Source organism: Oryza glaberrima, chromosome 2, assembly GCF_000147395.1.
Source record: "Oryza glaberrima chromosome 2, OglaRS2, whole genome shotgun sequence".
In the NCBI taxonomy this organism is placed as follows: domain Eukaryota; kingdom Viridiplantae; phylum Streptophyta; class Magnoliopsida; order Poales; family Poaceae; genus Oryza; species Oryza glaberrima.
The window spans coordinates 33,209,977-33,327,062 of record NC_068327.1 but is presented as its reverse complement, the minus strand read 5'-3'; the positions used below and the strand labels follow the sequence as shown (position 1 = coordinate 33,327,062).

The 117,086-nt window shown below is 42.6% G+C and overlaps 13 protein-coding genes, 1 long non-coding RNA gene, 2 other non-coding genes and 1 pseudogene across 20 annotated transcripts; 4 read left to right on the top strand and 13 right to left on the bottom strand.

Annotated features, from left to right (window-relative positions):
* Positions 1–1,180: 1,180 nt before the first annotated feature.
* On the bottom strand, positions 1,181–4,825 carry LOC127761537 (protein CUP-SHAPED COTYLEDON 1-like). The gene is made up of 3 exons (XM_052285845.1): positions 3,859–4,825; positions 2,481–2,767; positions 1,181–2,097 (listed from the first exon to the last, which is right to left on the bottom strand). The coding sequence occupies exons 1-3, from the start codon at positions 4,067–4,069 to the stop codon at positions 1,588–1,590; spliced, it is 1,008 nt and encodes a 335-aa protein (XP_052141805.1). The 5' UTR covers positions 4,070–4,825; the 3' UTR covers positions 1,181–1,587.
* Positions 4,826–16,166: 11,341 nt separating this feature from the next.
* On the bottom strand, positions 16,167–18,817 carry LOC127763932 (CRIB domain-containing protein RIC5-like). The gene is made up of 4 exons (XM_052288741.1): positions 18,117–18,817; positions 17,568–17,709; positions 17,233–17,336; positions 16,167–17,154 (listed from the first exon to the last, which is right to left on the bottom strand). The coding sequence occupies exons 2-4, from the start codon at positions 17,611–17,613 to the stop codon at positions 16,792–16,794; spliced, it is 513 nt and encodes a 170-aa protein (XP_052144701.1). The 5' UTR covers positions 17,614–17,709; positions 18,117–18,817; the 3' UTR covers positions 16,167–16,791.
* A 118-nt stretch (positions 18,818–18,935) lies between these two features.
* Positions 18,936–23,625, bottom strand: LOC127763931 (uncharacterized). The gene is made up of 11 exons (XM_052288740.1): positions 23,085–23,625; positions 22,617–22,712; positions 21,983–22,086; positions 21,710–21,909; positions 21,446–21,568; positions 21,213–21,301; positions 20,162–20,267; positions 19,941–20,038; positions 19,490–19,735; positions 19,295–19,378; positions 18,936–19,193 (listed from the first exon to the last, which is right to left on the bottom strand). The coding sequence occupies exons 1-11, from the start codon at positions 23,208–23,210 to the stop codon at positions 19,182–19,184; spliced, it is 1,284 nt and encodes a 427-aa protein (XP_052144700.1). The 5' UTR covers positions 23,211–23,625; the 3' UTR covers positions 18,936–19,181.
* A 404-nt stretch (positions 23,626–24,029) lies between these two features.
* On the bottom strand, positions 24,030–28,267 carry LOC127763929 (diphthine--ammonia ligase). Of its 2 annotated transcripts, none has more exons than XM_052288737.1 (12): positions 27,935–28,267; positions 27,781–27,852; positions 27,566–27,652; positions 27,237–27,462; positions 27,104–27,136; positions 26,906–26,988; positions 26,608–26,680; positions 26,032–26,368; positions 25,569–25,900; positions 25,067–25,386; positions 24,590–24,941; positions 24,030–24,511 (listed from the first exon to the last, which is right to left on the bottom strand). In XM_052288737.1, the coding sequence occupies exons 1-12, from the start codon at positions 27,943–27,945 to the stop codon at positions 24,296–24,298; spliced, it is 2,142 nt and encodes a 713-aa protein (XP_052144697.1). In that variant the 5' UTR covers positions 27,946–28,267; the 3' UTR covers positions 24,030–24,295. The 2 variants fall into 2 exon arrangements, with proteins under 2 accessions (XP_052144697.1, XP_052144696.1); XM_052288736.1 differs by having other exon boundaries at positions 27,566–27,645; positions 27,935–28,266.
* A 260-nt stretch (positions 28,268–28,527) lies between these two features.
* On the bottom strand, positions 28,528–32,817 carry LOC127763930 (uncharacterized). Its single transcript, XM_052288739.1, has 14 exons — positions 32,241–32,817; positions 32,091–32,131; positions 31,783–31,852; positions 31,522–31,670; positions 31,290–31,385; positions 30,678–30,748; positions 30,456–30,517; positions 30,313–30,376; positions 30,120–30,204; positions 29,899–30,025; positions 29,698–29,771; positions 29,553–29,613; positions 29,381–29,469; positions 28,528–29,255 (listed from the first exon to the last, which is right to left on the bottom strand). Exons 1-14 carry the CDS (start codon positions 32,314–32,316, stop codon positions 28,932–28,934), a joined length of 1,389 nt encoding a protein of 462 aa, XP_052144699.1. The 5' UTR covers positions 32,317–32,817; the 3' UTR covers positions 28,528–28,931.
* A 3,904-nt stretch (positions 32,818–36,721) lies between these two features.
* LOC127764657 (ABC transporter I family member 19-like) lies at positions 36,722–39,778 on the bottom strand. Its single transcript, XM_052289561.1, has 6 exons — positions 39,544–39,778; positions 38,668–38,828; positions 38,191–38,242; positions 37,724–37,860; positions 37,288–37,374; positions 36,722–37,210 (listed from the first exon to the last, which is right to left on the bottom strand). Exons 1-6 carry the CDS (start codon positions 39,695–39,697, stop codon positions 36,923–36,925), a joined length of 879 nt encoding a protein of 292 aa, XP_052145521.1. The 5' UTR covers positions 39,698–39,778; the 3' UTR covers positions 36,722–36,922.
* Positions 39,779–40,894: 1,116 nt separating this feature from the next.
* Positions 40,895–45,417, bottom strand: LOC127762060 (kinesin-like protein KIN-10A). The gene is made up of 6 exons (XM_052286410.1): positions 44,596–45,417; positions 43,882–44,037; positions 43,674–43,781; positions 43,132–43,242; positions 41,599–43,035; positions 40,895–41,422 (listed from the first exon to the last, which is right to left on the bottom strand). The coding sequence occupies exons 1-6, from the start codon at positions 45,274–45,276 to the stop codon at positions 41,168–41,170; spliced, it is 2,748 nt and encodes a 915-aa protein (XP_052142370.1). The 5' UTR covers positions 45,277–45,417; the 3' UTR covers positions 40,895–41,167.
* A 5,473-nt stretch (positions 45,418–50,890) lies between these two features.
* Positions 50,891–55,097, top strand: LOC127762061 (uncharacterized). The gene is made up of 2 exons (XM_052286411.1): positions 50,891–52,772; positions 54,321–55,097. Exons 1-2 carry the CDS (start codon positions 51,267–51,269, stop codon positions 54,717–54,719), a joined length of 1,905 nt encoding a protein of 634 aa, XP_052142371.1. The 5' UTR covers positions 50,891–51,266; the 3' UTR covers positions 54,720–55,097.
* Positions 55,098–56,139: 1,042 nt separating this feature from the next.
* LOC127762185 (KIN14B-interacting protein At4g14310) lies at positions 56,140–59,825 on the top strand. Its single transcript, XM_052286589.1, has 3 exons — positions 56,140–58,153; positions 58,251–58,873; positions 59,132–59,825. The coding sequence occupies exons 1-3, from the start codon at positions 56,216–56,218 to the stop codon at positions 59,661–59,663; spliced, it is 3,093 nt and encodes a 1,030-aa protein (XP_052142549.1). The 5' UTR covers positions 56,140–56,215; the 3' UTR covers positions 59,664–59,825.
* An 88-nt stretch (positions 59,826–59,913) lies between these two features.
* On the bottom strand, positions 59,914–65,345 carry LOC127762186 (phosphate transporter PHO1-2). Its single transcript, XM_052286590.1, has 15 exons — positions 64,767–65,345; positions 64,614–64,667; positions 64,234–64,525; positions 63,716–64,115; positions 63,000–63,048; positions 62,586–62,660; positions 62,325–62,454; positions 62,099–62,219; positions 61,600–61,843; positions 61,405–61,509; positions 61,277–61,321; positions 61,036–61,188; positions 60,671–60,952; positions 60,453–60,589; positions 59,914–60,368 (listed from the first exon to the last, which is right to left on the bottom strand). Exons 1-15 carry the CDS (start codon positions 65,037–65,039, stop codon positions 60,281–60,283), a joined length of 2,448 nt encoding a protein of 815 aa, XP_052142550.1. The 5' UTR covers positions 65,040–65,345; the 3' UTR covers positions 59,914–60,280.
* Positions 65,346–74,921: 9,576 nt separating this feature from the next.
* Positions 74,922–78,836, bottom strand: LOC127763778 (uncharacterized). Of its 4 annotated transcripts, XM_052288572.1 has the most exons (11): positions 78,713–78,836; positions 78,497–78,599; positions 78,240–78,310; positions 77,729–78,017; positions 77,221–77,597; positions 76,881–77,130; positions 76,592–76,757; positions 76,106–76,208; positions 75,869–75,994; positions 75,514–75,729; positions 74,922–75,417 (listed from the first exon to the last, which is right to left on the bottom strand). In XM_052288572.1, exons 4-11 carry the CDS (start codon positions 77,964–77,966, stop codon positions 75,139–75,141), a joined length of 1,755 nt encoding a protein of 584 aa, XP_052144532.1. In that variant the 5' UTR covers positions 77,967–78,017; positions 78,240–78,310; positions 78,497–78,599; positions 78,713–78,836; the 3' UTR covers positions 74,922–75,138. The 4 variants fall into 4 exon arrangements, with proteins under 4 accessions (XP_052144532.1, XP_052144533.1, XP_052144534.1 ...); XM_052288573.1 differs by lacking the exon at positions 78,240–78,310 and having other exon boundaries at positions 77,729–78,003; XM_052288574.1 differs by lacking the exons at positions 78,240–78,310; positions 78,713–78,836 and having other exon boundaries at positions 78,497–78,647.
* Positions 78,837–88,639: 9,803 nt separating this feature from the next.
* LOC127761183 (uncharacterized) lies at positions 88,640–93,269 on the bottom strand. Its single transcript, XR_008015215.1, has 3 exons — positions 93,056–93,269; positions 91,406–92,070; positions 88,640–90,059 (listed from the first exon to the last, which is right to left on the bottom strand). It is a non-coding gene; the product is annotated as an uncharacterized LOC127761183 (long non-coding RNA).
* A 3,309-nt stretch (positions 93,270–96,578) lies between these two features.
* LOC127761028 (leucine-rich repeat extensin-like protein 1) lies at positions 96,579–98,433 on the top strand. The gene has a single exon (XM_052285237.1). The coding sequence runs from the start codon at positions 96,628–96,630 to the stop codon at positions 98,149–98,151; it is 1,524 nt and encodes a 507-aa protein (XP_052141197.1). The 5' UTR covers positions 96,579–96,627; the 3' UTR covers positions 98,152–98,433.
* Positions 98,434–105,058: 6,625 nt separating this feature from the next.
* LOC127763845 (cinnamoyl-CoA reductase 1) lies at positions 105,059–106,958 on the top strand. Its single transcript, XM_052288643.1, has 5 exons — positions 105,059–105,487; positions 105,582–105,736; positions 105,831–106,013; positions 106,111–106,463; positions 106,579–106,958. Exons 1-5 carry the CDS (start codon positions 105,340–105,342, stop codon positions 106,754–106,756), a joined length of 1,017 nt encoding a protein of 338 aa, XP_052144603.1. The 5' UTR covers positions 105,059–105,339; the 3' UTR covers positions 106,757–106,958.
* Positions 106,959–107,660: 702 nt separating this feature from the next.
* On the bottom strand, positions 107,661–107,856 carry LOC127764862 (U2 spliceosomal RNA). Its single transcript, XR_008016004.1, has one exon. It is a non-coding gene; the product is annotated as a U2 spliceosomal RNA (small nuclear RNA).
* A 640-nt stretch (positions 107,857–108,496) lies between these two features.
* Positions 108,497–108,692, bottom strand: LOC127764867 (U2 spliceosomal RNA). Its single transcript, XR_008016008.1, has one exon. It is a non-coding gene; the product is annotated as a U2 spliceosomal RNA (small nuclear RNA).
* A 494-nt stretch (positions 108,693–109,186) lies between these two features.
* Positions 109,187–112,535, bottom strand: LOC127762756 (wall-associated receptor kinase 4-like; annotated as a pseudogene).
* Between the last annotated feature and the right edge of the window lie 4,551 nt (positions 112,536–117,086).

Below are 117,086 nucleotides of genomic sequence, written 5' to 3'. Positions count from 1 at the left end.
GGCAGCATCTGATGGATGATGAGATCCCTGTGCCCTTAGCTTAGCTAACTGCCAAAACAAGCATTCAGAAAGCGTGGTGATGGATGGACGTTGCGAGAGAGGGGCCCCGGCGCCGATGGAGGACAAGACATCAGATCATATCACAGAAATTAACGAGAAAGAGAACAAACGAACCAAGACGACAATGGCCGGCTTGGGTCGTTGTGTGTGCTTCGTTCAGTACTACTGTTGTGTGACATACAAGAGGCAGCCTGCACCCACCACATGCATGCCAATGCCATGCATGCAGCAGCAAGACTGATATGATTCTCCTGACTTAGCAGCTTGCATACTGTTGCTCGTTCGATGATTGTTGTTTATTTTCTTTATCAGCTTAGGCTTTTAAATTGAATTATTGGTGTACGTAACTCAGTATGTTAGCGAGACCGAAAATCTGAAGTTCAAATCATGTCAGATGCGCAATTAAATCAATAATTGTAGCCCATTTCTATTTCAGGCTTGAGGTTTGAGGGAACCTCGCGTAGAGGTGAGTGTTGGCATATAAGCCGGTTGAAGTAACGAATAGGTTGTGTTTGTTCACATGATATTGAGAGGAGAAGATTTACCTCATACATTTTCTTTTCCGAACTAATAAATGATGCGTTGTTCTTAAAAACTTTCAATAGAAATGTTGCTTTAAAAATCATATTAATCCATTTTTAAAATTAAAATAATTAACTATTTAATTAATTATATGCTAATATGGTTCATTTTGTTTTGTGTATCTTCTCAATCTTCCATTTTTCCCTCCTCTCAACTCCTTCCTAACAGTGTTTAATTACCTTGCTGGGGTTGTCAGTCAATTGTGGGTTAGATCCTATATTAATGGCCACTGCATATTTACAGCAGTATGTTCGGGCAATTTGTTGATGATTCTACAATTACGTGTATAAAACTAGCTGGCTCTCTTATGTAGGATGGTTAAGTTCCTCTGTTAATTTGTGTGGTTAAGTTTGAAAATTCCACACAGATACAGCAATGAACTAAAACTAGCTCTCTTATGTACTAGGATATATAATTAACTAAAACCAGGTAGCTAATATTAACTACCTGCAGCTGTTAATTTGTATGGATCAGTTAGTTAAGTTTGAAGCTTCCACACTGATACAGACTGAAAGATACAGCAAAGGACTAGAAAAAGGGTTCCAAATTAAGTACTCCATTAATATATCCACCCATCAACAGAAACTGATCATTCATACATTATATGTACACATGCATGACGACGTCTGCTACTACGGCAATCTCAATCAAATTAAAGGCTAAGATATATAATTTACCTCCAAACAATGCAACAGCGCTATACGACGTACCACTATACCCTATACACAGGTGCGCATGTTTGCATGCACAATCAACGTAATCTGCACAAGCTGATCGATGGATCGATCACCACGAAACAAATCAGATCAAACAATCGAGGTGAAAAGAGGTTATTAATAATAAACGCTAGCTAGCTGCGCTGCAGAACTGCAGCTAGCTAGCAGCTGGGAGTGTGTGTAAGCTAGCTAAGCTAGCACTAGCAGCACCGACACCTATGGTGGATCGTCACATCGGCATCAGGCCGTTGTAATTGTAGTGCTCCTCGAGCCCTAGCTCCATCAGACCGCACTGCTCGCCGCCGTCGACCCTCGATCCCGCCGCCGACGCCGACGCCGCCACGGCGCCGCCGTCGAGATGCTGGCTGAAGTCGAAGATGCTGCTGTACAGCGCCATGCTGGTGGTGGGGATGAACTCGTTGAGGGAGCCGCCGCCGCCGCCGGTGACGGGCATGTGGTGGTGGTGGTGGTGATCGGGAGGCGGCGGTGGGTGGCTGCTGTAGTGGTGGCTGCTGCTGCAGGCGGCGAGCGACGCCGGGAACGGCGGGGGCGAGTGATGGCCGGCGGCGGCCGGGTCGTGAGACGAGGAGGAGTTGGAGTAGCATCCACCCGCCTTGATGGCCGCGGCGCTCCGTGCCATGGCGATCACCGCCTCCTGCTCGTTCTCCATGCTGTACGACGACTCCGTCTCCGTCTCCGCCTTCTTCTTGTAGAACACTCTGCACAACACCCAATCCTCCTGCATGCACATATGCAAAATTAAACACACAAACTCAAGCTCTTGATTAACCAAAAGTTACTACTATACTCCTTCAGGTTATAACACATTTTAACTCTAGTTAAAGTCAAACTATTTCAAGTTTGACTAATTTTATAGATAAATATAGTAATATTTATGATACTAAATTAGTTTATCAAATCAATAATTGAATTAATTTTCTTAATAAATTTATCATGGGTTAAAAATATTATTATTTTTTCTACAAACTTGGTTAAACTTAAAACAGTTTAAAACAGTTTGACTAAACAGGTCATACCATAACCCGTGCTGGATTTTATTTATTTGAGGATGAAAGGAGTAAGGAAATTATTCGAGAAATTAGTTGGATTGTGAGGACTAACCTTGGGAGGGGTGTGAGGGTTTTCCATGCGAAATTCGTGCATGACCCAGTTGGTTTTGACGCCGTTGGGGGCGCGGCCGCGGTAGAAGACAAGGGTCTTGCGCATGCCGACGATGGAGGCGCGGCGGTGGGCGGCGGCGTGCAGCTTGGGGTTGTGGATGACGCGGTCCTTGCCGGTGGCCTTCCAGTAGCCGGACTTGGTGGCGCGGTTCGTGCGGAGCCCCGTCGCGTACTTGCGGTCGCGGAAGCTGAAGAAGTACCACTCGTTCGTGCTCAGCTTCGCCACATCTGCATGCACACCATAATTAATTTTTCACATCACAACTCGATTAATCTAGACTAATCTGAGATCAACCGTAATATATTCAGTATGTGGTATAATACTAGCTACTTGATTAATTGTTCGATATGATTCTGATTAAACTTGTTCCTGCAGTTTTGTAAAGAAATACCGTTAATTATTCAGAAATTTTGGAAAGCAGATCGATTTGATTGAGGGAAATTAAACAAACCGGTTAATTTAATCTTTTTCAATATTATGTATATTTTTATTGTTCTCAGTTTTTTTTTTTTTTTGAGAATAGGATGGGCCGGCGCGCGGGGAAATTAAGGAGAGTTTATGCACACATATAGTAGTATGTCCTGAAGAAAATGTTGATATGGAATGAAATAAGTTAAATTTTAAACATGTATAAAAATTGATGGGAAATTTGATCGTAATCGTAAGAGACAAAGAGAACAAGCTATAGCTAGAGCTTAGATAGCCCACTTGCAGTCATAAAGAAATAAATTATAGATATAGGTATATGTATGCTTGCACCAGAAGCAATATATAACACTGTTGCACATACGCGCACAGAGATATACGTGATGGATCGACCCGTGCCTTGTTGGTTAATTAACAAGGGGGAAGAATAACGACAATCCTAATTGGAGCCAATAAAGCGTGGTTGCGTGCGTAATTAATCATTCCATGGAAACGGAGGAACCATCTACGATTTAATTAACCATAATCATGCAGCAGAGGGGAGAGAGAGGGCGCGTGGCTAAGAGCAGGTACGTACAATAGCAAGCTATAAGCCAGCTATAAATATATTTTAAAAAGATAAAGGAAAAGAGAGAAAAGCAGCGGGCTATAGGTATGTAGCCAGCTGTAGCACGGACTCTAAGACGTAATATGTGTATGACAGGTAGGACAAGATATTAATAGTATAGTAAACAACTATTGTATGAATTAACTATTACATTAGCTATAAATGATTTGGAGCTAGTAGTTGACTCTCTAAGCGGCTAGTGGGAGGGTCGCTTGTGGGAGAGGAAAAAGGAGTAGTAATTAATTAATTAATTAATTAATTAATTTTGATTGAGTAAGTGATTACCTGGTAGCTCCCACGGCTCGTGGGTGTGGAGGTCCACCTCGACCATGGTGCCGCCGGCGGCGGCGGCGGCGGCGGCGGCTCCTCCTCCAACTCCGGCGAAGCGATGCTGGTTCACCACCTTGTTATGAAGGTAGTGGCAGACAAGCTCCTCGTCGCTCGGGTAGAACCGGAACCCCGGAGGCAGCGTCAGCTCGATGTCCCTCAACCCCATGTGGCTATCACCTGCTAAATTTCTTTGATGATCTCTCTGTCTATAGCAATCTAGCTATATCTATATGTGATTGATCTCTGTGGAGTATTTTGGAAGTGGTAGCTAGCTATATGTACATAGCTAAGAATTAAGCTGCAGATTGATGCAGAGAAGAAGAAGAGGAGGAGGAGAGAAATTGATGGGTAGGAACTTGGAAGTAGCTAGCACATATATCTGTATAGGTTGGCGATTGTGTGAGCTCGGGAAGAAGGCAGGAAGCAAATATATATAGCTTGGCGAGGGAATAATTATATGCGCAGCTAGCAGCTGAGAGAGAGAAGTGTAGGGAAGCAAGCAACAAAGCAGCAGCAGGAGCAAAGGGTACTACTATACTATGGCTAGCAATAGCAATAGCTATAGCTCCGATCTCTATCTCTGTGTGTAGTACGTCGGTATGTAAGTATCATGTATATGGCAGTGAGCAATCGATCAATCGGTCGAGAGCTCTATCTGCAGTAATACTGTTGCGCCTGCTGCTTGCTAGCTGCTGCAAGCAGGAGATGGCGCTGTCACGTACGCAGCGCGCGGGAGGAGGCGGAGGACGCGGGAGAGGACGCGTGCGCGGACGACGTCGCATTCACTGACGACCTCTCTCTCTCTCTCTCTCTCTCTCTCTCTCTCTCTGGAGAGAGGAGGAGGAGGAGGGCAGGTGGGGTTGGGGAGGAAGAGGAATCGAGGAAGAAGAAGGACAGAGAGAGAGAGAGGAGGAGATCCAGGGTCGCAAGAAAGATCATCGCCACGGCCGGCCCACTTGATGATGGACGATCGATATGTACATATCCCCCAAGTGCAGCGACAACGGCAACATACATGGCACTATCAATAGAGACGCATTTGGGGAAAAAACGCGAGCTCGATCGATCTCTAGCTGCCCATTATCATTGTGTTTGTGTGCATATCAATTCAACCGCGTGCAAGATCGGGGAGCCATTGTTTCGGTTATTCGTGGAACAAGTGAAACGGTATATTTGTAAATGAAAAATAATTTTTAAATAAAATTTTTATAATATTTTTAGCGATAAAAAATTAAAGGCTAAAAAATAAACTTTGATAAAAAAAACCTCAAAATCATATCCAAATTTAAGATTAAAAATTTAAATTTTGACTGACAAGTATAAGCGAAAAGATGAGGACATACGTATATGACACAGCTTAGCTAGGCTTAATTATTGATCCGTCCTACGTACAGCATCTCCTCCTCGATCCCGGCCTCTAGTATGCATCTCTACATGTCTCTCTGTCTGTCTATGCTCTAAGCTTGTTAAATTTGCTTACAAGTAAGTGCATCTATGTGTGTGTACTGTGTTTGTACAGTGCAGGTACATACATGGGTACACAGTGTACTGTATAGGACGGTGATTAATTATGCACAATGCAAGCCAACAAAAATATCGAGACGGAGGATAAAACAAGGATCAGCGCCCCTGAATATATCAATCCGCCTACACTTGCTAGCTTGCGTATACTGTACATTCAGAGAAGTTATCGAGCATGTTGATCAAAGAAATATCATGGATAACAAGTCTAGGTATTAAACCTGTGTGTGCGTGTCGTCTTCCGTGTAATTGAAAAGAGAAATTAACGGCACGATTAACAAGGTAGTCTACATCCACATACAACTTGCGAACCGCCTATGTAGTTGTATGGCTAAATAAAATGGTTCAAACTAACATAAGAGACCACATCAGTTACAACTTGATAATTATTAATTTCAGAATTCGGAGTTGTTATAATAGTAAAATCGAGAGATCAAGACGAATACAATCACATATTAAGTAATGAAAACCATTTCGCTGGACTACCCCCTCAAATTATTTCTTTCTTTCTAAAACCCCTTCAAACTATTTCAGCGGAGCACTTAGCCCCTCAAAAAAAAAATCTCATTTGCACCGCCAAACCATCAAAAATGTTTCACTTTACTTCCTAACATATTTCTCTTTTCTTTCTCCCTATATAAGTCGTATTTTGTACATAAAAAAATGTTAGGATGATGATCGATGTATTGCAACTTACGTCTCAATATATTTTTTATTTTTTATCACTGTTTTCATAGGGCTGAAGCACCTAAGGCTGATTTAAGCATCAAGATTCTAAAACCAAGCAAACAATCATGAAGAAAATTAAAAATACTTTTGAACTTTCATAGTGGTGTTATCTATGGCACTATAAAATTGCAACTTAAAATATAACTTATATAAAAATAAAAAAAAGAGAAATGTTATTAGGGAGTAAAGTGAACCAGTTTAGTAGTTTAGGCCAAATATGAGAAAAAATATTTTTTTAGGGAGGGATTAAACGATCCATAAAATAGTTCGAGCTTGTAAAATAGAATTATTTGTTTGTTTGTTTTAAATTTTAAAGATATTAAACCATTAAAATAGGAATAATAAATTTTGGACTACGACTACAAACTAAATACAACTTTGTATTTATTAATTCGAATTTCAAGATTATTTGGAAAAAAAGAAGCAAATTTAACATGTATATGCAAACAAATGTCCCGTGCATTCTCAACTTGTGGAGATTATTACTAGCTAACAGTACGTGCATCTTAAGCAAGGTATACGTATCTTAGCTTGATTACCGATAATTAGCAGGGAGAGAGGCTGTCAGGAACTAGCTGCAGGTAATCACCGTACGCTGCTTCACCGCTTGATCGATCGATCATGCATTTTGATGCGAATTTAATCATGAGAGAATCGGAAATTATTTCTTCTACTCCAAGACCAGAAAGCGACGAGAGAGATGATTATATTAAACAAACGGTAGAGGTAGTACAGGCATGTCGAAAGAAAAGGAACGACGGAGATAATGTCAGAAATAATGTCTGTTCAGCCTGCATCGATCTCTGTACTTCTCTGTATCTGTACACTGTACTGCCGATTAAATTGAATCAGATGATAATGATATCACGACGGCAAAACGTTCTCTAATTGAAGTAGTAGCAGTGCATAATGTACAGGTGTATTGTTGATGATCAATTCAAGTTCTTCATCATCATCAATCGAGAAATGCGAGGTACAATCATTGTGTACATGTATAATAATACTTTGTACGTATATTTGCCGTGTTTGTCGTGTGCTCTCTGGCGTATAAAAACTGACGAACTCCTGCAGTAGTACTGTACGTGTCTGTGTCATTAGGGCACATGCGTATATACGCAGCTAGAGCTATATATACGTTACATATTAATTAATTATAGCTAAGTACCTATTCCAAAACAGTGGGATGCGACTTATGCGACGGAATAAAAGGAGGATATGTACAGTACGTGTACAAGTACAGTACGTGTAATTTTTTTTTGAGATGAAAAAAAGTACAGTACGTGTATTCGTGATCAGTATATATCAAAAGTACATGTACCATATGCTAGCTGCGTCGTACATGCATATGGTTGTTGCGGCTTAATTATCCAAAAATTAATTAAGTTATTACATCCCTCCCCTGATCATCAATTAATAATCTACTCTTCTCATTAATAATCTCTATATAGCTAAGTACCTTGTGCAGAAAAAATATCCATCTCGATCTAGGCTACACACAGCAAGAATAATTAATAAAAGCGGCATGTATGTTTAATTAATTACTATATACTTGAGTATGAGTATGAGCCTATGCAAAAGTATATATGTTGGGAATTAAAGTAGACGATGGTCGGCGATAGATTTGATCGATGCAGGACTACAGGTAGGTAGGCACAAGCAAATACATGGGCGATGGTAAAAAAAACAGAGATATGGATATTGTTTCTGTGTGATATAGCAGTATTCTTTGTGCGAGTTGCAGTTAACTAAAATGATTGGTTTAGAGATAAATACTCCAGGTCAGGACAGGATTGATGAGAGCATGCATGCAATGCAATTTCATGGCAGTTGGAGGCAGGATAGATAAACTAACTTGGGGAGATGATTGAGTGACGTCATGCAATTAACACCAAGGAACAGGGCATAGGACGGAATTAAAAAAGAGGCGATCATTGGCTTTAAAAAACGTGGGAATTAATCATGGGGAATTTTTCGCGAACGCTGAATAATCATGGGGAATAATTAGCATTAACTGCTTGAATTGATCACCCTGATGTGTATGTATGTATGTATACGTATAGTACTCCTTCCACCCTGATGTGTATGTATGTATGTATATGTATAGTACTCCTTCCGTCCTAAATGTTTGATTCCATTTACTTTTTTAAACATATTTGGTTGTTCGTCTTATTTAAAAAATTTAAGTAATTATTAATTTTTTTCCTATCATTTAATTTATTGTTAAATATATTTTTATGTATACATATAGTTTTGCATGTTTTATAAAAGTTTTTAAATAAAATAAACAGTCAAATATATTTTAAAAAATTAACGGTGTTAAATATTTAGAAAATGATGGAGTATATATTAACTGAGGACGAGATGGATGCTGCGCTTAAGCCGGCGACTCGATCTGGAAGGTGTCCAATCCCAATCACCCAATGACAGCGATACCTCTGCAGCTGGGACCTAGAACAAGCTAACCTAGCCAGAGTATTTAGCTGCTACAAGCTACTTCTCCCGTTTCATATTATAAATCATTTAAATCTTTTACTAATCAATTTTTTTAAAAATTTAATTAAATTTATAAAAAATATAATAGCATTTTCAACACAAAATAAATATATTATCAAAATATATTTAATGTTAGGTCTAGTGAAACTAATTTAATATTTTAGATATTGCTAAATTTTATAAACTTAGTTAAATTTAATAAAGTTTGACTACAAAAATATTAAACAGCTTATAATATAAAACAAAACGGAGGGATTACTAATTAACGGGAGCTAGGATATTACATAGTAGATTTAGCTCAGAAAAGATTAGCCAGGAGGGAACACCGATTCAGACATCTCCAGCTTAGCTGCTGGTACTGGCTAGCTAACTGGACTTTTTCTATTTTCTTCAGAGCCTGAAATCGTTGGCATCTTACTCCAAAAGGGCAGTGGAAAAGAGAAAAGAACAAGACCGGTAAAGTACTACATAAAGTACTTGCTACTACATATTCTGACTTGTTATGAATGATGCAAACAGGAGATTAAAATCCCAATTTGTTAAGCTATGGCTGATGATGAGTCGTAACGAAATGAAAGAAGCAACCAAAAATAATTTATAAATAAATTGCTACTACGGTGAAAAAAAAATCATAACATAACTTTTAAAATTAAATTTTGTTTGTGGCTGATAAGCCAGCAAACAGACGATGCATGAGATCTGTTTGCAGTGCAGTGTGCACGACGGACATATGTCTGAGAAAATTAAAACTGATTAGCAGCAGCTAGATATTGTCGCACAAGTGCAGCAGAGTCGAAAATCCAGCAAGAAAGGTATGGTTCAGGCAGGGAGAGAATCAGAGAATCGATCTGGTCCAGAAACAGTCTCAGTGACCATGCTGCATGGATGTAGCTACATGTCTGAGGAACAAGTCAGTCATGGGGTGCCATCGAGTGCACGCGGAAAAGCAAACGCGGCATCCAGTGGAGATGAAGAGCATTAGAGCACTGTGCAGTGCTTATGTGGAGTGCTAGCTTGTGTAATCCAAACTTTCCAAAGTGTCAATCAGGTCTACAGAAATGTTAATTATGCTTTGTTCGTTGTCAATGCACAGTACATTACCATCCCATTATCGGATAAAAACACACAGTATATTATCCATTTCTTGATAGTACTAATTGATTGATCCTGCTGCAGCTTGCTATCAAGGATTCAGTGAAAAGCTCCTGTCCAAATGTTTGGTGGTAGAGTTGTTATTGTACAGGTAAAAGGTGCTGGAAAAAAGGAACAGTCAAGATTGTGATTTATTTTCTCACCAACAATTCATGAGTTTCCACTTAAGTAGGCCCTATATATAATGCCAAGATATGCATATATAAATGAATTGTTCATGCTACTTCTGGAGGCATCTTAAATTTGTGAGTTGATCCCCTGTCCTTCTCTGAACAGAAACAGAGAAAAGACAGACGACGTTGTGATCGTTTCTGCTCTTAATCGGAAGCCAATGGAGGAGATAGGGATCCCTAATTAAGAATACTACTGCCACAACACAACTAAAAAGCATAACCACATTTGCTTAGTTATTAATTACTACTAATAAGCTTCTTAAATGGAACTGGCCCTTATCCCTTTCTCTAGAAAAGAATATAACGGACACAATCATCATGAGCTGATGGCATTCTGTACATATTTTTATAATTATTCAGAGATTTCTTTTTTGTCCCTGCTGGAGTTTTTCTAGGGTTGTTTATAGGAAGAGTGACGGCTCCATACTCCATTTCTTCCACCAATTCCTTCCTACTAATCAGACTCAACACTAACAGTGCCCTTTTTCAAATCCTAAGAAAGCGACAGAAACCAAAAGAGCACCCCCAAAATTCTCGCTTTTAAACTAGTTTTCTCTCGAGTAGTAGTATATCTCAAAGTCTACATGAACATTCCATTGAAGCATTGACTCACGGAATTAAAACATGTAATTGCAACTAGTATTATATTGTCATGAGGGCAGGGTTAAGGCTAAAGCAAAGTACGTACGCATGCAGCCGAAGCTGCATATGTAATCTGCCATCAATTTGCACATTAAGAACAAAATAAAAACACTACCCTCCATATCTCTCAACTCTAGCTGCTTGGATGATGTTGAATACAGTATATATGTTTGTACGTAGGGAGTATATATGGAAGTAAGTAACTGTAGGAACCTAATTAATACTGTAACATTATACAGACAGCGACAGACTGACAGTGTCGGATTAATCAAGTTGGCTAGCTATTGCAGTGCAGCATCTACCAGCCTGATGCTTGGTTTTTGGCTGCGTACTGAAATTTATGCGAGATCAAGAGCTCAATCAAGCTTTCCTCCCCAAGAAAGAAAAAGCTTCGCTTATCCTTCCTCTGTCTCTTTTCCTTGCTACCATTAGGATCCAAATTACACGAAATCATCAAATGTCCCATCGATGGTATATGCATGATGTGCAAAACGGCCATGCATATATTTTTTTTTTCTATGTGCAGTGCTTGCATTGGGCTCCTCTGATCTCCAAGAGGAATTATGCAACACAAAAAACATATATGTACTGTGGTGATATTGAGTGGGCTGTGTGTCTCCATTACAGGAATGGCCTGTGCACTATGCATGGACAGCATTAGTTATGCTTAATTGTTGAGTCATTTTCAACGTCGCATATACACCCTCCTAAGCTAGCCCAGCTCTCTGAAGGCCAGCCAACTGCTGCATGAACCATGCATCCACTGCATGTTGAGGTAGGTTAATTTCATTTTGTTCAGGAATTAATGAAAGCAAATATATATCTGTATAACAAGTAGTCAGTCTGATCTTTCAGGAGGTAGTAGTAGTAACTAAGGCTGTGTTTAGATCCAGCGGTGAAAAGTTTTGGCGTGTCACATTGGATATACGGGCACACATTTGAAGTGTTAAATATAGACTAATAACAAAACAAATTATAGATTCTGCCTGTAAACTACGGGACGAATTTATTAAGCCTAATTAATTCATCATTAGCAAAATGTTTACTGTAGCTCCGCATTGTCAGATAATAGAGTAATTAGGCTTAAAATATTCGTCACGCAAATTAGTCGCAATTTGTGCAATTAGTTATTTTTTAACTTATATTTAATACTTCATGCATATGTTAAAACATTCGATGTGAAATAGCGAAAATTTTTATCAGGAGATGTAAACAGACCCTAAGTTAACCTGAGAGGTTTAAACTTGTGCCATCTGCCATGGATGCAGAAGTAGCAAGAGGAGACGAGGACGCGGCCGGGCGGGGAGCAGAGGCGGTGGTGAAGGAGAGGTCGGAGGAGGCGTGCGGCGAGGCCGTGTGGCAGGCAGCCGCAATGATTGATACGACTCGTCGTCAGCAAATATTCCCTCCTAGACAGCGACCTCGTACTATACTACACTTTGCAGCAAGGCACGCGTCCTGATGTTAACCCGTATGCATGCATACAGATTAGCACGCTTAATTAGAGCAAGGATAATATGAGCTACTCCTTCCGTCTAAAAAACTCAACCTCAAAGAATGTGACATCTCCTAAAACAACGAATCTAGATAAAAGATAGTTATACTAAGAGGGGTCAAATCCTCTCCTAGATTGAGTTTTTTTTTTGGAACGGAGGGAGTATAAACCTACTGTAAGCTACTTCCTCCGTTTCATATTATAAGACTTTCTAGCATTATCAACATTCATATATATGTTAATGAATCTAGACATATATGTATGCCTAGATTCATTAATATCTATATGAATGTGAGTAATGCTAGAAAGTCTTATAACCTGAAACGGAGGTAGTAGCTTACATGGAGGAGAGGTGTAAAAAAATTAAGGATGTTAGCTCTCATATAAGAGCTAGCTTAATATAAGTTTCAAGATAAATATATAAAATGTATAAGTAAGAGATAGAAAGAGGAGAAAAAAATTATAGCAAACCTTATAGCTAATCTCTATTATATATGTTAGCTTTAAGATGAACTAATGAACTAATAGTAAAAAGTGAACTCTACTATTATTCTTGCTCTTAATATTTTCTCCATTATAAAATAAGTGCACCATAAATAAGTGCATCCGTATATTTTAAATTTGAACTACATTTAAGTCAGAGAGAGTATTATTACTAGCCAATTACCATTGTGACTACGTTTACCGTGGTATTTATTGGTAGCATTTTATTATCCGTATATATATATATTATTAGTATAAATAACCTTTAATTGTTAATGTATGAGTTAGTATATGATAGAAAATTAAAGTTACTTCTCTATGGTACTGTGGCAGTATAAATAGAGGAGTGCATTTTAACCCTCGATGGGGGCATTTCCTCTTTATTTATATGTCATTTAAATAGTTATAAAATAATTTGAAAAGATGAATTAATATGTGATAGATCACTTCACAAATATGCAAGTTAAAAATGTAAGTTGAGAAAAAAATATAGCTAGCTAACATATATTCACAGTCAATTTTATTTTTTTATTATATGTTTGTGAAGTGATATATTACATATTAATCTATCTAGTTGATTTTTTTTCTAAATAAATTATAAGCATTTAGATTACATGCAAATAACAAGAGAAATATTCTCTTGAAAGTTTAGAATAGTAAACGTATTGAATTAAATTAGGAAAGATGAATTATACTACAACTCATCATCGTACATGTTATATACGTATACGTATATGCCGAGTAGTGGATACGAGGCAGAGAGAGGGTAGAGCGTATCGCATACACATACAGAGATACAGGGAGGTGGTGGCATATGCATGGGGTGGGGGGTGGGTAGCTTGACGGGGTGGGAAAACGGTTGTCTGCAAGTAAGCTCCGGTGGATCATCCGATCGTTCGTTGGATGGCACCGCACATATGGCATGCCTAGCTTCCAGGCCTGGACACTGACCCGGCCTTTCTCTCTCTCCACCTGTCCGCCTCCCATTGGTCGCCTTCCTCTTCCTTGATTCATTTCTCTTCCTATTCTCTCATCGATCGATCGATCGATCTCTTCCTCGTGAAAATCAAGGCTCCTTCGACATCGCCTCGCGACAAACCTCGCCTCCCTATCACGGCCGATCTATCAGCACACTAATCCATCATGTAGATTTTTATTAGTATCAATTCTGTTTCAGCTAACTCGTCAGTCTGTCTGCCAAGCCGCGCGTCGAGCATGCACGCCCCCCTGCTTTGCCCATGATATATTAATTTAATTAACTAATTAATTGGTATTCTATCCGTTTTAAAATATAGAAATCTAGTATTACATGAGACATATCATATAAATTCTATCAAGATTTGCAGATTTAATGTACGACTCCATATCTCATTTCTTAGTCCATATTTTCGGACAAAGGTAGTACTATCAGTTAATTAAACCTTGGATGCACGAGGAATACGTTGATTTGATCGATCTTGGTGACCCTTTTTGCCCTGTATTGAATGCTAATTTGCTTTCAAGAAACCCCCAAAACTGACGCGGCCGATCGATCCATCGATCGATCTCGCCGCCGAAAAGGAGGGAAAGGAGAATGACACCAACTGCAAGAGAAGAGATTAAACGTGGAGAGGTTGACAGCATCTGATCCCCTCCACTAATTAGCCAGACCGCGAGCTGATCGATCGAGCGAGCTCAGTCACAGCGATCGCTCCAGCGACAAACGTGTGGGGGATTTGATGCTTCCATCTCCGTCGATCGCCCTAAAGCTCAAGATCGATCCAAATCCAGCTCCTAATTAAGATTAATTAGCTATGGATATTAAGGGAGAAAGAGACGTCCATGGCGATCATCCATCACCGACGCAATCTCGATTTCCTATCTATCTATCTAGGTCCAGATCCATCTGCATGCCCATGCGGCACTAACAGTACAAAACAGTATCATTACTGTTAAATTAATCTTTGCGATAATCCAAAACGACCACTCTTGGGAAAGAGTCAAGAGCTAAGATAGCAGCTAGCCTGCAAGATCACACACTGGATCATGCTCCATCCACAGATACCAACAAACGGTTCACGGGTCGATCCAAACTGATGAACCTGCCATTCGATTCAGAGTTCAGAAAATGGCCAAAGGCCTGCTGTGTTTCTGATCACAGATTCTAATATAGATACAGCCAGGTGCAAGTGCAATGCCGATGGGGATGGAATCATCCTCGCCGATCTGTCCGGCGAACTGCCGGCTCGGCGCTGCAAACGGACATGCTCGTCACTGTGGACTGAATACTGAACTATCTCTGAATAATATGCGGTGGCAGCTAAGCACTCGATTTTAGAAGGGAGTGAAGGGGCTGAGACCCAGGTAGATATATGCAGGAAAAACGGTAGGTGAACTACCCTACAATAATGCCGACAGCAACTCGATCTCGATTCGATTGATAGATCGATCGATCACACAGATGGTAGCACATCGATCAACAGCGAATCAACGAGAAAATGATGCTCTCTCTCTGTGGTCCAGGGACATCTACTTCAGCTCTCTATTGGCCGATAAGAATCAAAAACGCGATCTTTCAGTTTGGCCGGTTCAGTACCTCCCAGTAGAAGCAACTGCTGGTTCAGAGCTCGTGGTGAAAGTGAAATCGATGACATTTGGATGCCAGTTTTATTTTATTTTTTTGAAAGTTCAGTAATTAGCAAGAAACACATATTTGCATATCCAATTAAGCTACAAATTCAGCATTGAATTGCTGCATCTATGTCATATGTATACAGAGCCCACAGGTTCAGTAGAAACGAGTTACCGATCACAGAGGAAAGGAACAAGGCACCAGCTGACCAGCATCTACACACAAATACACAATCTCTTCCGAGTGTAACAGTGGCGATGAGTGGAATGCAACAGGTGTCAGGCACTCAGGCTATCAGAGTGCAGCAAGACGTAAAAGGTGGATGCAAGTGGCCCACTTCAATTTTCATATATGTGCTGAATGATTTGTAATCCAAAGTGTTGCAGGAGATGTACTGCTAGATGGATACTGTGAACAGAGAATATATTTGAAAGAACAGGATAGACCACTGTTTCTGAAAGTTCCTTTTCTTCTTGGGAATAATCTGTTTCTGAAAATTCTGAAACTTGCTACTGTATCTGAGGTGGATGCCACTTAAGCAGCCCCACTATAATTGGTGTAAATGTCATGTTAATGTAGCAGATGTATATGTATGTTTGCACGAAAATGACCAAGCATGGACAAAAGATTATAATATGTGGAATAATGTGGGATGAAGATATTTACAGTTCAGAGGCTTGCCCCAGGATGGTGTATTGTCATTGTTGGCAATGAAGAAGACAAATGACAAATCTTCTTTGTTTCATAGATGGTAATATTCTCTCATTTTCCTGAAAATTAAGTTTCTCCGTCCTTGATCACCAAGGTGCAGACAAACTGAACATAGAATGCAACCAGATACCTATCTAGCATCTTCTATATTTGTTTTCGTCATGTCTCCATCTACAGGACCCGAAATGATGAACTGGCATTTTTAAATTGAGAGGTGTTACAATATGGAGTAGTCAATTAGTGATCACTATGATCGGTATTTCTGAAATAATACAAATAAGTATAAAATAAAACTAATACACGGTGCAACACAAAAAGAAGATACTGTAAAAAAGAGAGAGAATTTACAAATGCACACAGAGGCAGCTTGGTAGAGTACTAGAGTACACTGAAATATAAACTTACTGAGGGCAAATGTGGGGAAAGGTAAGCCCAAGAGGCATGTGGACCAGGCGTGGAAAAAAGGCCCATATGGCCCGTGATGGAAGCAAGAAGCCCATATGGTCGGCTTGCGGATGAACTGATCGGCCCGAGGCCCAACTTGACCCATTGTAACATTAGTATACAGTACAACGTGACAGGCCGTCACTTGTTTTCTCGGCCCAACTCTACATTACATATACAAACTCTAACGCCACAAAAATAAGTACAAAATAAAGGAATAAATGATGTAGAAAAATCAGAAAAGAAAAGAGAAAGGCCCATATAAATTCTTCCTAGTTGATGGCTTCTCCTGCAAGCAGCCCGGAGTCTAGACGAAAACCTCAAATACAAATTCGAAATCCTCCCCCCATATGTTTCGTGCTTGCCACGCCAAAAAAAAAAAAAAAAAAAAAAAAATCAGCAACGAGAGAGCGATCGCGCGTTGCAGCGTCGCCTCAGAAGCACTTGTCGCCGTCGTCATCCCCCGCCGCGGCCGGCCTCGCCGCCGCGGAGGGGCCGCCGCCGCCGCCTACCGACGACGACTTGGACCGCCCCGACGAGGTGCCCCCCGACGCCCTCGCCTTCCTCCGCCGCTGCTTCGGCGCCGCCCCCGCGGCGGCTTCTCCCTCGCAGTTGTTCTCCCCCACCTCCGTCTTCGGCGGCCGCCGCGACCCCTCGCTGCCTCCGTCGCGCCGCTCTTTGCCCCGCCCCGCCCGCCGCGGCCGCTCCGCCTGGTCCGCTCTGCCGCCGCCTCCTCCTTGGTTCTCCTCCGCCTCGCCGCCTTCCGTGCCCCCCGCCGTTGGCTTGAACTCGTTCATCTGCGACCAGTGATCGGAGCAGTTAGAGACATGGGAGATGGCGCGATCGGGGGGGAGGAGCAAGGCGGCGGCGATCACCCAGCTGGGCGCGGTGACGGAGGCGTTGTCCCAGCCGATGTGCGCGACGTGCTTCACGTCCGTCGGGTTCCCGATCTGCATCTCCGGCTCCTTCACGCTCGGATCTGCAAGCAACCAACCCCACAACACCAGCGTGCGCGGGCATGCGCGTGTTCGTCAGACAAGGTACACAATCTCTCACAACGCCATCCCGTAATGCATTTTGATTTTCGTTGTGTGGATGAATGATGATGAATTATCAATGTGTGGCATGAACAATGTTGAGGTGAATTGGATTGGGGAATTGGGGAATAGGGATTCGTTAGACTTGGAAATTGATGGTGTTCGAGGCGTACCGAAAATTTGTGAGATGTATCGGAGGCCCTTGAGAAGGCCCTTCATCTTAACCGGTTCCACAGGCGGCTGCCCGCCCGCGGTGCTCTGCGAGGAATCCACCACTTATATGTTTGTCCTCCACCCCTTGTCCCTTGATCTAGCCTTCACAAGTAAGCAATAACATTACAAATTTTTCGCCGGGCCAATATCATTTAAAAAACAAAAGTAAGAACTAACAATTCTATGAAATAGGATACAACCTATTGACCATAAGCTTGATTTTACAAATATGAAATACCACCGTGAACAGAGATAAAAAAAACGAGAAAAGCCATCTGAATGTTTCGTCAAAATACAATGTTGATAATGCTATAGGTGTTGGGGTGAGATTTACATCTACCGACCACGTAGCATTGAAAACAAAACAACTATTGTGGTCTATCGTAATATGATTTGCTGGAAGATGAAGATTCAGCAATGTATATATTTGTTCTTTTCAACATTCTGAAGTTCAGTTTCTATTTGACACACACAAATTTGTGGCGCCTAATTGAATCAGACTCACATACCTTGCAAAGCAGATTTAAGAGGGTGATGCAGCATGATTTACCGAATTTCATCTTCTTTATGACATCTTCATTGTGTCTGCAGCAATTCTCTTCACCTATTGCTGTTTGATCTATCACAATTTAGTGGAATTGCAATCCCTTCCAAAGCTCAAACAGGAACAAGCATAGATTCTCTCTTCCAAGTTGGAGAAATGGAAGGGCAGAAAGTTTGTTGCCTCGATCTATTTATGGTTCCCTATTTTTGGTCTAGGCTCCTTTTGGTTGAAGTTCATTTTGACATACAGCAGTTTGTGAGGCCCTGGTTTTGCTTAACTGGTCTGCAGCGCAAATGGCGGGGATGGACAACTCAGAACATGAAAAAGGGGTCATTTAGCTAACAAGCCAATCTGCCTCTTATTTTGACAATTTCCGATCATATCCCATATCCTTTCGTAGGTAGTTAACGAAGCTTGCATTGGAGCTTGAGTTCAGCAGCGCAAAATGATCTAATACTTGATTCAATCAGTATGGAGTGTCCGGTGGAAAACAACGGATAAAGTATCGGTGCAAATGTTTTGATATATAGTATGATTATCGTAGGTTTCTTAGCTTTTTCGATCAAGACTTTCAAGCGGCCTGGTCATGTTTCTTAATGTAGCCAAATTGTTTTGCCACTTCCGTCTCTAGTCCACTGGAAGCTACAACAAAGAAAATGAAAAATAATCCTTTAAACAATATTTACACACATGGTCGGAATCCGACAAGTTGATTTTCTTTTTCCTAACTCACTGTATTCTTAAGAAATAGTGAACAAATTTATTGCAGTGTCAAGAACAGTAGGAAAGAAGAATCATGACGATGTTATTGCAGCATAATTCCACCGATACCAAACATTTCGTGATGTACCTTTACAGGATTGGCGTTCCTTTCTTTTGTAGTATTACAAAGAAAATCAAAGAATTGTATAATACACACACGTATCAAAAATGGGGAAAAATTGCGATGTAGCTGCTTCTCCAGTTCACAAAAAGCCCAATCGAATATCGTCACTTAAGATGTATTAATAAGGATCTGTAAATGCTACTATCATGCTTTTACCTGCAGTTTAGGAAAGTAGAGAGTTATTTTAGTTTTGACTCCTGACTCCTGAGTGCGTCTAAGGCCATATAATTATACAAATGGATTAACAGAAAACTTACTGTGGTTAGGTATCTCTCATGAATCTTCAGTGCCCCTCTGCATGCCTTCTTTGCATCCAGACTTCCAGTGATATCGTTTAATATCTGTTTGCAGGGGACAAGCACATAAACAACATAATCGTGTATAGCTTTCTACAATCATCATCTCATGACACACACATGGAGAGAGAGAGAGAGAGAGAGAGAGAGAGAGACCTTCACGACATCGTCTAGACCTTTTGCATCAGTCAGTATCTGCTTGTTTCTAGCCTCTATGACACTAGCCACAATGAACACAGATAGAGGTATCTGCTCTTCCTTTTTAGCCGCCTGTAAGTTTTTCTGTTCGAATTTTCCACACTGCTTTAAGGCATTTTCATCTTTTGTGTTTGCTTGAGATGTACTGTTATCACTCTCCAACATAGAAAAGAGACCTGGATTGTACTCCATAGACCACATGAGCTGCAACATTTGTAAATCAAGGAAACAGCCTTATAAACCTTCCACAGTACAAATCAATACTTGATTGTAAGTAGAAACCACATTTTGATTATGCTTTATTAGGATAATCATGAGATAATTGAAAAGTCAAGAAAATTCTTATGGTGCAGGGAACTAATCAACACACCTAAAAGGTTAAATTATGCGACCTTGTTGGGAAGCTTACCTCCCAAAGGTACATTGTGTCTACAAAAGAGAACTCCCTTCGGAAAAGAACCATCAGCATACGGAAGGCAAATAAGTATTCCCCTCCATCAAGATTTTCTGCAAAAATAATCTTTTGATCATGGAATAAATCACGCTACTTATAGTTCAATAATTCAGAAAGAAAAGGCATTGTTCCTTTGGCCATTCTAATGAACAATATTTGGCTCCAAACAACTCTACCTAAATGCTCATGTAGCTTCGGATCAACGGCTTTCATTACGGATGACAATATGGTCAGTTGAGATCGAACTCCAATGGAGGTTGAACTACTCACGAAATTTCCTCGCTGCAGAGTTAGCATGTACAATATCAATCTCTCAGTATCTGTAGAAAAATTAACAGAGACAGATAACACATGCAGCAAAACCACTATAATCAATCTTAGGGGTTTTTTTCCCATATAATGTTCATTAGTTCATATCAATATCAATTATTGTTTTGATAGGCCATGCTAAGTTGCAAAAATATTTCCAGAAAACGGTTCTGCATATTACAGCGACCATATTGACCTTTTAAGTTTACTGTAACATTACTGCAGTTGTGCACAACTTTTAATTAACATCATATATCGGAAGTATAAATTGTACCCTTAGCAGCGGCGGAGTCAAGGCCCAGCCAGCCATGGCAAATGCCCAGGCTCCGCCTAAGATGCTGCAGTAGATTAGCAATTCATTAATCATGCAAAGTTAGCATATTTTTTAATTAATTACCTTAATGAATGCTAGATTAGTTGAGAAAATTAGCAAAGCATATAATTAAGGCTCACACCATCACATGTTTGCAGTCTATCAGCCCCATCTTTTTGCTTATGCTTATGCTTATTAGCCAAAATTTGAATTTTCAATCTTAAATTTGGAGTTGATTTTGAGGTTTTTTCATCAAAGTTTATTTTTCAGTCTTTGCTTTTAGGTCGCTAAGAGCACGTATATTAAAGTTGTATTCATAAATTATTTTTCGTTTGTAAATATGTTGTTTGGCTTATTCTTATAATAAGCCAAACGATGGAGCCCTATAGGCCATCACAGCTTATATACTGCAACTCGTACTGTTAATTTTACTTGTGTCAATGGTAAAATGGTCTGTAGAGTTGTACAAGTTCATTTTCATTTGTACAGTACTGCCAGTGGCTTGCCCGGGGTCAATAAAATTTCTAGATCCGCCACTGACCCTTAGGGTAAAGGATCTGGATATTTCTTAGTGAATAAAAGGCTACATGTGTAAAGGTGCTTACCACCCTGCGCATAAGTCGCTCAAAGCACCAAAACGCATCCGCTTCGTGTTCCAAGAGGATCGACATTGGTGAGCAAAGATCACTCATTCCTGCTTACAAACAAGAGGATTTTATGGGGGGGAACAGCAAAATTTACATAACATGACATTTAGCAAGCTAACATGGTTAAGTGTTCCTTTTCCTTTTACTATGACTGGATTTGCAAAAGGATCAGTTTTGTTTCTGTAACGCACCTTGACAATAACCGATGTCCTTGTCAACCCATGAATAAACTGCAAGAATGTCCCACAACCTGGCCAAGTTCTCTTGGCTCTCATAATAGACTAGTTGACGATCTGTACGATTAACATCAAGACCTATAGTTGAATAGTGGAATAATCAGACCAATGAAAGTATAAAAAAATATAACAATATGTGCCCAGTGAACTCTCTCTTTTTTTAAAAATAAAAACATAAAACGGATTGAGGGATGCTGAAAAGAGAGGATTAGTACTCACCAATCTGGTGCAGAGTTAGCTTCCATTGAATAACTTCCTTTGGTAGGGGTGTGTCACTAGCTTGTTGTTCTGCATCAACTGAGTTAGGATCCTGTATAGGCTGGCCATCTTCTGTTATGACAGGCATAGTAATTACCCTTCCGCTACCGACTGTCGTGTCCATTTCTCGGCACTTTGTTTTCAGTTTCTCATATTCTAACCTATAAAAAATTAGAATGAGATATTAGAATGAATATACATGATCAAACAATAAAGGTGCAATTAAGAATGAACCTTCGCTGTTGTCTTAATTGGCTCTTTTGTTCAGTATTGCTTTTAGGGTCATAACAACCCAGCAAAAACTCCCAAACTTCTCCTTTGATATTTGGGTGGGTACCCTGTTTAGCCAACCAAAATAAACAAGGCCTTAGTGTGAGGTCATGATTCATGAATGCAGGAAGAAAATGAGGAATTCCTGATGTCCCATCATGTTTGGATCATCTGTCAACCATTGTCTCATTGACATACGGACCTAGGCTTGTGTTGTTAGTGAGAAGGAATTTTTGCAAATATCTATATATTACTAAATTATTAAAACAAGGCAAATATTAGCCTCCACATCTGCACTTCATCAGGCTACAATTTACCATGTTAATTGGAGAAAAATAAATAGTTCATAGTTCACATTGTTGATTGTGTAACAGATCCATATTAGTGTAGATTAAAATGAAGAGTCAACATCAATACAATGTAGGATAACTGAAAATCTCAGAATAATAAAAAAAACTAGTTATTTGATTTCTAAGCATATAACAGTATAATTCTACTTTCTGAAAAAGTATAATTTAGCCTGGCGCTGTGGTGCAATCACGGCGTAAATTCAGCTAGTTCGGAGCATGCAAGGGATTAATCGAAAAGTATAGCTCACCCCACGCTGCACTCTTTTGATCATTCCAGCTATGTCTAGGACACCTTCTTCATTGTGAAGCAGCTTCCATCTCCTTGGACTTAGAGTGAGGCCAGGCTGCCAAAAGGAAGAGGAAACAGCACACAACGAGTCAATGCACTTCATAATCAAATACATGGCTGGCACTAATCTCTCTAGTCAGAATCCTCGATGCTTCCGCTCGGCAAATCGATCTGAGACAACAAAATTCTACCTTCAAACTAAATGCCCTCATCATCTTGCAAAATCAATCGATTGGCCATCTGAGCCTAATTCAGCTCATCCAGGTAACAGTAACAGTTAAGATAAAAAAAAAGGTAACAGTAACACTTGATAATTAGATTCTAGATCCAATCCAGCGCAAGATGGGCACTGTCAAAATGGGGACGGGGGCATAGGGGGCGCGGAATTAGATTAAAACGGAGAAATGGATTAGAATAAATCAATTACCCTGGGCTTGAATCGCGTCTTGGCGGCGTCTTCGCGGCACTCGGGGCGGATGGGGTAGACCGTGTCCGGATCGATGAGCATGTCCGGATCGTTGTAGCAGCACGCCATGAACATCATCCTGTTCATCTTGACCGCCCAAATCGAGCCGCGGCCAAAGAGGCAGGAGGGATCGAGACGACAAGACGCCGGCCGCTGCTGGTGATCAGCTGGAACCACACGGACGGGGGGCAGTGCGCAGTGAGGACGAATCAAGATTTGTTCTTCACTCCCTCCTTTCCTCTCCTTTCTTCCTTCCTTTCCTGATTTGTTTGATGATGTGCCTTCTCTGTGATTGAGATCCTTGGCCGTAGAGAGAGAGAGAGGAGAGAGAACGGAAGGTGGTGTAACGGCTAAATTTGGGGGGTCGGGAGGAGAGAGACGGGGAGACAAAGAAGCGCAGCAGCTGCTGCTGCTTGGTTTGTATCAGGGCTTCGTCGTTGAGATGGACGGTCCGAGCTTGAGCTGGTCGTATATTTCTCTTTCGAAACTGATGAGTTTTCTTGATTGTTCCGTTTTATATAAGCGTTCTAGGACTTGTTTGTTAGTAGTTGCCGTTTCTGTTGGCTGATTGAGGGAATGAACTGTTGAGGATACACTATTTAAAGATTTTTGTTAGATTATTCAATTAGTAAACCGCTGGTTCGAAGAGAAAATCATTAGTTAGATAATCTGGAATTCTTCCGTTAATAATCGTAAACACGAGTGCACAACAACTTCTTGGATCTTGGGTTTCGGAATATCTGCTATCTCTCTCCTGACTTGGATAGACGTGTGCGCTTGCTTGACTACCGAATAATATTCGGTTGAAGTTTTCCACACCAATCTCTGAATGGATCGTCCAACATGCAACTAAGGTCAATCAAGCATAAAGAAGCAATGTACTAGTAACTGGGGGTCAGTACGAAATTGTCAATGCAAGCTTCAGGACCGCTAATCAGGCCCAATGTTTATAGTATGTACTATCATATAGTGTAGTACCATATGATAAAACCCACAGAAAAATGTCGCTGCTAACTCTATCGCAATTGTTTACCTAATGCATGTGCAAGCCAAGTTCTGGCTTAGACTGGAGATGCTAAGGCTCCAACCTCCCAAAAGGCCAAAGAAACGAACTGCATTTCAGCGAGTACCAAACAAATCATGCACGTACATGCGCAAGCCAAGTTCTTGTCTTAAACTTTCGAAGCTAATAGCTCGCATGATATAATGTCGCTTAACGATGTGAAGCAACCAGATGCCGACACTGGCACGATGTTGAAAATAGGAACCCCATCAGGTGTGCAGGAACCAACACCACCTTCTTCAAGCTCGGCGAATGCCTCAGAAAATACACGGGACATCACATCCGCAGTCACTGGGTGCTCTACTGAATAGTAGAATCTTAACATCTGCAGATTTCAGCCCAGAGATGATGGTTAGAGTTCGGGAAAAGGCAGATGCAAAATGATTACAGGACAGATACGTACCGTTAGGTTGTCCCAGGAAAAGCCATTATCTATCAGAATCTTAGCAAGCTGGAATGCACAAAATCTAGCCAAAGCTTTCAAATGCTCCTCCGAGTGGTATAGTTGTTCAGTTGTAGAACAGATTTTCAATGCAATATCATTTGTGACTGAAACAACAGCAGAGCAAATTTTCCCACCGATTGTGTGCACCTGGCAGCATGAATCATCCAGGTCAGAGTATTGTGCGCTCCAGGCACTAAAAGCTTCGCTTGATGCTGGCAATGACCCTCCAGCCTCCTGTTCTCTGGTTGGGACTCCATCATCATTAGTGGGGCTGGGGACATACAATATTGGTTTTATCTCCACGTATGCTCTGAAAAAATGAGGAAAAGTCTATCTTAACTTAAGAAGAGCACTTGACATTGTGGTGCTTCAAGTATGAGAGTCCAGACAGCACTAAAGCATTTCTCTGAGAAATAGAATGACGGATATCCTTACCCTTTTGGAAGATCTGATGCAAATACATAGAGAATGGTGGGATATGATCCGGTATTTGAGCAATCCAAACTGGTGATGTACGAACTACGAAGTGTATGTTCAACTTGTTCTTTTTCACTGGACGTCAAGTGTGCAGAACAGTACACCAGAAAGTGTATTGCCGAAGAAAAAATGGAGCAACCAAAGGCATTAGCAACAGCTTCACTGTTTCGTAATGCGAATTCTAGTTCAGCCGTTGGGCCCCCAGGACAGAGCTTCATCGTAGGGGGATCAAGCCCCAGCTGACCAGCCATATAGAGAATCTCTCCATGAAGTGTTGCCTAAGCAAAATTCAAAAAACTTTATCACTGAGAATGTACAACTGAGGAGAAAAAAGAACTGGTAGATTTGGCTAGCAACTAATCTACAGGAACCTTGCTTATGAATTCTATGTAGAATATTGTATAGAAGCATACAACTTTCAACATACCCATGACATATAACCACATAGTGCTTCTCTTACCTGGCTATAAGGTCCGATGCAACTAGGAGCCCAGCATGAAATGCTTTGTACATGTAGAACTCTCTTGACTTGCTCCTTTGTAACTAGAACTTCCACATATGCATGGCCTAAACCAACCTGAACTAGTGGCAATTCAACTGTACTACGTGAAGGAACACCCAGAGGGCATTTTTGTTCAGTAATAAAGCTCACATAAACTTCATTGGCCAATCCAAATTCCTTCATGCTTGAAATGAAGAGGTGAACATACAGAACATTCATCCAACCTAACCCTTCTTCCTTGAGCTGATTCTCGATTCTGCTCAAAACTGCTACTAGATCTGTCTTCAGGCCTATAGACATAAGGAGATATTAAATGGACGTTTCCCACAAATGAAGATGCAAAAGAAAGGAGATATTCCTGTCAGGCGGGACTATGGTCAATTTAATGTTACACAGAACAATAAGGCACAAGAGCATGCACCTTCTGAAGTACCACAGGGATCCTGAATCCAACAACCAATGGAGAACAACTTTTTGCCAGTCTTTGAGATGCATAGGTCTATATTTGTGCAAGCATCAACAGTTGTAACTGGACTCAAGGTCTCTTGTTTCTTTTCGACATCACTGTGTGAAATAGCTCCATCTACTTCATACAAATAACTAGAATTCTCTTGGGCAGTAGCACTATCACCAACGGTGCCAAAAGAATTTGGCTTGTGTTCAAGATGAAATTTTAACGGGTGAAGAATTCCTACTGGAGCGATGGAATCAGGCGAGTGGAGTATAACTTCAAAATCATCAAGAACAATTCTTGCATTCTGCAGTACAAGAAACTCATCAGTTGCATCTTGGTAACAAAATGCTTCTGCTGCACATAGCACATAATAGTAGTATAAATTATGAAATGCTTCAGAAATCTGATAAGCATGCTCAGAATATAGTCAATAGCCAAGTTACAGCGTTTCATTGAATGTGATTCATGCTTAAGGACTGGTCCACATGTTCAGACAAGTGGCATCAGATTATTCACATTCAGCTCTTATCTCCTTAAACTTACACGGAATAGAGGGCAGTCAAGAGTTAGTGTTTCATATTCGCCACCTTCACCACAGACATTGATTCCATAACTCCTAGTGGGATATAGAAAAACAAAAGGAAAATCATGAGAACAGACATAAAGAGAGCGATATGTTGTGATATGTTTCTTGGAAACCACTCCCTCATTGATCACTACGAGAAACTAAGGCCTGGGTCATTAACCCACAAGTTATAACAGGATACAAGGTCTTCTAATACATGAAACCTCCAAGAGGAAAATGGCTAAATGGGATCTATGTAGGCAGTGGGGAACATACTCATTCAGTTGGAGCAGATGACACTTAAGTTCAGCCAGTTCTTTCCCTAAGTGAGCAGAAGGTTTGAGCCCCATTGCGGCAACCTATAAAGTCCAAACATCAGATATTCCATGTGATAAACAGTTAAATACATACTTGCAAGGAAGTTAAAAAAAATTATGTACCAAGAGAACAAATGCATGAGTGTGCTGTATATACCTTGACGATTATAGCTACTATGCCCCTTCTTATCTGCAAACATTAATAACCAAAACAGAACTAGTAATTTGAGTAAACAGTTTCTGATATGCCAGACAATATGCAGAAGAAGAAAAAATGAAATTGAAGTTACCATTTCATCAAGAAGCAAAGTCTGATCCTGCTTCCACAAATACGCCAGCGATACCAGGCCCAACCTTGAGCAGACACTCTCAACACGAAGCCTCTGATAATCAGACGCAATGGCGCCTGAAGACACTGCAGTGATGGATGGGATTTGCCTTTTAACCTCGCTCAAGAGCGCAAACATATCCTCCACTTCATCGCCTGTGGTAACATTATATTTAAGACCCTGCTCCCTACAAGCAAGTCCAATCAATGAAATTGCATCAAATTTCATCTAGATAAGAACAGTAGCAGCATATAACAACAATAAAGACAATCCCTGCACAGATGCCTTGCCTTGAGGATCCACGGATGCGCCTCCGGAACAGAGGCAAGCCCATGCATTTCGCATAACTCACGACAATCTGGTGCCCAACCTGAAGCCTCCAGCCACATCAACAATAGGCATAGCAATCAGCGAATTTGACAGAATACCAGCAACGAATGGCCACAGCCCAGCGCTAGAAGCAGCTGCTAATCAGCTAACGATGAGTGAAGAGAGGAGTGCATACAGTTTGATACATGTAGCTGTCGAGCTCGTCGACGGCGTCATCTTCGGGGATGAGGTTGGCCAGCGCAACAATCTGCAAGCATTAGCATGTCAATGAAAAACGGATGATAGAATAGAACTGGGTGATTGGGTTGCGCTGCGGTTCGTTGCCTTGCCTTGTGGCCATAGTCCAGGCATCGCATCATGGCGAAGCAGCTGTCCTTGCCGCCGCTGACGAGCGCCACCACCTCCATCTCCGCCGCCGCCGCCTCGCACCTCCTAGGGTTGGAGCTCGTTTTGTTCAATTTCTTCTTCCGGTCAAAACGCTACTGGATTCCCCCCTTCTTCTTCTTCTCCTACTGGATTTGGGGCGGAGCGAGGTTTGTGTAGGCGGCTGCGCGCGGCGGAGCAGGACGGAGCAGGGCGCGGCGGACGGTGCGGCGAGTCCACGGCGGCGGCGCGGTGTGTGGACTGTGGAGGAGGCGTGAAGCGTGAGGTGGTGCGAGCTCGAGGCTACCGAGGCCCAGAGACCGAGCCCAATGTTTTGGAAAATTTTGTGGCCCATCAGAAGATTTACCGGCCCACGTAAGTGCGTTCTTGGAGCCCAGGCCAAAAATATTTCCTCATTAACTCCGGAAAAAGAATGTTAACACAAACAGAAAGATGTGTGAACTTAACAAACTTCATCATAACGCTTACACAAGAAGGAAGGTGTGCCAACTTTCTTTGCCATAACCACCGACAAGCCACGTTGCCGCAACAATGAGACTGGGAGCTTTACACAGGGGAGATCCTTTTTATCAACTTCTGTTGAATAAGCAAATCCAGAGTTGAACAAGAAGGGGGGATACACGAATACTTGTCTCTCAGGAAAAGTTGCCAAGTCCAGGGGGGGTAAGGTAAAGAAACATAAATATGTTGAATCTTGACCACCTCTAAATTAATCATCACAAAGCTAGGACTTGGCCCTAACGCAACAGCGAACACACACAACAAAAACAAATTATTGCTATCTATGAAGCAATGATACAACAGGGCCGGAGCACCATGAAATTATGGGATGCTCCTGGTGAACTGTTGACAAATAGGTGATAATCCTGTCATTTACAGAGTCGCAAACAGCGTTTCTTCCTTTCTCTTTCCGTTGTGGAGATTCCTCTTTCTCTTGCCATATTATTTCCTCTTACCGCCACCAAGGGACAGCAGCTCCAGGCTGCGGTGGAGAGGCTCGTCGCGGGACCCTCTTGCAACGGCTGCTCGTGAGAGAGAAGTGGCCCTTGTCTCTCCAACCGATGGATTAACCCTCTGCGTGCTGGAAGGACGGCTTCCACTGCTTGAGAACAACCTGCTTGTCCGGCTGTATTGCTGCTCCATTGGTTCCACCGATGAACCTGGCCTGCTGCTTGACGCAACCGCTCTCCTTGATGCACTGCCTGTACGGGAGGATGTACGGGGTCTTTCCACGGTCCTTTCGCCAGACCGGTCGGTGCTATGCATCTGAGAAGGTGAACCATTTCATGATCGTCAAATTACACGTAGGAGAGATACACAAGGGGAAGACATTATACAGCATAGGAACTGGACTCCTATCTCAAGTTCATGCGGGGACGGATTCAACTTACGATTTCCTTTAGTGACATTGACGGCCGTTGTGCATAATTGTCACTCTGATTCAAAGAACCAGTAGGATTCCTTCTGCCAGATGCTTCACCTGCTTAAAATAAGATGTTCTTATGGGCTGTATTGTTTGTATTATAGTTTTGTTAGGCGTCTTTCATGGGTGGAAGAACAGACCTGGGGCCTTTTCCATCTTCTCCATAGAAGGTCCCGCAGCTCCACTGGTTCTTTCACTTGGCTGAATCAACAAGAAGAACAAAGTCAAATCAAGTGTATCAAACAGGAGAGCATTGTCCAATAATTATAACAGCAGAATGCATACCCTCATCAGTGGTTTGGAGCCTATCTGGGGATATTTCAAAATGGTCCAGTCAAATACATAATCAAATTGATATCCTGTATCAATGATGCCATTAGAAATGTGCAGAACTTATCCTCAGTTTAAAAAAAAAACACTGAGGGAAGATGGAAAGAAGTACAATTTATGATCATGAGGTAAGGATTTATGTTTAAGAGAACATACCCTCCCGGATAAAGAGATCACGGAATAGCCTCTTTAAGTAAGAATAATCTGGCTTGTCTTCAAACCTCAATGAACGGCAGTAGTGGAAGTAAGAAATGAATTCTGATGGGTAAGATTTGCAAAGAACCTAGCTCAAAAAACAATATAAAAGTGTCAGTTTGCTGCAGTTTGATCTTTGAAAAAAACAAGAGCAGATACCAAAAGTATATATCATGAATTACCTCCACAGGAGTAAGCATCTTTTTCTCACTTATTTTGTCGTACTTCTGCTTCTTAGTGCCTGCTTTCAGCCCCTGCCATGGTAGGCTGTTGGAAGTTGAATGATAGCAAATATTTAGCATTGTTTACAGAAAATGATGTCAAAAACATTACAAGAAAACCAGATGTCTGCAATGCTGAATATCACAAACCAACCTGCCTCTAAGGAAGTACATAAGGACATAACCAAGAGATTCTAGATCATCTCTTCTGCTTTGCTCTGTATGAACATAAAACTTAAATTAGGCAAAAGCTCTTATCAAATGTACTCCATCAGCTAGAAGACACAGTAAACTCACCAACACCAAGATGGGTATTGACACTTGCATACCGAGCTGTTCCAGTGAGGTTCTTGTTCTCTCTGCATAATGAACATGACATCAACATAAAAAAGGTGAAAAGAGAAGTGCATTGAGATATTTGCCAATGTCCTTATAACATTATACAATTTTGTGCTGGATAACAAATAAAACAACAGCATATGCAGTAGGCATAGGCGTAATTTAAAGTTGTACACCAACCTGTATGGGATGTGCTTGTGAGTCTGAAGGTCCCTATATTTCTTCGCAAGCCCATAATCTATTATATATACCTGAAACAAGGTCAAAAATAGTCAAAATTAACTGGATTCAAAATTTGCTAACCAAATCTTGTTTTTTTCTATCCCACAAGTTATCTACAATTATTATTAACAGACCAAAGTTGTATTTTAACTAAATTCACCAGATATCAGAGCATTAATTTAGGGCCTGTTCACTTTGATGCAAAAAAAAACCTTACCAAATTTTGGCATTGCCAAAATTTTGGCAAAGTTACCAAAATGCCAAAATTTTGGCAGGATTTCTTATATAGTTACCAAAATTTGGTAGCAAACTAAATGTAGCTACTTTTTTGGTAACTTTACCAAAATTTGGTAAGGTTGAAAATGGCATCAAAGTGAACAGGCCCTTAAAACCCAAGCCATATCATTCTACTGGAACATCATTTTGGACCTTCATAGCAATGAAGAGCACCAAGTTATGAAAAATTTAAGGCGTTAGGGCACCACTGTATCAAATGGAATACCATGAAACTATTGATGTGGTTAAACATGCAGAAACACAAAATGGTAATAGCCAGGTAGGAACGCAAACCTGATTGGCTTTCCTACCAAGCCCCATAAGGAAATTATCAGGCTTGATATCGCGGTGAAGAAATCCCTTCTGATGCATGTACTCAACTCGATTGATCTGGATAACGAACAAATGGTGTTACGTCAGGAATCTATATAGGGCAAGATACAGATACCAGTTTGATTCTACAACGATTAACAAATTAGAATATATGGATTGAGGAAATTTGAAAATAAAGCATCAGTGTCCTCACCATCTGATCAGCAAGCATGAGGACAGTCTTTAACGAGAATTTCCTACTGCAATAGTTGAATAGGTCCTCAAGGCTTGGCCCAAGAAGATCGATCACCATCACATTGTACTCTCCCTCCACGCCAAACCACTTCAAGTGCGGAATACCAGCTTTAGCCAAGAAAAAAGGAAGGTCAACTCAATCATAACAGTCATAGAAGGCGATAACAAAGTAACATTTCAACAAAACGGATGCGCTAACAGGATCTAGGCGCAAACTTACTTCCTCCCTGCAGAAGCATGTACAGCTTCGACTCATAATGAAGCTGTGGGTGCTTCGTCTTAACATTTTCCTGTGAGACCAAAGCAAACAGGTCAGCAACACCAATGTCTGAAAGGTTTCACTATAACCAAATTCCCAATAGTACCAAAATAGTACCAAAGGACCAACATTCGACACAAACATTTTACTACACTGTTCATTCCCATCCCACGATCTCACGGTAAATAAGAAATTTTATCAAATTATTCTTCCCCCAAAGAAAAAGAACTCTTCTAGGTGCATCGAAAATGGAGGACAGAATCCAATACCAATTTGACGGCGACTTCCTCTCCAGTCTGCACATTAACAGCTGCAAACAAAAAAGAAAACATCAACAAAGTGAGCATCTTCCATTTCCAAACATAATAATAACATGTTCTTCAGAAAAGATAAACATGAGAAAGATATAGACTACTGACCAAGGAAGAGCTCCCCGAAGGATCCACTCCCGATCTTCTTTCCAAGCTTGAACTTGCCCCCGACTACATGATCCATCTCCTTGCTGCTCCGATGGTCTCAACCAAACGAATCAACTGCCCCCCCCCCCCCCCTTTCCCTCTAATCCCACCCCGAGATCCAAACCCGTCGAGGCGAGCGGCGCCGCGCCGAGGCGAATCGAATCGGGATTCGGGCACGAGGGCCTCTAGGACGCCAGATCCAGGCAAACCACCAAGAAATCCGGTCGACCAAACTCTTCCCTCCCCCCACAATCGAACGAATAAAAAGGCAAACAAAGGGAAAAAAAATAAAAAAAACGAATATGAACAAATCAAAGAAGAATCGGCGGATTAACAGGAGGTGTGCGGATCCGGAGAAACGGATACAAAAAGGGGATTTCTCCTAATAAAATTCCCTGCGCCCTCTCGGCGAATTCGCCGCGAGAGGTAGAGAGAGAGGGGAAGCGGCGGAACAAAGGGGAGGAGAGAGAGAGAGAGAGAGAGAGAGAGGGGGTGGAGGAGGAGAAGACGAAGACGGAGACCAGCAAGAGAAAAAGAGTGAAGGAGAGGGGACGATTAGTAAATAGACACCACCCGATTAAAGAAACTGATTAACTGGGAGCAGGTTGTTTGTTTTTTTTTTTCGTTTTTACAAGTAATTGACAGGTGCGGCCATCTTGGTTTGTTGCTCTTTCTTTTCCTTCTTCTTTTCTCTCTTTTTCTGGCACTTTATTGTTTCTTGTTTGTTATGGTGATGGGTGTAGTACGCATATAGTAGCAGCAGTTTGATTGGTCCCCTTTTCCTTACCAATGCCTCAAAACAAAACACCAACAAATTGTTTAGCTTTAAAAGAAAGGGGAGGGTCAAAAATAGTTGCTTCAAACAAGGGGAGTATCTTTAGTTGTAGACTTGTAGTAGTGGTTGAACGTACCATGCTTGTTGTGCTCTTAAAACAATGAAGTGATGTACACGTTCGGGGCTTTTCGTGGTAACAAAAACTAATGCTTGTGTTCCTTCTCATTTTGATTATGATATATGGGAAAAATAAGTTCAGAAACACGAGTTAATAGCGTAGCATCTTGTGATAATTACCTTCCTTTCAAAATTATCTTATGATGATTTCGTGTTATACTAAATGATACTGCTTTATATAAGTTTATGACGGAGCTAGGAGCTACCGAGGATTTTCTATATGGCCTACAAAATATGTTGTTGTGTATATATCATAATAGTAAGGATGGAATTGAGAGTGCAGTAGCGGTAGCACAAACCCGACTCAAAAGGATAATTGTTCTATGTTTATGACATAGCAATTTGTGATTTGAATTACTATCTTTTGATTGTAGCATTAAAAACATTAAAAGTATGGGAATCTTTTTTTTACGAAACTTATAGAGTATTATACTTGAACTCTATCTATTTTGCACTTTTGATAAAAGGAGTGCATTTGTGTCTCTAAACAAATCAAAATCATAATATCCTACTCCTTCGAATGCCTTGTACGGTGAGAATTGAAACTCGCGCGTGTAAATATGTATCATATGAGTATTTAGGTGGCTTCTAAAGGTAGGATAGGGCATTCTTAGGATAAGGGTTGACGTGCGTATAGATCTCAAAATGGGATACGACATGATCTGGTTCCACGTCATATAATATTTATTCTATAACTGTTTTGTTTGACTCGTTTTAATTGCTCCGCTAAACGACATCATTCCTTTTGGTTGGCTGGATGTTATGCTCACGGACATTGTCTTTTTTTTCCGCCTATGCCTTCAGTGGTTCCGGAGTAGGACCAATGTCTAGAACCCTAGCACCGAGATAGATGGTGGCCATGTCATAGGCGGATGAAAACATGTCCTTATAGTGTCGACCTTGTACATACGTAGGCGGATAAGCCATTTTGGTGACGACGATGCAATCACAAGCATGGTAAGGACTCTCTGTAATTGATGAAACTGGCGATGAGAGTGCTCATGTCAATGTATCAAGGACGGGATCAGATTTTACGAATAATAGAGAAAAAATTGTCTAGGGGCAACAACTCCTAATAAAATACAAGAAGTTATGGCCTGATTGTGATGGAACTCGCCATATTTGAAGAGTGAAACTCATGGCGGAGATGATGGACCATGTTTAATTTAGATTACTAAGTGAATTATTGTCTCGGATTATCTACTTGACTATAGAGATAAACTAAATATTTTTTAAAAAATAAATTTGATAGATAATTTAAAATAGGTGATCTAAATAAATAATACAGTAGAAGAAAGTTTTTTAAGGAAACATATTTTCCGAAGCGTAAAATAAATAATCCGATTTATAATATGAAATGAACATGATCAATGATTGTGCACAATTGTGTCTTGATCTTATGGTATTTGCAGGATCATTCCATTCCTACTACCCAATCTCACCACATCATTCAAAACGACAATATGCCATCCTCCCATCACATAATAATTTTATAGCCAATCTAAAAGAATATAAAACCTTTCATTTAGTTATGGGCCCGGAAATCTTTTTACTATTTACTCTGTTTTAAAATATAAGTATTTTGAGAATTTAAACTTTGTACCAAAATATTTAGCACTTATAGAACATTAAAATATAAGTATTTCAAACTAATCAGAAGCTTGAGAAGAGAATACAAAATTCAAATTTGAACTAACGAGACGATTAAAAAATATTTCTTAAAACAACCTAAATTTTTCTATTTTAAAAGGAAGTAGTACCACAAAGGCTGTTCCCAATTCACATCGTGCTGAAAAAGAATCCCACATATTTTCCACTTCCCATAAACACAAAAGTTGAGATAGCTTAGGGGCATTTTGCGTGCGGATAATGCTACCGTCCATCGAGCCCTCGACCCTGACTAGACAGGAAAACCAGCCGAAATGACGTGGCCAATTATTAAAGATGGCCAATTTTATAAAAAGCGACTTGAAAAAGGAAAAAAAATAAAAGAGAGAGAAGAGGAAGGCCACTGTTGCAAGTAGCAGAGCAGTGTATCTTTTTTTTCCCAGCCTTTTTACCGGATAAAACGCTGTCTCGTGGTGGGCCCCGCTACGGTAGGTAGAGGCCGACACGTCTTGGCCCCCCCTTTCCCCCCAGCGACTCCGCACGGGAATAACTACGCGGATAGCGGCCCATCTCGGCCGTTGATCCTCCGTGTCCGACGGCTGAGATAGCGACAGGTTACGGACATGGAGGAGCAAAGCTGGCGCCTGGGTGGAGTACGGCTGATCTGGGCCGTCCATCCGCCTACTGGCCTCTTTGGAATGGACGGTGCTGCGCGACAGTTGACCGCTGACGGACGCGGCGATCGTATGGCGGAGTACGGCATTTTCACGGTTGCTTCCCTTCCATGCCAAACTCGTTCTTCTCGTCGCCTTTTTTTTTCTTTTTTACCGAAACGAAACAAGTCACACGCCAACGATTCCAAACATATTTTCCTCGTGACGCTTTGATAAAAATATATAATCAGATACTTTGACATGGAGTAATTAACAAGCCTCAGTTATCGATGCACAAATGAATCTATCCATCTTCTGAAAAAAAATTCACTAAACGTGGGTTACCTGGTCCGACGACCAGGGAATTGAAGTTTGAACTTGGAACAGGTCTGTGTACCACGGAGCTCAAACTCCAGAAATATTAAGTCCCACGTTGGAATTAGGTAACTTCTGAACTTTATATCGATTCAATCCTTGCAAAATCCCGTACGGCTCATGTACTCGACTCAAGCAGGCATCACGTATTAATAGTTTCGAGTTAACCAGCGAGGGGAGAATGCATCTATCTGTACACGAGCTTAGTACGTAAGTACAGGGTCACAGAAAATTCAGAAATGCTGGTGCATATGCTGGAATTGTCTGCACAGGTTTGATTACCAACCCAGTGATGATTATCACTAATGAGTCAATGGTAGACACTACTAGACAGCATGGCCTGAGAGCAGTTAGCTATACGGGGATCAGACATGATTGCCAACATAAGCATGTTGATAAAAGACAATGCCTGCCTACTGACTGCATAGTGTCCAAATGATCATCTGGAACACATTACGGATTAGATTAACAAATAAGAATGTGCAAACCTGAGAACCTGGCAAGTGGCAAGAGACCGAGCAATGGGTCACAGCCAGAGATACCGCATCCTGTCATCCTCCACAAGTTGATGCTTATCATGCGGCTTCCTTCCAGGAGTGCACATGTAATGTAATGCAATACTACATGCAAAGGAAAGCAACAATTAAAGCAATAGCTGGTAGCCAAAGTTGACCAGATAGCAAAGGAGAAAAGGTTACCATACCTGATCAGCTCGTACAAGCCTCCTAAGCTGTTTTATATATTCATATAAGCAGTGAAGTTGCTAGTACTTGAGAAGACAGGTACACATTACTTTCTCGTGATAAATGGGGCCATTTCTTAATGTACATCAAGCCTTTCTAAAGAATGACAGGGACTGAATTCATGTAGTATTAGATTATCAGAAGTACAGCAATGAACTTGATGGGTACTCACTGCTCATCGGCACAAGGGTAAGTTCGCTTTATTTATATATTAGGTACAATGCCGTAGAAAGGGACGAGAAACAGAACAGAAACAAATTGTGGAAGTATGATTAATTAGCACCAGAATAGGTGTAGAGGTGGGAACAATCATCAACGGTAGTAGGCCATGTGGCGTGAAGATCGGAACGGTGAAGCATCAAATGGAGAGGAGCGCCTGGGCTGGGTCTCAGGACGGGGATGTTCTTTCTTAGGGAGTTTGGTCTCAGATCGCAGCCATGACTCGACAACTGACAGCAAGTTTTTGGCACTCTTTAGCTCCTCAACGTCAGAGTATTTTGCTGATTTTCTCAATTCACCTTCTTGGATGTATGCAATGTCAGTAGCCCATGATTCCAATCCATCAAATATATGAGTGGCATAGACAATGGTTGCTTCTCTCTGCAGTGCCGAAACCTTCCATGTTATGCAATGAGAAGCATAACAGACAGAAGAGATAGAAAGAACAAAAACTGTACCTGTTCACACTCTTCCTTAAAGAAGTCAAGGAGATCCATTCTAGTCACAACATCAAGATCAACGGTGATTTCATCAAGCAAGAGTACCTGTATTGATCTCAGGTGTCATAGTTTCATAGCAGTCTTTGGCACTACACTAACACAAATTTAACCATGAGAATACCTCTAGCCAAACATAAGGTTGTTTTTCTATCTTTAAGCTAAAATGATGTGTTGGGTGAATTCTCAGAATAGTCTAGGCAATAATGCTATTACCCTTTTGGGGGCACAATACCATTATCATATCAGGGAGCACTCAGCCCAGCAATGAGCCAATAACTATGGCGTACTACAAATGTATGATGGAGCACTCAAGAGTTATTATGTCTGTGAGTCACTATTAGGGTGCTACATATGAAATAAAAGAAACAACAGAAAACTAGGAACACGGTATCACCTTGTATGGATGAAGAAGACCCATGCAGATTTGTACCCTGCGGCGTTGTCCATCTGAGACTTTATGCATGCGCCATTGCAGATCAATATCTAGTAGATCAACAAGCTTCTCTCGCCTAACAGGATCAACCCCATCAACTGCTCATGTTTCAGGGTAGAGAAAGAAAAGGCATGCTTACATCTACCGCACCAGCATGAACTGCTAAAAGCATTTTTACTATAGTAAGGTTGACTTCATTAATTAAGCTTGACTAAACTGAATAACAAATCTAGGAGCAGCATCTATTTAAACAAAAAAACAAGAAAGAAACATGCGAGCAGAAAGTTAACTGAAAGAAAGGCTTGAAACCTCCAGGGTTTTCAAATAATTCAAGGACCACTGAGTATGTGAGGCACATCATTGCTTTCATCCCATAAGAACCCAAGAATGACAATGGGATATGAGGAGCATTATTGTGCATACAGTACCTCCAAAAATCATGTGTTCAGCAGAGAAGTCGCCTTGCAGAGGAACATCACCCTGAGAAAGTTACATGGGTGTTATATGCATATAAATTGCACTGAGAAACCAGGCAAACGCAAGAATGAATTGTCAATGTGTAGTCTACTATTATCATGCCATTTACTGTTATCAAACTCCACACATATGTAAACAAAAAATCAATTAAGTAAACATGAATCTTCTAATAATTATTTTGGACAGCACATAAACCATTTCAGAGTCAAAGACCCCTAAAATCTAAGAAAGTAAAACAGAATGAACCAAAGTTACAAATAACTATTCAGCTAACATTGGTGAAAAGTAGGGAATGGCTTCCATGAATTTCTTGGAAAAAGCACGTTAGCAAGAAATGCACTTGTACAAACATTGATCATGAAGAAATATAAATCAATGATGAACTAATTTCTATTTCTTATAGAAAGTAAACAGAAAGGAAAACTTACAGCTGAACCGATAGCCCGACTCCATGAACCACCTAAGTAGGAAAGGTCACCGTTGCACACAAGCTGTGTGTCATGAAAAGCAGAACCATTAAGAACACGGACAACATCTCTTCCTCCAACCATATGTTTCCCCGCAAGAATCTTCAAGAGAGTGGTCTTGCCTGTGGTTTGGCACAAGTTGGTACATTATATAGGTGTGCATGTGCATGATAGATTACAGAAGATAAGAACATAACATGCCTCAATTACAGGCACTGTACATGATTGTGCAGTGATTGATTTAAAAAGGAGAGAATTTCTTTTGATAAAGAGCACCCTTATTCGCATTTGCAAGAGCAATGTATAGGTGCCTCACAACTATCAATGACAACTTGAGTATATAATAAAAAGTATAACTTGTTTGAACTCCACTTTTCCCCCTATCACCTATTCACCTTAGTATCTACAAGCATTCCATTGAGATTGTGCTTTAGCTCCAACTTTGCTCAAGCACTAGTGCAGAACAACCTTGCCTTGAAGAAGGCTGAAACATCAGAATGCGGAACTCCAAAACATCAAGGGTGACACCATACACAAATTCATGGTCATTCAAATTCGAAAGGGCACACTAGAAACCCGTATTGCAACTAGCAAACAAATACAGTAATACACGCGAATTGCTTCAAAATACGAAGAGGAACCATAGATCAATCTATATCTAATTCTAATCCAAACGACACGCGGAGTGAAGATAGCCTATATATTATAGCTAAAGCCACCAATCCACGCGAATCCATCAGAAGAGCTCGCCCGGAGCATCGAATAGTGGAAATCGACGAAACTACGTAGGAACCACGGCTGATGGGAGGGGTTAGGGTTAGGCAAACAAAACCTAACCTGATCCGTTCGCGCCGATGAGGAGGCATCGTGAGCCGGGGGCGATGCGGAGATTGAACCGCGCGAAGAGCGGCGGCTGCCCGTCGTAGCCGAACTGCAGTGCGCTCACCTCGATGCCGCTCCTCCTCCACCCTTCGTCCTCGCCGCCGGCCATCTCCGCAGCCTCGCCGTCGGTGGGTGATCCGAGCGGAGTTTGGTGGGGGAAGTGGGAACTCTTTTCCCTTGGCTCTGTCTCCGCCGCGTCAGAGCCTCCGTGCACTTGTATCTTCTCATTTTCTCACGCGACTGCCCACCAAACACGACTACTGGGCCTTGGGCCGACTCCATCCCTGGGCCCTGGCCCATTTCTCACTTATGGGCCTGGGAGTAACAACGAACAGCTCCACCTAAATTTTCAGTTTTGAATTTACACAAACTATGCACAGTGTAGTTTTTTTTAGTGTAAACTCCAAATTTCTTATTTTTGGTTAGCACGTTTTTTAAATTGTTAAATCAGTGGCGGACCTTCTCTTGTGGCAAGGGATGGCGCCGGCCATACCTACAAAGTAGGTAGGGTATTCAAGCATATGACCATCTCAGCCTTGATTTCAGATGCTAATTATATGATTAGTTGGCTGTATTTCATTTGGTACAAGCTTATTCGTTTAGTTAACTGGAGGTAAAGACCTATAGGGGACTGCCTTGTGTCTGCACAAATGAATGAATAGTCTAGCTAACCACAAAATGTTAATCGGTAAAAATCGAATGCTAAAAAATAGATATGTAACTTAAGTGAATGTCTACTTATAAATAAACACACCTAAAAAACAGGGAACTAGTTACACAACAAATTTAAGGCTTCAGTTGTAAAAACCGCATGACAAATTTAGGATTATAATCATCGTTAATGGCATATATTCTATAAGTACGAACATATTATAGTTTGTGTATAATAAAATGTTACATCATTTTTAAAATACCATACACTTCGTCCTAGCTAAATTTTAGTGCTAGGTCCGCCACTGTGTTAAATGATGATGTTTTTTATAAAAAGTTTGTTTTATCAAAGTTTATTCGAAAAATCAAATAAACCTAATTTTAAAGTTTGTAATAACTGATACTCAATTATTAATGAACTAATGGTTTTTCTTGTTTTACATGTCATTGAAAAGCTAAATCAAGCTGAGATTCAAACAGGTCTAAAATGGTAATACAGACATACTCACATCTTAGTATAATGAATCGAATACTGTTAATAGATTATGTCCAGATTCATTGTACTATAATGGAGAGGTAGGACTATGAATCTGGAGGTTTTTTTTAGGACAGAGGGAGTAATATAGAAATGTACTAGTGACCAAGCAATCGACAGAACAGCAGCACAGCAGAAGTAAACGAATCGAATCATATTCATATTCACCTTGTTGGCCACAGACGCATGACCCGCAGTGTCTAGCCACAGCCACTCGTGTAACATGGTTACACTTCAGAGTTTAGGTTTGCAGAACCAGACTATAGCTAGCAAATTTACAAACAGAACAGAGCCAGACTATAGATAAATGATGATACATCGTTGCCACCGTTGAAATGCCACCGGCGACAAACCTACGAAAGATCTAACCGATCTTCTTCAGGTTGGAAGAGCTCAAGCTCTGAGCTCACGGATGTAGTTAGGGCTCATTGGGTTGACCTTCGGCGAGAGGGCGGCGAGGTGCACGTCGTTCAGTGCCGAATTGAGCTTGCTCTCCAGTGGGCTGAACGGCATCTGCTCCGTCGCCGGCTGCTTCTTGACAGCGCGCAAGCAGGCTAGGTAGCTGTTCGGCTGGTTGTTGCAGCTTGGCAGCTTGCTTATCGGCACCCCTGCTTCCTTCTCTATGGACACCGGTGCGCCAGAAGGATCCTGCACCAAATCAGAGATCCCCACATATTTCTCCTTATTTGTTTTCACTGACAAGATTCGATCCTCCAATGCAAGATGTGATAGTGGATGAATGACATTGCAAGGAGGAAGAGGTAGCAGAGAACACTTGGATGAAAGCATGGCATAGGTAGTAGTAGAGGAGCTAGATGACGTACCCCGAGAAGGAGGAAGGTGAACTGCTGCTGCTGCTTGCTCCCTGCTTCTTCGAAGTGAGCCTCCAAGAGCTTTCTCAGGTCAGAAAGACACGAGTTGCTCAGCAATTTCAGACCTTTTATCAGATGCCCGGACTCCCATTTGATGTAGACTTCAAGCAGGCCGTCTTGTCCAGAAGCATTGTTCTCCTTGTTCTCATCAGCTGCCTCCAAAGCATTGCATGATTTCAGCTGCTCCGACACGGGCAACTTGGCATCGTCCACAACTTGGCAGACGATAGGTGAAAGCTGCGAGGATACTGGACTGTCGGTCACTCTGACGTCGCACATTGGAGGTTCTATCGCTCCCCATGCTGAAGGGTCCTTGTTCTCATCTCCAAACACTCGCTTCGCAGGCTGCTGCTTGTTCTCATCTCCGAATGTTTGCTTCGCAGGCTCATTGTTCTCATCTCCGAACGCCTTCTTTGCTGGTGACTGGACCTTCTTGGCTAATTCTCGGTGATTCCCACAAAGCCTGAAAATGTTCTGAATCCGGTTATTCCTTGTGGCAGGGTCTTCAGGCTCTGCAAGGGGCTGTTGCATTACATAGCTCTCTTCGACAACTTCCTTGCACACTTCCTCTTCAACGCCACTGTCTTTATCTTCTTCTTCATCTCCCTCCTCAAAGACAGTGCTCAGGACCACCTTTTCTGGGTACCCGGACAGCCTCACAACATCATCTTCTTGCTCCACAGCGCTGGTGCCAGAGCCTGCAGTATTTGCTTGGCTCCATATCTGGCCCTGCTTGCGAGTATCCTCCTTGATCACCTTCACGTCTTGCGCAGCTGGCTGATCTCCCATATCAAAATCAATGGACATATCCATTGACATGGACTGATCCGCCCTAGCGGACATCTCTGACAGACGTGCCAGCAATCTACCTCCGATGATATCCTGCTGCACAGGCTTTTCACGCTCAACCTCCTTCAGCCGCTGTTGCAAAGCAAGGAGTTCTTGCTGCTGCCTAAGCATTTTCTCTTCCATCTTCATGAGCTCAGTCCTCAAACTCTGGGTCTTCTCCATGACCTTTGAGTTAATCTCTTCCTCCTTTGCAGCTGCTCCCTGACCTTCAATCAGCTTGAGCTTCGCCCTGAGCTGTGCAAGCTCCTCTTCCTTTTTCCTTAGCACACTCTGGGCCTCATTGCGCTCTTTCTCCCTTAGCTTGTTCTCTTTCTGGAGATTGTAGATGAACTGATTCATCGCGACAATTCTTGAATTGAGCATTGTAGATGACTCTTCAGAGCTCATTTTGTCCCTTGGGGTTGCAGCGTGGGCAGCACGGATAATGCACTTCGCTTTAGCACCATACTCCAATGTAGAAACTGTCTTGTGCAATTCCTTTGGGTCAGGACTTGCACAGAGAATCATCAAGATTTTTGATTTGTCGTCCTCAAATGAATCCTGAAAATTCATGGAAGATCGTAGGCATTACGTTAGCAGCTTTAATTTTACAGTATAAATTTGTATCGAGGAATGTGAAATTTTAGAATCTTGTACCTGCAAGAGCATTGTGAGCTTGCTGTCTCGAAATGGAACATGGGAGTCACCATTAGCAATGGACTCAACCACTCGTTTCAAAGCCGTGTTCCCTTGGTTAATCTTTGCAGTCTGTTCAACAGTAATAATAATGTAAACAAAATATGAACTTCTGTTATCGAACACATAACATAATTTGCAGGAAAAAAGGTACTAGTAGCTAATCTTTGCAGTCTGTTCAACAGTAATGATCATGTAAACTAACTATGAACTTAATTATCAAACACATACAATAAGTTGCAGAAAAACAATATAATAGTAGTACCTAAAGTACTTAAAAACAGCGTGACTGTGATAATATCACTTTATCATTCAAAAAAAGGGAGAAAAAAAACCTACAATGTGGTCACTGCTTTGCAGACCGTTAACTGTTATGTTTAGATTTTTCATTACACAACAGTGTTAATTATTCTTCTGTATTAGGTATTCATTGTTGAAGGGATAACTTTAAAAACGTCCTGCTGAAAGTACAAAATTATACAGGCATTAGTGACATCACAGACCTGCATTTTGGCTTCAAATCCAGTTTGGCCTGCTGCTTCTATGTTCTCAGAACCAGCCATATCCACAAGCATGAGCCTTCCCCCCACCGATGGAACATCCAAAATTATCTAGAGAAGTAAAGCGAAGCTTATCAATAGCGAGTTCATTTTTGAAATGAAGATTCCAGGAGCTAACAGCTCAATACGAGAACGCAAGTGTGCAACTAACCATGCAGTGGCTCCGGGAACTCCTCTCATTACAAAGCGTGCTCTTGACAATACGCCTCTTTTCCACTTTTGCAACTTCTCTTGATATCTTCCCGGCTTCATTTCCAGATATGTAGGTTGCATTCTTGGCTTTCTTCCCCATTACTTCTAGCCTCGCCTGCACATAAAGTAAGGAGTAAGGACTGAGAAACTTCAACACCATAGAAAATTTCCAAAGTTACGCAGTTAAAACTATTAAAATCTTCTGTCCATCATATGTTCCCGAAAATCATGTTAAAACCTATGATAAGTATGCCAATCCTTGGAACTTACAAGCCATGAGCTTCCTATTTAAGCTTACAGTAATTATCCACTCAAAAAACAACCTGTTTCAGCTCACAGTAAGTATTTCAGCTTCCAATTTCATATTACCATTTGTTTATCCCTAAAATGCTGCAATCCGAGCACCAGAAAACAACTTAATTCAGCTTAAAGTAATTATCCGCTCCTAAAAAAAATGTCAGATTCATAACTGACAAGCAAGATTCACTGAAAAGGACAGTGACAGTAAGAAAGCAGACACCAGCTGTTAACTTTCAAACTTCAACACACATCTATCTTAATTAATAACATTTCCTAAGCACTAGGCATCATCACATATGAACCCAATTGCAAATTGCAGCTGCATTACTAACAGTTAATAATGGCATGTGGAAAATTAGTTTCGGTGTATCACCTTGGGGGCGTTTCCTTTAGCATTCGCTCCGCTCCCCACGAGCAAATCGTAGATCTCCTCGTTGTAGATCTCGAGCACGGCAACCTGCACGAACAGCCCCATCCCGAACCCGGCGTCATCCTCGCCGCGGCCATCGCCTTCACCCCCACCACCAGAGACACCTCCCCCTCCTCCTCCTCCTCCTTCCAGTATATCCCGGAGAGCGCGGTACACGATCCCGGGCTGCTTGGCGCAGCCGAACATGGTGTGGCTCTTCCCGGAGCCCGTGGGGCCGTACACCATGACGGTGCACTTGGCGCCCACCCGCACCCCCTCGATCCGCGACCGCACGAAGCGGCGGTAGAACCCCTCCAGATCCTCCTCCTCGGAGACCGAGACCCCGTCGAGGGTGAAGTCGCGGCACCCGCCGGCGTCGCCGCGGACGCGCACGGCCGTGCCCCCGCCCGCGATCTCCAGCGCCGACGCGCCGCCCGCCCCCGCGGCGAGGTTCCGGATGCGGCCGATCACCTCCACCGGGTGCTCCGTGCCGCCCGCCGCGGCGCCCCCGCCGCCGCCGTTCCTGGGCGTCATGGCCGGGAAGTGGAGGCGGTGCTTGGATGCGGGCGTCTTGAGCGGGGTCGTCATGGCCGCCTGCGGCGTCGGCGGCGGCCCCGGCCGGGGAGAGGGCGTCGGCGGCGCCATCTGCGAGAGAGAGAGAGCTCGCTAGGGTTTGGAGATGTGAACTCGGATTCGATGCGAGAGAAAGAGAGAGAGAATTGGAGATCGAGTTGCGGGTGAAGAGAGAGAGGAGAGGAGAGGGCTGGGACTTGGGAAGGGGAAGGATTTGAAAGGGAAGTAGCCGTTGGAGTCGTAACGGTAAGTGTGTTTGTTTTGAAGCTGGACGAGAGGGAGACCGCACCGCGCCGTGTACCGCCCGCCGCGAAATCACGAGATTTTCGGTCGATGCAAAATGGGGGAAACCATGCATCAAAATTGAATTCTGAAACAATTTTATATGGTAACTTTTCTTTGTTTCCTTCTTAAGAAAAATGCTCCCTCCATTTCAGATTAAGATGTTTTAACTTTGGTCAAAATTAAAATAGTTTGATCAACTTTGTAGAAAAAAATAGTAACAAATTTATTAAGAAAATACTATATTCAATTATTGATTTGATGAAACTTATTTAGTATTATCAACATTATTATATTTGTCTATAAACTTAGTCAAAGTTAAAACAATTTAACTTTGATCATACTTAAAACGTCTTATAACCTGAAACGGTGGAAGTAATGTAGAACGATATCTCGTTCGAACTGAATGATACCTCTAAGATATCACCTACGCACTTGATATTTGATAGGTATCAGTTGATAGCTGTTCAGATAAGATGATACTTATCAGATATCATACGATATTTTTAAGATATCATTTTGTTCAAATGAGATAACATCGTATAGATTTTACTCTTTTTTTTTTCCAACGTACTATGTCGGTCTGATGCGAATATATAGTATTGTTTGGATTCTACTATGCATTTATGGGTTTAGTTTTTTTATTTGGTGATATCCTTTGTCTGAACATAGAATCGGGTGGTGGTGCAGTGAAACTGTGCAAAGATAATTAATTTGTCTTCCGAAACTGTGAAAAATAAATCATATAGTGATGTTAATCAAAGTGTTTTTTTTATTTATTACTCCTATCTACTTGTGGAGTAGCTTTAAAATCATCTTATAAATACTCGTATTGGGATCGAGCGTCACCCAAGTAGTAGTACAGTAATTTAGTAGGAGTATATACAGTATTTTGTGTTCCATTATCTTCATTTCACCTGGTACGATGTGGGCCCCGAAGTGGCCCATGAGACGGGGAAATGTAACATCCGTACTTATGGGCTGGCCCAATACGGACATATTCGTATTTCCTTTTTATTTTCGGGGATATTCGCTTAGGTCTTGAGCCCCGAACACTAGTCGAAGTTGGGAAGCATCCAATGAGGTATGGAACTATAAAAAATAAACTTTGTTAGCAAGCCAGCGGTACTGTTGTGTTTGTTTGGGACTAGAAACTTCATTAACGCATGATCAATTAAGTATTAGTAAAAAACTTAAAAATAAATCAATGTAAAATTTAAGCAACTTTTGTATGTATTTTAACAGAAAACACACCGTTTAATAGTTTGGTTAAAAATATTTTTTTCTTAGAGCAACTTTTTTATTTTTTTATAAAAACATACTCCCTCCGTCTCAAAATATAAGCATTTTTAGCTAAAAATTGTTATATTTTAGGACGGAGGTAGTACTTATTTTGAAAAATGTGGAGAACAAAAGAATATAAGTTGTCCCAACCCCTCTCCCTCGTTTTCCGCGCGCATGCTTTTCAAAACTGTTAAACAATATATTCTTTTGAAAAAGTTTCTATATGATTGTTTAAAAAATTAAATTAATCTATTTTTGAAAAAAGAAATAATTAATACTTAATTAATCGCATGTTAATGGATTGTTCTGTTTTCCGTGAATAGGATGAGTAGCGAACACACCCTTAATACTGCTCTAGGGCTGCACATAATCGCCACATAAGCTGCTATTCGGCGTCAAAAGCTACATAACTTTATCAATCCTAATTATCATCACACGATAGGTCACTAGCAAAACTGACAGGCATCAACCTTTCCAGACACACACAGAGTGACATAGAGATGCTGGCATTATGCTGCAGTGTTTAAATTAAGATGCTTGCTAAAATTATCATTAACTTAGGTCAGACAACTACACCTCATTGTTATTTGTTTAGTACAGATGCATGCCCATCGAGCTAGCTAAACAAACCGTCTGCTTTTGGTCGCTCACAGTTACTATTTGCTGTCCTAATCCTTTGCTCTAGCTAATAAGCAGCCGCTGCAAGAAAATAATTAAGCTGGGCTGCATGCATGCTTATCATGGAGGGAGGAGGGAGAGATACCGCTTTGTGAGAAGGCAAGATCACATGAGCTGAGATGAGAATTGAGAGGAGAAGAGAGAAGAGAGAAGCTGCAGCTTGCTTGATCAGGGGACCAATCGCCATGGATGCCATTGGGGTCCATGACTCCATGGATGCACACACACACTGTCAGTCTGTCACCGATCTTATTTATATGTGCTAGTGGTAGCCTGTTAGCTATGCATCTTTGCTGCTTTGCCCATTCTGAAATGAGATCTCAGCAAGCCGGCCAGCAACAAGAATGCTTCTGTGCGTGAACTGTAGGACATCTGAAACTCTCGATGGATGGATTGGATCAACTGTCGCTCGATCGACGAGATTTGTTTCTGCATAGGATTATCCTCCATGAAGCTATCGCAGGATATGATCAGTGTAGTTAGAGACTGTAACAACATTATTCTGAATCTTTCTACTCGCTGAATTTAGTAGAGAGCTGCTCTTCCTCAGCCTCAAGCTAGAAGCGAGTTCAGACTTCAGAGCAGTAAAATTATACTCCCTCCGTTCAAAAAAAAAAAGACAAACCCTGGGTTTTCGTATCCAACTTTGACTGTCCGTTTTATATGAAATTTTTTTATAATTCGTATTTTTATTGTTGTTAGATGATAAAACATGATTAATATTTTATGCGTGACTTGTCTTTTTAATTTTTTTCATATTTTTTTCAAATAAGACGGACGGTCAAACGTTGGACACGGAAACCAGGTTTGTCTTTTATTTGGGACGGAGGGAGTATATCTCTTTAATTGCAGAATTATAGCAAACAGTGTACTCGTACGTGATCTGGATTGGCACAGTAACAACAAGATTTGAGCTAGCTAATGGCGCCATGTTTCACAGCTGTGCCCTGCAGCCACGAGAGATCAGGGGGCCTACTTGGGCTGAGCAGTAGCGAGATTTGTCAGAGACAGAAGCATCCGATCTAGTGTAAATCTGCAGGTACAGAGAACACTGTGCTGCCCATATCTCTCACCAACCATTAGATTTCCTCCTGCAGCCGTTGCATATGCTTGTGCCTTGCCGGCTCAGCTGCTCTGCTCATCTCGGTGACCAATGGCGAATTGTCGATTAATTGCCTGGTTGATCTGTATGTTTGACACGACCATTCAGTTCTACTATTTGTCATCAAGTAGCAGTAGGCTAATTGCAATTGCAACCAACTACCGCGTAAACTTGTCTGCGTCAACACGGCACCGAACTGCCAAACAACACAACAACCAATGACTTTTACACCGTTTTGATCAGGGCAGGGCAGCCTCTCTTATTATGGGTTGATTAGTTGCATGGTCTACAGATTAATCACTGCTAGTTACTGTAGGCCCAGCCTCTCTTATTATGGGATGATTAGTTGCATGGTCTACAGATTAATCACTGCTAGTTACTGTAAATACTATTACTCCATCCGTTTCAAAATATTTGATACCGTTGACTTTTTAATACGTGTTTGACCATTCGTCTTATTCAAAAAATTTAAGTAATTATTTATTCTTTTCTTATCATTTGATTTATTGTTAAATATACTTTCATGTACACATATAGTTTTACATATTTCACAAATTGTTTTGAATAAGACGAACGGTCAAACATATACTAAAAAGTCAACGGTGTCAAATATTTTGAAACGGAGGGAGTACTACTGTACTAGCGATGATCACATTAGCCAGGTTGCTTTATTTGGCTGTGTCAGTAATAAAGACAGGAGATATAAACCGTTTTTATCAATTATTAAGAGGTGTTTCATTCGTCCTAAAATATAAGAAACTAACACCGGATAAGACATTTATTACCCATCCAAATTCACTGTACTAGAAAATGTCCCATCCGGTCATAGGTTTTTATATTTTAGGATTGAGAGAGTAGTTTGTTTTTTTTTTCTTTTTCTTCTTCTTTTTCTTTCTTCACGACGAGGCGGAGATCGATCATTAGATTGGATGGATATAGCTAATGCGGGTATGGATTATTAAGGATATTTAACCGTTACAAATTCGTCCTGCAGCTATATGCCGTACGTGTGTCTTGGTCGGCCGTGCGTAAATCTCACGGAAAAGGACGTTGTCAGGGTTGTTCAACAAAGCTTTAAAGTGATGCAACGACAATGGGCATAGTGTCATCCATTGATGACATTAATCTTACACAAGTGGGGTGTTATGTCATGGCTCATGGGGACCTTATTCAAGTTTAAAGAGGGAATAGCAATTAATGGATAAGTGACATTAATTTAGACAAGTGACCAGCATTCTTTCCCTCTTTTTAGTTATAGCCCCCGAATACAAAAATGCGTTCCACATGTACACAATATCACAGCACTAGCTACACTAACTCAGAAGTTCAAGTTTCTGATTTTCTTTTGGTGCCAGGCAACGTGTGATATAGTGACTTCGTTAATTTCAAGTCTATTAGTCTCAATCGTTCGAAGTTGCTTATAAGAGCGCATATGCGCACAATTGATAAGGGTGACGAGCATATACTGGCTCCATCGTAAAATATAGCTATCGGATACGACATATCATGTATTAGGTAGATAATTCCTCCGTTTTAAAATATAGTAAATTAGAACTAGATTAAACACCATATAACACAATGTATCTATGTGTTGTCCAATCTAGTTTCTGGTTACTATATTCCTGAGACGGAGGAAGTATATTTAAGAAGGATATAGCAATTGTTTGCGTTTGTATTGCGTTTAGCGTAGCTCAACTGGTTAGGTTTCTTGTAGTGGAACTAACCCACATGGGCTTAAGTCATAGACTTGATACGGATGGTCGTATTTTGCTGCTAATTATTTATTTAGTGGTAGGCAACGTACTCCTTGACAGCGAGACACCCGTGGTGTTTCATACAAGCTTTGAAATTTTGGAATTGGTTTTGTTGCCGGTGGGGACTGGAATTTTAGAAAATTTTTTGCCGAAATTATTTGAAAATTTGATTGATTTTGAATTAATTTGAATAAAACCTGATCAAATTAAATAAAATTACAAAAAACTGAAAATTTCGGGCAAGATGTGAGCTTGCGGGGGGGTGGGGGGGGGCAAAATTACCAAAATTTCAGAAATTTCGAACCGAAATTTCAAACCCTGGTTTCATCAATTTTAAGATATACCGGCCCAGCCTCGTGGATATACTGATAGAGACAGGGTATGCGTATGCGTATGCGTGTGTTATAAGCATCAGCGATTGTACTGTGTTTCTCAAAAGAAAATCACACCCGTTACTTACCTAACCATTTAACCAATGATGTTTGCACCAAGAGAAAACATCATCAACCGCAACTTACTTAGCTCACAATACAAACTGTCCTGGCGACCATGAAATGATCACCCGAGCCCATGACACCACCAAACCAAACCAAACCCCCCCAAGATCACCCACACAAACACACAGTGGAGGGAGGGAAGGAGGCGCCAATCTAGAGCACACGCAGGCAAAGTCTCGATACAGCAGGAGGGCGAGACGCAGACACAGAGAGAGGAGAAAAAAGAAAAATACAGCGAGACATCGCGCGAACAGGAGGACCACTTCCCCCCTCCCTCCTCTCCGGTCTCCCTCCGCCGCGCCGCGATTCCCCTCCCTCCCTTCTCCCCCCCGCGCCGTCGTCACCGCCGCCGCGGGAGGAGGGGGCGGATCCCGAGGCCGACCTCGGCGAGCCAGATCTGGGCCACATGCCGCCCAGCTCGGCCTAGATCCGCCCTGACCTAGCGCCGAGCGACGGGGTGGGGGCATGGAGGACGCGTCCAAGTACGCGCACAGCCCGGCCCACCTCGCCGTGGTGCGGCGGGACCACGCCTCGCTCCGCCGCCTGGTCGCGGGGCTCCCTCGCCTCCCGCGCGCCGGGGAGGTGGCCACCGAGGAGGAGTCCATCGCCGGCGAGGCCGTGGCCGACGCGGTCTCCGCCGCCATCGACCGCCGCGACGTGCCGCGGAGGGAGACCCCGCTCCACCTCGCCGTGCGGCTCCGCGACCCCGTCGCCGCCGACATCCTCATGTCCGCCGGCGCTGACTGGTCGCTCCAGAACGCCGACGGGTGGTCCGCGCTCCAGGAGGCCGTCTGCACGCGGGAGGACGCCATCGCCACCATCATCGCGCGCCACTACCAGCCCCTCGCCTGGGCCAAGTGGTGCCGCCGCCTCCCGCGCGTCCTCGCCTCCATCAACCGCATCCGAGACTTCTACATGGAGATCTCCTTCCACTTCGAGTCCTCCGTCATACCCTTCATCGGCCGCATCGCCCCCTCCGACACTTACCGCATTTGGAAGCGAGGAGCTGCGCTGCGTGCCGACATGACGCTTGCCGGCTTCGACGGCTTCCGCATCCAGCGTTCGGACCAGACCTTCTTGTTTCTCGGGGATGGTGCTCGTCCTGAGGATGCTGGGGGCAAAGAGTTGCACCCAGGTTCTCTCATAGTGCTGGCTCATAAGGACAAGGAGATCACAGATGCATTGGAGGGAGCAGGGGTGCAACCAACGGAGGCCGAGGTCGCACATGAGGTGGCGTTGATGTCAAAGACGAACATGTATCGTCCCGGGATCGACGTGACGCAGGCAGAGCTTGTGCCGCATTTGAATTGGCGCCGGCAGGAGAGGACGGAAGCCGTTGGACATTGGAAAGCTAAGGTTTATGATATGTTAAACGTTCTGGTGACTGTGAAGTCAAGGCGTGTGCCGGGGGCGATGACAGATGAGGAGCTGTTTGCGATGGAGGGGGAGGAGAAGAATGGGAGGGGCACTGAACTTGACGCGGAGCTGGATGAAGTGTTGACAGCCGAAGAGAGGAAACAGCTTGATTCTGCGTTGAGAATGGGGAACCAGGAAGAAGAATTTGAGGAGAGGTGCGAGGAAGGTGATGGCGGGGCTGATCATTTGGATGCAAATGGCGTGGCAAAAGATAAGAAGGGATGGTTTGGTTGGGGTGGCAAGAAAGGCACCAAGAATGACGAGAAACCATCCAAGGCGAATCAAGGGAGTAAGGATGAATCAGGTGACCTAGGAAAGGGAAAGGAGAAGAACAGCAGCAAGAAGAAGAAGGGTGCATCATCAGGGGATTCTACTAAACATGAAAGTGAATACAAGAAGGGGTTAAGACCAGTGTTGTGGCTGACACCAGATTTCCCTTTGAAGACGGATGAACTGATCCCTCTGCTTGATGTCTTAGCAAACAAAGTGAAAGCTGTCAGAAGGCTTAGGGAACTCTTGACTACTAAACTGCCTCCAGGCACATTTCCGGTGAAGGTAACCACCTGCCAACTTGACTATATAATGTCCACCTATTTCAGCAATTAACTGAATTTTTGATATGCCATTCATTTTAGTCAAAATTTGCACGCTTATTCATTTGCAACATAAATGGTGATATGATTCTATGTAACTCAATCAACGACTGTTTGCTGATTGTATGAGCAATTATTTTGCACTGGTTTCTTGGACTGCCAGTGTTTGTTGTTTGATCCACCTGCTGTGTCATGCGTCGTAATTCACTCCCTAGCTGGGACTTGTGCTGTCTGCCTTGCTGCTTGTGCATAGTACTGTTTGAACCTGGTTATGACATGTGCTTGAATATGAAATTATGAATATGTGTTTCTTTATTGTTGGCGCTGATGCGCGGCTTATGGCTATGCATGTGGTTTTTTTCCCTTTAGACCGGACATATTAATACAAGATAGTGCTGTTCAAGTTCTAGAACTAGCACATCTTATGTGTGTCCTCCCGGGTAATCAATCCCTCGCACTAACAAGGCATTATCATAAGATGTGGTGCCCGCCATGTGCACAATTCATATGATTGATGGATGTTCGAATAACCAAACCTTTTCTATTAGTTACCACTACTATTGGCCACCCATATGGAATAATTAGATTCCAATAATAGATATTATATTTGGGTGTAAATGATAAATGTGCAGTGTACTTGCAAAATATCATTGACTATTTCTAAGGATTTGATGCATGATGGTTGATGACATTTTTTTTCCTTGTTGTATTAAACTTTATATGGACATGGAACACTATCGAGTTATTGAATCTAGTACAAATATATTGTATATTTCTATTTGTCTGTTTGCCATTTCTTTTATGTGGTGTTAATTAACTTTAAAAGTAGCCAGTGGGTTTCTGCTCCCACCATCAATTTAATAATCTCACAGATTTAAGAAATGCCAAAAAAATATATCCATTGAAGCTTTCAAAACTTTCATATGTTTATTTCCTATTCATCCACTCTATCTCTTCCTCTGTTTGAGTCTTGATTAGCTGGGTCCTACTCCAAACCACCATAAAACTGATGCCCCCCTGTACCCTACTGACCTTGTATCCCTAAATGCAGTTGATGATCCATCGACATCTTGTGACCACTCTTCCTGTTAAATGTTATTTCATGTGTCATCTTTTCTTTGGTGAATACTGCAGTAATTTTTCCATTGCATTATTAGACTATTTTTACCGCTTTCCATGTTTTGTTGCCATGCTTTATTGTTTCTAAATTGGTACAGATGTCTTGTCTCAATGTGCATAGCAATCTGAATCGTTTCATTTTGTTGTAACTTTTTTGGAATCTCATCATTTGTTTTGAATCTTAGTTCTTGTTGGATAAGGCATTGTGGTGCCAGTACAAGACGTTTGCACTGCATCATAATTATTATTTCACATAGTCTCAAATTTGAAATCAGATCTCTTCTTTTACCAAAATTAACATCACTACAGTTACTTCGAAAATGAGATTCACATGAATTAATCTATATTTTGGAAAAGATGATATCTAACTCTCTGTAACATTGATTTTCAGATTGCGATACCTATTGTTCCAACAATACGAGTCATCGTGACATTCACAAAGTTTGAGGAATTACAACCTTTGGATGAGTTTGCTACCCCACCCTCAAGCCCAACGCAATTCCAGGATGCCAAGGGCAAAGAATCAGAAGGATCAGGCTCATGGTATTCGTGGGTTAGAGGGGGGCGTGGTGCACAGTCCAGTGATAGTGGTGATAGCCGTAACTGGAAAGATGAGGTTGATCCATTCCAAATACCTTCTGACTACACCTGGGTTGATGCCAACGAGAAGAAACGGAGGATGAAGGCAAAGAAAGCCAAGAACAGGCGGGGCTCAACTCGGAAACAATCATCGAAAAGCACCTCGTCGGAAGGAGGTCACCACCCGATGATGGATGGCTTTGAGGAGTAAAAAAGTTTCGCCACATAGCAGGTCACCTTTCATTCAGAGATGTTAGATGTTGATGTCAGCTGTGCTGCGCACCTGACAGCATAGATTGATAATGTGCTCTGGAGAACGCGTAGTTGATTGGATCTCCTCGAGGAAGTACAGGATGGCTATATACCCCGCTAATCTGTAATTCAATTCTATTTTTTGCCCCCTTTTTTTTCTTCTTCCAGCTGGATGTATGTTTGATGATCATGATGATACGGCCCTGTTGTTGTTAAAGATGTGTTTTGTGGGGGGCTTTTTAGCTGTAGCACTTCCCCTCCTGTTGTACGAAAACCCTCGAATCTGGCAGTGATTTTCTCGCAAAGAGGAAGCTCAATGCACATGCTTGCTTATGACTGCTGCTGTCCCTCTTCTCTTCGCTTTGTTTCCAAGGAAACTGGACATCTTATGCTTGCCAGAGACGTTATCTTGCTTTCTGTTGGTACTTAATTAGTACAGCTGCTATAACTTGCTGTAGCTTATTGTGTTTCAAAGCAGAGTAATTGTGGTGCTCTCATTGAGGCTAAGCAGATCATTTACAGTCTGCTGTTGAGAGCGAAACCCTGCGATGCAGAAATGTACAAAACTCATAGTTGATGGATTGAAAGGATGTTATATGATTGTGAAAGATCATGCAGCTTACTGTCGATCAGATGTCATCATTTGGTAGCAGTCTCTCTCTTCAAATGAGGTTATTATGGCCACACACAGTTTGGGATTTTGCCGGTTGGTAAGCTACGCTATCAGCTTGAGGGCTTGTTTAGAGCGAATAGTTAAGGGGAAAAACAAGGTTGAATGCCAGAATTAGAGGTCCAACCAGCTGGATTACGCTGAAAGAGACGCTACAATCCTTACCATTAGACCCTGTTTTTTTTTTTCAACTTCAAACTTCCTCATTTTCTATTAGCATGTTTTTCAATATGTTAAAATATACATTCTTAAACAATTCCTATATATAAAAGTTATTTTAAAAACTGAAAATAACTCTATTATTCAAGTTTATAATAATCTGTATTAGGTGCACTTATATTAGTATATTCTACTAGGATATCCTGTATTATGTGCACTTATATTGGGACGAAGAGAATATTAATAATTAATTAATTATATGCTTATGAGATTTACTGTTTTGCGTGTGCTTAAAATTCTCCTTCAATGGGAGGGAAACGAACGGGCCCTTAGAAGCTCATCACTTGGGCCGAGTCACGGGCCTTAGCCCAACAAGAGAACAGAACTGGTCGGTCACTGACAAAGCGGGCCCCACCTAATGCGGCCCCAGCGCTTTTCTGTGGTACCCATGCCGCCTGGGCCCACAGCCACAGGGCCTCGCGCTCGAAACATTTCGAAATTTGAAACGCTTCTCCCGGTCGTAAAATTCCCAAATCAAACCATTCCTTCCCCAAAATCTCGCAAACCATCTCCCTCTCCCTCTCGTCTTCCCCCAGATCCCCCCAAACCCTAACCCTACCATCGCCATGGCCTCCCGCATCAAGGACCGCGGCAAGGCCGCACCCGCCGCCGCGGGATCCCGCCCGCTCACCCCCAAGGCCTTCTCCGCCTCGTCGTCCGCTCGCCGCACCCCCGCCGCCGCCGCTGCCGGGAAGGAGAACTCGGCGTCCAAGCCCTCCAAGCCCACCGCCGCGGTGCGGTGGTCCACGTCGTCGATCCCGAGGGCCAGCAGGATCCCGAGCTCCGTGGAGTCCTCCAAGCTCGTCTCCACCCTCAGGGCGTCCTCGGTGATGCCGGGGAGGGCATCTGTCGGGAAGGAAATGGAGGCGGAGGCGGGCTTGCGGCGGAGCGTGAGCGGCGGGATCAGGGCCGCTGCCCCGGAGAGAGCGAGGAGGTCGGTGGGTGGCGTTGGGGGTAGGGTCCCGGATGCGAGGAGAGCAAGCAGCGTGCCTCGTGCTGATGAGATTGGTAGGAGGAGGGATGGGTTTGATGCTAGGGCGAAGGCGAGTGATGTGATCAGTGGGAGAAGAGAAGGCTTTGATGGTAAGGCTAAGCAAATGCATGCAGTTGATAGGAAAAGAGAGAGCTTCGATGCAAAGGCGAAGCAGATCAGTGGGAAAAGAGGGAGCTTCGATGTTAATGTGACCAAGCAATGTGATGAGATCAAAGGGAAAAGAGAGGGCTTTGGCACCAACGCAAAGAAGCAATGCGATGGGATTGATGGCGACAATGAGGGCTTTGATGTGAAGGCCAGGCTAGGTGACGAAATCAATAAGAAGAAAGATGGATTTGATACGAAATTGGTGAAAGAGATTCATCCCAAGAAAGTTATCTCTAGTGTCACTGGTTCGGTAGAAGCTTCTTCCAAACCTGCACCATTTCCTGCTACTGAGAAGGATGGTGACGGAGGCAACAATGCTGTCATCCCTGTATTCACTGTCCATGTGGTGGACGTGGATGATGTTCCTTGCAGAGCCAGGGAAGAGCAGAAGAATACTGATGAGCCTAAGAAGCAGGAGGAAAAGAGCAAGCTGGCAGACAAGATTAGAGTTTTTGAGAAAGCGTCTGCAAGTGGGGGATCAGTGAAATCTGTTTCTAGTTTGAACAAGTACCCAAGCAAGCTGCATGAGAAACTAGCTGCATTGGAAGGGAGAGTCCAAAAGATAGCGACAGATATCAAGAAGACCAAAGAGATGCTGGATGAGAATAACCCGGATGAGCCTAAGCAGATATTATCTAATATCCAGAAGGAGATTACTGCAATTGAGAAGGCAATTTCCCATGTCAAGGATGATAATAAGATTCAGCTCGGCACTGCAGATAATAGTGAGTGTGAGATCTCTTATGCTAAAAAGGCTGCAGAGTGTGCTGTTACAAAGCCAAGTGACCCGAAGCATGCTGCAAAAGGTATGAATACTGATGAATTAGAGGCGAGGTTCTTTCCACATCATAAATTGTTGAGAGACCGCAAATCGTCTAGCGCTACTCAACAGGAATCGTCCATGGCTGTCAAAAAGGATTGTAACACAGATATGGAACTTTCTTCCCTTGAGCCTCAAGAAGATGAGAATAGTATAGCCATGGAGTTTCTGGCTTCCTTAGATGGTGAAGAAAGCGGCTTCTTCAAGAACCGCAGAGCGAAGAACTTGGAAAAAACCATCATCTGTGAAGCAGCAGATGTTAGCAGCAAGACATCGGGCCAAGGTTCCTCAAATAATCCGGTAGGCCCAAACCATGACAAAGAAATTGAATTGCTTGCTACAGAGAAGCTAGAAGAGTTTGATGAACAGGAGAACAAGTCCTCTTTGATTTTACAGGAGGAAACAGAGGAATTCTCTAGTGATCAGTTATTAGGGATAGGGAACAAATCCTCAACTGGTGGATGGTTTGTTTCAGAGGGGGAAGCTGTTCTTCTTGCTCATGGAGATGGTACCTGTTCTTACTATGATATTGCAAACCGCGAGGTACTTGATTCATTACTATGTTTTCTTTTTGTTCTTTTCATAATTTATGTTAATACAACATTTTGAAGTTCTGATTGCATTAAACTGAAAATGACAGTTCAAGTCTGAATACAAGCCTCCGAGTGTGATCTCAAATAATATGTGGGGTGATTGCTGGTTGATCCGTGCCCCTGGTGTTGACGGATGCTCAGGAAGATATGTAGTTGCGGCATCAGCTGGCAATGCACTGGACCCTGGGTTTTGCAGCTGGGATTACTATAGCAGAGAAGCAAAAGCATTTCACATTGAGGAGATATCTCATGCTTCTTCAGTACCATCGTCCAGAACTGTTCTTGGGCCTCTTCCTAATGTAGGTTCATCAAGATCTAGCTCTGCAATTTCTACTGTAGAAAGACAGCAATGGTGGTATAGACCCTGTGGGCCTCTCCTGCTTTCTGCTGCTAGTAAGCAAAAGATGGTCACAGCTTATGACATCCGAGATGGTGATGTAGTGATGAAATGGGAAGTGAGCAATCCTGTACAGGGAATGGAATATTCCAGCCCACTACAATGGCGTAGCAGGGGCAAGGTTGTAATTGCTGGTACTGAGTCGATTGGGTTGTGGGATGTTAATTCGCTTAACCCACAACCCCTGTTATCTGTTGCTTCTGCTGGCAAAAAGCTTTACTGCCTTCATGTGAACAACACTGATGCAGAGCTGGGCGGAGGAGTTCGTCAAAGGTACGCCTGGAATTATTAGCTTGAATGCCCTTTGTGTACCATTGGTAACACTATACTAGATCCTGTCTGGTTGAACTTGGCTTATGCTTGCAAATGCAGGATTTTTTAGTTCATTTACCAATAGCTGATTTTTTTTTTGTCTTGATCATTGATGATTCTGAAACTTGGAAATGTAACTAATCTAAAGGAGATGTAAGTTCTGTTTTGTGTGAGCTGACATGTTTTCAAAGTTAACTTGTTTATCGTTCTGTTTTGCAGAGTTAGTTCCTGTGAGGTGGAGGGAAATGATGGTGTTTTTAGCACACAAGAAAGTGTTAATGTATTTGACTTTCGTGTACCTGCTGGCATCGGTCTTAAAATGGCAAGACATGGTGGTACAGCAAGTTCAATCTTCTCACGTGGTGACTCGGTATTCATTGGGAGCACAGAAGGTAGGCTGCAAATAAAAGGGGGTCTGAAATCACGAGTTCAGCAATATTCACTGAGAAAGGGAAAGCTTGTTGCAACCTATGAGCTACCTGATTTCAATGCCCACTTCCATCACTCTTCAATAACCCAAGTATGGGGCAACTCCAACCTTGTCTTGGCTGCATGTGGTATGGGACTATTTGCATTTGACGCCTTTAAGGAGGACGGTCAACAAACTTACAGCTTTGACCGTGGAGCCACTCTTGGAGTAAGAGAGGCTATTGGCTCTGATGATTTGTACTGCCCTACATTCGATTACTCGTCATCAAGGGTTCTTCTTGTCTCAAGAGACCGTCCAGCACAATGGAGGTATCTGTCATAGCTATCTATTTATCGTGTGCATCATGTGATCGACATGTAATATATTTGTACTATGTTTATGCTTTAGCTTATTTAGTCATCTGTAGTGCCAAGCATCTTGCTTTCACTGTATTAGCAGAAATGATTGGGTTTCTTCCCCTTCAGTTAATTAATATCTATTGCATGTTTATTTTAACCCATTGTGTTCTTATTTCCTTCTCTAACATTGACTTCTTACTTATTTTGTTTATCGGCAAATTATTCGAATTCAGTTTGATGCAATGGTGCATATGAATTCATGGAATATTTTTTTTGGAGGGTGGGCATCCATCTCCAGATACATACATAACACAACCATAAACAAAATTAAGATCTTGTTAGCGAAATGACGCCCAACAATCTTCATCGGACCAAGAAGGGATTATTCCTTCTTTTTTGCCGAACTGCCTCGATTAGCTGCTCTGATTTAAGCTTATTCCATCCTAATCAGCAACATCATGGTCTTGTGCACCAATGGTCTCTGCAAACTTTATTACCACTTATGTACCAAATCTAGCGGCAAGCAGCATCTCCATTCCTGGAACTCTGATCCTTACTGGCCTTGATGTTGGCAGCATGCCGGCATGTCCTACTGCTTAATCAATCAGTTTCAAGTTCACGGAATGGTAATGGGACAGTCTTCACTGCTCTGAACTTGCCAACGTTGTTCAAATGTTCATTCTCCAATCTGCAATCCCATAAACCATTTCACCATGTTACACCATAACATTAAATTAAAATTGATGTTCCTTGTAAAAGTACTTCCAATTACCTATAGAAGTTCCAATGGCCTCGTCTGATTATCTCTAGTGAAGCGAGCGAGAAATCCAGTAAGCGCGACTCAACCTTACCAATATGGATCTTCATTACACTCTCAGTCCATGCTAGGCGAAGTGCAAGATTGAGCATCTGTAATTATTTGAAGGCATTAGTGTCCTAGATCTGGAATTTTCTAGCCTAGTCAGAAATGAAGTATATTAAGCATAGTACCATGGATACGTAGTAGATTGATTTATTCTTCAAGATGAGCTCGTTACGAAGCCATCGGTTCTTTGATTTTGGGTTTAAGAAGCCCCAGTCCTTGACAAAGTCCCAGTAGAGCTGGTAAATTGTGGCACCTGAGGATGAAATGATGACCATCCACACCCAGAATGGTGTTGGTGTTGCAGCATATTTGAACCTAACAGCAGCTGCTACCATTGCTGATACATATTTTCCAGCATTAGCAAGTTGGTTGATATCATGTCCTTCCTCCAAGTACCTTCTTAAACACTTCAAAACATGACAGCTATTAGTTTGAAACTGATCCAAACAAAGTTGTTAATCTTTAGTATTTCCCATCTAAAGATTCATACCTGCAAGGCTCTCCAGAAGTATGGGAGAAAGGAGATCACATAGGCCAGATGCTTATATTGTTGGCCACTAGTACAGGTCTCATATGGGTGAGTTCTAAAGCTTCCAGCCATGAAGTAGCACGCTGTAAATTCCATGTGCCGTAATAGTGGAATCTGCAGATAGTAGCACCAGTTCACTCATAAGATGCTGAGCTCCAACTCTCAAAAGCTCTAGTGTAAAGTTCAGTTTCTTCAGTATTACCTGGCTAGTTAGTTGGTCAGCCATGAAGAAATCAGCCATCAGAACCTGCATGTCAAGGCAGCCTGCTTATCAGATAGATGCTTTCAACAATTTGTGATAAGAAAACTCATGAGGTCTTTAGTCTTTACCTTATAGAATGGTGAAAATATGATATTGCGCATGACACGCATGAAGCAGTATCGCGTCGAGCGGTAGAATATGTCAAATGGACAGAATAGTACACCTGTTGACAGCTGAAACAACAGAATCCGAGTTGAGAACTGAAAATCAGTACATGAAACAGAGCTGAATTACCAAATTTTCCCAAAGTTTATGTTTCTTACTAGTAGGAGTGCTCCAGGCAAAGCATTGGCATAGGCTACACCGGCGTTCTTGAGGAAAAGATTGATGACCAGTGCAGCGACAACAGTGCACATTATCGATGCAGACATGAGGAAGGCGTCCCGGTGCGTCAAGGCGGTGTTTGAGGAGAAATCGAATATGAAGTTGTGATTGATCCTTGTGTTCTTCCACATGAAGAGGTTGCACCCATACAGGAAGATGTGGAGGCTGATGAGAGCAAACATGCTGCAGAAGCAAGGTCACATCTATACATTACTTTGAGGTAAAATTGCATCTTTTATTATCATGAGGTCCTAAGTCTGAAATTCGAAAAATTTGCAAACATTGAGCCCACATGCTAAATCTAATCAATTGAACTCTTGTCAAGAACAGAGCATATATAGCCTGAACAGAAGTACCAAGTACAAACGCAGTAATAAAAAATCTATTTCTAAATAGTGCTTTACCCCTAGAACTGAACCGTAATTCTCAAGAATTTACCTGAAAACATGGTACACAATTTCCATGTAGGCTGAGTTCCCAGTGGAAGTAAAAATACCACTAACATGGGCTAAAATCGCGTATATGATGAATAGTGAAACAAAAGTGCCCGTGAACAAACCTGCAAATTAGAACATGAGAAAAAAGAAGAAGTGAAGTTAGATTTGTGTGCCAAATGCAGATGACAGATCTGATATTCTGATCTTGAAGTTGCTCAGCTACATGCCTACGAGGAAGGTGATCATGTGAGTGTTTCTGGGCTGCTGTGGCTTAAGGTATTTCATCGCCACCTTCCTGTCATTGCCTGTGAAATGCTTCATGAAGATGCACTCGACCTCATCTGCTAGCTGAAGTACCTGTTCAGAATTTCGCATGCTTCAGTTCATATTCGTCAGAGAGACATGTTTCCATCCCCCAAAAAACTGATTGAAGTGAATTTGTATGTTTGTGCAGCTTTGCAGTAGGATTGTGGAGCACCAGATGATACCTTGTCGGAGCTGCTAAATGGCGACCTCTTCACCTTCTCTGAAAACAGGTCTGTAGCTCGCTGTTGCTCGGACACCTGAAATGCAAAGCAGTTCGTACCAGTCACTGTCAGCTCGGAGTAGCATTTTTTTTAAAAAATATATTAAAAAATTAAATTATTCCTTGCAAGAAAATGTTTATGCTGTCTCATGTTATTAGGCTGACTAGTGACTAGGATTACACTGTCGAGAATGAGATCTAGTACCTCTGCTTTGAGGGTACTAAACTACTAATAGTACACCTAGAACTTTATTCTCCTAGAAGCCTTATATATGTAGACCGGTTTTCTTTAATCTTTATCATCTATTATTTAGACTCTTCATTCTTCCATCCATCCATTTCAAAAGGGCACAGATGTGGCTAATTAGTATATTACCTTGACAAATTTCTTCAATATTTTGGTGAAAGCCTTTACATTGAGAGAGCTGCTCCCATCCATCCATGCATGCAACCAAAAAAGCATCCAAATCCGTCAGAACCACAAGAACACCATAATTGACAAGTAAAAGAAATATAAAGACAGCCACCTAAAATAACCGGTGAATTAATCTACCTTTTCAAAAACCACAAAAGAATTAGTAATTTGAAAGGAGAAACAGTCGCTTTCAGGTGACACAGGATGGTGTATGGATGGCTACGTGATTTACACGGATGCTTCCATGCAAAACGGGGTTGAAATTTGACTAAACTACTACTGTACTGCATGCTTGGGTGCAGTGCAGGTGTAGTTGTGTGCTGCTCACACAGTGCTCCATGACTCATGCTGCAACTAATATTCATAGTAGTAATTTGTTAGATATACATCTATGAAGAAACAACTTAATTTTTTTTTCCTAGTTGGTCAGTTAACCAAACTATCTATATCATTTGTGTGCATGCAATTAGTGCGATCGATCAGTTGCATGCTATTAGTGTGAGGTTTGGCCATCAGAATTCTAAATAGCTTACAAATGCGTATATATATGCATCATGCATGGCATAGAAGACAATATACATAGACACAGAAGGCAAGTCTTGTTCTAAAATACCGTGACTTCGTAGTTTTAGCTTGTCAGATATGGCAAAAAGGAAAGATGAAGAGGGAAGATGTGCCTGAATTTCTTGAGCAGCTCGAGGCCGCGGTAGAGCGCCATGAAGGCGTCGCGGATGTTCTTCTCGGCGTGCTGGATCTTCTTCCGGTGGACGAACGCCGCGGCGGGGTCGGCGCCGTCCTTGCGGAGCACGTTCACGAGCTCCTCCCACACCTTGAGCGCCGCCCGCCCGGGGCTCGTCGCCGGGATGTCGATCCTCACCGTCGCCGGCAGCTGCAGCACGCCTCCGCCTCCGCCTCCGCCGCCGCCCCGCCCTTTGCCGCTGCCGTCCTTGGTCTTGCCGTCCTTCTTCCCGGCGAGCCCCACGAAGCTGACGCCGTTCCGCTCCAGCGCCGCCATCACCTCGTCCGCCACCGCCGCGCCCTCCGACACCTGCGCCTGCTGCAACTCCAGGCTCCCATCTGCAAAACACGCCATCGACGACGACGACGGCGACATCGACATGACATGACATTGCATGCATAAAGAGATGTGCAGCTAGCCCAGGATTCATGTGTGTGGGTGGTTGGTGTCACCTACCTGACATGGACTGCGGCGAGGAGAGGCCGGAGAGGAGGTAGCGGCCGCTGGAGCCGTGCACCGACGACGGCGGCGAGGAGGATGGCGGCGGCGGCGGCATGGAGCGGCTTCGGGCGAGGCCGCGGGCGCGGCGGGCGGCGGCGTGGTCGGCGAGGATGCGCTTGACGTCGGCGAGGATCCGGAGCTGCTCCAGCAGCGCGTCGCCGCGCGCCAGCAGCTCCGCCTCCTGCCCCGTGTAGAACGCGTTCACCTTCTCCAGCTCCTCGTCCGCCCTCTCCATGAACTCCCTCTCCTACACCATCCATCCATGCATCTCCATTTTTACAATCAATTTAATTACTTAGTTTTATTTACAATCAAATTAACTAATTAAGTTATACATGCTTGTCCGTGGATCGCACGAGCTCCCCTCTGTCCGGGCACTCCTCATCCTCCTGCGAAATGCACATACGTATTAACATCAGAAATGTGTATTAATTAATTAATACACGTTTATTAGTTAGTATTTGATTCGAGACACAACGACGACGTACTGAGGCAGAAGGCTGTTGTCCAGCGGAGAAGCGGGCGGCGATGGCGCGAACGGGGTCAAGAATGGAGAACCCATAGCCACCGGCTTCCTTCTCTGCGGGCGGCGGCGGGAGAAGGTGGTCGGCGGCGGCTGCGGCGTTGGCGGCGGCGAAGGAGTCGTCGCGGCGGGTGACCTTGATCCTCTTGATGAGCTTCTTGAGCCGCTTGTAGTCGACGAACGCCGCCTTCCACTCCGGTATGATGCTCGCCTCGTACTCCCTCGAGAACTTCACCATCTTCTTCTTCTTCTTCCTCGTTGCAGCAGCAGCAGCAGCAGCTGATCGATCGATCGATCGAACAATTAACTGAAACGTACGTACGTTCACATGTGTGGAATCGAGCTAGGAGAAGATCAAGATGGATGGATGGATGCAGGAAAGGGACAGGCAGGCAGGGATGATCTCGCAAGCAACAACCGTCCTGCCTTGTTAGCTTATATAGATAGACAGTTAGAGAGAGAGAGAGATCAGGCTACTAGCTTGGTGCTCTTCTCCTTCTTCTTCAATCCTCTCTCTCTGCTCACCTCGAGTGCTCCTGCTATATAAGCTTAGCTTAGCTAAGCATGCAGCGAAATTTGGCACTGCTGGTGCACATACAGGGACAGATAGTGGCCTTGTATGTTACAATATTAGGTAGAGCTAGCTAGCTTAGCTAAATTAAAGTAGAAAGGTGTATCTGAATTCAGAGATATATATATACACTTACATAGTGGGGATCGACCATGCCATTCGTAGAACTGTTTGTGTCCTGTTCATTCAGTTAGTGGCTTAGTTAGTTGCTTAATTCGATCAGTGGGATCATATATAGTTATATTATTATATACTAGTTATGTACACGTAATTAAGCCTCGTCGCATGATCTGGTTGGATGCTAATTCTGTATTAAGGGAGAAATTGATTAAGTAATTACTTCTAATTAGAGTAAGGCAGTGTATACATATTTGTAGCGCAGAGAATTAAAGAGGAGAAGGAAAGAAATTAAAGAAAGAAAGGAAAGAAAGCTGGTTGCTTTAGGCCGGGTTGTTAATTTGAGCGGCCCATCTTTTGGGCGAAAAGGCAGGGGCAATGGAGTGAGGGAAACATGAGCAGCTGCAGGAATCAAGCAGAGACAGACCCTTGCTTAACCTACTCGGCCACTCACACTCAGGTGACCATGCATGCAGCTGCTAATTAGCTAGTTGCCTCCTCTAAAAAAAGACAATAACTAATCAAGTAATTGGCTAGTTGACATGCACTATAATTTTCTTATTAGTATCACTAATCAGCTCATGTGTTAATTAATTATTTAGTTAATTAAAGAAGAGGGCAGTGTCCAGGGGAGTAGGACTAATTAAGGTCGTAAACTAGGGTGTATATATACTCCTTCCGTTCCATTTTAAGTATGCATGTGGATTCCTATGTCTAAAGTTTGATCGTTTGTTTTGTTTTAAACTTTTTTTATTAGTATTTTTGTTGCTATTAGATGATAAAACATGAATAATATTTTATGTGCGACTTTTTTTTATTTTTTTTTATAAATTCGTTAAATAAGATGTGCGGTCAAACGACAGACACGAAACCCGCTAATGTATTTAAAATAGGATGGATGATTATATAATTAATTAATTAATTAATTAATTAATTAATTCTGATTAGAGTGTTTTGTGCGGTGCAGCATGGAGTGACTGTAGATATGCTATAGCTTTACACATATCGTGGTTCGATTGGATCGCGGAAATTAATGGATGGATGGATGGATCGATCGCAAGTTGGAGACAATGGAGCTAAGCTTAGCTAGGGTTCTGCTAGTACAGGGACCAGATCAGCCGGATGCTCTCCATGTATGCGCAATGGAGGCCACGCCACCGCCGCTGCTGCAGCGACGCCGGCCTGACGTGGCCATGACGCCGACTCCTACTCCTTTTTCTTTTCTTTCTTTTTAGTGTTTTTCCTTTTTTTTTAAAAAGGTATATTTCTCTAGGCGCAGTGACGAAAACAGGGGTAGAACACTTAGGGCTGTTGCCCTAAGCTTAAATATCTATTAAAAGTTACATTTAAAAACTTCAAAACACGAAAAATAAAGGTAAATCATGTAAAGTATACTAGTTGTGCTTTAGGCGTGAGAAAATTCTGACTACACCACTGCTCTAAGGTATCTATCTACCATTGTAGTGGAGTACATGGTATTTGTGTGTGTGTTTTTTTAAAAAAAGATAAATATGAACTGATCGGTTACACAGTAAGCATGCATGCACATGAGCTGAGTTGGTCGGATAGTGGCGCAGCCGTGCAACGGAAAAGTGTAGCTAAGGTCGACAGTACTAACAAGTCGCATACCTCATCTTAAAAGAAAAAAGAAAAAATATGTTCACTGTATACGGTTGGCTCTGGTATGATCGATCGACGGCGTCGACGCGACCATCATTAAATGAGCTAGCCGCCCAACATCGATCGCTTAATGAAACTGAATCGAAATTGCCGTGCACACTTTTTTTTTTCCTGAGCTTCTAGATAACGTGATTTTTATAAGAACTTTATATATTTGAATTTAATTTTTTAATTGCTGTTTCGAATATATTCTTTAACTAGAAAAAAATGCCCATGCGATTGCAATGGGTGAATGATATTTTAATCTTATTATTGTTATATGTTTAGCTAGGATGAAATTCACTGTGTGAATGTGTTTGGATATTTTTAGAAAATCATGAGTTGCAATTAGGAGTCCGACTTTCATCTCAAGTTGGCATGCGAGTTTTTTTTAAGAAATTTCTTATACAACTCCTTTTGTATTTCTAAAAGCAAATAAACTTAAAAACCGACTCAAATACGGATGACGTACCAAAATACCAGCAAAAACATTTTCAATTTTTATAACAGGAGGGACTAGTTAATATTTACTCACTCCGTTTCTGATTATAAGTCGTTTTGATTTTTTTTTCTAGTGTAAATTTATAGGAAAAAATTAGCAATATCTAAAATACCAAATTAGTTTCATTAAATCTAGCGATGAATATATTTTGATAATATGCTTATTTTATGTTGAAAATGCTATAACTTTTTTTATAAACTTGATCAAACATAAATAAATTTGATTAGGAAAAAAATTAAAATGACTTCTAATATATAAAATTAAAGAGAGAAAGTAATTTATTCGCTTCTACCCTTAAATAACTATCACAAATCACTAGCTATTCAGTCCTTCAACACAAAACAACATGTCATAAATGGAAGAAAATATTAGGTCAGCCAGTTTATTTCTCGTATTATACGTGCGCGCATACGTACGTATTACCTGGCATTAATTAACTAGTTCGCTTACGTACGTACATAACATATCTACGCGTGTGTGTACATACACATCCATCTCCCCTGCGCGGATGCGGGGGCGCGAAAAATTTTGTCTCCACGACGTGTATTTCGCGCCTTTTTTCCGCAACGGAAAAAAAAATTTTGAAACGGTGAGGCGTTATTTTGCCTCCATGTCCGTTACGCACTGCAGTGTAAGTGGTCGCAGCTGCCGTTGCGTCGCACGTCATGGGGTCCAAGCAGAAGTGCAGAACAGAAGAAAGAGATCGAAGAAAAAATGGGTAAGTACACCCGCGTTGCGTACACGTCCATGACACCTCGGATATGGTGCTTGCTGCCTCCCTCGCCACAAACAGTAGGAAACCCGGCCGATCTCGTTTGGGATAGCTCCAGCTAAATTTTGTTATATTCATACTCTAAAGTAGCTAAAGTCTTATATTTTTGAAAAAAAAATATAGTAGTCATAGCCTTGTCAAACACCATATAGCTTATGATGTTAGGTAGGTTTAATGTGCCAATATTTTCGTGTCTATCATGAAATGTTGTCTTTAAAAATTTATACAAAGAAACTTTATATTTAGAGACTATTAATATAGAAACATTTAGAAAAAATATATGGTTTTGAATTAGAATTAGAATCAGACATATAAAATTTTTATGGCCTACAAACTTACCAGAAAATGAAAAAAAAATATGATGCTAAAAAAGAAAATCATGCGTGATTCGCACGGTATCTTTTTTTGTAAGATGTTCTCTTCAAGAAATCTCGTTCTTGAAAAATTGCATTATGCTGTAAATTATTGTTTTTTTCCTAGCATTTGTTCTAGCAGTTTATTTTATTAATGGATCAAAAGCCGGCTTCTACACCAACAAGTGTGTACACAGCCAACTAGCGGTTCATATTCATAGTGGTTTTTCCAGTGGTCACCATATGGGCAGAACAAATACATCGACGTTGTAAAGTTTCTTGGAGCGATATGTTTGTGCATGCCAGGATGATAGGAATCCATATGATTATTCAGCAACAAACAGGCGTCAGCTCATCTAAAGAAAACAAGTGTCAGCTCATGGGAAGCACATATATCTCTCTTTTTGGGGGTCCCTTGCATGCAAGGGTCAAAATCTGGTGCCGTGACTAACTGTGCAATGCACACAGCATAATTCTGGTTCTCTGCAGGAATCTTCTTGTTGGTTTCAGGAGGAAACCAAGTCACTAAGCACAAACCAGAAAGCCTCAAGAGGAGGGTTTGTAGAGATAGCTTAATTAAATGTTAACAAATCTCACCAAGGGTGCAAGGCACTGGCTAGCACCTACTTTTCAGGGCTTAATGCTCCTTAACAAGAATGCAAAACATGATAATAAAGGCCTTTTTTTTTCCTTCATCCTTCCTTCCTTCCTTTGCTGGCTGTTGTTGCCATTTCATGAGTGTCCACTTCACAACAAATGTGACCTAAAAATGAGAGAGAGAGATAACCCTTTCTTCTTTTTTTTCTCCCAAGCCAGAATGGAAAGATCATTCGCAACACTAGCTGCATGATTTATTCTTCTAAACCATCCTCCTATTGGCTCATGCTTCCAAAAATAAGAAAAAGTCAGTTTAATTAAAAGCTTCATCCAGCCATCTAATTGGTCCTTTCTGTTTAGGACATGTTTAGGATGCTGGTTGGCTAATTGACTTGTTTAATATTCACTAATCTCTAGCTATGCCCATAGTTAACTTATTGCAGTATGATTCTAGTTTTAACCCGTGCACGCATCGTTTGTTTGCAGAATGATATAGTGCGTAAGTTCAGATAGCACTAAGAAACCTGTGGCTAATCGGGCATCTCTCTCTCAATTGCACTTTAGTTTATTAATTTTGGTATCTTGGATAGGAATAGAACATACAAAGTTATAGTTAAATTTTGCTTCGCATAATGCACAACTGATTGGACTGAAATGGCTGCGTACTTCTGAGTAATGGAGCTAAGCTAATTGTGCACAATGACTGTACTTTATAAGTAACAGAGCAGAATTAGCTAAAGGAATCACAACAAAAATGTGCAAAATATGAAAGATTTGAGGGTGACAAGTGTCAAGTGCAGCAATTTGTCAGTGAGAAATTAAACCAGCGTTGCTTTCTGAATTACATGATGTTCTAGTGTTCTAGTGTGTCCGGATTGATTTTACTAATTAATTACTAGTTAGCACGTAATTAATGAGTTTGTAATCTTCACGTATGTATATGAACTTTTACGTGCGCAAAGATATTCCACCAAGGAATGTGCATCTTTTCAGGAGTTGATCCGGATAAATGTGCTGTGATCTGGGAGAGTCTTGTACGTTTCTGACAGATGATCAGAGATGTGTTGACAAAGATCGATCAATGCTCAATGGGATCCACGATGCAAACCATATGATGATATCAAAGCCATCTTTTGGTTGATTAATTAAGCTTTCATTTCATCGAATTAATGTTTTTCACGACGAGCGGCAAATTGGACACTGAATTGTACCACTAATCTGTCTGAATTGTACTACTAATCTGTCATATCAGTCGCTTCATATATGATTGTCTACTACAATGCAAGTTGTTTCAAGTTTTCTTTCTCAAGAGATAATTAGTCTGAGAAGTTATGTGGGATTACTTTGCTAAGTTATTTTACAGTTTGCATATCTCTATCTACGCTAGCTTTAGGAAAAGCTCGAAGTGGTAGATTCTATATCGTGTACGAAAAGAAATTTCAGGTGGACCCAATTAATTATGTAATCTTTTATACAATAATACTATGTTTTTTGGCACATCTTTTTTTTTAATAAAGAAAGTGCATAATGTGATCTTAAAATGGTCACTGCATTTGGCTTTAATTTGATGATAAAAAGATGAGCGTATGGCTGGCGTTTTCCTAATCCAGGCTATTGTGATTAGAAGCTTTTTTTTCTACTTTCAGGTCCATTTATGCCGACCTTTGTTTTGTTCATCAAAAAATTAAACATCGCCCTGCCAATCCTTTTCCATAAAGTGATTTATCATCGCACATATGTAGGATCTAAGTGGAGAGAAGTGCTACTTTATAAGAGCAGATGATGATGTATAAAATGTATACATTTCATTATCTGAAAGAAATGTGTATATTTGCAACCAAAGTCCTAAGTGGGCAGTGCACAAGTTGGTGTGCTGCTAGGTGATCCCTATTGTTCCTGCAGCTCATGGACATTGACATGGGAAAGAAAGAATTAGTGGGCAAAAATAGGTCACTATCATATAGATTTATGAATTCCAAATCCCTAAGATCCTAAAATGATCTGCTGATTTGATTTTAATGCCAGAGAACAGGGCATTGAATATTAAGTACTTTTACTGCGGTTAGAACTATCACTAGTAGCAGTGATCTCAACGATTGATGAATTCTACTACCAGTTGGTAGCATAAAAATGTATGATCTATTAAATCAAGAGCAATTTTACAGTACTTGAGGAGTTATCATGAGATACAAAAAATTTAGAGTAAAATTTAATACCTCATAGAACCTCTTCATAAAATTGCTCTTAAATTAAACAATGCGAATGATCTCTACCGTAGGGACTGTGATGCTCAATTGCTATGTGTTTCAGAAAGATTAGTTAGTAGGGGTGTGTGTGCTTAATTCAGTGGTCAAAATTAGCCAGTGCAGTGCAGGTGGTGGAGGCTGACGTCTCTCATAACGATGCGTCTGTGTATGTGTGTGTCTGGTTGTTTCCCTCTGATCCTCACAATTTGTCTGGGGCAATTCTCCTCCTTTTGGATGCTCTGATGATACACGAAAAAGTTGCAGACGAGAGCGGTTTTCAGCTGTAAAGAGAAACAAGAAAAGCAGCTTTCTCTTCTTTATTTCTTTTCTTTTATGTATTTTCTCCTCTCTTTTTTTTTCTAATATGCGATTCAGACTGATGGTCACGATTTGGAGTTGGATGTGTTCGTAGCAGATTTGTTCTCGGCCTTCAGACTGAAGCCGGAAGAAGTTTTTGCCGGAAATGCGTTGCTTTTCTGCAGTTTGCTGACCATGAGTCTTGTCCATGGTGACTGCAACTGTTTTTGGTGCTTTGCACGGTTCGTCAGCAGCATGAAGCCTCCTCTCACTACCTTTTAGTATCGGATTTCCTGTTTTTAACAAAAATTTGGAGATAATGCACTAACCGGTTGACTTCCTTTTGAATGATGCTGCATCTTTCAAGAATATGTTCCAGATGAGTCATGCGTCATACCTGGTAATAATACAAGTGTTTTTTGACTGAAGTGATGATACAACTGTTAGTGTTCTAATCTGCATTCCAAGTCAGAAGATGCACTCTGCACTACAGAGAACGCACTCTCTTATCCCATGTCTAAACCCATTTTTTGCTACAGTTTTGCCTCACAATAATCATCCAAAAATGCACACAAGTTCCATGCATTGCTAGGGCACTACTCGTCTACTACTATAGTAACTCTACCTCCTAGACTTCAGATAAGGATGCATGGCATCCATATACTATATATCCATCAGAATATACCACTTTCTGAATTCTGATACCTAACATTGAGCCATTGAGGCCAAGCAATGATCAACCATGCAGTAGTGCATTTTTACTGCTGCTAAACTTCATACATCTGCATCCACTGCATACAGTAACAACCACAACACAAACCATTGCCAAATACTGATTGCATTTGCAAAAATCATCCAACTTGAAATCATCAGGTCAATGGAGTCACCAGGGCTCCAAGAACCGCCCCATCGAAGGCGCGATCGCCATTGCGCGTGCGCACAGTTCTCATTCCATGGTGTCCAAGGGGAGAGAACCCCCTGGGGCTTGATCCATGGTAGAAGCTGATAGGATTCAGAAGGAATCTTTGGAAGTGGGGAGCAAGCTGAAATGCAATGTGCTCATGTCCACTACCTTGGCATTGTGATGTGTTGCACTCATTATATACGATGTATGCCACGAGAAGTTCATTGTTCCTTTTCTTCAGGGCACTGTTACAGTGTCCCTTTCAGAGTTTCAGGATCCATCCATCTCTAAGAAGCAGTGACTGGATGGATGGGTTGTTGAGAAGAAACTAGTGCATCACTCTTGGCCAGGAATCGCAAATGGAAGCACTAGAGAATGGTACCTTATTAGGAGAAGAACAAAAGGAGGTAAAGTATTACATGTCATCTACTCATGTAGGGTGACTTGGAAAAGGTTGGCTAAAGAAAATTTGTAGAGCACAATTCTTAGTGCATAGGTTCATGCTACAGTGTTCCTTTCTCCATATAGAAATGGCCAGTTCAACATTCTCATCTGTCATTGGAACTTTGTCGAAATGATCCATTTATTTGAATCACCATTGGTGTGGTGGTGGAGTCATGGGTGCGTGACTCTTACCACTAGGGTTAAAATCCTGGTGTCCATAATATGGCCATGTGCATCATAGTTGATGTAGAGGCCACAAACAATACTTCCATTATGTAAAAAAAAAAGGTGGAGTTTTACAGTGGTCTCTATTGGTAGTAGAATCAATCTAGACAGTTCATGCAATACTGCAAAACTTGCAGATTTGGTCGTTGCTGCGGACAACGACTCTCTCATAGGGCCATCTTGGTTCTTTCATCTGGAGGTGGGAGAGTTCGGGGTCGTACTCCACCCGGTCAGCTTACCTTGCCCTCTTCTCGGGCAGGATCTCGTTTCAGCACCTACCAATCTGGCGCTCTTTTGCCCCGCCTCAGTGTCACGTCGCTACTTCCTATGGCTGGTCGCTCACTGGCGCTGCTGGACGACTGACCGATTGGAGAAGCGTGGCCTGCCACACCCAACCTATTGTGTCTTTTGTGACCAACTGGAAGAAACAGTTGATCACATTCTGATTGGGTGCCTTGAGTCCCTCCAGCTGTGGTGGACTGTCCTTTCAAGCCCCGGCCTCCCTTAGTGCTTTCCCTCTGACGCTGATTCCTTCTTTGAGTGGCACTGCTCCTGTCGGCTCAAAGTTCCGAGGGAGCATCGTCGTGGGTTCAACACGATTGTGACTCTTGGCGGTTGGTCTATTTGGAAGGAAAAGGGACAACCATGTGTTCGACAACCATTCCCGGCCCTAGCCTGAGGTTGTCGCAGCCATGGCGTAAGAGGCCATCCTTTGGCGTCTTGCCCATCCCCCGTTGCCAGCGCTTCCTAGTTAGCGTGTTTGGTCGTTCGGTCGTCACAATGTAATCGCGATAATAGACTTAAGTCCTTGTTTTCCTTTTCTTCCTCCCTTCCCCCCTCCTCTCCTCTCCTCTCCTCTCCTCTCTCTCTCTCTCTCTCTCTCTCTCTCTCTCTCTCTCTCTCTCTCTCTCTTCTTTGTTTGCCATTTGTGTAAATTTTATTCCTCTTAATACAAAAGTGCGTAATCCTTTTGCGTATTCCCGAAAAAAAATCTAGAAAGTTCATCTTTTCAAATCCAATTTCTGGTAGTAGATCTCATAAATCAACGGTTGAGGTCATTTCTAATGATGATAATGCTAGTAGTAAAACACTACTAGTACAGACCACCGTAAAGGTACTTTTAAAAAAAATAGAGAGAAAGGCTAGTGATTAGTGAATATGTGTATTCATCAAAGTTCACTGGATTTTTTGGGTCATGTCTTCAACAAATCAAATGGTTGACAAAGAGGAGAATGCCCTGGTTGTTCTACAGGAAACTTTTTTTTTTTTTGAAACCGATGTTCTACAGGATCTCTCGTGTTACTGTCATACTACTATAAAATTCTGCAATTGGATCTCTCGTGTACCACTTATCAGCATTATGAGTACCACTGAAAATTTGGTAAGTGCATCCTCTTTTTTCTTGGGTACACTGGACCTCAGGATAATATATATCTAGGATTAAGTGGATACCAGATCAAAAGATATGGACCTGATTTGATATAACGATACTGTTTTCCTATTAGCTCAGAAGTTTCACACGCTAAAGTTATCTGCTAGGATGGTGCATATATACATGCCCTATTGCCGTACAGAAGCAAACTTAGGCCAAACATATCTATTCAGAGGAGCTAAAATACAATGAACAAGGTTTAGCAGCTTCTGAATTGCTTACCAGAACCGGTCCTTGTTCACCGACAGATAGCCAGACATCACCTTTCCTGCGGTGTTCCGCATGCCGTCGATGAGGTAGCACCAGGTTGATCCCAGGGCTCCAATGAAGAAATCTGCTTCAGTGGCCATGATGAAATTGACAAGGGGATAGTTTGTGCTGGTCTCACGGCCCAGGCTGGCCTCATACATTGCCATGCTCACATTGACATCTTGGCGCGTCACATTTGTGAAATAGAAATTCCATTTGGGATATAATTTTGTTTCGTCGATAACTTCCTACATTTCAGCATTAGCAGAGTTAAATTACAGACCAATGAAATGAAGAAATTAATTTACACCATACGAGGGATGAGAATTGAGGAGTTAAATTGCCTGCATTTCAGTAGAAAGCCAGATGTTCTTGAGACTTGGAAAACGTTTTCGAAGACGACCAGCCAACTCCATGTATTTCTCAAAGCCAACTACTTCCATTTCACAAGCTTTATCTCCCATCCTTACATGCATACTGATAAGAGGCCCGGGTATATATGGTTTATGCTCCGACCACACAAGTCGCTCAATGTCAGATTCTGTTATGCTAATGCTAGGCTGCAATTGTGAAATCTTTCAGTTACTTATCTAAAAAAGTAAGGTGGTTAGTGCTAATGTTGCTTTATCCGAATGATGCGCAGACAAAACTCTCCACGGCACAAAGCAACATAAAAATCTTCAGATTGCTAATACAAACCTTTGGTGCATCTGGGACATTTTCAAGAACCATCTTTGCTGCCTGCATGCCAAATGCTGAATGTCTAGCCACATTCAGTAATCTGCACATGTACTCTGACTGGAACCTCATTAGGTATCTCAGGGCCTACATGGAAGTTTCAGGTTGATGAGATTTACAGTTTAAGAAGCATATTTGCATCCCCATTATGAATAGCACAAAATATGCTCATCATTCATCTTGGCATGAGGTACACACCTGTGCAATCCACCATCTCCGATCCATTTTACGATGATTTTTAACCAATCTCCCATCTATCTCTGTTGTCGGTTGCATATATTGCCATGGTCTTCCCCATATCCTGCATAACAGCAGGTTTCAGAAAACATGTGCATGAATCGGCAAGAGCCACAAGAACAGAGCGATGAATGAGATATACTCCCTCCGTCCCTAAATATTTGACGCCGTTGACTTTTTTAAACATGATCATTCGCCTTATTCAAAAAATTTTGTGAAATATGTAAAACTATATGTATAAATAAAAGTATATTTAACAATGAATCAAATGATAGGAAAAGAATTAATAGTTACTTAAATTTTTTGAATAAGACGAATGGTTAAACATGTTTTAAAAAATCAACGGTGTCAAATATCTAGGAACGGAGGGAGTAAATGTGTATAGCTCATCAGTATTGGGTGCGCGTTTAGCTTTCCAGAAACAGGACCAGCGCATCGAAATGGTACCTAGGTATATGCCCAGCCCATATTTGCTTGGAGGTATAGTTCTCCTTAACTTTTATAATTCCATTTTCCCTAGAATCTTTGCTTTGCATGAGATCTAAAGCACGTTTCTGGCAGTCTGCAGATGTTTCAGGTAAAAAGTAGCATGACCAGCTAGATCTTGCTAGGCCTGAAAATTGAACATTGACAGTTATCTCAGTTATCATGTCAGTTAAAGATTACAACTTGAGGTAGCACTACACATATCATATTATCAATTCATAATCTACAAGGTAAGCTGGATTGTTCCTACCTTTACAACCATTGTGATCAGCACGGTTGTAGTATCCTGCAACTAGAATCCTTCTCTCTTTTATAGCAATAGCAAGAAGTCCCGACATTCCAGCGAGTTGCGCACCTATACCAAATCCCGGTAGCCTCTCCCAGTCTGCATAGAGAAACCTCAAGCTTGGATCACTGCAGTTTGGAGGATGTTGATGAATCCATACATCTCTCTGCACTTGTCTGGTCAGTGGATAGTTTTCTTCATCTGATCCTGCAATCTTTAAAGTTTTGTTGTAACTCAAAAGTTAGAATACTGCATTCATAGTAGTACTGACAAGACAATTACGAGTTCAGGCAAGTTTACAGACCCAAGGTGGATATGGCGCCCTGTCAGATTTAGCATTTGACCTGAAAAACATTTGCCTCCACTCTTCTGAATCTGAATAGTTCTGGTTGAATAACTCAAGACCAAGTGACCCTTTCCATAATGTCCAAGGAGGAAATACGCCGTTGTCGCTATAACTGTCAAATTTCTTATTTCTTTCCCATTTAAGCCTGCAATTCTCTAGATGAGGCGGCCGCGGCACGTCTGAACTTTTCATAATTTCATCACTGGTCGTATCCAGTAAAGTGCTCCAAGCATTATACAAATGTGTTTTATCAGCTTCATTGATGTCCTTGCTATTGGTGGATATTTCTATCTTTTCTTGTAAAACAGATAAGTCATCTGTTTCTGTAGCTCCACCTGCATGGAAGAAGCTGGTTACACAGACATTGTCACAGCTAAAAGGAAAAGAAAAATACATTCAGCCTAGATGAACATATAGTACTACACTACTACTGATTTTCCTATGCGAAATGGTGTTCGCAAATTACCAGGTTCGGTTGATGTTGAATTCAACAAAATTGCTCGCCGCAGCGGTGGATGTACCGATCGGATCATCAGGATGTGGATTGGTGGGAGAGCAACACCAAACAGGTACACAATGCAGACACCACAGAAGAAGCCCAGTGCCCATGTCTTGCAGGGAGCAGAGCTCCCCATCTGCAGAGCCCTCCGAGATATAAGCCTTTCAAGGCTCTTGCTGCTGCTGTTATGGCCATTACTCGCCATCCTGAATTCCTCAGACACCTACCAGCACAACCTGACCCTTGCATTCAAACACTGCCTCCAATCAAGAAACACCAAATGCATCATGGAATGGAATTCATGCAAGAAAAGCTATAAAGACAAATGTTCTTCGCAAAGACTAAAGTACAAATCAAATCACAGATGAGCTAATTGCTTGGAAGACAACATGGATTTGATCCACAGATGGCTTCTAAGAACAGGAATATACAGTCTACATGAAAGATCATCGGCATGCATGCACATTAAACAGATTACCATGCGTTAAAACCCATCACTAATCAGGAAGGAGCAAGGTAGTCGCACAACACAGCCACATGCAGAAGTCACTGACAAACCAGTACAGAAATTGAAAGATGGTTAGCTGAAAAACAGCCGCTAACAAATCGCGGGGCTTATCACTCGTTTACTCCCCTCTTACTCGGAGTCTTTCAAGTTTCAGGTACAAGAACAGGTCAAATAAACAGACCGAAATTCAAAACAAACCAAGTTCTCTCGAGTGTCAAACAACTCACCGAATCTTCTGCAATCAGCCTAATCCTGCAACTTATGCATGCAGAGTGAAATTCAGAGCTGGAAGTGTTCTTGTTTTTCTCATCTCCTCCTCCGTCCTACGCCCTGAAACAGGAGAAAAGAGTTGACGACCAGAGGAGCAAAGATCAACAATGGCTCAAGATGAAAAGAATCTGTTTAAGAAGAAGAAGCAAAAAAAAAAAAGACTGCACAACAACCATGTTATTTTGTTATTCTCGTGTACTTATCAAACTTCTCGGTGAGTCAATAAATTGGCCGGCGGCAAGGAAAGGATGCAGAGAAGACAAGTTCAGAAAAGAACATTTTTCCTTGATCGGTCGAGATTCTGTGTTCATTGCTCAGATGAGGCTGAGGCATTCACCTATTTCTAAAGAGGCCGTTTTTAGCTTCTTCTGGTAGTGATAGATTGGCGAGACCGATCGAAGTAAACGAGCAAATTAGTCTTTAGAAAAGTGAAGTAAACACCATTCATCAGGAAAAAAAACAAAAATAAAATGGAAGTAAATTCATGATATGTTTTCACGTGCTTATGATGGATAGTTTACTCAACTGGATGCATTCTACTGTTGTTCATTTCCCTAATTAGGTCAAACACATATCTCTTACCTTCTCGGTTTAACTCAATTTTTTGCACACAAAGAGAGAGAGATGGTTTCATCAAGAGAGCATAGAAAGGAAAGGTGACGTGTCCCAGCGATAGAGTAGCTGAAAAAGCAGAGGAGGTCACGGTACAAACGAACAAGACCTGCCACGTGTGGGCCCGACGCCGAATACATGACAAGTGGCGCGCGCGCGGCAGCAACTCGCTCCACGTGTGCACGCAACGCAAGAGTAGCAGTTGGGGTCCACATGTCTGTCATCCTCTGGTTGCGTGGAAATTGGAACGGCTCCCGCTGTCCCGCACCGAACGCGCGCTAATCTGAGGCGTCCGTTTGAAATCCAACGACTCAAAACCAAATTGGTTGGGAAAGCCCTTTTTGGCTGTATTTTTTTCTAAAAAGAACAGAACGTTTTGCTACTAGGTAATTCTGCTTCTCTCTCCGTTTCAAGTTATAAGATGTTTTAACTTTGGTCAAAGTCAAACTACTCTAAGTTTAATCAAATTTATAGAAAAAAATTATATTTTCGATCCATCTTATAACCTAAAACGGAGGGAGTAATATATAATACAGAGTACTCCTGTACATGTTTGAAAGCTTTTTGAGACGCTATGATGGGGCTCGACCTTTATAGATACTTTTTTCGTTTAAAAAACCCAATTTAATTAGAGATATGACACAATCTAGTATGATAAATTTAGATAGAGGGTTATTCAAATTTATTATACTAAATTAAGTCTCATCCCTAATAAGATTAGGTTTTTATAAGAACGGATTGATTACGCGTGTAACTGTACGGTAAGAAAGTAGACCGGATATGATGAGATTTGGGGCAGAAGAAATCAAAGGCAATGGATGGAGCTAGAATGCAGGATGTTAAGTGTGGAGGAAGCAAAGTGGCATGGCCACATGATGCTGGTGATTTCATCTGCTGAATTAAGGTTAGCAGCAAATAAACCACGACGGCTTTGCGGCAGCTGCTTTGCAGTCCAATGGTTACCTTCCTCGAGAAAATATATAGTGCAACCACATATGTAGTGGAAACTTAAAAACTACCGTTAGATCAAGAAATGGACGTCCGAGATTCGTCCACGTCACCATAAGTTAAAATTTAACTCGCAGATTCACTCATGAGTTAAAATTTTAATGAGAGTTAAATTTTAACTTATGGTGACGTGGACGAATCTCGGACATCTATTTCTCGATCCAACTATAGTTTCTAAGTTTCCACTACATATATGGTTTGTACTGCATATTTTCCCACATTCCTAGGCTCTTCCAGAAGCGTGCATGGCCCAATTGGAAGAACAAAACTCGGCCCAGCCCAATATATATTTGGCCCAAATACTCCATACTACGGTACAGCCTCCACCGTCTTAAGGCCCCAAAGCCACCACCATTTCCTTGTACCGTTAGCAATTTAGTGCTATCTACATCATCTCTACTACTTAAAAAATACAAAATATTTTCTTCGTCCGTCTAAATACCGTCTAAATAAAAAAATAGCGAAAAAAAACAAAAAAAAGGAAGTCCGATTCCCAAAAGTTTGAGAAAAAATAGCCAAAAAATAAAAAAAAATCGTAGATTCAGTTCCCCTTAAAAAGGGGGAAAAACAACAAAAAAAAAGTCCAATTCCTATGCAAGGCGAAAAAAAGTGGCGAAAAAAAAACATGTCCGATTCCAAGCCGGAAAAAAAACAGTAGATCTGATTCCCCTTAAAAAAGGGGGGAAAATCCATTTCCTATATAATCCTATTCCCACGTATGGTTTTTCTGTTTTCCTTCTTTTTTTCGTTTCTTTTCCCTTTTTTCTTTCCTTTTTTTTCCTTTTTTGGTTTTTTATTTCTTAATACTATGTATGTATACAAACTTTATATACACGTATACAAACTTTGTATACGGTATATTTTTTGATACGCATGTATATAAGCTTTGTATACTTCTCTATCTTTGCTACTTTAAAAAATTCAAAACATTTTATTCGTCCGTCCCTACTTAAAAAAATCACATCTAGAAAAGCTCCGTCTGATTCCCTAGGAAAGTGGCGAAAAAATGGTTCGTAAAAAATAAAAAAAGAACGAGAAAAAAAAGTAAAATGAGCGGGAAAAAGCGCGGTAAAAAAAGTCCGATTTCTATTCGTTTTAGTAGTCCGCATATATCTCTTATCTATCTCTAATCTAACTATTTGAAAAGAGAAGTTTTCATCATACAACTAAAAAGAGAAGTTTTCATCGTACAATTAAAAAGAAAAGTTTTCATCGTACAACTAAAAAGAAAAAAATACGTGAGAAAATAAAAATGGTTAAAAAAGCATGAGAAAAAAAAAAGCAAAAAAATGCGTGAGAAAAAAATGTCAGAAAAAAGCGCTAAAAAATGTTTCTGTCATCCCTAAAAAATAAAAAAAAACATGCGAAGAAAAAACTGTTAGAAAAAACATGCCATTTCTAAAAAAAATGGTATGGAAAAACCTCGCATGAAAAAAACACTGTATTTAAAAAACCAAGCTGCTCTGAAAAAAATATCAGAAAAAACACTAAATTGATGGACGCTTAGGTCGGATAGGATCATCGATTTTTTTTTCATCTCCTACAAGGCTTTTGTTTCATCTCTATATGCAATTATCAGATTATTTTTGTTAAGTATAGCTAATATTTCTGATAACATATGATATAGAAATAATATTAAAAAATAAACATATTTTTAATTGTTATTTAGAGAAAAGTGCATAGTGACTCTATTTTGTGTAGACTTAACCATGCGAGGTAATGTAGTATTTGATAGATCCTATTATTGGTTGCAAGGATGAGATTGAAAGAGTATTTTAGATTATATATATGTTGTCACGTGGATAATCCAATTATTTTAGGTAAAGCAAGCATCGGTAAGGTTGTCATCATTGAGGTTGAGCCATTACATTGAAGATGTTCCAATTTTTTTATTGTCTTAACTATAAACAATCTATACAAACATTTCATTGACATGGTTATGTATGAAAAAATAAATTATCGTTAGAATTTTTTTCACCCGTTGCAACGCACGGGCATTTTTGCTAGTCCGTTATAAAATGTAAAATCATTTTTTTCACCCATCCTACATATACCAACACAAAACAAAAAAAAAACTAAAATACTCCAACTTTATCAAATCGCAATGTAATTATTCATCACTTTGTTTACTCTCAATATTATTTTCTACTTTTATAAAATTTGATGTAATGACTGCACAAAATGAATTTATTTTGAAACAACCGTGAGAGGTTAAGAATGACTTTATTCCGAGGAGGAGGCAAATTAGCCTATCTCATGATTTACCTTGTTTGGATGGGCCTCAATAATAATGGCCCATCCAAGTGGACAGGCCCTTTTTGTTTTTTGTTTTTTGTTTTTTTGTCGGCAGGCAGTGCCAGAGCCCAGGGCTGAGCAGAGAATCCCCAAGGATCAAGAAAAACGCAGGCAGGCAGGCAGCAGCCTGGAGCACTGAACGTCATGGGTGGATGAAGAAGACACGTACGCTCAACAGATTTAGTGGACTCTGGCTCTGCTGCTGGCTTGGGACTCTGCCTGCTAATCTGCTGTCATCTGGTCATCTCCATGCACGCGCGCACTAAACCACAGCAAAGTCAGCAGGCTTTTATCCGTAATCCATGACGCTGCAGATGATGGACTCACACCAGCCTCTGCTTGACATGCTTGTATTGCTACACTATCATACTCCCTCCGTCCCTAAATATACATCACATCCAACTAAAATCCCTTATATTTAGATACGGAGGGAGTACTTTCTTCATCCCAAAACGTTGATTTGATGTATCTTACCCAAAACATTGATTTGATGCATCTTATAACAATAAATCTGGACATATCTCAATCTTGTTCTATGATTGATTAAGGTTGTGTTCGGCACTGAGAGTTCCCAACTATCCTCACTCATTTTTCGCGCACATGCTTTTTAAACGGCTAAACGGTGTATTTTTTGTAAAAAAAAATTTTATAGAAAAGTTGCTTTAAACACCATATTGATCTATTTTTCAATTTTTTATTAATACTTAATTAATCACACGCTAATGAACTGCTCCGTTTTTTGTGCTGGAGGAGAACGTTTCCAACTGATGTGGTACTATTATTTCGACAAAAATTATTACTAATCATAATTACTATATAGTACAACCGATAAAATCATGGCATGTTTGCATCGCCAGTTCTTTTTTTCATTGACTGAATATCACTTCATGAGAATTTGGATACCCATCTGAGCAGGCCTTAGATGGGCCTGCAATGGGCCGTCCGCGTACACAAGCACGTGACACGTCTATAGTAGAATCCGAGCCGAGTCACGTGCAGATATTCTCTCTCTTTACTCCTTTGTAACAAAAGCTCAATCCTATCATTCATTCAGCAATGGCCTCAGAGACCGGCGAGCCTTTCCTCCTGAAAAGCAGCGAGACTACCCCCTGAACTGAAATGAAGCGATGCATGCCTGCTTACGCCTTTGACCACTCTCCATCTCCAATCTCCGTGCACCATAGTAGCATGTCTCTCTCTGCCTTAGCTGCTGCTGCTACTGCGGGAGAGGCTCCAGGGTACAGCTGACCATCACCAAAGGCGCCATCACGACCTGCACAGCTCCATGCGAGAAACCGCTTCAAAACATTTTCGCGACCTCACTCACAGTCACGCTCACACTGGAGTATCACCAAAGCGCTTGGGGCACTCACCGTTCGTTCTGAAAGACTTCCAACTGAACGATTCATAGCTAAAAGTTACTCCCTCCGTTTCGAAATATTTGACGCCGTTGACTTTTTATCATATGTTTGACCGTTTGTCTTATTCAAAAAATTTAAGTAATTATTAATTCTTTTCATATCATTTGATTCATTGTTAAATATATTTTTATGTAGGCATATAATTTTACATATTTCATAAAAGTTTTTGAATAAGACGAACGGTCAAACATGTGCTAAAAAGTCAACGGTGTCAAACATTTTGAAACGGAAGGAGTATTATATTTTGGGATGGAGATAGTACATACTCCACAATGCATGTTGCTTGGAGTAGGTCCCATCTATCTCTCTCCGCTCACTTTTATCTCTCCCTCTCCCTTCTCACACATTCCGCACCACTCTCTCTCCTGGGCGGACGAAGCAAAGCGGCGGCGACACCGAGCTCCACGCCTCCACCTCTCCTCGTCGGGGCTGAAGGCGGCGACGTCGCCGCCCGAGCGCCGGTGGAGTAGCGGCGGCACCGAGCTCCACGCCTCCATCTCTCCTCATCGGGGCCGGAGGCGGCAATGCAGCGGTGCGGTCCAAGCTTAGACCGCACCGGGCAGAGCTCCCCGTATGGCGCACCGTCCGGCCTCCTTCCTCGGCGGCAGGCATGGATCGGGGGGCATCGCCATCGGCATCGGCGCTTCTCCCCTCCCTCCCCTTCTTCATCTCTTCTCTTGTGGGCCTAGAAGCTGCGATTCTAACAAAGAACGAGCCAATACCTCCCCTTTCTCCACCTCTTCTCTTGTGGGCCCAAAAGCCCCCGTTCTTGCGAGGCTCTGAGCTATGCCTAGGTGAAGGGGAATGACACCTAGGTGCAGTGTGAATGGCCTTAGCCTATATTCTTTGCTCGGTGTTCCCAACCCTCTCTCTTGTATTCTGCGCGCACGCTTTTCAAACTGCTAAACGGTGTGTTTTATTCTGTAAAAAGTTTCTATACGAAAGTTGTTTTAAAAAATCATATTGATCCTTTTTTAAAAAAAACATAATATTTAATTAATCACATGCTAATGTACCGCTATATTTTCCATGCACAGGAGAGGGGTTCCCAACCTATATATAGAAACGAACACAGCCTTAGGTTGCGTTCGTTTGGAGTTGTTCCCAACTCCCTCGTCTCATTTTCCGCGCGCACGCTTTTCAAACTGCTAAACATTGCGCTTTTTTGCGAAAAGTTTCTATACAAAAGTTGCTTAAAAATCATATTAATCTATTATTGAAAAAATTAGCTAAAACTTAATTAATCATGTGGTAAACGCTGCTTCATTTTGTGTGCCGGGACCCTCACTCCGGAACACAGCCTTAATCATGTTTGCACTTGTGTTCAATACTCCCTCTCCCGTAATATTAATTTTTAGCTATTGTTGTTTTACTTGAAATAAATTTATTTTTAGAGTAATTATTGTATCGGAGTTTGTAAAAATAAGAAATAATTATGGGAGTAGATAAAGCGAAAAAATAATTGTATTGATATTTGATATAAAGCATGTTTATTCTATTTTTTTTTGGTATGTGTATAAATGAATTTACTTTGGGGCGGAGAGAGTAGTGTTCAGAAATAGCATACGGTTAAGCAAAAATTTAAAGGATGTGAGCTTTTCAATAACGGCCTAAAGGCTAACAGCATATGCTAATAGTGTAATTTGAGGCTAAGGCCCCCTTTGATTCAAAGAAAATTCATAGAAATTTAAGAGGATTTTATTCCTAAGGAATTTTTCCTACAAAGCCTTTGAATCAAAGGAATGAACCCTATGGAATCCTATGAAATTCCTATGGAATGCCTTTTCCCATACAAGTTTTGGAGGAATTTTAATAAGAGGTAGAACCTCATGGAAGAAGAAATCCTTTGAGTCTTTATCTCTCCTCAAATTCCTGTGTTTTTCCTATGGTCCAATCAAACGGTCATTACTATATTTTTTCTGTGTTTTGCAATCCTCTGTTTTACACCTATATTCTTGTCAAAATCTTATGTTTTTCCTATTTCTTCATTTTTTTTATTCCTGTGATTTAAAGGGTCCTAAATACTGGAGTACTCCAGTAGTAACGCGCTGCTAAGTGATTATGTATTTAAGGCCAGCTTTTGATAACCTTTGGTGTAATATTTTAGTACACTTCCCGAAGCCTAACTGAACAGACAATAATAATACCTCCATCTCAAAATAAGTGTAGCCATGAGTTTTCGCGCCCAACTTTGATTGCCCGTCTTATTTGAAATTTTTTTATACTTAGTATTTTTGTTGTTATAAGATGATAAAATATGAATAGTACTTTACTCATGACTTATGTTTTTAATTTTTTTTAAAAAAATTCAAATAAGACGAATGATCAAAGTTGGACGCAGAAAACCATGGCTACACTTATTTTGGGACGGAGGGAGTACTATACTGTATGCAACTGAAATGATACTTACGAGTAGCTAGGATGATCGGCCGGCATGCTTGCCGCCGTGGGTATCCAAATCATGAGATTGTTACATGAATTGTTCCATCCACAATAATTGCATTAGCACGGCTACTACTACTGCTACAAAAGCAGATGCACAATGCAAATGTTAACTTGGGACAAGTTATATATTTGTGTCCCCTAACCTAGTAAGCTGTGGTCACCGATCCTATTGCAATTGAAGTATTGAGAGGGTGCTGCAGGCTTAATACAAAAGCCTGAAGAATAGAGTCGAAAAGAAGAATTATAGTGGGAGGTTTTGGCTCTTGATGATGCCTGCTCCCGTGAAGCCCGGTTTGCCACATTCAGATGCACAAAAGTAACCTGCTGATAATAGTACTCCAGTAGCATACAGGATGTGCAGTGCATGCTTCCTCCGTTTGCATATATCCCGAATCACGAGGCATTCATGGCCGGCGACAGAATGAGTTGTGATTAGACGATAGGTGGAGATTAGTCCAGTTTCAGTCAGCTCTTGCCCTCTCTAGAGCCCATGATAATTAACCATGCCCGCTTTGAAGTTCGTGTAACCTTTTCATCCAGCATGCGCGCCCCACTCCTCCCCTCTCGAAGAAAAAACGGCAAATCAAATTCTCGATCGATCCGGCAGCATCTACATGGCGAACAGTGAAGTGTTTGTGTTTGTCCATCTAGTAGATCAATCTTTTACAGTTCATGTGATGATTTATTTGCCTGAGTTCATGTGCAAGGTCCGTGTGGTGACTGTAGCGAGTCCCTACAGAGGAGGTGACGAGACAACTGCAGAACATTGCCTGTCTGCTACAGGGTTGGACATGAATTTGTGTAGATGCAGCTTGTGTTTGTCGTCAGTCCATGGAAAAGCATTCTTGTTTGGCTTGGCCTGGCTGCACTGCATGCATGCATGCTACTACTCCTTTCAGGCTTTCACAATCTTCTCCTTTTTATCATGCTTGCTAGCTTAGCCTGTGGAAACGTTGAATGGCAGAGCTAACATCGTAGCACCCCCATCATTTTGTTCTTGACAGATATACAAATAAGATGATAATTAAAAGGGAGATGGATTAGTTAATGAAAGATCAGCAACACTGTCAATGAGCGTCAAATATTTTGTTGGATTGGAGCTTTACAGCCTTACCAAGATGAGCAAAGCTCTCAGTTGATGCCGTCTTACGTCTTTTCCATCGCGTCCTTTGCGTCCTTTTGCTGCTCCGTCCTCCATGATCAACTTTTTCCTGCGAGCTCGCGACCGACAAAAGTAAATACTCGAAGCAATTGTAAATTTCTCACACACCTAGCGAGTGCAATCATACATCTGCAGTACGTAGTACAATGCAGATGTTGATTCACGCTCATACAGTCATAGTACTACGTACTCCATACTGCAAGTAATTAGCATGCGTATGCATGCAATGGATATAGCTACAGTAGCAGTACAATCTAGGGGCATGTCTTGCTGAGGCGTCTACAAAGCCATCGATGTATGGTGATGATGCTGTCAGATACACGATGGATCACACAAAGCTCTCTCAGCTGCTTCTCTTCACGGGCAGTAGATAAGAAGCAGCCACCCCTGCTCCGTGCCTTTGCATACACATGGTCATCTCCCATTTCACCTGCAAGCAAGCAAGCAAGCAAGAAACCCAAACTTTTGGTCCAGACTCCAGAGAAGCCAAGTAGCCAACCCATGTGTGAATCCTGGAAAGAATAGAACAGCTGCCTGCTTGCATTGTCTCCACGGTACAAGAGCTAGCTGAGCTCACACACGCTGAGAGAGTGAGAGTGAGAGGCAGCTAGCTAGAGAGAGCGATATTTCAGCTAAGCTCTCGTCTCGTCTTCTGGCAGATGCCCATGGGAGTTTTGGTTAGTGGTGGCTTGTGAGATCGGGGAGATCGAAGGCTTTACTGCAAGCTGATTCTTGCATGGCAAGAGCTCGATGGATTGGAGATAGAAGAAGACCAGCTGCTGCGCTGCCGCTTCTCGGCCTCTGTGCGTTTCTCTGCGCCGTTATGCTCGTCGTGTCGCTGGCTCCTCCTCTGGGGGAAGAAGAAGAAGAAGCAAAGGTGAGGTCGTCGTCGTTGCCAGCGGCGGCGACGTCGGTCCCGGCCGGTGGACGGCGCCTTCTGCTGCCGGCGGCGAGGACGAGGAGGTTCCGGCCACGGAGGTGGAACTCGGCCGGCATCGACGACAGCAAGCATGAGGTTCCGAGTGGCCCGAATCCAGATTCCAATAGATGATGATAGATAGATCCATGTCGTGTCCTATTCTTCAGTGCTGCTTCTCTCAGCTTGCAGTTTAGGTGTATTGTTCCCTGATCTCTCTTCTATTTTAGTATGGTTTTTCTTTTCGGCTTTGCTTTCGTTCAGGTAGGATTTGATAAAAATCCTTGGTAAGATAATGTACAAACAGATGGGCATTTACTCTAGATTACTACTCTCTGCTCATGTTCCATTGCGTTGGATGATATATATGTCATTTCTGTCAAATGAGCATATTATAAATTTATAATTACAGATGGTAAATGTGGCTACTCCAGTCCTGTTTCCTGAACAGATGATAACAGAGTAGAAGACCAGTTGCTTCCATTTAATCGAGGGAGAAAAATCGACTAAATCCCTTTGAATCAGTCCCGGATGAAGAGTTGGTGCATCAATAATTCAGCATTCTCATCATCAGTTACATGCTCTAATAATCCTTCTCTACAGTTCTGCAGCAAATACTAGGGTGTGTTCAGTTCACGCTAAAATTGGAAGTTTGGTTGAAATTGGAACGATGTGATGGAAAAGTTGGAAGTTTATGTGTGTAGTAAAGTTTTGATGTGATGAAAAAGTTGAAAGTTTAAAGAAAAAGTTTGGAACTAAACAATGCCCTTATATATTTCAAAGTTTTTGAGAGGAAGATTTTCCTGGATACTACAAGTATTCTCTTCCATTTGCTGCCTGCAGCTGAAACCGGGTCATTGCTCTTAATAATTTTGGGCTTGGACCAGCCCAGCCATACTTGCAGCGTGTACCGATCAATAAAATCATGTGGCGTGTCTGAATTCCGATACTCTTTTGGTCCACGCATCGGGTCCGGCCTGCAGCTAACGGACAACCAGGTTATGACTTAGTATGGACTCGTCGACTGACACACTGAATGTGCCTTCCTGTTAGCTACTACTATACTGGCACTACACAACTACTGCTAACTAACCAGTGACCACTGGATGCTAGCTCAACGTATTGCACACTTGCTGATGGAAGTAGGCCAAAGCATAGCTCATAATCGTACGCAAACAAGTTGCTGATGACAAGAAGACGATGCTTTGTATGCGATGACAAATTGACAAGTAGCTGAAATATGTGTCTTCGAGTTTTGATGACAAATTGCCGCAGGCCGCAATTCGATTCTTCGCCTGCTGCTTGCGAGGCTTTCCTTCCCTATGTTCCAGGGAGCAATTGCGGCGTGGGCCTTGTTCTGCAGCCCATTCATTGGGCCGTCTCTTCAATTGGGCTTTGTTGTACTCCGGTCCAATAGGGAGGGGAGCACTGCCACTGGTGGGCCTCGTAATGATATATGGTTGGGCCGAATAAACTTTGACAGATATGATAAGATCTGGTTGGGCTCAAAATTAGATGGGCTGAATCCGGTGCCAAATATCAGCGTCCAGTAACATATGTTGCCTGCCAGATAAATTCTTAAACTACTACCTCCATCCCAAAATAAGTGCAGCAGTGGAAATCCGTGTCCAATGTTTGACCGTCCGTCTTATTTGAAAAAACTATGAAAAAAATTAAAAAAGATAAGTCACGCATAAAGTATTAATCATATTTTATCATCTAACAACAATGAAAATACTAATTATAAAAAAATTTCATATAAGATGAATAGTCCAACGTTGGCATGGAAATATATGTTTTGTTTTTGTTTTTTTTTTTTTTGGATCGAGGGAGTAACTGCATACGTACAACATGTTGCAACTTGCAAGGCACAAGCAAACTAGTACTACTACTAGTACTAGTAGGCAGTAGCAGCAAAGGGTGAAAGAAACAGGATACACGAAGTCCAGTAAAATAGCACACAATCCTTGTCTCCCTCCTCGATCTCGAGCAACTAGTACTATTCGTGGATGCATCACGCAATTCTCCTAGGCAATATATCGAGATTGTAAAATGTAAATCCCCCTACTCCACTGGTCCACTAGCTATTCCTGTAGACTGTGCAGCACGACGACAGCACAGCAGACGAGCAGAAATTCAGACACGGGTGAAGAGTGCAGATGTACCAACCAACTGCACCAGCTCGTGTTACGCTCGTCAATGCAATCAACCACGACTCCTAATTCGAGTTTACCGATAGTCCTGTACCACTAACTACTGCTCCTACAGTACATTGCCGAGTGGTTATAACAGTGATAAAGCAGGGCAGAATTTGTTAATGCGTTTGGAAGGAACTTCAAACACTTCAGCTCACATGGATCGCAAGACCCAGAGCAGTGTTTGTTAACTCTGGCTGGTGACTTGTAGTACTAGCATCCATGTTTATCTAGTCAGGCGAGAGTACTTGGTTAATCCTGATTTGCACTAACCCATGTGTATCTTGGTTAAACCCATCATGCCTAATTGCCTACGTGTCTCGGGACTCGAGGCTCTCGACCCTAAACAAGTCACAAAACAGCTCAATCTGGTACTTGCACGCATGTGAAGATTAAAGCTTAACAATCGAAGCTAAGTTAACCGAGTACTCTGCATCTGCTCCCATCATCATATTTTTGGTAGCCCCATAAATAGAGGGTTTAATTAACTTGCTCTTTTAATTAAGGCCGTGACAGTGATTGATGGGAACAATTTAGATCGATGTGTGATGTTAATTGGTACCACCTCCATCCTAAAATAAATACAGCCATGAGTATCCGTATTTAACGTTTGATCGTCCGTTTTATTTAAAAGTTTATAAAAAAATTAAAAAATAGTCACACATAAAGTATTATTTATATTTTATAAATTAATAAAAACAAAAATATTAATTATAAATATGTTTTAAATAAGATGAATGGTTAAACGTTGGATATGAACCGTGTAAAACTATACTTGTTTTGGGACCAAGGGAGCAGGAGATGCAGCGTACCTACGACGTAGCTGAGGCTGAAGTTTGCTAGTACGTCGGCAAATGAAGCTTCACTTTCGCGTCCACGACGGTTGCGAGATGATGATGATGATGGGTGAGACTGAGAGGGACAGACGGCTGGGATGGTGCCAACACGACGGTGATGGGCTTTGCTTGGCGCCGCATGGACGGCAGCAGATGCTTGTCCCGGTTTGGAGGTTGCTCTCTGTGAAAAGGCTTTGGACCGTTCGTTTGTTCAGTAGTGTGTAGCTGCGAGGTCTCCATCTACACTTCCGAGGTTTCAGGCTACGTAGCTACTCCTCCTATGTTTTAACGGTTAGGTGGTTGCCGTTTTGATCATCTAGTACCAGTACTAGTATAGTGCTCCTACTATATCATTAGCGGACTTGAAGAAATTAATTAAGGTAATCTTCTCCAGGTAGATATCCCGGCTCAAAAGCTGAAATAAAATCATCTAGAAGTACCAATTACCTGTCAGTTTCAGGCAATCAGCTGAACATGTCAAGGGCTATCTTCAGATATTGAAAACCCTGATCCTAATGATACTGTAGTATGATGACAAACGAATCGGTCTTGTTGAGGTTATCCAGAGAATTGTTCAGTCCAACTCCAGGCCTTGGGCGAACAAGGATATTCGTTGAGGTGGCGCCGCAAGAAACTTTCTTCTGTTTCTTCATAGCCCCAGAACAAAACAAACAGAGAGAAGGAATGAGGCCTGGTTTAGTTCTTAATTTTTTCTTTAAACTTCTAATTTTTACATCACATCAGAACTTTTTTATACACATAAACTTTCAACTTTTTCATCGCATCATTCCAATTTCAATCAAACTTTCAACTTTGACTTAAACTAAACAATCCCTAAATCGTGTGCAGGCAAGAAAGTCTGACGAGATGTTTGCTTCTAAATCAGGTACACCCTAAGAGCAAGTTCAATAGTATAGCCCACTACTAGCTCCAATTCATCTATAGCCAATCTAATAGTTTATTCATACAATACTTACATACTACACTATTAATATATAGTCCCACCTGTCATACGCTCTGTGCTATAGCTGGCTACAAATCTGTAGCCCGCTGCCCTTCTATTTTCTTATTATCTCCTTAAAATATGTTTACAGCTGGCTTACAGCCTGCTATTGTACCTGCTTTAATTCAGTTCTATCCGTTTCATATTAAAGAAAGAGGACCTGTGAGACTAGAGACTGCGTAGACTGACCATAATTGCAGCTGGTTTGAATAACACACTCAACTTAACTTCGGGAGAGCGATTCGCATGTGTGTGCAACCAAAGTAAGCTGGAGGTGCATGTGCTACTCCTACATAGGTTGCGTTTAGTAGAATTTGAAGCAAAAAAAAAAAAAAAGAGTTGCTGTCTAATAGGAACGCTGATATTATACATATACGCGTTAATTCCTACTCCTAATCTTCTTTACAGATTGAGACTAGCGATGACAACGGGTGCGTATCCATCGGATTCACCGACACCATACCCACACCCATTAAAATAAAATATGCCCGCTCCAATACCCAGACCCGCTCACGGGTGAAAAATTCCCCCATACCCACACCCGCACGGGTGACAGGTACCCATTGGGTACCCATACCCATTAGATATAGCTGCAACAGTTAATAAAGAGGGAAGAAGATCACCTGCCGTCGTCGTTGCCGGAGCCGGAGACTGCTGCCATGCTACGTGCAGAACACGCGGCTGCGCAGGCCTGTACTGTGTGCGGCGCGCAGTGGGGGCGTACGGTGGCGAGCGTGGTAGTGGGCGGGTGGCGTGCGGGCGCGCGGCGAGCGCGGTGGTGGCGTGCGGCGGCGCGGCGCGGGCGTGCGGCGGCGGCTAGCGCGGTGGTGGCGTGCGGCCGCATGGCGCAGGCGTGCGACAGCGCGGGTGGCGCGAGCGGCGCGGGCGTGCGCCGGCGCGGGCGAGAGGCGCCGTAGGGTTTGTGGCGGCGGCCACCCTACAGCAGCACAGTAACGGGGAGGGAGGAGAAGTGAATCAGTGAGAGAGAGAGGAAATGGGTTTTTATATCTAGGGTTAGACACTTAGATTTATATGCTTAGATTTGTTGTTGGGCATTGGGCTGCTTGTATTTTCTGGGCTGAGGCCTATGGGTATTTTTAACCCACGGGTTAATGGGTTCGGGTGGATGGAGAACGTTCCAGGACCTGGCCCACCCGATGGGTGACGTTTTAGCCCGATAAAAGACCCATGGGTGTAATATTTGAAACATATTTGCCTCCTAATAGAGTAAAACCCATCGGGTCACGGGTTATGAGTCCCCGTTGCCATCCCTAATTGAGACCCACATTATATGCACATCGCTCTCTAAATCTCATTGAGGCAAAGCGTACGTGTACTCCTCTTCTTTGCGATCAGCAGCATCTCCTCTTTGGCGGAGAACCTATTCGGCCATTCCGTCCACTATTCTTTTCACACGCCCTTAAATCCTTAATAATATTGTCGGCTTATATCATTATCAATCGTGAAAATACTACACTAACACGAAGTAACCAACAGTTATTAAATTTATCTTTTTTTTCTAAAAAAAGTTACAGTAAGAATTACTTAGTCAATTTTACCGAGTCAACTTTACTACACCTGTGAACGCATATGTGTGGAGAGATGATGCAGCAACGTGTTGGGTGGGCCGCTCCGCTCGTACGCCACCAGCTCAAATGCATGCCGCGTCACCCTCCCCACTCCCCGGCCTGGTGGGCCCATATTTCGCTGTGACTGCCACGTGGGCCCATTAAGGAGATGACGCTCGGTCAATGCCTCTCCCTTGGTCTCATGGACAGAAACTGTAGCCGAGTAAATCCGAAAAAACAACTGATTGGGCTTTAAAGTGCACGTACGCACGTAAATTTTCTGCAGTTTTATTTAAGGAAAAAACAGCATGATTTCGCTGATTAGCAATCTTGTAAAGTGGTAATTATGCACAGCTAATCATGGCCGCCGTCACCCACGGCACGCCACTTTCTATCAGTTATTAAAAATGTAGGATCATCAGTTATCCTTTCCAGCGATGCAACGGTGATGCAGGATTCACTCGCTTGCTTTGCTTGGTTGCCCATTTGACACCTTGATTGTCAGGTTTCTAATGATTTCTTTAACCTTCTTTGCATGCTTAAAAAAACACAGGCCCTGCTACTCGATCACACATGCATTAGTTGGTTGGAAACACAAAGGTGTACATTATTACATTGCCCGGATGGATTAACCAGCATTGTTAATTTGGTGCTACTAATAGTATATCTTTTGTGCAAGGAGTTCTACTAATATACTCCATCCACACAACTTCCTACCAGAATCCATCCGGCTAACATGCCTGCTAACTACCAACTGGCTGCCACATGCGTTGTGAAACAAATAGTCTAATCTAATGGCGATAATATAGTATCCGGCTTTCATCTGGGATCGATACTAACGACGTCACTGTAATCGTGCACTTCTCTTCAAACAAAGCAGCCAGAAAAGAAGATCACACACGCTGAGTTTGGTAAGAAAAGATATTGTGATAGATAAAATCGATTTCGTGTGGGCTGAAAAAGAGAATGAAGGAAATCTGCACAGAAAAAATAGACGTGGGCCCACGGACCTCTATTGGTGATGGGACCCACTGCTCAGTGTAATCACTCTCTCGGTCGGTCATTAAGCAGCTGGCTCGATCCCTGATCGTGGCAGTTTTTAGGGATGCTAAGTTAAACTATGACGCGCAGAAAAGAGGGCCAAGTCAATAGCTGGATCATCGGGTGCTCGCCATCTTCCGCGGTCACTCGTTTGACGGCTGGTTTGGCTGTATCCGTAATGTCAGATCCTCATTTTAATAGTAGTGCAAATAAGTACTCCTGGTATCATTTTGTTTTCTTCCTCCTATCACGTATACTACCTGGCAAATATCTAACCTCAAATACAACGTACACAGATTCATCACCATAAGTAGTACCTGTGGAAATGTGACCATCGATGTCGAACAAATTTGTCATGGCAGGATAATTTTGGGGAAACAAATCCGGTTCACCAGGAAAGGGCAGTACTACTACTAAAATTATTGATCCATGCGTCAGAATTTCAGTGGAACGAGTTGTTTCTGTATGCGAAGCGGGGCGCATGGGCAGTGCAGGTGCAGCGGTGTGGTGGCGCCCGTGGGTGCGGCTGCGGTGAGATGCGGAGGTTTTGACCAGGAGAAGCGACCGGTTTTGTGGTGGCTGCCGCGGCCTCTCTGCCTAACACGCTGCCAAAATTAACTCCGACGGCGCCCACACATCCACATGGCCCTGCGCCTGCGACTGCGCGTCGTCAGCGGCAGCGCCCCCGCGACACATGGACGTACGTCGGCCCCAGCACACCACCCCTCTTGGCCTTTGGGGCCTTGGGCGATCGTGCGACGCATGCACACACCCGGCCGCCCGAGTGCACCCTGTCGGTTGGAAGTGGAAACTGTGGGTGCGCGCCCACGCATCGAAACTTGCGCCCGCTTTCCTTCTTCCAAACTTGTAAAATGGGGTGAATTCTCAGGTGCGGGCTGGCACCGGCGACACCGGCGACGGCGAGGCAGTTTGGGCCGTCGTAAAGCGCAACCAGACGCACCCAATGCTTCCTTCGATCGGTCCATCCGCTTGTCGCCATCACGGCACGCCCTGACGCTCCGCACCGCAGCTAAAAAAAGCCCCTCCACAATAGACCAGGCATCGGCGAACAGAAAATTTAAATGCTGCCGTTTTTTCCAATTCGAAAAAATTCGCCAGGTGCATTTCGATCTGTCCAACGGCGTCACATTTCTGATTCAACATTGCTGGATGCTAATCCAATCAGTAGTACTAAAACCAAACTATTAGAATTTGCAAAGTATCCTATCGTGCATGTATCTCCAGGTGAGAAAAAGATCACGCGAAAAGAAGCAGGATAATAAAAAAGAAAGAAATGGAAAAAGCCGGGCCCGCCACAGCAGGCACACATATTCACAGTAGACACCTCAATCCCAACTGTCCCCACACATCTCCCGATGCCAAACCCCCGCCAAAATCCGCAGTCAATAATCCCTTCCCCTCTTTAGAGACTAAACACAGAATTAAGATCGCTAATCACCACCCTTAATCTCACCAAAACCCGTTCATCCCACCCCTACCTACCTTATAACAGCCTCCCTCTCCCCTCACCCCGCGCCTTCCCCATCATATCATCCCCAACCCTAACGCGCGCCGCCGCCGCCGCCATGGCCGACTCCGGCGACTCGTCCCCGCACTCCGCCGCGGCCACCGACGACGCGCACCACGAGGGCTCGGAGGCGGCGGCGGCGCAGGCGGCGCCCCCGCCACCGGCGCCGCCGGCGAAGGTGCGGTTGATGGTGAGCTACGGGGGGCGCATCCAGCCGCGGCCGCACGACCACCAGCTCTCGTACGTCAACGGCGAGACGAAGATCCTGTCGCTCGAGAGACCCCTCCGCTTCGCCGACTTCGCCGCGCGGTTGGCCGGCCTCGCGGGTTCTCCGGGGGACTTCTGCGTCAAGTACCAGCTCCCCGGCGAGGACCTCGACGCGCTCGTCTCCGTCACCAACGACGAGGATCTGGAGCACCTCGTCCTCGAGTACGACCGCCTCCACCTGCTCCGCCCCGCGCCGGGATCTGGCGGCGGCTCGTCCCGCGGCGGTTCCACGCCCAGGCTCAGGGTTTTCCTCTTCCCCGTCCAGTCGCCCACGCCACCGCCCCCGCCGCAGCCTTCCGGCCTCCTCGAGCCCAAGCAGGAGCAACGCCAGTGGTTCGTCGACGCGCTCAACTCCGTCCATCAGCCGCCGCCACCGTCGCCACCGCAGCCGAAGCAGGAGTCGGTCTCCGTGCAGTCGCCACCACCAGCGGTTGTGCCGATGCCGCAGCCGCCGCCGGTGTTGCCAGCGCCGACGGGCCCCGACTACCTGTTCGGCCTCGACAACGGCTTCGTCCCGCCGCCCGCGGTGAAGGTGAAGGACCCCGCCGGTGACCCGCCGACGGTGAAGGACAACGTCCCCGTCGAGATCCCCGCCAAGAACGACGACCGCCACACCACCAACCCCGTAAGCGACCACGTCGTTGTCTCCCCGGTCGTCTCTCCCGGCGAGTTCCAGCGCCAGATCCAGGGGCTCGAGAAGCTACAGTTCGCCGACACCGCCGCGCAGCAACCACCACCACCACCTGCTCCTGCTACCGCCGCGCCGCCGCCGGCGGCCCTACCGAGAAATGGCAGCGACGACTCCCTCACCCGCGCCTACCCTCCCGCCACCGTCACCCCAACGCCGCCAACGGCCACGCCGGAGTACTACTTGCCCAAGTACCAGGAGAAGCCCGCTGCTCCGCCTCCATCATCCGCTCCACCGCCGACGGCCTTCCTACCGGTGCCGGGAAGGTATACATCTGTTGCCCCTGGCTCTGGCGCTGACCATGCCCCCGTCTTCTTCATCCCCGCGCCGCCGCATGGCTACTTCACCACCGCCGCTGGCCCCGGCGCCACCTCCTTCCCCGCCGTCTACGCCGTCGCGCAGCACAATGGCAATGCCAATGCGAGCGGCAATGGCCCTTCCCCCGCCGCCGCGTCGAATGCTCAGGCCTACGCGCCGCAGGTGGCGTATGACAGCAATGGCCGCGCCATCTACTACACCAGCGTCCTCCCCCAGTATGCTTCGGCTGTCAGCGGCGTGCCGGCGGCGGCCACCGTGCTCGGCACTGACCCAGCCAAGCCAGTGGCGGTGAAACCAACAGTTTCCTGAGCAGCATGCCAGTATCTTAACCTCGCCGCCGATGGGTTAAAAAACTAAAAAAGAGTTTGGCAATTTTCTCTGTCTAGTCCGTCAATATGCGTTAATATGTCAGTTGGATTCGTTATTGTCTCTAGTATTTACCTATAATATTCTTTCTCTCTCTCTCTTTTGTTTAGAGTTTTGGTTTTGGCCTTCATGATATGCGACTAGAGTTCTTGGTGTGCTTAGATGTACATAGTCTTTCTGGACATAATGGATATTATATTAGCCTATTGGATGAGTTCATTAACATCGTCTTAAGGTGTTACTTCTATTTGTTAATTCTTTTTAACAATGGCATCACAAAGGTTTCAGTATGTTCATTGTTGGTCAGTTGACCAAAGCAAATACTATCAAGGTGCAGATGGATGGATGGATTCCTTTGTTGCGTATCTTGTTGCTATTCAAGTTGATCTTTGTGAATCAGTGATTCAGTGTATTGAAAGGTGATCTTTGTGATCAGTGGAGTAATTGTCATTACTTAATAGGTCTTGCGTACAAGTACAGTGTTTCCCTGTGGTTGTTCACGGGAAGCCAGTCTGAAGCATTTATGTATGTATGATCTGGGGTAAGTATTGGCTATAGGCGTGATTTCTGATATGGACGTGCCTCAGACAATTCGGCAGATTTGGTTCAAGTTGTGTCGAAATTCTCAAGTGCGAGCATGGTGTATTAATTGAGTTCTGATTTTGCATGAAGATTGCCTTACAGTGGTTTGTTTGCAGCTTCGCATAGTGTCTCGTATGAAAAGTTTGTAACGCAGCATTGCAGCTTGTATGATCTTGTTCTCCTGGGGTGCATCTTGCGTTGTGCTAGTCCGGATCAGGAGTTAATTGTTCATATTGTTGTTCTGTCAGATTGGTTTATTACTGTTCATAATAGCTTATGTCAGATTGTTCAGGTGACCAGTACTTGCATTTCTTCTCTCGGGCCAGGCTATTCATTGCGATTTCTGCGTTTTACTCATAGATTAAAGAAACCTGCACGATCTCTCCCATTTTACTCTTTACTGGTATAAGCCTGTGTAAATTCCTTATCTCTGATCGTTGCATTTTCAGAAGCAGTTCTTCCATCCTTGTACTGGAAATGTTGGCAAAAGAGCATCTGCAATGCCCTATTATTCTCATCTCAATCTCCATGGCTTTTGGTAGAAACGGAGATGTGGTTGCTCAAACAAACGCGCGAGAGCATGCCTGCATGGGGAAGGGAACGAACTTAAGCGTGCTGGGGCGATGCCTAGCAAAGAGGATCTTTCATTCTTTCGATGCCCTCAAGGTATCATCCATCATCATACTCCCGTTTCCTTTTGGCCAAAGATGTTTGGCTGCTGCTGCTCCTGCAAGATGGCTTTTGACCAAAGTGTAATATCCCCTTTTCCCTCCCCGTTGTGTGTGCTGTTAACTTGGTAGCACGTACTATCAGCTTCGATCTGAATTCTGTTAGCTTTGGTGCAAGCTGCAGCGGAAGAAACGGCACTGAGCAGCATTCAGAACTCCATGGCCATGGCACATGAATGGGAGGGAGGTAGGCATGGCAACCCATCACTCACTGGGCTGATCGGTTTGGACCAAGCTACTACTACCAGCTGCTGCTGGCTGCTGCAGCTACCGAGCCTTGAATGCTCTCACTTGCCGTGATCTTTGCTGGTGTCGGGTGGTTCATGTGCATGATGTGAGACGGCGCAGCTGATGGATGGGTGTGAGAGCAAGCTCATCAGAGAGATCAGCTGCCAACAAGCATGGGCGACATAAAGTTCTCGCGGTTGGGAGACTTCCCCATCTGCCCTGTCTGCCAGCTTCCCCTGCAGTTGAGCAGCAGCAGCAACTCATCGATCACTCGCTTCCTCTGAAAGCGTCGGTGAATGACCGAACATATTGGAGATGGATAGCTCCTGCAAAATCTCTGAAATTATGCACGCCTTCACCTGATCGGTGATCGATTGATCGATCGATCTCCGTTGTTGTTTCTGCTCTCTATTCAGATTTCAGATCGTTCTGCGACTGCGCGAGAGTTGTGCATTGCGTGTGCAGACGCCGTGCTGCTGCATTGCATTGATTAGCCCGGCCTTAAGGAGAAAAGCCTGCTTGCTTTTGAGCTGTTTTATCTTCTGTTCACATCCTGGGTCTGTATGATTGTCGCTGCGAGGCCTGTTTGTAGATCATGATCATCACCTGGAACGCTCGCCGCATTGAGCTGAGCATATGGTGTCTCTGCTTGGATGTCTGAAACTGCAAGCATGTCTCGCCTGGAGTGGATGATTCTAAAATCTTCAGTAGCACTCATTACGGTACAGGATTAGTTAGAGTCGTCTGTCCGATCGATAGTGCCCGATTCTACCGTTGCCGTTGGCATGTCCACCGAAGCTATAGGTCTCTAAATAGTGCGAACTATAACTGCTTCTCATGTGCAGCTTCATGCCGTTACAGATATATCTACAGTTGACTAGTACCACATGCATGTTCTTCTCCCTCCCTCCTTTCTTTGTGGGGATCATGCATGAGTATTCTACTATTTCTGGACTTAACCTCAACATCTGATCATGAATCTTAACAAGCATTTGCCCAGATTAATCTCTGGACGGGGTATGTGCCAGTGCATGGGGGAGCATATGGGTTGACTGGGAAACAGATCACCCATAACTACACATGCAGTTGAGTTACTGTCCAGTGAGCTCACTTTACTACGGTCCACATGTTAATGGCTCAATTCACATCAGTTAAGTTAAATGACCCCGTTCCGGTTGACTGAGCACGTATGTGAATTAATACGATTATTAAAAGAAGAAGAAGAAGAAGCCAATGTGTGAATTCGGGCCCTGTGAAGCCCATGTGTGGCACAAGGCCCATTAGAATCATCCTGGCCTCGGCCTAAGGCTATGGGCTTGGACTCTTGGAGACTGGCCTGCCTGGTTGGTGTTAAGTGATCTGTCTACGTGCCGCAGCCCGCCAGTAGTATCAGCAACTAGCAAAGGAATAAAATCACTTTGACTCTCTTAACTAATAGCCGAATCTGATTCTTATCTCTAAATCACAATACTAGATATCTCAACCCCTAATTATTAAAACCGACACAATTTGACTCCTACAATTGTTTTGAAGGACGGTTTTGCTAACGTGGCAACTACGTGGCGGTGTTGACCTGGTCTTCGTCCGACGTGGTGTTAATTTTTTTAAAATGTGGGACTCATTTGTCATTGACAGAAGGAATATTATAGGACGATGGTGGGCAAGAGCCGGATCTCGGTGGTGGTATTGCGATCGACATTAGCACTCACCCAACACTTGATGTTGCGACCGGCACTCCTCCATGGCTCCCTCTCGTGAGGCCGGCCTCCTTCCTCTTCACCACGCGACCACCATCCTGCTGCTCCACCTCGTAGTCCACCGCCTTCGTCCCTACGCCTGACTGCGGTACCATTGCCGCCCACGCCTTTGCCGCCCTGGAATCCCTTGCACTTCCGTTGCCACCGCTCTAGCTCTTCCCATAGACGGACGAAGGGGTAGAGAAAGGGGGGAGAAAGAGAGAGACATGAGGAAGAAGGGAAGGATAAAGAGAGGATGACATGTGAATCCCATAATATTTCTTTTATGAATGATAAACGGGTTTCACATATTTTTTTAATTCTAATATCATATAAGCACCACGTCAACATCACGTAGAACGAAACCAGGTCAACACTGTCACGTCAGCAAAACCGCCTCTTCAAAACAGTCGAGGGAGTCAAATTGTTCTGATTTTAATAGTTGAGGAGGGGTTAAAATATCCGATGTTATAGTTTAGGGATACGAACCGGATCCGACAACCAGTTTAGAGAATCAAAGTGAAATTATACCACTAGCAAAGCCATGGACATGTGTCGGTGGGGACTGTGTATATGGCGGTGGAACAGGTAGCCCAGCCCACGGGAGGCGGAGGAGAAGTTGGAATTGCACCTCACCTTCCCGTTCGATCGGCTGGCGGCGCGCCCACCGGGTGACGCAAGCCGAAGCATCCAGCCGACACGAGCCGATAGCCGTCAAAAAAGGTTGATGTTGCGAACCTCACCGAGCTAGTCTCAAACATTGGGTAGTAGTTCAGATTTCAGAACACGGTAACAGATAACCAGGTGGGTTTCTGTTATCTCCGACCGTGCCGTGCCGTTCGGTTTCGAAAGCCGCGAGTCGTGCAGCTAACACGCGCCCAAATCGTAGTTTAGTTTCAACTTTCAACGGCAGACGGAATTCTTTGGTTGGTTTTTAGTCCACTAAGTACTCCAGTTTTGATACTTGAGCACAGCGGATTCTGCTTTGTGCTCTAAGTAAACGAAACATCTTAATATAAAATATATATTTTACGGTCTCTTGTTTTTTACGTTCCAGATTAATTATGTCATAAACTGTTGCAGATTTATGCTAGTTTTCTCTTTTTACGTAGTTATATGTATTTTGTGCACCATCGGTATTTTACCTTTTTATTCGCAAGACCGTAGGCGGAAGCATCAGTTGTTTGATGTTTTTCTCTCGTATCACCAAGATAAACCATGATAAATTTTAAATATCGTCAAATTCCATCGAACATACTCCATCCGTATTTTAGAGAAAGACTACACAACGGTATACCGTTGAACGGTATACCACTTATCCTCCATGCCGCGGCCCCACGTGCCAGCTTCTCCCGAGTATGTCACGTGCTGCTAGCATTATCATCACGCACGTTTGCTGTGTGTATCAGTGTATAGTCTTGTTCCTGACAGCTAGCTAGTACCCAGCATGCCTAAGTCCTGCCTTTGATACTAGCCTAGCTAGTAAATAAAACCGAAGGTACTACTAGCTTGTTGTGCATGCCAAATCCCTGTAATAGCTACTAGTAGTCCCGTACCCTAGTTATGTAGGGTACTTGTTATGGCAGAGCCTAGTAGCCTAGCTATGTGTCTAAGATTGGTTGCATCTATTTGCATGTGTCCTATACCATGCACGGATTAGACCAGACAAATAATTACCTAGATTATATATGGATACAATGGATTCTAATTAGATATGTCATGTTTGGCTCTTGGTTATACCACATCTTAGAAACTCTAGTATGTAATACATAGATGCTAAGATTATCATATCTGATATCTAGGTACTGGGTCAAATACCTAGGTACCAAGTATGAAACCTATAAATACAAGATCTAATGCCGAGTTATCGGGTCTGATACCTATAAGTACTGGATCCGATAACTAGGTATCGCGTCTGATACCTGTGAGTACCAGATCGGATACCCGGGTATCGGGTATCTGATTTGATACCTATGAGTATTTGTTCCAATACCTATGCGTAACGAGTCGGATACCCAGGTACCGAGTATGATACTTATGAATACCAAGTCTGATACCTAAGTATCGGGTCTGATACCTATGAGTATCGGATTCGATACCTAGGTCAGGTTTGATACCTATGAGTACCGAATCCGGTATCGCGTATGATACCTATGAGTATCGGATTGGATACCCGGGTATCGGGTATCTGATCTGATACCTATGAGTATCAGTTCCGATACTTGTACGTACTGGGTCGGATACCCATGTACCGAATATGATACCTATGAATACCAAGTCTAATACCTAGGTATTGGGTCTGATACCTATAAGTACCGGATTCAATAATTAGGTTGGGTTTAATACCTATAAGTACCGGATCCAATACCTAGATACCGGGTTGATACATCTTAGTAGCGGATCTGATACCAAATATAAGGTGTGATGGCACGAGACTTCAGATGTGATACCACTAATTCTGATATTTATGGGTTATATACTCCTATTCAACAATTAAATAAAAAGATGGACCATGCCATAGCTAGATCAGAAAGTACAACCAAACTTGCTCATGTGCCGCTGACATGCTTTGTTTAGGCTCATGCTACTAGCTCTAGTGTTTAATTCTAACTTTGCTAGTTGAAGCAGGTGTCAGACCCATATGGACCTAAAGAGGTGTAGAAGTAGTGTTGTACTAGAGTATTTCATAGCTATTTTGTACTGTAGGAGAAAAGAGACCTCTTGTCAGTCGTCACTAGTCAACAGCCTTCATGTGAAAGGACAGTACACGACACGCTTTCAGAGAGAAAAAGAATCGGTGAGTGATTGGTAAGTATAAATTATAAACTATACCGTTGAGACGGTACACCGTCCCATAGTTTTTATCGTATTTTAATGTATGACGCCGTTGACTTTTTAGCCAACGTTTGACCATTCGTTTTATTGAAAAATTTTGTGCAAATATGAAAACATTTATGTCATGCTTAAAGAACATTTGATGATGAATCAAGTCACAATAAAATAAATGATAATTACATAATTTTTTTAAATAAGACGAATGGTCAAACGTTGGATAAAAAATCAACGACGTCATACATTAAAATAGTACTCTCTCCATTTCACAATGTAAGTCATTTTAGCATTTCACACATTCATATTAATAACTATCTAGATTCATTAGCATCAATATGATGTGGGAAATATTAGAACGACTTACGTTATGAAACAGAGGCAGTACTAGTAGTAGCACTATTAACGTCAGGTTTCAAAAAGACAGTAGTCAATCGTGCCACTCTGACTCGAATCGTCGGTCGTTCCGACGGCGGATATTTTTTTTTTAAAAAAAGTACAAGTTGTAGACTTGGAGAGAAGATTCGCCAGGTTCAGCGAAAACCTGAGACGGTTTACGTGCCAGGGTTTGCTTCGTGATCCCCTCGTCCAGAAAGGCAATGGAATATACTCTACTGCTCCTACGCGCACGCCCCAACCCATCGACGAATTCGGCCTTGCGATGTGATGCCCAGTATTGCGGGCGAGCGCGCAGCTGAAATACTGAATCCTGAAGAATGGACGAACAGTGAGTCGACAAGGCGACGGCACTCCGTTTCGCGCGGTCGCAGCTGCGCCTCCCCCACCCCTCACCTGCTGACCAACCTACGCTAGCGATCTTCCTCTTGTCGTCCTCCTCCTCCGTCGCATGGCGGCGCGCGGTTTCTGCAGGTATAAATAGCGGCCGTGTCCAGACACGCTAGACTCACACCAACATACAGAGTTCGAGTGACATACGAGCACCAGCCAACACAAGCTCGATCGAAAGTTCTCTCACAAGTTCAGAGTAGCATTTGGTTAGTGACAGTAACTGGTCAGCGTCTCTCACCATGTCGTCCAATTTTGAGGCCAACAACAACAACAATGGCGAGAAGCAGCTGGTCTGTGTGACCGGAGCAGGTGGCTTCATTGGGTCGTGGGTGGTGAAGGAGCTCCTCATCCGCGGGTACCACGTCAGGGGAACAGCCAGAGATCCTGGTAAGTTACTAACTAGTAGTTCACGGTGTTACCATAAATTTGCTGCATTTTGTGCTTGATTTATTGATCGGTTCTTGCACGCGCGTATCTGTAGCTGACAGCAAGAATGCTCACCTGCTTGAGCTGGAGGGAGCCGAGGAGAGGCTCTCCCTCTGCCGTGCCGACGTCCTCGACGCCGCCAGCCTCCGCGCCGCCTTCAGCGGGTGCCACGGCGTCCTCCATGTTGCCTCCCCGGTGTCCAACGACCCTGTAAGTTCACTAGCCTGGTTCTTGAACCCCACAAAAGAAAACAATGCCTTTGTTGAATTCCTCGAACTTTTACTGACGCTGCTCCGTGATGCAGGACCTGGTTCCGGTTGCAGTGGAGGGGACGAGGAACGTGATCAACTCGGCGGCGGACATGGGCGTGCGCCGCGTAGTGTTCACGTCGTCGTACGGCGCCGTGCACATGAACCCCAACCGTAGCCCCGACGCCGTCCTCGACGAGACCTGCTGGAGCGACTACGAATTCTGCAAGCAAACAGACGTAAGCACATTACTCTGCTCCGTTTCTACCAACTCCAACAGCGTTGCTTACATGAACAGTAAATTCATCTCGGCAAATTTTCTCGTCGTACGTGCAGAACCTGTACTGCTGCGCCAAGATGATGGCGGAGATGACGGCGACGGAGGAGGCGGCGAAGAGGGGGCTGGAGCTGGCGGTGGTGGTGCCGTCGATGACGATGGGTCCCATGCTGCAGCAGACGCTCAACTTCAGCAGCAACCACGTCGCCCGCTACCTCATGGGCACCAAGAAGTCCTACCCCAACGCCGTCGCGGCCTACGTCGACGTCCGCGACGTCGCCCGCGCACACGTCCTCGTCTACGAGCGCCCCGAGGCACGCGGCCGCTACCTCTGCATCGGCACCGTGCTCCACCGCGCCGAGCTCCTCCGGATGCTCAGGGACCTCTTCCCCCAGTACCCTGCCACTGCAAAGTATGCAAATATTAGCCATTGATTTGCTTATGTGCATTGCTTCATTGCTCTTGTGAGATGCAATCGATCGATCTCAAATTCTCATGCGTGTGTTTCTTGGATTTTTTTTTTTCAGGTGTGAGGATGATGGGAAGCCAATGGCGAAGCCATACAAGTTCTCGAACCAGAGGCTCAAGGATTTGGGGTTGGAATTCACTCCATTGAAGAAGAGTTTGCATGAGGCGGTCCTATGCATGCAGCAGAAGGGTCACCTTCCTCTGATTTATCCCGTTCCAAAACGTGCTTACCTATAATCGAGATACAAATACGAATTCGTCTGTTGCTATGGGAAACAGAGAGCAACAGGGAAAAAAATAAAGAAAAAAAAAAGAGAAGGAAACACATGGGTTCTGAGATTGTTTATTTGTGAAAGTGTAGTAGGCATTTATATTTTGTTCTTACACATGTAAAACCCTTCTATAATGAACAATAAGGTCCCATGGAGGGAACGGCAAATGCAAATATGGCTTTCATTATTCTGGGCTTCAGGATGTAAATTTCAATATCATTGTATCTATTTTCTATTTTGCAGGGAATTTCCAAATATTCAGTGAACTACTGTTACAACGGAGCATACTGAACCTAAAATGTTTCCGAAGATCGCATCGAGTTTACAGCATTGACTGTTTCTGCATAGGAGTATCTCATTGAGTCTACAGTGTTTCTGCAGAAACAGGAGAGTTATCTGAACTCATAGAAACTAGAGCGCTAACGTCTGAAATCTATTATTTCTGAATTGGGTAGATATATGAACTTGAGCGCTAATGTCTGGACTTGTAGCAATAAATCTGATGTAGGTATGTATTATTCAAAGTTGGAGACGCATCTGAACTCTCATGAAGGTATAATAATTCAGTTGGAAAGATATTATAAAGGTAAACAAATCTGAGAACTTATAGCATTAAATTCTGAGAAGGTATATCTATTATTCAGAGCTGGAGGGGCAACTGAACTCGTGATGAAGGTATGAATTGGAAAGGAAAGATACGAGTCCTAATGTCTGATGAAAAGACATCCGTTTGCTGATGGATTTTTCAGTGCTCTACCGCATTCATCAGCTACACGATTGAAACTAACGAAGTACAAAAACAGCTGCACTGCTGTTTAAACTTTGTTTTGTTCAGCTAAAAACTTTGATCAAACATTGTGTTGTTTTGGTTGGGGTGCGCCAGGCCCGGGCAGCAGTGCAACGCCTGGGCGACGCGTGAGGGCCCCAGTGGCAAGCCACTGTGATGGACCCTCCCCACAAAAAATAAATTTAATATCATAGTGAGCACATGGCCCACATATCAGATATTAAACTGATAAGAACAGATACTACACTTGATCTTAGCCAAAAGGCCGAGAAAGGTATGAGTTGAAACGTGCAACCCTGCTTGCTTATATACAGAGCGCAGCGCCCTCCTACGTCCTCCGTCTCCGAGGTGGTATTAAACCCAAGAACCATCCATCCATCTCCGGATCCCGTCAGGTGCTATCGTTTAAACGCATTCATGGGCCGGAGTTTTCCTTTTGGGGCCGAAATCTGGGCCGTATTTATTTCTGTTGCCCACTAGTGGAGAAGGCCTGTCTCTATACGTGACGGCCCACTATTGAACGCGAGGACGAATTGAAGACGTCGAGAATTTGCCATTCTAAACTATTTGAACGCTGAATGTTTAAGATTGGAGGGAATGGTAAATGCAAATATGGATTTGATTTGTATTCTGGGTTTCTGGATGTAAATTTGAATATCATTGTAGTTTTTCCTATTTTGCGAGGCGATTTCCTAGTATTCAGTGTGGTAATGTTACCGCGGAGCATATCGAACCTAAATGCTTCGGCAAAATTGAAGAGTTATCTGAACTCTAGAAAAGCGAAATCTGATGATACTCTTCCTGCAGTAAGCAACTTAACAGGCGTAGAGGATCAGCGTTCAGCTGCTTCAGCATAAGAAATCAAACTTTAAAAGTTGTTTTGGTTGGGCAACGCCTGGGGACCCCAGTGGCAAGCTACTTAAGTGGACCCTCCCCCACAAAAAATGGTTGGGCAACGCTGGGCGACACATGGGGGGCCCCAGTGGCAAGGTACTGTAGTGGACCCTCCCCACAAAAAATAAATTTAATATCACAGTGAACACATGGTTCATATATCAGATATTAAACTGATAAAAACAAATGCTCCACTACACTTGATCTTAACCAAAGATATGAGTTGTTTTGAACAAGCCCGCCTGCTCATATACATAGCGCAGCACCCTCTTCCGCCTTCTGTCTCCGAGGTGGTACTGAAACCAAGAACCAGGCTCAGACTTGGGTATGTGTTTTCGTTTTAGGGCCGAAATTCAGGCCGTATTTACCTCTGTTCTCGTGTTACTAGTGGAAAAAGGCCCAAAAGTAGAACTGTCTCTATCTGTCATGGCACACGATGGTAATGGGCCAGAATTTTGAGCACTAAAAAACAATTCTTTTGATTTTTCTTTTGATTATCCAAGGTGTTTGTTAGTTGCACAACTTAAGCCCTGTGTTTGGTGGATTTGATGAACCATTCAATACTCATAGTTGCATATCATTGTTCTCTATGGGGTATGCAGTTTCCTGCTTTTCATTACTGCCCACATAAATTTCTTGACGGTTCTTTCATTGCACTCCATAGATGTGTTCTCATGTTACACAGAAAAGAATTTTAAAGAATTTGTACCTGAATTGATTGATTGATTGATTTATAAAAGGTTAACACAAACAAACATGATCTACAAGCTAAATGTATATGTACTTCCTTCTTCTAGATCAAGAACATCATGTTGCTTGAGTTGGTAATTTGAATTCTGTTGTTCCATGCCGAGCAAACTCTGATTCTCTTCGGCATTACCTCCAGCTTCAACCCAAGGATGTTGCTGGTATCTCCTAGCATCTCCAGCCTCTCTGCTACCTCCTTCATCGTCGGTCGTTCTTCTCCGTTCATGCTAAGGCATCGCATCAGGAGGTGTGCAATCTCTGTGAGCATTTCTTCATTCATCTCATTCCTTACCTGGTTGTCCAGAAGCTCTTGATGACGACCAGCTTTCACTGCTGTGGTGAAGCATGACACCAGACTCCTGTCTTCCTCTGGTCCATCCAAGTACAATGCCTTCTTCCTGGTTAGAAGCTCTAGCACGACAACACCAAAACTGTACACGTCACTCTTATCGGTCAGCTGGCATGTCATTAGGTATTCAGGGTCTAGGTACCCACAAGTTCCCTGTACCAACGTTGCAATCTCGGCCTCATCAGTTGGTGCTAGTTTTGACGCCCCAAAATCTGAAACTTTGGCATTGAGCTTGTCATCAAGTAGGATGTTTGCTGTCTTGACATCTCCATGGAGGATTGGTGGTGAAGCCGACGAATGCATGTAGGAGAGCGCCTCGGCTGACTCTGCCGCTATTCGAAGACGGGTATCGAGTGCTATGTTAGCTTTGGGTTCTTTGCCATGGATGTAGTGATAGAGGGTGCCGTTTGAGACAAATTCATAGACCAACATGGGCACTTCAACTTCAAGGCAACAACCGAGCAACTTGACGACATTCCGATGGTTGATCTGGGAGAGGATGAACATTTCTCTTGCAAACTCCTTCGTCTCAGCCTCCTCCATCATCTTAGACTTCTTGATGGCCACCACCATATGTTGTCCTCGAGGATACCCTTATACACGACACCGTGACCACCGCGACCGAGGACACGGTCAGTGGCGAAGTTGTTGGTCGCGCTCTTGAGTTCTTCTGCCGAGAATATCCTGAACCCATGGGCACCTCCGCCGGAATGCATTTGTTGCTGGAGGATCACTCCACCGTTCTGCTCGAAGAACTTCTGCTTCGTTCTGATGAGCTTCCTCTTCTGAAGCCCCAAGTATAGCCAAAAGCACATGAACACTGATAAGAACACACCAACGCTGACCCCTGAAGATGGCATTGCAATGTCAGTCATCAGAAAAAATCGAAGAATCATTAGAGAGAAAGGTGCATTGGTGTTGCCATGATGGACAGTTAGTATCTCAAATTACCTGTGACTACTTTCAGGGCTAACGTGAACTTGTCCTTTGGACTGCAACCATTCTTCACGGTGGCGTCTCCACTGGTCCCCCGAGGGCACTCACAAATATAGTTTCCTGGCACATTTGTGCATACTCCATGGCATGGGTACTTGTCCAAGTGTTTGCACTCGTCAATATCTTGGGAGTTGGAAGTGGAAAACAAATTCATCATTTTTTTGTCAGAATGTTACAGAGAATATAAGAAAAAGCGAGAGGAAGAACAATTCTACATACTACTCCCTCCGTTTTAGGTTATAACACATTTTGACTTTGGTCAAAGTCAAACTGCTTCAAGTTTAACTAAATTTATAGAAAAAAATAATAACATTTTCAACTCAAGACAAATTTATTATGAAAATATGTTCGATTATTATTTTAATGAAACTAATTTGGTATTATAAATATTACTATATTATTTTATAAACTTAGTCAAACTTAGTTTGACTTTGAAAAAAGTCAAAACGTCTTGCAATTTAAAACGGAAGGAGTAGATTTGTACTCCTAGCATTAGAGCAATGATAATAGTGAGCTATAAGCAAGATACTATATGCTTATGTGGAAGAGAGAAGTAAAAAAAAATAGAGAGTGTTGGCTCTTATGCAAAGGCTAGCTCAACACAAGCTCCAAAAGATATGCTTTAAATTTATAGTGGGAGAAAGAGAGAATGACAAAAATAAAATTAATCTTATATAGCTAACTTATTATATATGTTAGTTTTAATATTAACTTACAGTAAGTAGTGAGCTCTATAATTAAATTTGCTTATAATAAGGTGCCCATTATACCTTTGCATCCACCGATAAGGTAGGGGTTGCCCTCGTAGCCCTGGGAGCAGTTGCATCGGTATCCTGGACCATCAATGGAGTCGACGCAGCCGCTGTTGTCGCTCTGGCACGCGTAGTCCGTCCTGTTGCGCTTTGCGATGTCGCAGTTGGCGACGTTCCGGATGGCCCAGTTGAGCACGACGGGCACAGCGAAGTCGTCGGTGCGGTTGAACATCGGTGTATCGCGGTAAGTGGTGTCGATCCACTTGTCCTCCGCCATAAACACGTACCGGCAAGCAGTCGTACCGCCACGTAAGATGGGGTCCCCTTCCCCTGGCTTGAAGGTTTGAATGTACTGTTCATAGTAGTCGGTATTGGTCGGTATCCTGCTCTGGCAGCATCCCTCGCCGGTGCATCCCCCCGTCGAGGCACCACTCGCACCACTCCCCTGCGATGGCCGGCAGAAGGACGTGCAACCGCTGACGTAAAAGCCAGTGCCATCGACGAAGTAGCCCATGTTTGGACAGCCAAGCGCGACGTAGCGGTTCCTCGCCGCAGAGAAGCGGTACGCATTGCTGCCGTAAAGAGTGACCTCCTTGTTGACATTGGCATCAGTGACCAAACCCTCCGTGCTGTTGTAGCACTGGCGTTTGGCGTTGATGAGGGCAATGGCCTCCCCGTCGGCGAGGGACAGGTTGACCAGATGTTGCCGGTGGGTAGACACGATGAGGCGCGGAGGGGAGTAGGCGCGGTTGCACTCGAGCTCGAAGTATTGGCCGCGGGCGCAGCGGGCGCCGATGCCGAAAGGGTAGGGGATGCTGATGTCGCCGCACTTGTCGGGGCAGCCCGGCAGCTGCTGCTGCTGAGCCAACGCTGCTGGTGTCACTGCTGCCGCGCAGACGAGGAAGACGGTTAAGGCAAGCACCTGCAGATGCTGGGCACTGGTAGTCATTTCTGTCATGATAGCTAAAACTATTGTCTCGTTGCTGTGTTTGCTTAAATGGCCGCCTGATTTCCATATAAATAGATTATACTGGTTGTACTGTACACGCGATTCGTTCATTAGTTGGGGGTGTGTTTCCTGGAAAAAGTTGGAAGTTCGAAAAAAGTTGGGAGTTTGAAAAAAAAGTTAGGGCCCCTTTGAATCAAAGGATTTATCTAGAAATTTCATAGGATTCAAATTCTATAGGAAATTTTCTACTTGGCCCTTTGATTCAATGGATTGAAGTTTTCCAAATCCTATGAAATTCCTATGTAATGGCACATTGTATGTGGATTTTAGAGGAAATATAGCAAGAGCTCTAACCTCTTGGAAAATTCCCTTTGAGTCTATCTCTCTCATTCGATTCCTGCGTTTTTCCTGCACTCCAATCAAACGACCATTCCTATGTTTTTCCTGTGTTTTGCAATCCTTTGTTATACACTTCAATTCCTATCAGAATCATGTGTTTTCCCTATTCCTCTATTTTTTCAATCCTGCGATTCAAATGGACCCTTAGAAGTTTATGTGTGTAAGAAAGTTTTTGATGTGATATGATGTGATGGAAAGTTAGGAATAGAGGGGAACTAAACACAGCCTTGGAAGATTAGATCGGAAAAGAAGATGTATTCTTAGGCACGTGCTTCTCCGTTGACGAAGCTGCATGCCTGATTGATACGAAATTACGAATACGACCAGTGTGGTAGCAAGGATTTCTCAGAAAAGCAGGGAGATGTGCATGCGTTCCACTTGCACGTGATCACTCTGGCCCAATCAATTGCCTTGCACATTATCCTTGGAATTTTTCAGCTACACCAAATTTTTTTTAACCGTCCATTATACATTTATCAAATGGCTAATGTTTCTTTAACCCTTTAGAGCATCCCCAGTAGCTACTCTATCTAGTCATCTATCTGATATTTGGAGTATTTAAGAGAAAAACAGTGCTCTAGCAGAGTCTCCATCAGATACTCTATTTTAGTTCCTCCAAACCTAGCTCTTCCTAAGCCAAATATGGAGGTTCTCTCTTATCACTCCATCCTCAACTACCCACTTCCCAAGATTTTTTTTAAGTGGTGAAAGGTGAGAGGAATAGGAGTAAAAATGTGCGGTAGTTGAAAAATATTAGTAAAATATAGGATGTTGGTTTATGTAGGATGTAATATGGATGATCTGTTGGAGTGAAAAGTTATATAGAGTGGGAATCTTTTTGATAGCCATTCAAATGGGAGTATGGAGGATAAAATTTAGATAAGCTACTCAGAATGCTCTTAGTCTCGTTCGATTAATCTTTCATAGAAGATTTAATGGGAATTTATTCCAAGAGACAGACGTGGGTTGGTGGTATGCACTGTGGCATACCCAAAACATATGCGAAATATTTAGGATGTACGCCGCTCCAGTAGTCAGTAGGCCTCGATAGTCTATTTTCATTGCTTCTCGAGCTTCAGTTAACAAAGAAAAGCCCTTAAGCCTAATCAGCCACCCCCACTCACACAGCCCACGAACGAATAACTTCTTGTTTTTTTACAATCAAATCATATGGGGAATGAATCAAAAGGAATTAATTTCTGCCTTTTGTATTATATTATATATATGTGCTTCAAGATTATTTTACATAGCAACAATTCACGAATCGGAATCGCAGTCATTTAAAACTTAAATTTTCTAGTGCAAATCATATGGCATACATTATGTTTATTTGGGATATTACAAAAGAAAATAGATTTATTAAAAAAATTAAATGGTCCCAACCGTTGGTTATATCCATGCATGCACGCATATACATGCATATTTTACTAAGGGTAATTATTAATTACTTTCCTTGTTAGATAAATGCATTTGTGGAAGGAGAAATATATTTTTAATTGGAAAATAAATCACAAAACAATCATCGACTAGGATTTTATTATGTTGGAGCACTCTAAAAAGAGTCAATTTTCTTTTACGAACTAGAAGATTATCCTCGCAGAGTTCATGGGAAACCTTACTACTAAGGTCTGGGGTATGAATGATCGATTTGGCATGTTCACTAGGGTGTGCGAAGTGGGTGACCGATAAAAGCCTCTTGCTTCATTTTTTTTTAAAAAAATCACTCTCACTTTATTTATTGATTTGGCTTAGAATGAGTTTGTTTTCCTCAGTTAAGTGTTTGATGGTAATCATAGCCACCTCAAATAGCTATGGCCCGTGATGACAATATAAATGTGCATTCCAAGCATTAAAAGATTCTATTTATTCGCTTCAATAAAAATAAATCGCTCCATCAGGACATATTTTTTCTCCCAACCCTCATTTAAAAAAAATCTTTTTCTGACTTTAGTTTCTTGGCGTTTTCAAAATATAGGAATTTAATTTGTGTTTCACACAATATGGCCCTCCCATTGACCATTTTAAGGGTTCTTACAGATTATTGCGTGATGCTTTCAAGTTCTTATCAAAAGTAAGAAGTGACATGTGACAAAATAAAACTATCAAAGCCGATGATCTCAGTTTACTTGATAACCTCCAACAAAACCATAATAGGAGCATCTTAAATCTTTTTTTAAAAATATGTATAGAATAGACATGTAAAACAATAAATGACCAGTAATTAAGGGTATGCAGCGTGGGACGGAAAAGGTAAAGGAGGGTTGATAAAAATGAGGAGCAAATTATCTGACCTGATCCACTCCAAATTCATTAAAAACGAGGATATGGTATGAGTTTACATAATACGACAGATGCGGATAGTGTAGTGTGGATTTTGATGTGAATATGGTATCTCTAAAATCCGACAGACATAGATTATCCGACATTTCTATCGGATTATCCGATATGCTATTTGTCGGACAATTCAAAATTGTTAATCCACGAAACCATTTTATTTGTTGCATACTGTAAGAGACGGCACACATAGACTCCTTAGGCTGGGGCTCTCACAGTCTCATCTCACACATGCTTAACTGTTTTTTTATATTATGGACATACATATATTCATATTATTTAGCACTTAAGCATATAGTTATTAGAATGGATGCTTCATTTTTATTATATTGTTGTCCGTTGTATCGTTAACTTGATGTTACATTGATTGCATATACACGTTACATCCAACAATTTCAATCCATTTTTAAACCGAATCCACACCGGCACCGTGTCATTTACGACATCCAAAACAATTTGCTCTTCATTCGCTTCAAATCCTCTTAAAATATATGGTTTGTGATATAGTATTATCACTATCCGTTCGAATCCGCTTCGTTTTTATTCCTATAAAGAAACCACAGTGGAAGAGCGTGTAACACAAGAACTGCGTAAGATAAGATAGAGCTTGTAGCAAGACTACAAAAGGCCACACGCTGACACGCATTTAGCTGAAAACTATCTGAGCTAACCTTCAAGTTTCAACCACGAAACAGTCAATATATCCATCTAGAGCATTCCAAGTCGGTGCAGGAGCCCTTGGATTTACATAGAAACCCATCGGGCCCTGGTGGATTTCAGTAAAAGCTGGACCATTGTTTCCCTTAATTATGCTTATGCGTGTTGGATTTCAGTAAAAGCTAGACGCTTCACAGCGTCATTACCTCACTCATTTAGCTCCTTCCCCACTTGAATCCATGCGCTACACTTCGCTCCTGGTTGCGTCATGTTCGACACGATCGATATCGAGTTGAGGCGCGATGCTGGCCATGCGTTCTCACGGACGAGGTCCACGCAGAGATGATGACCACGCATATGCCACGTAGTCACTTGGCTCCTTTAAAACGTTGAAATTTCAGATGTTTTTCGTAAAATCACTATGTTCCTGTAGTAATTAACAAGTAGCAGCCTAGCAGGGAGATTAAGCTGTAGCAGAGCAATCTCAATTCTCAATTCTCTAACTAGAATGGTTTCCTTAAGAATAATATGTCCACAACGAATAAAAGATCACGTGAGAATATATGTACTCCTTTAAAAGACTCTAATGGTGATGGCAGTAAATTTACTACCCAACTGTTCATATTGTTTTTGCAGTTTTTACAAATTGTCCCTTGATATTTATTAATATTGTGAAATGGTCCACTATTTAGTTCAAACAAATGGATAACATATAATCAAATGAGCAAACAAGTGATATTAAGATATTTGATAAAAAAAATATTTTGCTTTATGATTCTTCTGTTAATAGAAAAATATGGGTATTTTGCTAGTAAGCATGAAATGAGGAAAGAGAAGAAAATGACATATTTATACACACTATGTAAGCGAGAAATGCGTAGTGTTAAAAAAACATATCGAAATAGTAATGTTGTATTAGCGGAGTATTAATATGACGTGGATGATTAAAAAATATTTTACTAATAGTATTTAACTGTTTAAGTGATATGCAAATAACGAGATAACGTTCTCTTGAAAGTTTAAAATCAACTCTCGTTGTTAGATGAAAGATCTTTCTTATTTGACTTTACATGAAGAGAGCCGACAATTCACAAACGCACTACCACATGCGCACTGGGACATACTCCCTCTCCCATAAAAAACCAACATAATACTGGATGTGACATATCCTACTATTACGAATCTGAATATATCTCTGCCTAAATTTATTATACTAGAATGTGTCATATCTAGTCATAGATGCCTTTTTTGGGACGAAGGGTGTACGCACGGGGAAACCTGTTTACACGTACAGGTACGCGCAAATTAAACAACATGATGCACAACACTCCTTCTGTCCCAAAATATAAACATTTTTAGGATAGTGTCAAGTCAAACATTTTTAACTTTGATCATTAATAGAAAAAAATAAAAAAGATCAATCATGTAAAA

Excerpts from the sequence above, each read along its gene's own strand:
- LOC127763932 (XM_052288741.1), bottom strand. The coding sequence starts at position 17,613 with ATGAAGGGCCTTCTCAAGGGCCTCCGATACATCTCACAAATTTTCG. Across the intron at positions 17,337-17,567 it reads ATACATCTCACAAATTTTCG|ATCCGAGCGTGAAGGAGCCG; the intron begins GTACGCCTCGAA and ends GGTTGCTTGCAG. Across the intron at positions 17,155-17,232 it reads CCGTCACCGCGCCCAGCTGG|ATGAACGAGTTCAAGCCAAC; the intron begins GTGATCGCCGCC and ends CACTGGTCGCAG.
- LOC127763845 (XM_052288643.1), top strand. The coding sequence starts at position 105,340 with ATGTCGTCCAATTTTGAGGCCAACAACAACAACAATGGCGAGAAGCAG. Across the intron at positions 106,014-106,110 it reads AATTCTGCAAGCAAACAGAC|AACCTGTACTGCTGCGCCAA; the intron begins GTAAGCACATTA and ends TCGTACGTGCAG. Across the intron at positions 106,464-106,578 it reads CAGTACCCTGCCACTGCAAA|GTGTGAGGATGATGGGAAGC; the intron begins GTATGCAAATAT and ends TTTTTTTTTCAG.
- LOC127762061 (XM_052286411.1), top strand. The coding sequence starts at position 51,267 with ATGGAGGACGCGTCCAAGTACGCGCACAGCCCGGCCCACCTCGCCGTG. Across the intron at positions 52,773-54,320 it reads CAGGCACATTTCCGGTGAAG|ATTGCGATACCTATTGTTCC; the intron begins GTAACCACCTGC and ends ATTGATTTTCAG.
- LOC127764657 (XM_052289561.1), bottom strand. The coding sequence starts at position 39,697 with ATGGCCGGCGGCGAGGACGAAGGGTGGAGGAGGAGCGGCATCGAGGTG. Across the intron at positions 38,243-38,667 it reads GTCGGGCTATCGGTTCAGCT|GGTGATGTTCCTCTGCAAGG; the intron begins GTAAGTTTTCCT and ends TAACTTTCTCAG. Across the intron at positions 37,211-37,287 it reads TTAAGGAAGAGTGTGAACAG|AGAGAAGCAACCATTGTCTA; the intron begins GTACAGTTTTTG and ends TCGGCACTGCAG.
- LOC127763778 (XM_052288572.1), bottom strand. The coding sequence starts at position 77,966 with ATGGCGAGTAATGGCCATAACAGCAGCAGCAAGAGCCTTGAAAGGCTT. Across the intron at positions 77,598-77,728 it reads TTCAACATCAACCGAACCTG|GTGGAGCTACAGAAACAGAT; the intron begins GTAATTTGCGAA and ends TCTTCCATGCAG. Across the intron at positions 76,758-76,880 it reads TGATCACAATGGTTGTAAAG|GCCTAGCAAGATCTAGCTGG; the intron begins GTAGGAACAATC and ends TTCAATTTTCAG.
- LOC127763931 (XM_052288740.1), bottom strand. The coding sequence starts at position 23,210 with ATGAACAGGATGATGTTCATGGCGTGCTGCTACAACGATCCGGACATG. Across the intron at positions 22,087-22,616 it reads TCAAAAGAGTGCAGCGTGGG|GGTACCCACCCAAATATCAA; the intron begins GTGAGCTATACT and ends TTGGCTAAACAG. Across the intron at positions 20,039-20,161 it reads GAAGCTACATGAGCATTTAG|AAAATCTTGATGGAGGGGAA; the intron begins GTAGAGTTGTTT and ends TTATTTTTGCAG.
- LOC127762060 (XM_052286410.1), bottom strand. The coding sequence starts at position 45,276 with ATGGCGCCGCCGACGCCCTCTCCCCGGCCGGGGCCGCCGCCGACGCCG. Across the intron at positions 44,038-44,595 it reads CTAAAGGAAACGCCCCCAAG|GCGAGGCTAGAAGTAATGGG; the intron begins GTGATACACCGA and ends CTTTATGTGCAG. Across the intron at positions 43,036-43,131 it reads AGCTCACAATGCTCTTGCAG|GATTCATTTGAGGACGACAA; the intron begins GTACAAGATTCT and ends ATGAATTTTCAG.
- LOC127762186 (XM_052286590.1), bottom strand. The coding sequence starts at position 65,039 with ATGGTGAAGTTCTCGAGGGAGTACGAGGCGAGCATCATACCGGAGTGG. Across the intron at positions 61,844-62,098 it reads ATTGTGTACCATGTTTTCAG|CATGTTTGCTCTCATCAGCC; the intron begins GTAAATTCTTGA and ends TTGCTTCTGCAG. Across the intron at positions 60,953-61,035 it reads ACTTCTGGAGAGCCTTGCAG|TGTTTAAGAAGGTACTTGGA; the intron begins GTATGAATCTTT and ends CATGTTTTGAAG.
- LOC127763930 (XM_052288739.1), bottom strand. The coding sequence starts at position 32,316 with ATGGATCATGTAGTCGGGGGCAAGTTCAAGCTTGGAAAGAAGATCGGG. Across the intron at positions 31,671-31,782 it reads CATGCTTCTGCAGGGAGGAA|CTGGTATTCCGCACTTGAAG; the intron begins GTAAGTTTGCGC and ends TCTTGGCTAAAG. Across the intron at positions 30,518-30,677 it reads CACAAGCACATCCCATACAG|AGAGAACAAGAACCTCACTG; the intron begins GTTGGTGTACAA and ends TTCATTATGCAG.
- LOC127761537 (XM_052285845.1), bottom strand. The coding sequence starts at position 4,069 with ATGGGGTTGAGGGACATCGAGCTGACGCTGCCTCCGGGGTTCCGGTTC. Across the intron at positions 2,768-3,858 it reads CGAGCCGTGGGAGCTACCAG|ATGTGGCGAAGCTGAGCACG; the intron begins GTAATCACTTAC and ends GTGTGCATGCAG. Across the intron at positions 2,098-2,480 it reads ACCCTCACACCCCTCCCAAG|GAGGATTGGGTGTTGTGCAG; the intron begins GTTAGTCCTCAC and ends ATGTGCATGCAG.
- LOC127762185 (XM_052286589.1), top strand. The coding sequence starts at position 56,216 with ATGGCCTCCCGCATCAAGGACCGCGGCAAGGCCGCACCCGCCGCCGCG. Across the intron at positions 58,154-58,250 it reads ATGATATTGCAAACCGCGAG|TTCAAGTCTGAATACAAGCC; the intron begins GTACTTGATTCA and ends TGAAAATGACAG. Across the intron at positions 58,874-59,131 it reads GGCGGAGGAGTTCGTCAAAG|AGTTAGTTCCTGTGAGGTGG; the intron begins GTACGCCTGGAA and ends TCTGTTTTGCAG.
- LOC127761028 (XM_052285237.1), top strand. The coding sequence starts at position 96,628 with ATGGCCGACTCCGGCGACTCGTCCCCGCACTCCGCCGCGGCCACCGAC.
- LOC127763929 (XM_052288736.1), bottom strand. The coding sequence starts at position 28,012 with ATGGAGGTGGTGGCGCTCGTCAGCGGCGGCAAGGACAGCTGCTTCGCC. Across the intron at positions 26,681-26,905 it reads CATCTGCTCCAACTGAATGA|GAGTTATGGAATCAATGTCT; the intron begins GTATGTTCCCCA and ends ATATCCCACTAG. Across the intron at positions 24,512-24,589 it reads TTTCCTGGGACAACCTAACG|ATGTTAAGATTCTACTATTC; the intron begins GTACGTATCTGT and ends TGAAATCTGCAG.